General features: G+C 29.0%; 1 protein-coding gene and 1 non-coding gene across 5 annotated transcripts; one reads left to right on the forward strand and one right to left on the reverse strand.

Moving 5' to 3' along the window:
- Positions 1–25,137: 25,137 nt before the first annotated feature.
- On the reverse strand, positions 25,138–86,983 carry LOC142327071 (uncharacterized). Of its 4 annotated transcripts, none has more exons than XM_075369875.1 (22): positions 86,890–86,983; positions 79,600–79,743; positions 78,938–79,138; positions 71,792–72,149; positions 69,296–69,496; positions 68,921–69,158; positions 67,370–67,995; positions 65,129–65,221; positions 61,360–61,517; positions 58,250–58,323; positions 55,472–55,575; positions 54,025–54,145; positions 49,373–49,551; positions 47,441–47,632; positions 46,291–46,485; positions 43,016–43,215; positions 38,499–38,691; positions 37,754–37,898; positions 33,385–33,582; positions 30,001–30,124; positions 26,827–27,053; positions 25,138–25,440 (listed from the first exon to the last, which is right to left on the reverse strand). In XM_075369875.1, the coding sequence occupies exons 2-22, from the start codon at positions 79,724–79,726 to the stop codon at positions 25,399–25,401; spliced, it is 3,996 nt and encodes a 1,331-aa protein (XP_075225990.1). In that variant the 5' UTR covers positions 79,727–79,743; positions 86,890–86,983; the 3' UTR covers positions 25,138–25,398. The 4 variants fall into 4 exon arrangements, with proteins under 4 accessions (XP_075225990.1, XP_075225989.1, XP_075225992.1 ...); XM_075369874.1 differs by having other exon boundaries at positions 86,535–86,958; XM_075369877.1 differs by having other exon boundaries at positions 25,139–25,440; positions 71,792–72,044; positions 86,535–86,958.
- A 304-nt stretch (positions 86,984–87,287) lies between these two features.
- On the forward strand, positions 87,288–87,379 carry TRNAI-UAU (transfer RNA isoleucine (anticodon UAU)). Its single transcript is given in 2 exon segments — positions 87,288–87,325; positions 87,344–87,379. It is a non-coding gene; the product is annotated as a tRNA-Ile (tRNA).
- The last annotated feature ends 21,527 nt before the right edge of the window (positions 87,380–108,906 follow it).

Raw genomic sequence — 108,906 nt, forward strand, 5'->3', positions numbered from 1 at the left:
TGAAAAAATTATATCATTGTTCAAGAAAACACCTTATTGAACCAAATAATTAAAAAAACAATTTTAATGTGGCATTTCAAAATATTTTATTTAAAATACTTGGATCAGCTTAAATAATTTTGTTTGACTAAGGACAAAAATTAATTAAAAAAAGATTTCTTTTAAAAAATTGAGATAATGATATATATATTCACTTTTGTAAGTAAATGAACAGTACCCTAATTAAAGTTCAGATTTGGAACCATTTTTTTTTTATATACAGATTAATTTGCATTTGAGGATGTCTTTTAATTTTCAAAAAAGGAAAGAAGAATTCATTCTTAAAAGTTATGGCTATATTATTCTTTTCTCTAAGCCATACAGAATTCATACCCTTGCTGATGCTAAGCTTTAAATTTACAACTTTTGTTGTCAAACTTTAATCATTTGACACTTTCAATAGAAGGGATACTGGTCTTTAGAAAATGGGTTTTTTAAAACCAACCTTTTATATATATTCTCTCATGTGAAATTACCAGATTTGGAAGCACTTTTATATCTAGCACCCTTATTTACAACTTATAGAAATTTCTATGAATAACTTTTTTTGAAACTTTTTTTGTGACCAGTTAACTTGCTGCTTTCAACATGGTTATGTATATATGCCCTTATGAATTATAAAAAGAAAGTTTTGCAGTTGGTTTTGGTTGTAGTTTTAAAAGCATTCAGTTCTGTAATGGTTAAAATATAGTGCACAGAATGTATTTCTCACACTGTTTACTAAATGAGAATTTTGATAGGTTGGAATCTAGTATGTTCTAATTGGTCAGTTCCTTTCACTACTGTGATTTTTGTAAAAATGTTGTTTTCTGATTTGGTTAAATGGATTATTCAGAAGACTTCCATGTTGGGGATGGTGGAAGCTTAAGTAGAATCTGAGATAGGTTTGGATGAATGTTTATTGTCACTGGTTAATTTATATTTGTTTTGGTTTGTGAGGATTACAGTCATTTATTATAGTTGGGTCCGATACACACATTAATTCCCTGTTATAAAGGAACATATATTTTCAATTAAATCAGCATGATTTCGAAAAATTATTTATATTTTAATTTACTTATAGAAGAATAAAATGTCTGACAAATACATATTCTACTGAACCAGTTTTTAAATTGTTTAACATGTATATAATTTATGTTTTCTGATGTAAATTTGTATCTGTCCAAAAAATAATGTAGCATACAGCAAGAAAAAAAAATCTCCAGCTCAAACATTCAATAAAGAATGAGATTAGGTAATACAATTTTATGTAAATTGTAATTATAATAATCAAGTTTCCAACCAACACAATTCCACAATTCATAAACAGTCATAATTGTGGATAATTCTACCGACCGGAATTCACCATTACTTGACAAATTGTGCTAATTAATGCTGTTATCTATATTCCAACCAATCACAACACTTGCGATCAGTCATAAGAACATATATACATAAAAGAATTTGGAGAAAAACAAATTTGCCAGTCATTTTTTCACAAATATTTTTTCTTAGTTACTTTCGTTTTGTAAGAATCATGACACTTTACATCTCGTAAAGAGATTTTATGAGTTGTAGATAAGTGTACTTGATAAGTGCTTCCGTGTCTGTTATCTTTGTGTGAAAGAACAGATAAAAGATTGGTTTTAAATAAAACCAACCCTTTTATTGATGATTCAAGCTGATTAATGTTTAGCTTGAAATTTAGAGATTGATGGAATTATATTTGTGTAAGATTTTGATTACTGCATAGGTTAGTGATTGAGAAAAATGCAGACTTAAGTTTTAAGGGTGTTGTTTCACCATTTCTTCTTTTTTTTTAACAAATTAGCAAGACATCATATTGGATAAATTAAACTCCAGTTAGGTTAGTCTAAAATTTGAGCTCTGATTTGGTGTTACATAAGACCAGGGCTGCATTCGTCAATTTACTAGTACCGGAATGTCTGATTTTATATTACAGCAGATCACAAGAGTATGGTCCAAAGGAAGAGAGACTGGCTACAAGAATCCACATTCATTTTGATTTTTTTCATGTAAAATGTTTGATCTTTTTCATGAAATATATTTGCAGCGACTTATTTTGTTGCTATTTGCCTGTGGGTAACCAAAAACAAGGACAATTTTCATGTTGTCTGATTTTTATTCAGTTTTAAGTTAAAATGATTTTATGTCAAAGTTCAATTTTTTATTTCTTCCAAAACCAGTGTAGTCCTGAAGAATGTATTAACATACAACAATCACAAAATTCTTTGTATCAGGATATGAAATTTCAAATTTAAACTAGAAGATTAGATAAACAGTTTATAAAAGAGATTGATTGGTTAATTCTTGATTACAAGAAATTACTGAGGTAAGTTAAAATATGAATATAATTTACGATACCTTGAAGTTTTTTTTTATTTCATTTGAAATTATAAATTATTTCTTTTAATAATTAGTAATTATTAATAAAATGACATAATTATTAATTATTAATTTTATTCTAAAAATAAAATTTTATTATTTCATTTGGGATTTAAAAAAATCTCTAGCTATAGGAAATGAAACTCTTTGTTGGACTTTTTCAGCATCAGATGTTATTGCTGCAGCATAACTTATAATAAATTTCTGCTGTTAAACTGTCTTGTGCTTTTTTGCAGTTGAAAGGCTGTACAAAAGGTTTCATAAACCATTCAAATGTATGAAACTTTATCAAATGTGGATAGATCAATTGCGTAGATATATGAGCATGCACAATCTTAAAATGAACATAAATTATCTTTATATTCTTTGTTTAGTTATACCTTGCTTCAGAAAAGGAGTTAATGGAAGTACTTTTGCATGTATATTTTCTACATTGATAGGTCTTCAAATTAATATAAAAAATTTTTTACTCATCTTACTCCAGCGATCCAATGGTAACAAAAACTGTTTAATTTAAAAAAAAAAAATTTATATATTTAAATCCATCTCGCTGGTTATCATCACATCTCATTTAAAATGTAAAAATCCTAATTTGTTGATAGCCCTTATTCTTTAGTATTTCTTGAAAAAAAAATTAATCTACATGATGATACAAAAAAACAAGAACTCTTTGAACTCCTCTGTGAACCTTCCAAACTATTGTTAGGCAAAAGCAAGCTATCGACCTCTTGTATTTTCACTTCTTTCATAGAAAATTACAACTTTGTTTATTGGCTGTATATTAGTATTTTTTAAACAATTTTAAGAAGTTATTTTTTTAATTTATTAACACCACCTGGGATTATTTTCTTACAAATTAATTTTACCCTAAAATGAAAAAAATTCACAATTTTGCTTATTGCTGTATTTTTTTGAACATCTAGACTTCAAAAATTAAAATTAAAAATTTTAATATACCAAACAATAATTTTATATATAATGTATAGAAATAATTAGTTTTTTGTATTTATTTATTTAACTACCTATCATAAAATAATATTTCTAAAAAAAAAAATCTGATGTGAACACACATAACTTCCTTGTACACCTCTTAAATTACATATATACATTTTTTGCTGTACTTCATTTAAACTTATTTTATTTGAAAGTGAGGTATGATCCTCCAATTCTCTAATAAAGTGGATAGTTACACAGTTGCATTGTGGTGGACACCACATTGCTTCACTTTTTTTTATAGTGTCCGTATCAGCATTTTATATTAGTTTATATACTAAGTTTGTTTCAAGTCGCTCAAGTAGTTATGTGGGGTAAGTGAGAACGTGTCGGATCCGTAATCATGCACACAGATTCGAATCCGAATTCATGTACATATATTTTTTTTATGCATAACTTTTTTTTAATTTAAGTAAAATCTATATAAATGAAATCTACATCTTCTCTAACCGCTGATGCTCGACCTTCGGTTTACATGTATCTGAACGCATTTCATGATCGGCACCGTTAATACTGTCAGCCTCCGGTCTAGTGTCCCTTCTCTCCACAATCCAGACATCGGCTGGGTTCACTACACTCTCTAATTTGATGTCCTTCACCCCCGCAATTTCAATTGGTTTGGTCCGGAAAACTCTGTCGCCCTGTGTCCAAAGTTCCAGCACTTATAACATTTGATTTCAACTGTATGCTGTTCAATCTTACAGGAGTGCCTGCCAATCCATATTCGATCTTTGCCCACTAGCATCTTAGCACCACTAGCCAGAAGAAAAATCGTCGCCCTCTGGGTCTCTCTATAACCTGGTCTCAGTGGTGACACCCTACTCATCACTTCCTACTTCTCTCTTGATTGCAGTTGTGTTTACATCTAAACCTTTGACATGAAAAATTATCCTATGTAAGTATTGGGTTCATTCATCTACTACTGCGCCTTCTACTTGGGATCCTTAATTACGTCATCTCTTTTGTTTGAGGACTCTGTTACTCTAATTTCCATAGTATCCATACGTCCTTTCTTAACTGATAAAATATCATGTGCTATGTCCTCGCCTATGATACCTTTAACTTGTTTTAATAAATCTGTGTAGCTGACTCCTGCATTACGTATTGTAACCACCGATATCGCTGCTCCTTGGATAATTTTCTTCCTGGGTTCTTTATCCATAAGGAATAGGGGCCACTGCGTATCTGATGGATCATTCTTCCTGGTCCAATACTCCAGTATCATACTGAACTTTACTCCAATACTGTCACCCAGGACGAAAAATGGTAATCGATTATTATTCGCAGGTCTTGGTTTATAAAGCGCTTTTAAAAATATTACGATTGAGAAATAAAATAGTTTTCCATATGATGTTCTCTGAAGATGACTCCACTGCTGCGTTATTTAACATTAATAAAATATGATCATTCTAGTGGATGTTTAAATCACCCATTTGCTCTTAATTATTAGTCGGTATGAATCAACAGTTAATTATCTTACTTTTTTGTGTTCTGATGTTTATTAGTGAAAATGATCGTAAAATCATTTGTCTATATAGAATGTAGAGAAAAGAAAAACACTCTTATTAAAAATGTTTTATTTTAATCTTATTTCTCATTATTGTTTCACTACAAAAATGGCTAAAGATATTATACAATATTCAAATTATGTACTAGTAATATGTTGATTTAGTTCTACTCATTTTCTTTCATTCTAATTTAGATTTATAGAAAAAAAATTATGTGAAAATTCTTTATTTAAATGGTTTGTAAAAACAAGTTAGGACTTAGCATTTTTTTTAGCCCAAACAGCTGCTGAATCTTACATAAAGAGAATTAAAACAGCAGCCACTTATAAGATCCAATTATGGTGTTTCTCGTACATATGCTGTTTCTTGAATGTCCTGGACATAAACGTAATGTTATTGTGGTAAACCAGCTATTAATATTTAGATATACTGTTTATATCTGATGATTTAGTATGAAAGAATTAGGAATTTTCATATAATATTAGCCTAGAAAAAATTCAGTTTTCAGATTTGCTTCATGATGTTTATGTATATGTATTATACATCGATCTTCTACAAAAGATATCATGTATGTATGTCTTTATGGATTCATAAAGACATAGTTGTAATTCATAAAGTTGTAATGCAATTGGTAAATGCTAAGTTTAGTCGTGAGGTATTCATCACATTGGTCCAGAATGCATATTGTTATATACTATATTAAAAATGTGCTAAATAATATCTTCAGAAAGGAATTTCACTGAAATCTTGAGCACTTTCAAAAAATTGGTGACGTTAACTCAGAAATAGACCTAAACATATGTGGTATGTGGATCTTGTTTTGGAATGGAAACAAGAAAGAATGACTTTTTTGTTGAGACAAGATGAGTTTTTATCATTGTTTTAAAAGTAAGAGCTTCTTTTTAAAATAAAAGAAATGAAATCTATATTTAAAAAATAAATATCTAAAAACTGAACTAATGGCCATAGATCCTCTGGTAATAGAGCACATTATGGTAAACAATCAGAAAATTAAAATAGTAAAACAATTTAAATATCTAGGGGAAATAATAACTTATAATTTAAATGAAAAAGTGACATGGCAAAACAGGACAAATAAAATGATTAAATCCCAAAAATTAACGTGGTCAACATATAACAAAAAATGCCTTTCTGCTAAAACAAAACTTAAACATTATAAAACTGTAGTACAGCCAGAAGTCACCTACGGAAGCGAGACTCTTTTCAAAATCACTCAGAAAAACCGAATTGAAAAAATTCTGAAAATAGAGAGGAGAATTGTCAGAACGTGTATCAATAAAAAACACCAAAAAGAAGGCCAATGGTGGATTGTGCCAAATGAGGTGGTGTATCGAGAAATAGAGCCTGTTACTGATACTATGCGGAAAAAAGAATCTTTCTTCGGTCATCTCAACGTGTATCAATAAAAAACACCAAAAAGAAGGCCAATGGTGGATTGTGCCAAATGAGGTGGTGTATCGAGAAATAGAGCCTGTTACTGATACTATGCGGAAAAAAAGAATCTTTCTTTGGTCATCTCATAAGGACACCGGAAACAAGACTGTCAAGAAATATCATTGAAAAGCTCTGGTTCCAAAAGCTAGAAGTAGGATGGATCAAAGAAATTAGAGAAGATATGAAAGAATTGGGAATTTCCCTGACTGACCTACAGAATAAAACTGGAAAAATTACAAAGCTAAAAGATAAAAGCATTAGATTTAAACAAAAGACAGACAAACGACAAAATACAACGAAGAGGGTGTTTACGGATGAAGAAAAGAAAGCAAGATCTGAATGGATGAAGAAATTCTGGGCAGCTCGAAAGAGTAAAATAACACGCTTTTCTCAGAAAAGATCCAACTAAAATTGACTTAAGTGGTCCCATGTTGGCCGTAAAAGCATAATAATAATAATAATAAAAAAGAAATATCTATTCACCACCGAAGTACAATGGAATGTATTTGTTTGCCTATGTAAATTATCTTATAACCTTTCTGAAAATGGATTCTTTTTTAAAAATACTAGATTAGTGATTTTAAAGTTGCACTATCAACAGCCTGTACTACTCAGCCATGACTGAGAACAAAGTCAAGCCCATGTTGAAGAGGAAATGTCCGGGATAGCAGAGAAAAGATGTACTTCTTCAAGACAACACTCAACATCATACGGCACAACTGATGCTGAAAACTATTGGCAAAACAGGTTAGGAGCTCCTCCTCATTATTCCTTACTGCGCTGACCTTTTGGATTTTTATCGGTTTGGTTTGATGAAATAAGCTTTGTATGTTACAAAGTTCAAAAGAGGTAAAAAAAAGTACAAAACTGGCTTCGAGATCAAGGTAAAGAATTTTTCACTGAGGGGATAAGAAGACGTGTAAAAAGATGGGACAAGTGCATAGAAGTTGGTGGGGATTATGTGGAAACGTAGACAGAAAAGTATTTATTTAATAAACCAGTTTTGCTGTACAGTTATTTGTTTGTTTAATTATTGAATGACCCTCGTATTTGAAGCTAATTTGAATGATTATGAGGTTGCTGCATGGAAAACATTTAAAAAGGCTGTAAAAGAACATATAACTGAGCTTCTTTAATACAAAGCATTTGGGTGTAGTATGTCACTAAAGATCCAGTTCTTAGATTCTCATCTGGATTTTTCCTTACTAATAGTGGAACAGTTAGTGATGAATATAAAAAATGTTGGATACACCTACAGCAAACTATACCAGAAAATTCAAAAGAAGAATATTTTAGGTATTTAGAAATTGCAGGTATAATACTGTTGTACTATCATCACAATGATTCTTTCTTACAAAAAAAACAACAAAAAAACACATAATTACAATAAAACTATGCTATGTAAAACTATGATTTGTAATAATTAAAAAAATGATTTTAACTTTGGCTCTTCTTAATGCTATGAGCAATAATACTATTTTAGTTTAAAATCTCTTTATTGGAATGAAAATAGTACAAACAGAGCTTTTAGTCATGCACATTTTCATCATGTGAAATTGTCATCAAATGTAAACATCCCACTTCGTAAAGAAATTACCCTTATATTTATAAATTTTTACCATTATATTTATTTAAATATTTTTTAATAATGTATGCGATTAAAACTGATGATAAAGCTAACTTTACTTTCTTCACTTTTATAACATTTTTCATACCTTTAATATATTTTCATACATTTTACCTTAAATACATTTATTTAAATAACTTCTCTGCAGAATAATTGTAAATTAAATCAACCAAATATTTTAAATGATTACAAATTGTAATCCGTGTTATGCATCCAAATACAAAAATGATGATTATTAGTAACATGTAGTGTGACAAATATAACCTAAAAAAAGTATATATATATATACACACACACAAAAACAAATTTATTGAATCAAAAAATTATTAAAAAAAAAATAATAAACAATAAATAAATATTTATTAAATAATTTTTAATTATAATGATGTTATTAATTAATGCCTTCTTCAACTACTGAATATATTCTTTTAAATAAACATTCTTACTGCAATGCAGTAGAAATGCAGTTATCCATCAGTGCAGGTTTTTACTATATATCATAAAAATGAAAGATGTTTAACAAATATCATCTACAGAAAACATAACAATCATCTACAAGAACCACTAAAAATGGTTTAAGAATGAAAATAAGTGACACACACACACACACACATATATATATATATGAGAATTCATATTAATTATTGTGCTATAAAAGTATAGAAAAGTATCGCCTAGGAGGCCATGTTCTGTTATAATAGCATCTTGGTCCCTTGATTGTTTCAAAAAACAAAAAATGTTGAAAAGTATAATTAATAAAAATACATTCAATGTATTTTGCTTTTGTATATTAAAATTAAAATTGTTTCATAGAGTTTCACTGTAATGATGTTGGCCTCTATTAATTGGTAATGACTGTTAACAGTCAATGTTTGTTAAAATCTGCAGCTCATAATCTGGTTTCATGATGTACTGCACTTATATTCATTCATTAAATTTAATAACGTGCCTTTGATTAAGAAAATTTCATTGAAAGTATGTTTCTTTTTAATGATTTCTAAGCTTTATTTTCTGTTTCAATTTAAAATAAATAAATATTACTACTTATACAAGTTAGAGAATAGTATTTGGCATATATAAACATTACTGGTATGTATTCCTCAAATAGCGATTATTCTAAAAAAATGTTATGTTGATGTCTTTGTTCTTTATGTAATTTTTATTCCGTCTTGCATTCATTTACTTTAGTAAAGTTTAGTAAAGAAAATGGCGGATGTGCATCCCAACAGAGCGAGTTCAAAACTTTACTAAAGTAAATGAATGCAAGACGGCATAAATTTTCTTTGGAAGGTATATTCAGTGTATAAATATAGAAAGAATATCTATATAAAAATTAACTTTTAATATTTATATGTAAAATGAAAGTTGGAAACTCACATAAATAATTACAATAATATGTAATAATTAAATAATTACCATCATCTTCATTCTATTTAACTCTGTGCATAATTATTTTCAATTTGCTTTTGTAAGTTAAAATTAAAATTGTTTCATGGAGTTTCAGTGTAATGATGTTGGCCTCTACTAATTTATTATAATTGGTAATGACCGTAAAAGTCAATGCTACATAAAATTTATTTTTTTTTAAAAACACCCCATATAACTTTATACATTAGAATTCCTAAAAAAATTGCTTACAGAATATTAAATGAAGAGCAAGCAATATAAGAAATCTTGGTGCACTGTTCATTCTTGAGGATATTTTAATTATTTTAATTTGAAAGTAGAATATAGTTTTTCAGTAGTATTATTATATAATGAAGAATGTAAATATTTTGAGATTATAGGATTAGCACATAATAATATAGAATAATAGAGAATAAAATCTAATGTAATGTCTAATAAAAAAAAAAAATGAATTCAGCAGAACTAACCATTTAGGCCTTTTTTTGCAGCTGGAAAAAGTTGACAAATCATCTAATTATTTCCACAGATCTTGAGTATACTTGTTAGATAAATCCCATTGTCTTATACAGAAAAATGATATTGACTGTAAAAATTTTTCAACTTTTTCTGATACTTTTAGCAGCCTGTATGCATATCAATAAAAATATAGTTGTTTTTCTAAAACTTTTATTAATAGAGAGTAATTTAATATAAACAAAGTGTAAAGTGAAAGAACATTTGTAAGGGTTTACAGTGAAGTGATGTAATTACTGAAGGTCATGTATTCAGAAAGGAATAATCTTTAAAATATTACGGAAATTATTCATGAAAAGTGAACAATTCTTAAATTTTCCTGGGGAAATTATCATACTTATATGCAAATAGTATATGTCTTTTTTTTTTAATAGTGTAGGTAATAATAATTAAACTTTCAAATTATAATTTTAACTCCACCATTTTGTCAATTTCTATGACAAAATGGTAACATCTTGTGTGATACCTTTTCTTAAGTGGATAATAGTAATATTAAAAAAGTTAATCAAGCAATAAACCCTGGCCAGTCTTGGCTTAAGTTTCCTGTGGTAAATTATCATTAAAATAAAATCTTACCTTTTTTCTTTACCAGAAATTGGTGCAATGGTATCTATGAGTAATGCCGGTAGAAACTGTAGAAAGAACTTAAAAATACTCAATTTTATTTTGTCATTTTTTACAATGATAGTGGAATTGGTGTAGACAGATATATTAAACCATGTGATTGGATTTTGTGCACTTGAAACAATATTGTATATTAGTGGATGTTCAATACTGTCCTTTCTTCTGTAACAATTTTTTTTTTCTACAACAATACAAGAAAATTAATATAAATTAGCTTATTTGAGATAAAAGAAAGACCTCATTAGTATTAAAATAATTATTGCTCCTTGCAATTGTAAGAATCAGTGAATCTGCAAAACATAATGTTTGTCAAGGAACCACAGCCTCCAGGGACTTCACAAACAGCAGTTTGTGAAGTCAACAACTTGTGAAAGTCTTTGAGAACAAGAAGAAAGGTATGCAAATTTACCTGATATTCATGGAAATCATTTTCAACAATTACGGTGTACTTGATAACAACATAACAAATACACTGCATATGAATTCTTATTAAGAAGAAAAGTAGACTTAAGTTCGCTCATAATTATAAAACACTAAAAATGTATAACAGATTAAAAAAAGTGATTACTCTCAATCAAAACTTGAATAAAAAGAAGCAGAATCTGCACAAATGCTCTTACAGGATCAATAAATACAGGACGATTAGTAATTAAATTATATTGAAGCATTAAATAACAGAGGCCTATGGGTAATTATTTATTTTTATATTGGCCTGGCTGTATTTGAAAACTATGAAACCATAGCAAACAGTTATGAAACCATAGCAAACAGTTTTAAATTGCTTTTCTTGTAAATACAGCTTCTTATTTTATGTTACTGGATGGTATTATGTATTACTTTGAAATACTTTCTAATTCTGCTGTTTATTCTTTATAAATGATTAAGTAAGTATTTTGCCATAGAAAGAAATGTTGTGGGATATTTTTAAATGTTATAATAATGTAGGCCTATTCTCAACAAATATCATTATTACATCAGCAAACAAAAGCTAAATGATAATTAACTAACATTATTGTCTGACATATATAAACATAGTTTATAATGGATCATTATTTTATTTGTCATAAAAATAAACATGGACAAGCCAAGTATTATAATTCAGGAAATGAGTCACTTTTCTTAGAATCATATCAAGAAACAATGTAGCTGTATTGTTTGCTATGGTTTCATAGTTTTCAAATACAGCCAGGCCAATATAAAAATAAATAATTACCCATATGCCTCTGTTATTTAATGCTTCAATATAATTTAATTACTAAAATACATAATACCATCCAGTAACATAAAATAAGAAGCTGTATTTACAAGAAAAGCAATTTAAAACTGAAGGACTTTAAACTAAACTGAATATTTTCAGTATGGATAACAGGCACTGTACTAGCTGTCATAATCCAAGCTTCAAGATTAATTGCGGGTATACCTTAATGACTTGCTTAAATTTAAATATGTAAAATGCAGTTAAACAATTCAAAAAACAACAGACTGTTTATCTATTATACAATGGTTTAGTAACCCACAAGACAGACATGAATTTCTTTTTTATTTATTAATATTGCAGTCACTGAATATTTTGAAAATAATGTCATCATTAAAAAAATTGAAAATTCTTAAAATATTGGATTGCTGAGCAGATGTTCCGATTTCCAGAAGACTACATTATTTTGGAGAATTTACCTGTAGAATAATGATTCACGAGGTTTCTATTAAAAGTATTTTTTTTTTAAATTAATTTAATACTTCAGTTTATAGATATCATTTTTCCAAGTGACAAAGGGATACAGAGATGTCTAGTGCAGAATTCAGAATGCTATCTCTAAAATTAATCTGGATTGTAACTGTTCACAAACTGCAAGCACAACTCTTGACAGAGGAGTAATAGATTTAAAAAAAAAGAAGTTTTTTACCAAGGAGCAGATTTATGTCGCTCTTAGTCAAGTTAAAACTTTAGAGGACATCGCCTTGTCTGATTTGGACCCAAATATGTTATTAAATAGACCACATAATGAGAAAGCTGTAACAGAAATGTAAGAGTAAATGGTGAGGTTGTGTAATCTATCCAATTTATAGGTTTCATTAGATATTTGCACAATGCTTGTGAGTACACAGTTAAAAAAAGTGTTTACAATAATTATAGAATATTATTTATTGCAAAATTATAATATTTAACTCGATTCATACAAGGTAATGTCAGCTGGGAGCTTGTTGTATGACTATTTAATAATATTACAAAATTAGAATTTATTATTGCATGCATAATATAAATATTTATATTGTAATTTTGCTATTAAGGATAATATACTTGTTCACCACTTATGTAAATATTAATTATAGGTTTAATATTTTATATGGAGTTTAGAGGAAAGTGTCCAAGAAAAAAAGGAATGATTGTTTAAGGAAGAAAAATAAAGAAAGAAATGCAATGAATATCTCCCCAGAGACTAAACAACAATAATATAGACTGTTATTAATATCCTAGTCATACAGAGAACAGAGGAACATGGTACTGGTGCGAGTGGTCAGTAGCTAAAGGTGTTGAGCCATTCAGGATTTTTTGTATTTTTCCTAAGGATCATTGGATTTGATTAAAATTTATATGGGACAGTAATAAAAATATCTCTTGATTAAAAAAAATTTTTCAAAATCAGTTAACTAATGTTGGAGATATTATTTGACATAAATAAAGACTAAAAATGATAATCTCCTTACTTAAAGTTGGTTAAAAAATTTATCAAAAAATCAAGGATGTAACCATGAATCCACCTAACGAGTCTCTCAAGTAACATTAATTTTGTACCATTTTTTAAATATAACCTAACCATAAAAAATCCATAATCAATAATAAAACTATCTGATGCCCAAGTGAGAACAGCAACAAGAATCACAGAAGATGGCTACAATAGTAATTGAATATATTAAAAAGCAAACTTTTCAAAATTCAGTTTATCTAAATTATCCAAAACAGTTGACTAATGTTGGAGATATTATGTGACATAAATTTTTTTTTTGTCCTCAGTCATTTGACTGGTTTGATGCAGCTCTCCAAGATTCCCTATCTAGTGCTAGTCGTTTCATTTCAGTATACCCTCTACATCCTACATCCCTAACAATTTGTTTTACATATTCCAAACGTGGCCTGCCTACACAATTTTTTCCTTCTACCTGTCCTTCCAATATTAAAGCGACTATTCCAGGATGCCTTAGTATGTGGCCTATAAGTCTGTCTCTTCTTTTAACTATATTTTTCCAAATGCTTCTTTCTTCATCTATTTGCCGCAATACCTCTTCATTTGTCACTTTATCCACCCATCTGATTTTTAACATTTTCCTATAGCACCACATTTCAAAAGCTTCTAATCTTTTCTTCTCAGATACTCCGATTGTCAAAGTTTCACTTCCATATAAAGCGACACTCCAAACATACACTTTCAAAAATCTTTTCCTGACATTTAAATTAATTTTTGATGTAAACAAATTATATTTCTTACTGAAAGTTCGTTTAGCTTGTGCTATTCGGCATTTTATATCGCTCCTGCTTCGTCCATCTTTAGTAATTCTACTTCCCAAATAACAAAATTCTTCTACCTCCATAATCTTTTCTCCTCCTATTTTCACATTCAGTGGTCCATCTTGTTATTTCTACTACATTTCATTACTTTTGTTTTGTTCTTGTTTATTTTCATGCGATAGTTCTTGCGTAGGACTTCATCTATGCCGTTCATTGTTTCTTCTAAATACTTTTTACTCTCGGCTAGAATTACTATATCATCAGCAAATCGTAGCATCTTTATCTTTTCACCATGCACTGTTACTCCGAATCTAAATTGTTCTTTAACATCATTAACTGCTAGTTCCATGTAAAGATTAAAAAGTAACGGAGATAGGTAACATCCTTGTCGGACTCCCTTTCTTATTACGGCTTCTTTCTTATGTTCTTCAATTGTTACTGTTGCTGTTTGGTTCCTGTACATGTTAGCAATTGTTTTTCTATCTCTGTATTTGAACCCTAAGTTTTTTAAAATGCTGAACATTTTATTCCAGTCTACGTTATCGAATGCCTTTTCTAGGTCTATAAACCCAAGTATGTGGGTTTGTTTTTCTTTAATCTTCCTTCTACTATTAATCTGAGGCCTAAAATTGCTTTCCTTGTCCCTATACTTTTCTTCTGACATAAATAAAGATTCAAATTGATAATCTCCTTACTTGAAGTTGGTTAAAAAATTTATCAAAAAATCAAGGATGTCACCATGAATCCACCTAACGAGTCAATCAAATTAACATTATTTTTTTTGTACCATTTTTTAAATATAACCTAACCATAAAAAATCCACAATCAATAATAAAACTATCTGATGCCCAAGTGAGAACAGCAGCAAGAATCACAGAAGATGGCTACAATAGTAATTGAATATATTAAGAAGCAAACTTTTCAAAATTCAGTTTGGTTTTTAAATAAATTTAAAAAGTTCACTTTTAAATAAATTTAGTTTTATTTTCTTAAAAAAGTAACAATTTAAACAAAAAATATATAATTTTGTGACATCTTTGACAAAAAAAAAAAAGGTTTTTTGTAAATGTTAATATTTATTTATGTATATATATGGTTTTTTTTGTATATTTTTATTGGTCACTATAGGACTACGTTCAATAGTTAATTACCGTCTAATTTCCTATTCTTCCAACTCTCCTTTATTTTCAATCTGGTGTTGTTTCTTTCTATGCCTGGATTCCACTCTCTGTTTCCTTCCTGAATTTCTAAATAGTCTTGTCTTAATAGTCTCCTTCTTTCCTAAGCAATCTTTGTACAAATACTGTTATATAACCTAGTTTGACAAATTTTAAGTACATTTTGCTTGAAAATTTTTCTCCAGTCTCTAATGAACTTTTTTAAGACTGCATCAAAATAGGTAGGAATAGAGCATCTTATATATATTTTATATTACTAAAATAGTTTTATTGATATTTTTGCATTTTTTTAGTTACTCTCAATATAATTTGATATAAAGTTTAATTATTATAATAAAATATATGTCATAGTCATGTATTTGGCCAAATTAAATTACTTGTATATTCAATTTTATAGTAAATAAATAGTCAACTATATTAAATGGTGTATTAAAATAAAATCTCACCAAAATGATCTAACTTGCTATTTCATACAAATAATCTAATATAATTTATATGGAAAAATATAATACTTCTATATTAAACATTTCTCTTTTTATCTTTACATCTCTCTAATATACAGAAAAAGAATTGGACCACCTTTTTCTTATTTGTTAAAGATACTAGTTTTTTCTTTTTTTAGCCTCCAGGAATTACTGTTCAGGTATTATACTTCAGAGGATGATATGTATGAGAGTAAATGAATTGTAGTCTTGTACAGTCTCAGATCGACCATTTCTGAGATGTGTAGTTAATTGAAACCCAACCACCAAAGAACACCGGTAACCACAATCTAGTATTCAAATCGTATAAAAGTAACTGGCTTTACTAGTACTTGAACGCAGGAACTCTTGACTTCCAAATCAGCTGATTTGGGAAGACGCATTCACCACTAGACCAACCCGATGGGTTTAAAGATCCTACTTATATGTCTGTAACTGCACCTGATAATTCTCCTGTGCATACTTTAATTAACAAATCTTTTCAAATTTTTTGTTTAATTTATTGTTTTCTTTTCTTTTTATTGTTCTTTGATTTAAAGCTTAGGTCCGATTTAATTTTGTTGACATGGCATACAAATTTATCAATTGCAAGTAAATTTTTTGCATACCACAAAACTTTATGGATCTAAACTATGAACTAAAGCAAAGTAAAATTTATAAACACACTAAATTTAACAAAAATAGCATATTAAATATAAAACACAAAATTGATTAATTATATTATTATCTTAAAGATGTTTTCTAAACATTTCAATGCTTGGGCCACAGTAATACCAATCACCTACAACTGATTTTTTTTATCAGCATCAGGAGCAATAAAAAATACAGAGCCATGCAATAGCTCCAAAAATTGTTTCTGGAGTACATTCCCACATTTTTAAAAACAGTTGTTTTTTAAACCATCTTTCAAAAGTTTAATAGCATTTTGTTAGCTTAATCCAAGATGACAAGGTATTTTTAGTAATGCACAGGAGCAAGGGGGGCTCAAAAAATCTCCACACTTAAAATACATCTTACCATGTGTTTATATTAATTAAGAAGTTTAATATTTACAGATTTGTTATAAAGTATGAGTTTAATATTTATAGATTTGTTATAAAGTATGATTTATTTAATAAAACAAAACAATTTTCTAGCTTATGTGATGAATACTAAATTAAAAATCTTAAAACAATAATAATGTTCTTTTATCATCAGTAGATTTCAAACATTTCTACTAAACTATTCGATTACTTTTTTTTATTCAAAACAAATGTTTGATCTTTCTTAATAGTTTCCACATACGTATCCATTACACTCTGCATAAACAATAGTTATTTTACTCAATTTGTTCTGTTTTTCTTTCCTTGAAGAAGCTTCACTACAACAGGTATGGCATCATCGACGACCTTTCCAAAACTCAGTTATTTTCTGTTTGGAAGTTGTTGTTGAATGCATATCCTAAAATGCATTCTATTGCTGTGATTATTGGATTTGTACTCCAAAAATACTCTTTGATCATTCTATCACAGTAGGTTTGATAAGGTATAATTCAAGTTCTGATAAAGACTCTTTTTCTATTTGTTTTACGTTTATTCCATTCTGGATAGTTCTGAATGTATAGTGAAAAAGCATTTATATATACAACATAAATTAGGAGTATAAAAAACAGAAGTGGCCACCTTTGAGGACTCTTTTTGTTGGGTACCCCTTTGGTATTTGATCGATTGAATACACAGCACCTTTTGTAGAATTGTAAAAGAGGGTTATATTAGATTTCATTTTTCCTTCATTAGACACATTATGTTGAGTAGACAAGAAGTTGAAGTACTTTTTAAGCTTTTCTTATAAAAGCCTAAAAAGTACTTCTTTTATGACTATAAAATCAGTCTTAAAACTGATTTGTATGACTATAAATCACAGGAGGCTTATTAGATTCTGGATCTATGTATGTAAACATACTTGATTGCAATGGTTGGTTCCCAGTTTCTTTTAACTCCTTCGGTATGGACTTCCTGTTTGATCTAACAATGGAAGGAACCTTCCATTGTTAGATCATGTTCTTTGTAAAGATATATAAAACCGATCAGTAATTACATTCCTCCCTGACTTTGTAATATAAGTATCCAGACAGTTTATGACTGATATTGTGTCACCAGGTATACCCGGTCTTTTTCCACAATAGATATCCATTTTCAGTACAAATTGTTGATTACAATCTGTTAACAGTCTAATTAGAATACCATTACTTTCCAATTTTTTTTTTAAATTACTTTAAACGGAGATCGACCTCTGAACAACATTTCATTGTTAGCTGTACTTTCTGTTGGTGTGTAATGTTTGAAAGATCATTAGCAAAAATTTCAAAGAGTTCCCTTACTGGAGCAAATTTGTCATTCTGTTGCCTAATTTTTCTTGTTTGTTAATCATAAAATCATGTAATTGTGAGCTAACCACGTTATCTATTACAACTCATAGGAGTGATATATGCTGCTCTTCTGAATTCATTTTACCACAAGTCATGATATCTAAGTTATCATTATATGCTCTTAATAAAATAAGTATTTCTAAAAATCCAAGCATTTAAATTTCACAAAACGGCCTCTTCATTCAAATGTTTCACAATAAAAGACAGTTTTCTGAAAAAAATCTCAAAAAAAAAATCATAAATAGTAGTTACTATATCAGTATCCTTCAAATCTGATTTTTCACAAAATATATTTTCTATGATTCTATGAGTAACCCTTTAACTTTATTAGCTAAATATTCTTGAATTTCATTACCTGATTTCGCTATATATTTCCAAGGTTATTTTCTGGAACTGAATCTAATTCTTGTTCATCTTCAACACTAGGATCTCCTAAACCATCAGCATGAACTTTGTCAATATCATTAGCAAAGTCTTCTGTTTCACTTGAATTGCACAACACATCCAGATCAATATTGTCAATTTCTAAATGTAGTATTCTTTTTATATCATGATAGAAATATATTCACTCATTTTCAAGAAATGAAGCATGGAAGGTTCCTTCCATTGTTAGATCAAACAGGAAGTCCATACCGAAGGAGTTAAAAGAAACTGGGAACCAACCATTGCAATCAAGTATGTTTACATACATAGATCCAGAATCTAATAAGCCTCCTGTGATTTATAGTCATACAAATCAGTTTTAAGACTGATTTTATAGTCATAAAAGAAGTACTTTTTAGGCTTTTATAAGAAAAGCCTAAAAAGTACTTCAACTTCTTGTCTACTCAACATAATGTGTCTAATGAAGGAAAAATGAAATCTAATATAACCCTCTTTTACAATTCTACAAAAGGTGCTGTGTATTCAATCGATCAAATACCAAAGGGGTACCCAACAAAAAGAGTCCTCAAAGGTGGCCACTTCTGTTTTTTATACTCCTAATTTATGTTGTATATATAAATGCTTTTTCACTATACATTCAGAACTATCCAGAATGGAATAAACGTAAAACAAATAGAAAAAGAGTCTTTATCAGAACTTGAATTATACCTTATCAAACCTACTGTGATAGAATGATCAAAGAGTATTTTTGGAGTACAAATCCAATAATCACAGCAATAGAATGCATTTTAGGATATGCATTCAACAACAACTTCCAAACAGAAAATAACTGAGTTTTGGAAAGGTCGTCGATGATGCCATACCTGTTGTAGTGAAGCTTCTTCAAGGAAAGAAAAACAGAACAAATTGAGTAAAATAACTATTGTTTATGCAGAGTGTAATGGATACGTATGTGGAAACTATTAAGAAAGATCAAACATTTGTTTTGAATAAAAAAAAGTAATCGAATAGTTTAGTAGAAATGTTTGAAATCTACTGATGATAAAAGAACATTATTATTGTTTTAAGATTTTTAATTTAGTATTCATCACATAAGCTAGAAAATTGTTTTGTTTTATTAAATAAATCATACTTTATAACAAATCTATAAATATTAAACTCATACTTTATAACAAATCTGTAAATATTAAACTTCTTAATTAATATAAACACATGGTAAGATGTATTTTAAGTGTGGAGATTTTTTGAGCCCCCCTTGCTCCTGTGCATTACTAAAAATACCTTGTCATCTTGGATTAAGCTAACAAAATGCTATTAAACTTTTGAAAGATGGTTTAAAAAACAACTGTTTTTAAAAATGTGGGAATGTACTCCAGAAACAATTTTTGGAGCTATTGCATGGCTCTGTATTTTTTATTGCTCCTGATGCTGATAAAAAAAATCAGTTGTAGGTGATTGGTATTACTGTGGCCCAAGCATTGAAATGTTTAGAAAACATCTTTAAGATAATAATATAATTAATCAATTTTGTGTTTTATATTTAATATGCTATTTTTGTTAAATTTAGTGTGTTTATAAATTTTACTTTGCTTTAGTTCATAGTTTAGATCCATAAAGTTTTGTGGTATGCAAAAAATTTACTTGCAATTGATAAATTTGTATGCCATGTCAACAAAATTAAATCGGACCTAAGCTTTAAATCAAAGAACAATAAAAAGAAAAGAAAACAATAAATTAAACAAAAAATTTGAAAAGATTTGTTAATTAAAGTATGCACAGGAGAATTATCAGGTGCAGTTACAGACATATAAGTAGGATCTTTAAACCCATCGGGTTGGTCTAGTGGTGAATGCGTCTTCCCAAATCAGCTGATTTGGAAGTCAAGAGTTCCTGCGTTCAAGTACTAGTAAAGCCAGTTACTTTTATACGATTTGAATACTAGATTGTGGTTACCGGTGTTCTTTGGTGGTTGGGTTTCAATTAACTACACATCTCAGAAATGGTCGATCTGAGACTGTACAAGACTACAATTCATTTACTCTCATACATATCATCCTCTGAAGTATAATACCTGAACAGTAATTCCTGGAGGCTAAAAAAAGAAAAAACTAGTATCTTTAACAAATAAGAAAAAGGTGGTCCAATTCTTTTTCTGTATATTAGAGAGATGTAAAGATAAAAAGAGAAATGTTTAATATAGAAGTATTATATTTTTCCATATAAATTATATTAGATTATTTGTATGAAATAGCAAGTTAGATCATTTTGGTGAGATTTTATTTTAATACACCATTTAATATAGTTGACTATTTATTTACTATAAAATTGAATATACAAGTAATTTAATTTGGCCAAATACATGACTATGACATATATTTTATTATAATAATTAAACTTTATATCAAATTATATTGAGAGTAACTAAAAAAATGCAAAAATATCAATAAAACTATTTTAGTAATATAAAATATATATAAGATGCTCTATTCCTACCTATTTTGATGCAGTCTTAAAAAAGTTCATTAGAGACTGGAGAAAAATTTTCAAGCAAAATGTACTTAAAATTTGTCAAACTAGGTTATATAACAGTATTTGTACAAAGATTGCTTAGGAAAGAAGGAGACTATTAAGACAAGACTATTTAGAAATTCAGGAAGGAAACAGAGAGTGGAATCCAGGCATAGAAAGAAACAACACCAGATTGAAAATAAAGGAGAGTTGGAAGAATAGGAAATTAGACGGTAATTAACTATTGAACGTAGTCCTATAGTGACCAATAAAAATATACAAAAGAAACCATATATATACATAAATAAATATTAACATTTACAAAAAACCTTTTTTTTTTTGTCAAAGATGTCACAAAATTATATATTTTTTGTTTAAATTGTTACTTTTTTAAGAAAATAAAACTAAATTTATTTAAAAGTGAACTTTTTAAATTTATTTAAAAACCAAACTGAATTTTGAAAAGTTTGCTTCTTAATATATTCAATTACTATTGTAGCCATCTTCTGTGATTCTTGCTGCTGTTCTCACTTGGGCATCAGATAGTTTTATTATTGATTGTGGATTTTTTATGGTTAGGTTATATTTAAAAAATGGTACAAAAAAAATAATGTTAATTTGATTGACTCGTTAGGTGGATTCATGGTGACATCCTTGATTTTTTGATAAATTTTTTAACCAACTTCAAGTAAGGAGATTATCAATTTGAATCTTTATTTATGTATGTGGTTATGTATTTATAGATATGCCCATAAAAACTAAATTCCACCAGAAGGTAGTAGAAATTCAGGATCATCCGCTGGAATAAATCAAAATAAATTTTAACATTTTTAATTATAAGTGAATTAACATTATATCTTCCATCAGGAAAAGCAATCAGCAAAGACTGTTTTGATGATGCTATTATCTTGTTCTGTAATATTTAAAAAATGCATTAATCATACATCATAAGAGACTAGCATTCTATGAGTCTGACAAATAGCAACTCTATCGTGACAATGTATCTACCTACCTATCCAAACATCATAATCTGCTAAGTTAAATATCCACGAGCTTATCTACCCTACCCTAGTCGTTGGATCATACTAATTATGACTTTTTATTCTATACAATGATCAGATGATACATAATATTTTATTTCATATCGTCTGTCAATATTTTATTTTCAAAATTTGCAGTATCAGTTGAAAATGATGCAGTATGCTCATTTTCAGTATTTAAAAGTTATTGAGCAAATGTAATTATATCTTCCTCCACATTTGAACATCCTGAAATTCCATTTTCATCTTTATTGTCATTATTAATATTATTATTGTACAACTTTTCTTTGTTTGTAGACAATTTTTGGTTTTCTGGCTTCATTGTAACAGGTTTTAGGTAATTTGTTACTTTTGCTACTTCAGATAAGCACTCCTGCTCTCTTCTTAATTTTCTTCTTTTAGCTGCCCGATTAGTAGTACTTAATTCTTTTCCACCTTCACCCTGTAAAATTTATAATCATAACAATACTTTTCATAGTAATCGAACTGTTCTTGAAATGGAATAAAAAGATTCATTAGATAGAAAGAGGATACAAATGCTTACGGAGTAGCAAGAGAGGTGGTGTAGAACAAAAGAGGGCAGCTGAAATTATATATTGATACCTAATGTTACAGCATGGACTACCAGAATGCATGGGGAGGTGGACTTCTGGATAATTTTAACAAAATTTTGAGATCCTTTCAACTTCAGGTTCCTCCGCACTGCAGGGTCGTGCACTTATAGTTCCGCCACTGTGTGAGTGTCTCTATTTTGTAATTAGTTCCTTTCAAAATGTTGTTTAATTTTTTCAAAAATTCATTTCTTTTTATACAAATATGCCAACAACTTAAGACCATGCAAATATCACTTCTTTCTAGCCTCTTTTCTTTTTATCCATGTGTTTCTCATTTTTTCAACATGGCTTCGCTTTTCCTCATCTCTCCAGTTCCTTTCTATTTTCCTTTTTCCTGTCATAAGAACCTTTGCATTGTAAATTATTCTTCGGAAGTTATTTAACAGTCCTCTTCTTTCAAGCCAATCCTTAGGAGGTTCTCTTCCATCTGTTTAAGATAGTTGACTTACTTTTCATATTCTATACAGATTATTAAAAATAAATACAGCTTGTCAAAGATTTGTTTATTTAGCCTGTCTGAATAAACAGGCTATAAACAATATATTTGTTTAGAAATTTTTTTCGTCTTGGAAGGAGGCAGTTACTCCCCTTTGGATATGCCCAAGGCTTGTGATATCACAATCTTGTTTGAATTCATACTCATTCAAACTATTTCAAAATAATAACCACTGTCTTTATACATTAAATAAATGCATTATCTTCATTTTCATAAACATGTCTTATTTTAAGATGAAAAAATATAAAGAAATTTTAGTTTTAATTATTCAAGTTCCCTGGATTTTTAGATTTCAATTCATAAACAACAGTTTATTAATGTTTGCTTATGCTGTATAAGCAATTTTTTGAGCTTAAAAAATATATTTTTTAAGCATTTCTTCAAATATGGTCATTTGCTTGCATGCATATATTTTTGTTTGGTAAAAATAAGACATAACAAGTTAAAAGACAATGTGTTTTACTGCAAATTGTTTATTTTCATATTCTGTAGTAAATTAATGTTGTAAATGGAAAATTGAAATAGACATCTTTTTTTATATTGTTTATTCTAAGTGTTCTACTGCAGCATGCCTTAGTTTTTAAGTATATTTTGTCTATGAACTAATTACTTACTTTTTTAATTGGAAAATACCAAATTGTGCAATGTAAGGGTGTTTTAATATCTTACTGGTATTATTTCTATTAGAAAATTTAAAGTTGGTAGGATTAAGTATCTATCATTCCTTTTCCAATAATGAAAACTTGAGAAAAAATGGACTATTAAAAGTAAAAAAAACTAATATTAATTATAAAAATTCAACCATTTGTTCAGAACTTTTTCTTCAAGAGTATTTTTGAAATTTTTTACACCAGCCATTAATAAATTATTCACCTCCTAATTTTATAAATATTAAAGCAGATGCAATCCCACTAAAATTACGAAATAATTTTAAACTCCAGTTTCATATTTAATTACAGAAAAACAATAACTAAACTAAAAGAAGACAGAAAGAGAAAATAATGCATGAAATTTTGAATAGTATTGGCATAAAACAATTTTATATATGATTGCAATGATAACCTTTATAAGATTTAAGCATATTAACGAACAGTAGGCCATCAGTAAGAAGCAAGGAAAAGGTGAAAAAAGTTAAATAAATTTTAGTTTCAATGATTTAAATTCCACGGGTTTTTTAATTTCAATTTATATTTCATAAGCAATTTTGAGCTTAAAAATATATTTTTAATTTACAAATTTATCTAGCCTACAATAGAGTTACAAATTACCTAATATTGTAAATTTGCATAAATGTAAATTATATTATATTATGAACATTTCATAATAAAGCACCATTTCAGAAGTTCTTTATGAAAAATATTAATTTCATTTCTTTTTTCAATCAACAGTATAACATTATTTGGTGTCAAAATACTTTAGAATTTAAAACTTTTAGTAAAATATTATTTACGCAGCAATACACCATTGTAAAGTATTAAACAAATAGTTCTATTGAATGAACTAACTTGGACATATCATATGCTCATGTGGTTTGCTTTTCATTGATTTATTTGGTTCACTTTTCTTTCCTTCCAATCATGATATTATTGACACTAACCAAAGTACACTTTAATCACAGCATTTTTGCAGTCATTAATTATATGTTCCCATGAGGAGGTTGTGCCATGTCAGCAATTTTCAGTCATTAATATATGTCCCATGAAGAGGTTGTGGCATGTAGGTTAGCAGACTTAATAGATTTCACTAATCATTTTGAATTTCAATTCAGAGAATCTACAATTATCATTCTTTTAAAATTGTAATATTCAGAGAGATAACTGTTGTCTGTCCACACGCCACACACACTTCTAATTTGCATAGTAAAGTTCACATCTCTCCTCACTTTTTGCCCTCTGGGAATAATACAGGTGTTTAAATAAATAAAACATTTATATAATGATAGATTAAGTATTTATTTTTAATATTTACTTTAAAATTTAACACATGAAACAATGTATAATAAGATCTGTTCATAAAGTGTAAATATATATTAATAATTAATAATAATAACAACACTATATAATAATGTACATAAGTTAACAGTATGTAATATAATAATAGATAATACAATATATCATAAAATACTGCACTAGGAATGAAAATATCACAGGCATATAATAATATTTATAATAATTACTATTTTTGTCCAAAGAGCTTTGTGCTACAATGGTTTTTAAAATTAAAAAACCTCGCATCATGAATTTACACTTGGTTCTTTCTTCAACAGCTGGTCAATCTGAAAATAAAAGAGAAAAATCCATTTATATTCTTTTTAAACTTTATTTATTAACGAAATTACAGGATTATAATCCCAGGCTAATAATGCTAATTATATAGCAGCATAATTAATTAGCTGTAAAATATTCAGTGCAGTCCATTGTTTGATCTTTATTCTCTTTGTAAGTTTAATAAAATTTGACTTTTATTAAAAATGCTATGTGTATAATTTGCAAATGCTGATTCTGTTGTTATACGATTGTTTTGTTAGAATTATATAGTTCTTTTTTTACCTGTATATAAATATCTACCTAATCTATAAGCAGTATTCTTGCTGTAATAGGAGTATAAATAGGATACTCAAGATTTGCTACGCTAGTGCGCTTAATTAGTTCACTATGTTATCTGAAAAAAACACTGAAAAAAACACATTGCAGGATTATCATGATAGCTAGATATAGGATTATAATATAAATTCACAATACGCTAAGCATTAACCAGTTAGAAAGTAAAAACCAACAAACAACTTTAAAATTTATATGTGTGTGTATATATATATATATATATATATATATATATATATATATATATAATTGCACATCTTTACATATATAAATAAATGCATCATATATAATTTCATTGATGAAAACAGATACTTTATTAAATTAATTATTTTCATAATAAACTGTAGATATTTGAGGAATAAATAAGCTGACATACATAATTTTTATTGAAAAATAAATGTTTTTTTTAAAACTATCTTCTTCATTTGTGTAATATTTATTCGCAAATAATAAGTATTGCACAATGTTGAAATAGTAGCATCTGTCTTTCACCTAAAAGGGTTTAAACTTATAAGCAGGATCTGGGATTTGTAGAATTCAATTAGCATGGAATTTTTCAAGAAAAAAATTCATTTCACAAAAAACACTTCTCCCTCTGCTCTGATGCTGTTACATTACATTATATGGACAGATGGTGAATTGTGTCAATGTGCTATTATTACTGTCTGTAAGGACTGTAAGATGGACAAGATTGTAATATGTCAGCAAGACACATTAGTCTTGTTCATCTTACAGTCAGCAAGACCGACATTATTAGGGTCAGCAAGAAAGTCCTTGCCGACCCTAAGGACTTGTGACATGATCTTTTAATAAACTGCCCTTCTCATAAAACCAAGAGGCAGCTAACTCAATAATTCTTGTAATAAGAATCATGATAGCAAGCACAGAGGAAATAGTTATCAAAGAAGTAATGGTTGGTGTTCTGTTATCCTGACAGCTTTAGCAAAACTCATGTTAAGATTATGATTTTCCCATGAAAACAAAATGGTTAAAGTTGAAGGAGATGTATATATCCATGGCACAGAAATCAACTAAATACAAAGAAAAGTATTAAGATTTACCTGAGCTTTATACATATCCTTGATATCTTGAAGATCCATCCTAAGTTCCTGACTTTCTTCCATTTTTTCACCATACATTTGAAGTAATGCATCATACTGTGTCGATAATGTAGTTAGTTGCAATTCTTGTTCTTCTGTTTTAGCAGTAAGAGCAGCAACTTCATCTCGTAATGCTGCTCTTTCTAACTCTCTTCTACTTAATTCCCACTGAAGCTGATGAACTTCTCCTACGATTGGAAAGTAGAATGAAATTAACAGAACAGAATTTGGGAATTACAATGTTAAATAAAACTCACTTATTTGATGCAGTAGAGTTTGGGTTACTGCAAAGTACCACAGAATAAATGGGAAGATTATCTTCCCATGAAGATGGGAAGAAATGGTAATGACATAGAACAAATGAAATCATAGAATCTTCTACAACCTTTGGGAACATTGCATGAAATGGTAATGGCATAGAACAAATGAAATCATAGAATCTTCTACAACCTTTGGGAACATTGCAATGTTCCAACTCATAGAGGACAGAACTCCAACACAAGGAAGGATGAAATGTTGCCTCTATGTCAATAAAAATTGCCAAAACATATTTACAGTTGATGTTTTCCACCTCAGTGAGAGCATTTCCCCCGAGGATTGCATCTAAAATGCTCTTGCTGAGGTGGAAAACACCGACTGTAAATATGTTTTGGCAATTTTTATTGACATAGAGGCAACATTTCATCCTTCCTTGTGTTAGAGTTCTATCCTCTATGAGTTGGAACACTGCAATTTTTCCAAAGATTGCAGAAGATTCTATGATTTCATTAATCCTTGGCGCCAACCCCTTCCATGAAGCCATATTGGCCTCAATTTAGAAAACCGTTCACATCTATGTTTTCCTGGAGCCGTTCCACAACCAATCTTTCACGCAACTTGCCGAGAACTGGCAAGAGACTGATGGGTCGACAAATGCCAACCTAATTAGGATCCTTTCCAGGTTTTAAGAGCACCCTTACCAAGGCCACTTTCCAACAAGTCAGAAAGCAACCCCAGCTAAGGCACCACGAGAACAGTCTGCCAAGTGGCTCCCTTACAGGCAGCAGATGGTGAAAAACATCCGGGTCAAGTTGGTCAATTCCCAGTGCCTTTTCAGTGCCATTTGAGAAACCAGCCGGTCAATGACTATGGGATCCAGAGCCCGCACATCAGAGTATCAAGGAACTCCTGGTAAGTCACCACAGGTGTTAAAGTGTGGTTCCAACTACCAAACCCGCATCTAACTGAAATGCTGTTCATTTGCCAACTGAAAGTTTGTTTCAGACTCATAAATTATCATTTTGTCATGGAAAGATTATTGAGTTTCACAGCTTCTTCGGCAATGTTGGTGAGTTCATCATTAAAGAAATAGCTGTGGTCAGTGATGCTTCCTTTACGATTCTTCATTTTCGTTCACCATACCCAAGTCCAACTTGAAATCAAAACACAAATTCGTACCTTATTAAACAAACTGATTTTTTGTAAAGGTTTTGCAGAGAGAAAATGTTTGTCAGCTGCATGTGACGACTGGATGTTAATTAATTTTTTCTTAGACTACCAGATGTGATAAACATGTTTGAATAGTTGTGTGTGGGTGTTTCCTGTACACCAGTTCACCAGAAGTGTCTTCCTGTGACTACCAGATGTTTAATTAGCATTTCATTTGTGTCCAACCATCGGATGTGATAAATATATTTAAACATGTTTGATCGGACGTATGTGGGAATTTCCTGTACAACCAACCACTGCGGGTGATAAATATGTTTATCAACTGGATTTCCATGGTTGCATTATTCAGATAGAGTATAAATACTTGACTGTATACTTGATATACTGATATCATTCCAATGCTGACTTGAAGAGAACACATCATATCCAATTTGTCAAAAAGTCTGTTTACTACACATCTGAACAAGAAAACTTCATGCACAGACACTAAAAGCGGTGATGATCTCAACCTAACAAAGGTTATGAGGTAGTCAAGGAAAATGGTGTGGACACCAAATAAAAGAATATCATTTGTTCCATTCAAGTTAACAACAAAACATTTAACTTTTTTTCTAAAAGCTTCAGTGATTGCTGAGTAAAGAAGAAGACCTCAAAAGGTTTTACAGATGAAGTTGAAGTTGGTCTTCAAAAGTCAAGTAGGAAGGAGTTAACTCAATAAAAGGCCCTTTTCAGGGCCACCATAAACTCCCATACAGTGTTAAAAAACCCCCATAACTACTGTTTGTTAAAAAGATCTTTTTCAAACAATAGTTTACACATGGAACTGGATAACAAATCCTAAGGCCTTTACCAAGATTTGAGTGCAAATTAAATTTTGGTATAAATGGTAAGGAGGCATAGGTGGTGATGGTGTGAAGAAGGGGGTGATAAGTTCCTGTAACAGAGTGAGGGAGTTCATTCTCCATGATCACTTTTCACTACTGACACAATGCCTGATTCCTGCATAAATTATCATTTGAGAAGTGTTTCGATTATAACTACCTTTAGATCATATCAGGCCTACGCGATTGATACCTTTCATTTTGTAATTTGGTGATTCCATAGAGTTATGAGAAAAAAAAAACCTTTTTATAAAAACATATTTTCATTGCCATCAATTTGTAAATCAACAGTAGTTCTGTTGCTTAGATCATAGTGAGTACATTCCCTTGCTCAATGATCCATATTTCTTCGTCTTTAAGAATGATACCATATAAGAACATATCTTCTAACATAAAAAAATCTAACATAAAACAGGGAAAGAGTTGATTTTTTTAAAAAATATCACCTCATTCATGTGGATAAAAAATGAGTGTTTTATATTATGCCTCTTAGGGAAAGATTTCACTGATTAAAAAAGAATCTCAACACACTGATTGTTACTTCCAGGGTGATGTGGACTGTATCTTTTAAATTTACAAAACACTGCAATCCCATTGGCCAATGGTGTAGGGAAGGGTCCTGTGTCACGTGACCAAAAGCCTATTGGTCAGTGGAGCAGTATATCCACTTTACTTTCAAACTAATACTATAATACAGATGTAATCATCAAACCATATCCTTTTTATGAGTAATACTCGGTTATGATTTACTTACTCACTTATAGTTATTTTTTTAAGATGAGATAAGAGTAAAATTAATAATATTAATAAAGATCAACTAACTAACCATCTCGAAGTTTTAACTGAGCTTGAAGACCTTCCAATAAAGAGGTATGTCCAGGTCTAAGACTTTCATAAACACTGCTTAATCTACCAGATGTTGATCCACTTTCAAAAACATCATCACCAAACTAAAAAAAAAATTAAAAAAATGGAGGACCATACATAAACTTCTTAGTCAAATATAAATAAATACACATCATTAATGTCAGTAAAATAGTTAATATAAATTAAAAAGAATCATATATTTTAAAATAATTAGAACCTGAAAATTGCGAGATAGTGAGATGATGCTATCTTGAAAAAATAGTAATACTCTCTCTTGAACAACCTGTTTAAAAATTTACATAAAAAATCCACTGTAAGATGTAGTAAACAGTATATTCAATTATTTCACAATTTTAATTAACACAGTGAGGGTACATGACTTCTTAGAACACAACCTTAAAATAAATATGATTTAAAAACATTGCGGGTTGTTTCAACACAAAAAGAAATCAGTAAAGCTGAGAAAATCAACTAGGTAGGCATATTAATACTGCTTCTAAACAACTGTCAGAAAAGTTAAGTGAGGTATGTTTGTTTTAGAAAACATAGGCCTTGTACAAGTAAATTACTTGTCTTACACAATTTTTTAAAGGTTCTTTTTCAAGCATATGGAAAATTGAAATAAAGACTATGATTTTATTTTTTAAATAGAAAGAGTTCTATGATAATAACTAATCAATGGGTATTATTTCATTATAGTAATAACTTAATGTTTGACTGTGAATATAAACAAGAAAAATTAATTAAATTAGTATTTTTTAATAAGAATGGATCCTAAAATATTCTAAAATTATACAAAGATTTTAAATCAATCTAATGTGGGAACTGATAGGATAGGTCTAGGTCAAGAAATGTCGCCCTAAATAAATAATTTAGTAAATTTATATTAATAGAGAGCAGACAGAGGTCTGTTGATAAAAACATACAGAATGTGGATAATAGAAAATCTAAATTAATCAGGAATGCAATTAATACAAATGTGAATGTTAACAATAAACTCTGATTTTTGGTTTTGTGGAAGCTGAAATCACAAAAACTTGCATTTCATGTTTTTTTCTTCTAAAAAGAAAACATTCTCTTTGAATGTATCATAGGCAGTAGTTACATACATATATTTATATAAATATGGATGTTATTCTTACCTAGTCTCATGTAGAATCCTGACAAGGATCAAATATATACATTTATTACAAAATGAGAGTGCATTAAAAAGTGTAAAAATTATGATAAAAGTCACAATTTGTCACAAAAAATCAACTAATTAAATAACCAAAACTAAAATACAAGGGTGAATCAAATATAAATGGTAATTTTTTTTTTATAAATCTATTGTTTAATAGTATACACAATTCATACCTTCACCATTTCTCTACATAATCTTCTGCACAATCTACACACTTACTAACAATTTGGAAGCTTGAATACTCCTTGTTCATAAAACGTTTCAGGATTAGTCATCAACCAACTGTGCACACGCTCCTTGATGTTTTCATTGTTTTCCATTCCCCTCCAAGCGATTCTTTCAAGGGCGCAAAAAAAAAATAGTCACAGAGGACAAAATAGTCGGATGGACTGCAGGGAGGGAGGTTGAGGGTTTCCCATTGCATTTTTTCCAATTTATCCCTTATCAAAATCGCTGAGTGCAGCCTGGGTTTGTCATGGGAAAGGATGATATCTCTGGTGGGGACACCTATCTTTTGTTTCGGTAAGTAACTTTTATTGACTGTAGCAGCTGGTAGTAGTAATCTGCATTCACCAATCATTGATTGTGGGGAAAATCAATGAATAAAAACTCTTCTTGAGTAAAAAAAAATTGTTGCAAGAATTTTTTGTTGAAGGCCAAAACCCTTTGGCCTTCAGAGGGCAGCCCATCATCCTTCCTTTGTCACTCCTTACTTGCCACTTTTGACTCTGGAGTGTAATGATGGAGCCATGTCTCATCACATGTGATGATGCTCCTCAAAAAAATCATCCCCTTCTTGTCGAAATCAATTCAGAAATCTCTCACAAACCTCCAACCGACCTGTTTTTGATTTTCAGTCAACAACCTTGGAACCCATTGAGCACTAATTTTTCTAAAGCCAAGATGATCAGTGATAATGGATTGAGCACTCCCATACCTGATACCCACTTCTGACACAATTTCTTCAACAATGAGCTGGCTATCACCTATGATAAGCTCTCAAATGGCATGGATGTTAGCTGTAAGGCTTGGCCTTGGGCATTGATCATGACTTTCATTTTCTACCCACCCTTAAATGTCTGTCCACATATACACTCAATTCTAAGACAATGTAGCAGCATCCCCAAATTGTACCTTTAGAAGAGTTAAAATTTCTGTAGATTTAACACCTTCATTAATTAAAAACATTATGATTATACATTGTGCAACAGACGACAGAACCTCTTGCTCACTCATGACTGTACTGACAACAGAACAGAGCAAAGAGTGGTTCCTCCTCTCTCACACACCAAACATTAACCCCCCCACTCCGCCATCCAGTTTGGAACTGCTTGCTGCGTAGAATGGCAAACTTACTGTTTAAATTTGACTAACCCTCATAAATTCAATCTGTCAATATCATCAGATAAAATATATATACAGAATTTGACAATTTTCATTTTTGACCCTCACTAGAAGATTAAGAACTTGTTGATGTTAATATGGTTTACTTTAAATATCTATACTGATTTGATTTATATATAACACATAGAAATTTTAAACATAATTTCATAAAATTCAATATATTAACTTACATTACAACTCTAAAGATATTTGGGTACCAAATTACTAAAAAGTGGTACTTTCTATAAAGACTTTTTTTTGTGATGAAAGTAAGAAAATCATAAAATAGAATATTGAAAAACATAAAAGATCAGCCATATGAAAAACTAATTCCATCACATTCTTGTAAAATTTTATTTCATAGGTTTTAATTTTTGATTTATTTTATTGGTAATGCAAATAAAAATAAAAATATTCTAAATAAGAATAATTTTATATGATAGCAAATGAGGAAAATAAAATTTTAATTTATATGCAGGAGAGGATGATATCATTTCTTACTGACATATATGACATTGCAGAGAGAGTGAAAATAATTTACCCTCAATTTGCCAAGGGGCACATACACAACAATATTAATTAAATTAGGAAAAAATTGGAAAACAAAATCATTCATCATGTATACTTAAGATCAATATCATTTCTGGTTAACTGATATACATTTACATGACATTATTAAAATTAATAAAATGTAAGTGCAACTTTCTTACACATATAATGTCAGTATTTATTAATTGGCTAACCATGGTAATTTAAGAAAAGTTTTAAATTACTTACATTTGGCCAAACAGTACTACTAAAAGATTCTGCAACAGAAGCATGTCCAAAACTGAGTGTCGGAGATGATCTTGGAGAAGCAATCTGTGGAGTTGATGCCCCACCAGCTGCAGCAGAAATGACTACCCCACTTCCAGTGACATTAACTGCTCCCCCTCCAGCTGCGGCTCCACTTCCTCCACGATTTCTTATTGATTCCTAGAGAAATAATAAATATTAATATTTATTGTTAATAAATCATGTCAAAAAGATGAAAATTTAAAGGAATAAAATGCATGTATGGTTCTGAATGTCCAGATTTGAAAAAAATAATATAGTGTTTGTAAGTAAAAAGCATAAAAAATTCTAAAGTTAACTGATCTTAGAAGAAAGTAAAAGGACTACAAGTTGGAAATAAGAGTAAGACGGAGAGTACAGTTGTGGGAGGTGAAAATAAAAAATAAAAATTGAAATTGAGGAAAATTAGCAAGCAGCGATATTTAAATATATTGGTATTATTAGCAAAGCATTTGCTTTGTCTATGGAGATAAAAGTTAAGTATTGCTATTGATGAGGCTTGTTTTTTTTTTTTCTTCAGTCATTTGACTGGTTTGATGCAGCTCTCCAAGATTCCCTATCTAGTGCTAGTCATTTCATCTCAGTATACCCTCTACATCCTACATCCCTAACAATTTGTTTTACATATTCCAAACGTGGCCTGCCTACACAATTTTTTCCTTCTACCTGTCCTTCCAATATTAAAGCGACTATTCCAGGATGCCTTAGTATGTGGCTTATAAGTCTGTCTCTTCTTTTAACTATATTTTTCCAAATGCTTTTTTCTTCATCTATTTGCCGCAATACCTCTTCATTTGTCACTTTATCCACCCATCTGATTTTTAACATTCTCCTATAGCACCACATTTCAAAAGCTTCTAATCTTTTCTTCTCAGATAAGCCGATTGTGTCCAAGTTTCACTTCCATATAAAGCGACACTCCAAACATATACTTTCAAAAATCTTTTCCTGACATTTAAATTAATTTCTGATGTAAAGAAATTATATTTCTTTCTGAAGGCTCGTTTCGCTTGTGCTATTCGGCATTTTATATCGCTCCTGCTTCGTCCATCTTTAGTAATTCTACTTCCCAAATAACAAAATTCTTCTACCTCCATAATCTTTTCTCCTCCTATTTTCACATTCAGTGGTCCATCTTTGTTATTTCTACTACATTTCATTACTTTTGTTTTGTTCTTGTTTATTTTCATGCGATAGTTCTTGCGTAGGACTTCATCTATGCCGTTCATTGTTTCTTCTAAATCCTTTTTATTCTCGGCTAGAATTACTATATCATCAGCAAATCGTAGCATCTTTATCTTTTCACCTTGTACTGTTTCTTCGAATCTAAATTGTTCTTTAACATCATTAACTGCTAGTTCCATGTAAAGATTAAAAAGTAACGGAGATAGGGAACATCCTTGTCGGACTCCCTTTCTTATTACGGCTTCTTTCTTATGTTCTTCAATTGTTACTGTTGCTGTTTGGTTCCTGTACATGTTAGCAATTGTTCTTCTATCTGTTGTTGCAATTGTTCTTCTATATTGATGAGGCTTGTAAAAAAAGAAAAAATATGAGGAGCATTAAGGATTGAACTTCCCAATGAAAAACTTTATTAATGTGTTTTCATCTTTATATATTCTTGTTCTCCTCAATGTAATCTGTACTACTGGCAATATGCCTCATCCACTGTTCCTTCCATTTTTGGAATGCTTCCTGGAATATGGTTTTGGGGTAGCACATAGTGTTGTACCATATTTTCCTCAATCTTGTTTATGGCTTGAAAACAACATCCTTTTAAGATTACCTTCAATTTGGGAAACATGAAAAAAATCTGCTGGGGCCAAATCTGAGGATCTGAACTCTGCGAAGGGTGAGGGAAACAGCTGTCTAATGTTTTGCCTAATAATAGCAAATAAGAAGAAAATGTGAGTTAGTGCAACATTCAATGCTGTTTTTTCTACAGCTAAGGCCTCTTTCAGCATTCAGCATCTCTTAAATGACATAAACTTCCATGCAGAACTTCCCATCTACAGTCTGACCACATGGAATAAAATTTATAATAGATCAAGTTTTTTTAATTAAAAAAAAAAAAAACAGTTATCAACTTTATGTTTGATTGACCCATGCAGAATTTTTTTGCCTTGCAAAAAAAATTCTGCAGTGAGGGCAGTGAGTGGGGAAATTCTTGCTCCACTCACTGTAATGATTACATCTTTATTTTCATCTTGAATGTAGCCGTAATTGATTGATTGGTTGACTGATTGTAGCCACGTCTCATCTACTGTTATAATGTTTTTCAAAATATTTTCATCTGCATTGGCAGTCTAGGCGGTTTAGACTGATGTTAACATGCTTTTCTTTTGCATCATTGATCAGCAAATGCAGTACAAATTTTGGAGAGATGCAGTGTTTTTCTGTTAAAATTGAGTTGTACGATCCTAAGCTGTTGTTCACTTCTGCAGTCTCTCGGACAGTTAAGCAGCAATCTTAAACCTTAGCACAAACTGCATAAATTTTACGATCATTTGTTGACATGGAATCTTGCTAGAGATTCCATGTCAACTCAATCTTGCTAGAGATTCCCAACTGCTTGCTAGAGCACTTCAAATATTTCTGTGAAAATTTTACAGAGTTTGAAACAGAATTTTACACAAACAGATTATTCTTTAAGATCTTTCAATTTCACTTTGTTAAAAAGAAGTTTACTCCAGTTTTCTAGAACTCAATTAGCTCAAAAACTAATAATAATAGTATAATATGTCAAATGGTCTTGCGTTTCTGAAAGTTTCCCACTTGCTGGAACAAATATACATACATAAAAACATACACATTGCAACAAAGAGAAAGGAATACTAAAAACAAGCAACTGCGAGCATAACAGTGATATTTTTTTTTTGGGGGGGGGCAAATACCGCCTCTGCGTTATCATCGCCCAGAATTTTCTTAAGTAAAAAGGTAAAATAACTCTAAAATAATAAAACTTATAAGGTTTAAAATTAATATAAATCATATAATAAAAGTTTATTAAAACAAAAGTAAAAAAAGTGTAATATAACTCAAAACTAATACCGCAGATGAAGTCTTTAAAATATAAATGTTAAAATAATAGAAAAAACAAACTATATAAAACTTACCTAATTCCAATAGGTTGTGCAAAAGGCTCCCTTCTCGGATAATAAAATTAAAGACATAGAACCAAAAAAATCAAAATTGAAAGTAAAGGAAAAAATTATCAAAAACTCTATATAAATGATAATATTAAATTTTTTGCAGTAACCTGGTACTACGCAAAAACAGAAACATCCGGTTCAAAATTTTGTTATTATTGTACAAGATACCACGGACGTATCTGGGTAGATTAAATTTACGACGCAACGCTGCATAACAATGCAGTCTACGAGAATGTGGTGCACAATCATGCAGCAGTTGCATTGTGTGCATAGGGGTGCGTGTTCTCCTGACATTAGGTACTTGTGTATGATCCTCGACGATTTTTTCTGCAAGAGGAGTCCCATGGCAACACTGAATCTTTAATCCGTCGTAGTTTATTATCGATGGTAGTCGCCCAGTCACTTTGCCACCTTGCTCTCAGTGATTGTTTTACACAATTTATAAAATCAAAGGTAGTAACTCGGGTGGTGAAAGGAGGTTGAATGCACGCTTCTTTGGCAGCATAATCTGCTTGTTCATTACCTGGAATCCCTACATGGCTAGAGACCCAGCAAAAACTTACTTCTGTGTTTAAATTTCAATGACGACAGGATGTTTGGAATAAATGTTTTCTAATACCTGGAGAGCACTACACGAGTCAATGCAAATAAGAATGTTTCTATACTTAGGGTTGATGATATTTAGAGCCTTACTTATAGCGAGTAGTTCAGCGGTGAACACACTCGTAATACCGGGTAGGCCAAACATATAAGTTCTTTCAGTGACAACAAAAGCACAACCAACGGTATCGTCTTGTTTCAATCCATGAGTATATATCACTGCATTTGGGTTTGTCTTGGTGAGAATACATTGAAACACTTGCCGGAAAACCGTAGGTGGTGTTGATTGTTTATCGTATGTTGTAAGGTCAAATGTAAAATTTACAAGGTTTATTCTCCACGGAGGATATGAGCACGTTCAAGGGATGCACAGTTAAGTTTCTTCACTTAAACATCTTTCACTGGCTAAACCCTTAACACATACAGATGATAAAAAACAATCAGAACTGCTACAACAGTATTTTAATGAACCGGAATTTCTTGCTTCAAATTTTCCTTCATCACATTCACAAACTGACAATAAGACAGGTATAGTAAAAGTTTTAGTAAGGAAGACTTACTTGCAAAGTAGCATTTCTAAGCTTTTCTGCATCTAAAGCAGCTCTTTCACTAGTTAACTGTTGGTCTTTTTCAGCAAGTTCCTTTTTAGAGTTTTCTTCAACTCTCTTTAATTCATCCTTTTTTCCTGCTAATTCTTTATTCAACCTAAAAACAAAAAAAAAACAGTTTACTTTTTCTGGGGCTTAGAAGGTATTAAGATATTAAAATAGAGTGAAGATATATGAAACTCCTTAGCTGGGACTTAAACCAGTTAATTTATAAGCTGCAACTGTCAAACTAAACAATCCAACAACTAGTTTGTAAGTAAACTAGACATCATTTTAGGTATAAAATGTAATATAAAAATATATATACTTAAAAATATATACTTAGGTAAATATACTATAGATATATACTTATGTATAAAATATTAACCAAATTTTTTTTTTTGTTTGCTTAAATTATACTTATTTCTGAATTAATTCAGATATTATAAAAGAAACAATTTATTTATTTTTTTTTAACATTAAATGATTTTTAATGTACTCAATTAATAGTTAATAAAATAAACTTTATTTAATGCAAAAAAACTGCATGTTACAACCTAATGGTTCTTTAACAACTGGAACATCTAAATCAGCAACAATCTGAAAATTGTAAGAACTGAAATAAGAATAATTGCTAATGTCCAAAGCAATGCTTAATAAAAACTAATTCGTCAGACAAAACTTTGGTAATTGAAACATAACAAACTATTTAACTTGCCTGATGCTATCTTCACGAAGGCTAGTGTTTTGAGAAGTAAGGTTTGTTAATTTCTGATTAAGGCTTTCAATTTCTTGCTGATAAGAAGAAAGTTTACTTTCAAGAGTTGAACTTCTATTATTAAGTCTTGAACATTCTTCTCTTGATGCCCGTTCACTCTCACTGAGACTTGATAATTGTGACTTAAGATCATCTAAAAAAAAATTGTGCCAAAAATTAAAATAATTTAGAACACAAGAGGGACAACTTTTGATAATAATCTATGGGTGAAAAAACATGTTACTGTATGATGAAACAAATAAGTGAACATCTTATAGCATAAAATGGGAGATTTACGTGACTTTAATTACATTTATATTTCAAAACTCTCAGAATAAACTTACATTTATTCATTATGAATTACAAAAGATTATAAAACATTAACATTCTTGTAAAAAATAATATTTTAAAAACTATTTAATATATTAAAAGTTATTTTATTTATTTACTTTTTTGTAATTTTCGTTCTGTGAATGAGTAAATGACAAAAATTTATTTTTCATTAAGATGGGCTTAGTGGTAAATATTTTAAGAGAAGAAACAGCAGATGACATTGTAAGATTTCAATTTTCTAAATTCCTTGTCTGGTTGAAAAAAGTTCATTCCTCAGATCTTATTTAAATCAGGCAATGTTGTTCATGCATAATTTCTTACAAACAATAAAAAAAACACAAATTAAGATAACAGGCACAAATGCAAATAAACTGAAGTCTTTTTAAATTAGTTTTGCATAGACTGCAAAAATACACCATGAAAATAAAATTCATATTTGCAATTACAAACACGGCTATTTAATTTTTTTTATTTTATTTAATTAACTAATTAAAAATACAGTACGCATACACAAATAATATTAGCTAAGAAACTAGATTAATCGTATACCGATGAAACTCATGGTAAAAAAATTTTTCTATTAATACCTATTATTATTTTATATATTTTTAGGTATTTTGTAAACATTATTACCAATGTAATTAACATTTGCTTGTAATAACTGTTACAATGTATTAACTTTGCAATGTAATAACTGTTGCTTCCAAATGATAATATTTTTAATAAATTAATAAATATAACAAGGACAGTTTACCCATTTTGATTATCTACATTAATTTAGACCTAATGCTATCTTCAAATTTCTATAAAAACAATGGTTAAAATAATCATTCAGAATGGCTCAATGATTCCTGACTTTTAAGCACATATCAGTGTAAATAAACATATGGTACATTTTCTCTTTAAAAAGATTCATTACACATGCTGTCATGCCAGTGTGTCAATCACAGTCAATGTAAGTTAAATGTAAATTGACTGAACATAAGTTTGGTCTCGCATAAAAATTCTTAGGCCCACCTTATACTCCCAAGCTCACAAAGATCTCACAAAGAGATCGAGTGAATGTGACAATACTGAATGATCCAACTTTTAAATAACTTCCTATTATCTTTTGAGTAGTATGGAGGCATGTGTTATCATGCAGAAGAATTACTCCTTTTAAAAGAGAACTGCAATCTTTCCTTCTTATTCCAGGTTTCGTTTTATACTCTAGCATGCCACAATAATAATAATTGCTATGTTTTCCAAATAATCACAATAAACTGGGCCTTTATAGGCCCAAAACTCTGTTAGCATTATTTTACTGGCTGACATGTAGGTTTTGAATTTTTTCCTCAGATGTTTCCATTCCATACTCAGACATTTGAATACCAGTTCAAAGTGATAATCAAAATTTCATCAAAGTTATTATGGAATGTAAAAAAACATCATCTTCCACAACAAACCATTGTTTAAGTTCAATACAAATGTGAATTTGGTTATCTTTGTGATTTTTCATTGACCATCTTGAAATCCACCTTGAACAAATTTTGTGGTAATTCAGCTTGTCACACAAAATGGAATGGACACTGAAAATATTTGCAATACAAATTTCAACATTTCCTGAATTTTTATGCATCTCTTCTTACAAATAAAGATCATTAAACTAATTTTGCAAAATGACAGCTGAAATGTTACCAGTCTTCTGCTACAATGAAAATCAGTGACGCCTATTCTGGCCAATTTAAAACTATTTAACCACTTATAAAAATTTGCACAGTTTACACACTTTTTGGCACAATTAAAACATTCGTGAATGAATTTAGGGTGGTTTTACATGTTGAGGAAATAAAACTTTTATCACTAGTATATTGCTCTTCCACAGTACAAGTTTCAAGTGTAAAATGACAATTTGAAATAAACAATTGAGGTACTATACTTTATATCGGTACCAACTTAATTGGTCAAGAGTACCAACTTCAATGTTAAACGGTTTCAGATAATTCTATTAAGACAGTTTTTCCACTGCTACCTTTGTCTTTTTAATCAGTTAATGACCCTCATAAATCAATAAAATCACAAACCCCAGGAAAAAAATTATTTCATTATAAGGTTGCAATGTATTATAAACTTCATGTATTATGAAGTTCCTGCCACTTCAAAGTATTATTATTTTTAATACATATTTATAAAATTTCATAAACCCTTAAAAAATATTTATACTTTACTTAAAAATCTATTTTATAAAAACCACACAAATTTTCATTACTTTAAAATTAAAAAGAAACCAATTATATACAAATTAAAAAATTTAATAATGTAAATTTGAAATAATATTATTAAAATTAGACTTCAGCATAAATTTTCAAATACGTTTCAAAATGAAACTTTTAAATGTTAATCATATTACAAATAAAAAGATAAAACAAATTCAAGTGATCAAACAAATTCAAAAATATATTAGAACAAACAAATATTAACAAGCCATAAACGAGATAACATAACCAAGAATGTACACTTTGCATTTTTGCAAAAAACATATCGGAAGGAAACATTTAATAAAAACTAATGGAATAACTATTCAAAACAAACCAGATAAAAGTCAATAAACCAGATAATGCCTGATAAATCAAGTATTATTAATAATGCCTGGCCAATGTGATCAATGAACTAAAATTAATTGCTTTGCTTGGATAATGTACATAATACCCAACGGCATTCAGGCAATGTGATTAATAAGGATAAAATATTAATTGCATTGCCAAGACAATGTGATTATTGTTTAGTGTTTATATGTATAATAGCAAGGGCTCTTATTTATTCATGCATACGCTTATTTATATTTTTATTAAAATATAATGCTGATTTAGTTTTAATGGCACAAAGCTGCACAAATTTTGTGAGATAATCTTGGTATACAAAAATATATCTGTATTTGCCATCAGCTTTAAGACTGCATGTTAATGAGATCCATTGAGCACCTACAGTTCATTTTAGTGCTTATAAAGGGTTTTACATCTACACCTTTTCTAGGTATGATGTTTTTTAAACAAATAACACAGAGGGCTTAGGTATGATAAAATCATTTTGCTGGTTATGTTCTTGTACTCGTTCTTCACTTCTACCTCAATCTGATTTCTTCAAGCATGTCCAACCAAACTGTGTATCGTAAATTATTCCAAAAAGGTTTTTCAGGTATGCATAGCATTTGATAGACAAATCACCCCCCTTTTATTGGAACAACTAATTGTTGGACGCCACCTTTAAGGATCACATCATAGCGATGTAGAAGTTAATAACCATCTGGAGACTTGGATAGTTTTTCCTTCAATAGTTTAACTTTTTCAATCATACCTACATATTTGGCTGAATAAATATTTGCACATTTTTTGTGTTCAATGATATCTAACAGCTTATTGTAAAACTGGATTTTCATTTCATGTAAAGATAATTCCATCTAGAAAAAAAGATGGTATATATGCTCAGTGACATTAGTCTATTGCAAACTTGATAAAATATTACTAAATAAAAATTTTGTGTAACATTTAAACTTTCAAGAAAATCTATTATTGCACAGGATGAAAATGTTATGTAAATAGCAACATAATACATAATACATATAGCAACATAATACATATAATGGCAATTTCCTTCTGCTGATATTCCAAAGGGCAAAGTTTACAATTTTTAAGATTAGCAGAATAGTAAACAGTAAGTCTGAATACTTAATAAATTATGACTGTTTTCAAAGTTAAATTGAAATGATAAAGCGTAATATTACCTTTAATATTATAAATGTGCTATTAAAAAATGAAAGATTACATAAAGATTTTAAATATAAATAAGAATATATATGAATAAATAAAAGGCTTGACTATTATACATATAAAAACTAAGTATAATTACACAGCCTGGACAAAGTAATAATACTATACACTTATTAACCACATAGCTCAAATGCCATTGAGCATTATGAATATTACCTGAGCAAAGTGATTAATTTTTGTTCATAAATCATATTGCATGGATTGCGCGGGCATTATGCATATAATGTCCAGTTTTATCAATTTGACCATAACATATGCACCAAAATAAGTGCTATCCTTCTAACACAAAAAGTTCTTTGTATCTTCAAAGAATAATTAACCGTAAAATGATTAACTTACTAATAGTTTGATTCAGTCTTTTTTCTTGTTTCTCCCAAGATGCTGTAGCAGTATTTGAAGAGCTAGTAAGAGCCTCTATCTGCCGAAGAAGAGGCCTGGTAGCAGTTGTAACAGACTCTGAATATTCTTCAGCACGTAATTCTGCAGCTTCAAGTCTTCTTAACAAATTCAAGTTTTCCTGACGTAATTCTGACTCTCGTCTGTTGAGAAATTAAAACAATTAGATTGACCCATTTTTCATTATTTTTATTTTAACAGGATTAGAGAGAAGGATGCACTTCTTAAATGGAAATCCTAGTATCTTGTCAGACCTACATCCTCAGAACTGAAAATGGGAAAGATGAAATCAAGCACAAGAAAAATCAGCAAACGATGAGACAGGATGATCGTGCTCAAAGAAAATACTATACAAGAAAACTATTAAAAAGGGAGAGAATTATGCTCTTGATCAAACTATACTGTACTAATTTAAATATAAGCTGCAACAATAATTACTTTTCTTCCAGAAATAAACAAACCTCCCCCTATAATTCAGCCAGATTGTTCCCACAGCTAAATGTTCACTTGTTTAAAGTAGTTAGTATATTGTTGGCTTGAATCAGAACTACGCTAAGTCCAAAATTTTCAATTTTGAGATATTCTGTGTAAATGTTCTTTGGGTACATACTTTTTGAGTGCAGAACTATTCTAAGTCCAATATTCAACAAAGAAGCTATTTTTCTACAAAAAACAGAAGTATTCTATAAAAAAATAAATACTAATTTCCTTCATGCAAAAGAACCTACCCTAATTGAGCTCTCCTGAAAAAATGAGTTTTTGGACTTAGTTCCGATCCAAGCCTACAATACGTTTAATATGATAGCTCTGTAATTAACATAAGTATACAAATTAAAAGAAAGCACAGATTCTAAAAAAAAAATTTAGATAGGCATGCAATAAACTTTTCATACAAATATATAATTTTATTAATTATTATACTAGAAGTATACTAACATATCCAACGCATCATAAAGTACTTATTTCTCAGTAATAAACAAACACAAAATCAGCATACTTAGTACTCACAATAAAAGCAGGAATTATTTTATAACAAATAATAGTAAGGATAAAATAACAACAATGGCTCATTACAGTGAAAACATAAAAATTCTAGTTAGATCTACTTAAAATGGAATACTGGACAATCCAAAAAACACTGCGATTTTTACAAAGATCCTTGGCTGCTTTTTAAATGAATTCAGATCTATAACAACTAAGTAACATTCAAGAATCCTTTTACATTAATTACAAAAGTAAATTTCTGTGACATTACAAGTAATGAATGCTGTAAGATCCTGGTGTTCTTGTTTTCTATACTAGTGAATGGCAAATCTTATTTCCACTTAGGCAGTTTAATTAAGAGACATTACTAGCTTTTGAATCACCTGTTAGATGTCCTAACAATGTCCATGCAATAACTGCACCTTCTTATATGTGTTGGGTCAGTTTAGGGGTAAACTTTTCCTTTACAAAAATTTAAGAAAAAATGAGGCTTGTATTTAAAAAATAATAATCATTATTATTATTTTGCACTAACTTACTTTATTTACTAACCTATTATTATTTATTATTAATGAGGCATGTTTTTAAAGTAGGGTTCATTTTGAAATAAAAACAAAAATGCAAAATATGCACACTTATTACTATTCATTAAGCATTAAAACTAGATTTACTTACCAATTTTTTGCATTGCTGCTTTCAACTTTAACACATTTTTCATAGCTTCTTCATTTTCTCTTCAAGAAATTCTACCACCAGTGACTTAAAACAAGTAATGCCACTTTTCAAATCGTCATTGTTGTCAAACAAAATGTGATACAAGCTGCTGATTAAGCTAAAGAAAATAGAATGCTGGGATCTACAAGTAAGGGTTATAGGATGGATATTGAAGATTTTCCAATGACATTTTTCCAATCACCTCTTGATTTGCTATGTGTAGCCAGGTTTGTCATGGAAAAAACAAAATCCCACAGGTTAGCATCCACATTATTATTTTTTGTAGCTCTTCTATGATTTTTTTCATATTTCACAATATATATATATATATATATTGGCATTCACAGTCTATCTCCAATCACTAAATTTGACACTTTTCTCTTTTTCTGTTTAGCGTCCGAAACCACCATAAGGTATTACTTCAGAGGATGATATGTATGAAAGTAAATGAAATGTAGTCTTGTACAGTCTCAGGTTAACCATTCCTGAGTTATATGGTTAATTGAAACCCAATCACCAAAGAAAACCGGCATCCATGATCTAATATTCAAGATTCTGGATACCTGTAATACTGATATCCAGAATCTTGAATATTAGATCATGGATGCCGGTGTTCTTTGATGGTTTGACAACTAAGGCACTCCTTTTGTCCCCAAAAAAACAGCCATACGCTTCTTTACCAAATGATCTTACTTAAACTTCTTAGGTCTAGGAGATGAAGAATGCCGCCATATCATCTACTTCTGTTTGCCTCAACGTTCAAATAAGAAATTCAGGTTTCATCTCCAGTTACAATGCAATCAAACAATTCATCATTTTCATTATATCACAAAAATTCATGCACTGAAGCATGAATTGTCTATTAACATGATGCATGAATTTTCTAAAGCATTGTGTGTCTGTTAACATCTCTGACACAATTTTTTACAGCTGAATTTCTCATTCAAAACATAATTCAAAGATCATGAAACATAAAAGAAAATTCAACAAGGAATACCAACAGGAACAGTGAAGCACCAGTTTTTCTCTGACTTCAATCAAATCATCTGTCATCATTGACAGACAGCCGCTATGTTCTTCTTTATGAACATTTGTACTCCCTTCACGAAATGAACAGCACCAATGTCTTGCTTTAAAATCACTCATAATATCAAACCCATAAATGCCACTAATTTTCCTGTTGCCCCTTTTCATCCGCAAAATTGTTTTTTGCCATCAAAATTAAATTACTCTTTGAACTTCACATACATGGTGTGTTCATGAATTATACTCATTATAAATGAATGTATGAATATAAACAAATAATAGCAAAATGACTAAAACTATTGTTGCTAGCAGCTGACAACTGAAATAACTGATCTCACAAGCGCCATCTGTTTACATTTAGTATGTGACAAATTCAAAAACGGACCTTACTTTAACAACACCCTTTATAATTACTTAATTATTATAATTACTCTCATAAACTCTTAGTAAAGAAAACATTACTAATTTCTGTCCTATTATAACTAAAAACTCACTTTAAATGCTCTTGTTCTGTCTGAGTCAGTTTATCTCGTAAATCATGTACAGTTGCTTTTAAACTATCATGCTGAGTAGCTGCTGCTTCTAATTCATCTTCTAATCGCTCCCTAACACCAGCTTCTGCCGTTTGCACTGCTTCTGAAACTTGTTGTCTAAGAGATGCTGATTCAAGTCTACTCTCCTCAAGTTCTCTGCATAACCAAAATAAGATGACTATTAATAATATAATTTTAAAAATAATAATGAATACAATTTAGTAATAATAGTATATAATTTTAATAATAATAGTGAATATAATTTTAAAAAAAAACACAATAATAAAGTCAGTAGTAAAAAAAACCAGAATAATTTAACAGAACCTAATATCACTTTATTTTAGTATATGCTTACTGATCTCAGAATCCTTGAAAGGAAATATGGTCTTCAGCAAAACAATCTAGACTCTAGATATGAATCAAACTCCAAATTTTGCCCTAGGACTAATAAGCCACCAATATGAATTATAAAAAACACCAATTATATAAATCATAGCACTTTGCTATGACAATCTAAATATGTTTGTCCCACATATCTCATATGCTATAATGAAAGTTAACTAGTTATCTGGATTATTTAAAAAAAAATATTTATGTGCACATCTTTACCTCCTTTAACCTAAAATAATTTGCAAAATGGTATCATCATAACATATTCGGCAGCAGTACACAAGAATATTATTCTTGCTGGGTACCACTGTTTTACTGCATTCAAGAGCTCCATGCTTTTTGATTCTAAAGCTCTGTAATTTCTAATTTCTTGCAGAACAAAAATTTAAATGTTAATATTTACAAAGATTTGGTGATTTAGAATGTAATTTATTATACTGAAAAAGTCTTATTCATCACACAATCAATTTATAAGATAATCACATGAACACTTATCTATATCTGTCACCCTTCATCAGACTAAATTTATTTTTTTGTCTATTATAATTCTGACCACTTTGTATACATTTTAATGAAGAAGCTGAGAGGATGGGATGATGGGTGAAAAAGTTTCTGATCCTTGTTAAGAAATATATAAAAATAATACAAATTTTCTAAGATATTAAAGATAGAATTCAAATAATGATGAAATGATTAATTTTATAAGAGAAAATAAGATTGCCTTTGACAAGTAACAAGAGTAGATGTTAATGAATCCACTTGAGACTGAAGAGTGGAAATTTCTTTTTCTAGCCGCTGGTTATTTTTTGTTAATTGGTGAACAGCTTCTATTTGCATCCGTTCAACTTCTTCTTTAGCAGATAATGCTTTTTTGGCCCTTTCCAATTCCTGGCTTGCTTCTTCTAATTGTTCTCTGAAACATGAATAATTTATAGTAAATAGTTAAAAAGTATTTTTTTAAATTAAATAATGCATTATTTAAAATAAAAATATTATTAAAAAACACAATAATAGAAACTTAACATGATACCTAAAAAACCCTTGAAAAGTACCCTCGAAAACACTTTTTCATTAAATGAGGTAAATATAATAAAACTTAATCTATTTTTCTGTTTTCATGATTAAATTTATTATTAATAATTAGGTCATTAAAACTGTGTAAGTTTATCTATTTTCAGACGATGGATGTATTTATGATAGTGCAAATCTTTAAACGGAAAGCAATAATATGCACTACACTGAAAATCATATATGAATACATTTAAGGTGGATAATAGGTCTTATCAGTTATTTATTTAAAAAGAAGGAAATATAGAAAAAGGTAATATAGAAAAAATCCAGGGGTTCAACACCTTCATTTAACTCTTCATATGAGATTATATAATTCATTAGCATTGTTTTAAGGAGAATGTAATTTTTTACATGAAGTAACCCTTATTTATAGTATTTATGATATTTAGAAGTTATTACTGGACAGTGGCGGCTCGTGTATAGACACTGTGGAACTATAGCACTCCCTATTTCCACTTGATGTTATCGCTAACATTTAATATAATGAGTCCATTTTTCTTTAATTCTTTCTTTATACTTGCACAATGTATAATCCTTAAGTTTAATGTCAGTAGCCATCCCCCAGTTTATGAAAAAGAAACAAAAATCTTTGTATGGAACTGTGCACTTCACAGCTCCAGCGATGTAGTGTTTGGCTGTTGTCCACATGCACACAAGGCTACAAGGGATAGAGATCACTATTGCTCCTGCAGTGCTGACCCTGGCGTGCTGTGAAAGGTAGCTTTTTCTTACTCTGCGTATGTATGTGATGTTCCTTGTTTTTCTAGTTTAGTTAGAAGAAGGAATATGAAAGTGGTTTAGTTGTTTTTCTCATTAGTGATCCAGAAGATGGCGGAAAGCAAGGGCTCTTTGATTGGCAAACCTGTCCAAAGACACACTGGAAGGGCGAAAGAGAAGGTAATTAGAAAAAACTAATTATGTATTTGTTTCTGTGTACGTAGAGATTTAATTAAGCACCATTGGACTATGTAGTGCTTTTAAGCAGACATTTTATTAAGTTATTATCTAATAATACTAAAAAATATTATCAATATTGACATTTTATTATCTATTTGGTTAAACAAATTACACAATGTTCTTAAAAACCATGTACCATATTCTTGAATATGATAAAGTGTAGAATTAGATTATTATCCTCCTTCCAGCTATTCTATTTGATTCATTTTTTTCGGTTCTTTTATTTTACAGAAACTTTAACCATGGCCTTGAAAAGGCCCAGAGAAAAAATTTTCTGGAACAGCACCCCCACTAATTTTAGCTATGAGCTGCCACTGATTGGATACCCTTATTAGAGGTTAGTATTAATGTTTACTACATCAGAGCTGTGATCAATTCATAGAATAGAGGCAATTTTAAACAAACTTCCTCCTTGGCAGAAAGTTTAATAAAATATACCATTCTATTTGGCATATGAATCAAACACATCAGTTACGTTTTTGAAACTGGAAGTAGAATCTGCTGAAAAAACTTTTATCTACGCCAAAAAATTAAACTCGCAAAATTCTGCTAAAGTTTGAGTAAACAATCAAATTATTTTATAAATTAAATGTTTTAATCGCTCAAGAGTAAATTATCAACTCACTTCAAAGAAGATATTGTCTTTTGATTCTCTTTTTCCATAGCACGTAATTTTTTTATAGCATTATTTAGCGCCAACTGTTGCTTACTTAATTTTTCTCCTTCTTCTCGTAATTCAGCAATCACCTGATCTTTTTCTTCCTCCGCTTCTTTTTCAGATGCCAGAGCAGCTGCTTTGGCATGCTATTAGAATAATAATAATAATAATAATGAATTAACTTTTAACAATAAATTTTATGCATATAATTTATAACAATTATAAATGATAAGAATATTTAATTAAAGTATTTATAAACTGATGAAAAAGTATACATATTTTATAAGAAATATATTTTGTGTGCATTTCCAAAAACCATAATTTTAAAAGTACTAGAAAAAATAGATTTCAGTTCAAAACTATATAGGCTCCTCTTTATTGAGTTATTAATAAAGAAGGGGCAAATTATTATCTTCCAAGACTTGGTAGTATCAACTAAAGACTTAGAATTTACCATTCAAGTTTACATTTGCATTTAAAAACACAAAAATTTTGGTTAGTCTGGATGATTCTTCTATGTAATCATCAAGAAGTTAGTTTATAATTTTTGGTTCTAAGACCCCCATTCCTATGCCTAACAATCCTATTATCGATTTCAATTGAGGCTTTTTGATTTAGCAATAAAAAATATTGTTCAATACCTTGATACACTAAATTTTGGCCCATTATAAATAAGCCAAAAATTTTTCTCAGATTTGAGAAAAATTAAAGAATTTGTCGTTAATACTGAAAGGTACTGAAGTTGTTAAAAAATATGCAATAAAGTTCTTAAATATTAATTACTTGATTAATAAATATGTAGAGTACAATTGTGAAAAAGATCAAATGATATATATTACCTTTAAAATTATGCAATATTAAAAGTATAATTGAGAAAAAATCGAAACTCTGCTTAAACATTTTGGGTTCTAGTTGATCCCTTAACCAAAAGATGTTTTTATCATCAAAATTATACTATATTTAGAAAATAAAAAATTTAGCTACCATCTGATCTGCTTGGTTGACAGTTGTTGTCTCTCATACAACATTCATAATAATAACCATAACTTGAGAAATAGATAAAGTATCAGTAATTATAAAAAATTCAAAAAAATTGGAAAATTCTTAAGTCAGATCCTACAGGACACCTTTTTAAAAAAAAATCTCCCATTCATCTATATTAATATTAGATACCACTGGATTTTCAATCTTAAAAATTAAAAGAAATTTATATTTTAAGTATGGGTTCCATTCTGTCCCCTTTTTTTAGGGCTTACAAGCTTATTTATAGCAGTAAATATTTACTTCAATAGTCAGACTAATTTGGTGCAATATTATTCAAGAAGGCTAAAAAAATTAATTTATTAGAAGAAAAAATATATAGATACTGTGTTATTCCCTTGTATAATCTTAATTATCCAATTATAATGGAGCAGAAAATCAGGCTGAAACTGAGATATAACATTTATATAGTCAAATACTTGTGCAAAATTTCAAATCTTTTAGTCCACAGGTTTTTGAGATATGAGGTAAGTATTGTTTAAAAAATTACTGAATGTCCCCCACTAAAGCAACCGAGTTAAAACTTTGAATTTTAAATATATGTATGCATTTAAAACAAAGTTAACCTCGTGTAGTTACTGCGCAGCAGGTGATAGGGGGATTCCCCACTATACCTTCCTTCTTCTCTGTACTCACGCACTTTTTTTTAAATAGATGGTACATTTAAAGCATATATCATGATTTTCTATTATAATTTGTCTGTTGTCATCTGTCCTTTTTCAATTGAAACTAATATTCAACAAAACATTTCTCAATATTTCATGATTAAAATTGAAGCCTAATTCTGGGTGTTCTCTTTTCAAAATATTCAGTATTTTTTTAATGTTGGCAACGTATTGTGATTTTTATGAAAATTATAAATTATGTTCAGTAATAACTTTTTTAAAAACTGTCTGTGTTAAACATTTTGCACTTGTGTGTGAGTTATATCATGTCTACTGAAAGTTTCATTTTCTCTTAATTTATTTGATTCTGTCAAAACCTTTTTTACAAGTCAACTGGTATTCCGCACAGATTGGCGACATGAATCTTAACTTCTGAACATGACATATTTAGATTTTCTAATGAAATATTTCTGAGTACATTCATTATTAAGTACTTAATCTGACTTCTTACAGCTACACCTGGCCCTAGTCTGCGAACAGATCTTGGCTGAGGCATAACTTAAGTACTGAAAAATACTTCAAATTGTTTTGAAAAGTACTGTTAAAATGCAGTATGAAAAACTACTCTTAAAACTTAGTACTGAAAAATCCTATTAAAAATATAGTATTGAAAAATACTGTTTAATTTAAGAAATAAGATACCGTTAATTTATACCAAGAGTTGCTTCCTCAACCTAACTGAATTTAACACTAACCGCAGTCAGCTAAATACTACAATGTGGTTGTCTCCCCCCTACTCTGCTCTTCTCTCACCAAACAAACGAGTGTGCACCCACTTACTTCGTGAGGTTAACTCTGTTGGATAATTCTTTTATCGTATAAAACCTAAATGTTCCATGACCGCTACACAAAAAGCTAAAATTCAAAAATGGAGAAAACTATCACTTCCCCTTTCCTAATTTGGTTAAAAATTTATTGCCAGAATGTTGAATATAAAATAATTTTTTAAGCAATTTTAAAAGAATTTACGTTAAGCCAGTCTGGAGATATTAAGCTACAGGTGAATAAAAGTATACACGTATAAATATTTGGAAATTTGTATAATTTTTTTTTAGACTAGTAGGATCTTGAAACTTCAATTTGCAAAAACCCTGAACCCAAAATTTAGGCACATTACAAATGGGCCAAAGCATTTCCTCAAATTTGAGAAAACTTAAAGGAACTTTCAGAAATTTCCAAAAAATTTAACATTTTCTTGCAAATTTGAGAAAATTTAAAGATTTTCTTGCAAATTTGAACAAAATTAAACACTCTCACAAATTTGTGAAAAATTAACGAATTTCTTGCAAATTCCAGAAAACTTAAAGAATTCCTTACAAATTCCAGAAAAATTAATGAGTTTCTCACAAATTAGAGAAAAAGTAAATATTTTTCAGAAATTGAAAAAATTAAAAAATTTCTCACAACTTTGCAAAAAATAAATAATTAAAGAATTTCTTGCAAATCTGAGAAAAATTAAAAAAATTCTCGAAAATTTGAATATATTAAGAATTTCATGCAAAAATACAAAAATTAAAGAATTTCTCGCAAATCTGGGAAAAGTTATAGAATTTCCTGCAAAATATGTGAAAAATTGAAGAATTTATTGCAAATCTGAGAAAAAAATATTCAGCAAATTCGAGAAAAATTAAAGAATATCTCAAAAATTTGTCAACAATTAAATAATTTCTTGCAAATTTGTGGATTAAAGAATTTCCTGCAAAATTACAAAACTTAAAGAATTTCTCAATAATTTGAGAAAAACTAATGAATTTCTCGCAAATTTGAGAATAATTTCTCACCACAGTGAAGAAAATTAAAGAACTGTTTTTACAGTTTTGTTGCTGTAACAACAATAGAGCTACAGCTGGGAAAGTAAAAAGAAACAGATTTTTTATACAATACAATTGAACAATAAGAGAAGTAACATAGTAAAACTACAAGCATTAAGCAAGAATTTTTTTGCTAAAATTTACATGTCAAAACCTGTTAATTATAATGGAATAAAATTACAGAGAAAAGTGGAGCTCTGAATTAACAAGTGAAAATTACAAAAAAAATTATTCACAATATAATGGTTATTTGGAAAGTAACTTTTGATTCATTATTAAAACAACATACAAACTGACAAAAAAACAATTTATTATATACATCTTATAACTACATCTTTCAGCTACTTTTCTATTTAATTACGGTCTAAATTTAGGCAGTTATCATATCTATAAAGTGATTTTTTAATACCCTCATCATAAAACTTGGCCACCTGTGAATTAAGCCAGCTAGTAACATCTTATTTTCAATTCCTCATTTTCAAAACGCTGCATCACTAACCATTTTTTCATTTTTGGGTAGAGGTGATAATTACTGGGAGCCAAATCAGTGCTGTATGGAAGATGGTTAAACAACTCCTATGTGAAACAGTTGATTTGGCATTGAGTGCATAATACAATATGCAGACAGCGTTGTCATGAAGAAAAACAATGCCTGAACTCAACATGCCGTGTCATTTATTCTGTACGATCCTTCTCAATTTCTTCAAAATCTTGCAGTAAGTTTCAGCGTTATTTCAGTTTGGACCATTCAAAAATTAACCTCCAGTCCTCTGTATTGAGAGGAATTAAAAAAATGGTGTTACTACATGGCTTAATTCACAGGCGGCAAAGTTTTATGCAGAGGGTATACAAAAACTTGTTTACAGATATGACAAGTGCCTAAATTTGGACAGTAATTAAGTAGAAAAGCAGCTAAAAGATGTAGTTATAAGATGTATATAATAAATTATTTTTTTATCAACTGGTTTTTTTTAATAGCGAATCAGATGTTAGTTTCTGAATAGCCCTCGTAACACTAGTGGCAAAGGTATTATTTATACCTGTAAAATTACTGAATAAGATTGGAAAACAAAAGAAATACTTCTAAAATTGATATGATTACCTCAAGCTGTTTTCTCAACACTTCCTTTTCTCGAATGGCTTGCTGAAATTTCCTTTCTAAAGCTGCCAGTCTTTGCATATACTCTTCACTCATTTGATTTGTATCTTGAGATTCAAGTTGACTGAAACAAATTAGTAAAATGATATTTAAAAAATATCAGACAAAGCTTCATAAACCGTAGTATAAAAATTTTATATTCTGATTAACTTTTTTAAATGCTTTTATTTAACAATAGAAGGTAGGTAAAAACAAAGTTTCAAAATAATACTGGTTCTGATGAGACAAAAAATAAAAACAATAAAAGCAATCACTGACTCATTTTAAGAAACTGCATTAATGATTAAGCAAATGTTAAATAACTAGCAAATAGGTACTTAGAAACTTAAAATGATGGAATGATTAAGTAATCGTCAAAAAAACTTAAAATTACAAAAGTTTAAGTAAAGAAATTTCTTTTTTTTTTAAATTAATTCCAAAAGCCATTATTATGTTATCAATGATCATTCTTAAGGAAAAAATTACCACAAAAACTGTCTGAACACACATAGAAGAAAAATAACATGAAAACTATGATTCACAATTTGTAACAATGATTGTCCAAACATTTTTATCTTTAGTTAATAAGATCAATTTTACTTAGATAGCTGAAAAATAATTAGTTTTTACTTTTAACTCATTAATAGATGATTATCTATTTTTTTAAAGTTTTATTTTATTAATATTTTTCTTCTTTATTTGATTCTTTTATGAATTTTTTTAATTAAAATAATATATAACAATAAACTATTACAAGTTTTTAATTATTCAAGAAAAACTGTTCACCATCAGTTGGAAAAACAGAACTTTACCGAGTATAAAAATTTAATAGTATAAAGCAGTAGACAAACAAATAAAATACTCTAAATTAAACTGTAAAATACAACATTCATTTGTTTGTGGTGATTAATAACCAGGTTTTTCATCTAAAAGAGAATAACCTAAATGCAGAAGAAAGTTTATCCAATATATCCGATTAAAAATTTTATGTAACAAGTCATCAAGTAAATAGAATTTCAATAAGCTATTAAGATCCGGTGGTAGTGTAAATAAAATTATCACAAATTTTATACATCTAAGAAAATATTATTCTTTTTTTCCGGTGTACAATAAAATCTTGCTAGTTGAGACCCCATTAAAAAAGATTCATTTAATCTGAACTGTTAACCAACAGGTACATTTTTCTTACTTTATTTACTTTCTTACAATCAGATACTTCTAAAAACAAACCACATACTAAAAAAACCACATGTTACTGCTTACTTAATTACCTTCCACAGTGATGAAATGCAAGATTGTAAATCAGTCCAACTCTAAATTTTTAAATTAGCAAAACTAGAGTAATCACGTATTAATAACAACAAACTACAATACAGAATGTAAATCATTAATTCAGAACTCTTGCCTCTACCTTTTTAGATCAGAATTTGTTTCTTGAAGGTCAGCATTTATGCGACTCAAGTCAATTAATTTTGATTCTCGTGCTTCTAATATTTCGGTCAACTCTGATATTTTCTAAAAAAAAAGATAAAATAAATATAATTTATATATCAATATTTAATTGGATGTCCATAAATCACATCAGGATTATTCAGACAAAAGTAGTGATACTACGAAGCAAACTATGTATAAATAAAAAATAAATATTTAAAATAATATATATAAATCATACAAAATTGTATAAAAGTTATCATTATAAATAATAAAAAATATTCCTTGAAATACCTGTATTTCTTTTAAAGCAAATCTTATTCAAATCAATCTCTTTATTACTTTATCAAAAAAATCACTTTTAAATCATTTCAATTCAACCAAAATCAGCACCTTAAAAAACATTCAAATAAATGGAAAACACATTTTGTCACCAAATTTATTATTATTAATGTAATAAACAGTAATAAAGTTGTGAATATTAATAGAATGAAGTTCAATTTAAATAAGTTCAATAAAGAAGTAACAACATGGCAAGTAAATTTTGAAAACAATAATTTTATTCAGAATTCTTTTTGTTCAGCTAACTATGATTCAAAGAAAATTAGTCTCTCTATTTAAGGGAAAATAGATTACAGAGATGATGAAAACAATATACGATTTTTTTTTACCAAGAGAAATAAATAAAATAGTTAAAAATCCACATCATACCATACACTACTTTTATTTTGCTTTTAATGTTAAAAACTCATATAATGCAATTTTCATAATATACAATACATAATATATGTTAAAACTCAGACCTATCTCTTGTAATATGTAAATTTTGTCACCTTTATTATCAAAATTAAATATTCTATTCATTATACTAGGTAGGAACAACCAAGCATACAAAATTCGGAATAAGATAATAAACATCAGTCTATCACAACCTGATGGTACTGAAACAAGAGAAGGTACTTTTCAAGAAGTTGCCCGCTGTTGATGCCTACTTTGCTTTGTAGTTGTAGTTACTTAGTAAATGGTTAGATGGTGCCCCTGAAAGGGGAAATAAATAAGTTAAAATTATAATTTAACTTTATATAATAAAAATGTAAATTTAACATATAAATATAATAAATATTAAATTTAGGATTTGATAAGTGATAGTGATATTCAGTATGTACTAAATAAGTACGTCCTATTTAAGTATTCAAATATCACAATAATTATTTAGTTACAGTCAGAATGAGGAAGTAGTTTACTAGGAAATTCATTTGCTGGGACTATTGTATATATGAAAGTTATAATTTGTGTTGAATAATGGAGGTGCCAAAACATTTTATTTGAGCTACATGATTAAGTGAAACAGAAAGAAAATACTGTTGAATTTTTGCAGTGTGTGAGAATATTACCCTTCTGTAAAATGTGTTCGCTTAGTCATGAAATGACTGTATGTCTATCCGATTCAAGAGACCGTTGGCATTATAACCGTATGGAATACCGTGAAGATGTAAGCCTGAAAAAAGACACATGGCTTGAACAGGTGAAAGTAGACTATTTGACTATATTGTTATTCATATATTATTGGAGTTACGAAATGACAATAATTAGTTTTTGTAACAGGGAGCTGAACATTTCACCTCCAACAGTGTAACTTTACAAGAACATGCTCAGCAAAACTGTTTAGGAATCCAACTGAAATTGGTGATTCTAATATGAATGTAGAAATCAGTTTTTAAAAAAAAGGAAATATAACCGCATGTGACAATAATTCACTCAATGGTTTTTCGATGGCGCATGTTGCAAAACAAACAATGTTTCCTGTATGCTGTTCCTAACGGAAGCAAAGCCAATCTATTACCCATAATTGTTAAAAACATTAGGCCAGGAACAATTATCCATTCTGTACAATGGGCTGCGTATAACGGCATAAGAAACACTAACCTCAACTACATTCACTTAACTATAGACCACTCACGTAACTTTATTGAGCCAATTACTGCTTCTCATACACAACATATACAAGGACTATGGAGTTTAGTGAAAAGAAGAAACCAGCATCACTCTGGAATTCATCAAGGCATGATAGGCAGTTAAATGTGTGAGTTTATGTGCAGACATTGTCTTTGTGACCGTAATCCTTTCCTGACGATACTGTAAGATATTGCTGATTACAATTAATATTGTAAGTTTGGTTAGATTATACTTATAGTTTTTTTCTCCTATGAGTAACATACTATAGGTTACATTACAATATTGTTTATATTTATATAAATAAATATAAACAATGTATTAGTATTGTAAGTTTTGTTAGATTATATTTATAATTTTGGATTTATTCATTCTAAACATTTATATGTATTATATAAATATATATATTTAACTATTTATATAAATTTATTATATAAAGTTAGATTATAATTTTAACTTATTTATTTTCCCCTTTCAGTGACGCCATCTAACAACTACCTGACAACTGACTAATTACAGATCGGCTGCGAGCATCTTCTTGAAAAGTACCCAAGAGAATAATACACTGAAACAAGAGTATTATATAAATAATAAAGATGAAAAATACACGGAAATTTTGATTCAATGATTTACTCAATAAAATTTTATGAAAAAGACAACAAACATATGCTTTCAACATAAAACATTTTTAATAAAAATCTAAACAAATTCATCAATCAACTTGAAAAATGAAAACAAAATCTTAATGTGCCATTTATCAAACTTTCTATTCATTAATTAAATAATATTACAATTTTAAATGTACCTTAAGTAATTTTTCTGCCTCAGAGCAGTCATCAGAACCTCCACTTGAAGTTTCTGATGGTTCTCTCTGGTGTCCTGAAAACATTAACATGTACATCATATTCTAAATAGAGCTTTAAAAAAGAAAACAATAAAAATAGAACTCATGCAAAATAAAATCAAATTTATTCTCAAAGCCAAAATTAAAAGAACAAATTTTTCTCTTGCCTTTTTGACACAATCCTTATTCTGGTAAGTCAAGATTATTGCACATGTAATTAATTTCCTTCAGAAATTTTTACTAACATTAAAAAATAAATGCAATACTCCCAAACAAAAAACAATAAATATGTTCCTCAATACCAGTGAGTTTCTCCCATTTACAACATTTAAAGACAATGGATAAAAGTTATAAAGAGATATTTTTAATCTAAACTTTATTATTTTTAGTAAAAAAAAAACCCATTTTTAAAAAATATCATAATGATAAATTCACTGCACACCCATTGTTGTATAAAGTTGTTATAAAAATAGGAATTTTCAAACCTACATTTCTAAACAACAAAAATTGGCTGCTTTGTAGTAAACTTTGAATGTTAACAATAGAGCTTAAAAATACTTCTTATCGTTTTTCTTCTTTAAAGGGGAAAATTTACTAGTTAAATTAAGTTTTTGTGTATTCTTGTCTTACCAGCGAATTAAAACTGAAACCTCAAATCTAATTCAATAAGAGTTATCAATTAATACAGTGATTATAAAATAACAGTCTAATGTAGATTATTTTCATAACCAGAAGCAAGAATTCCTTATTTTAGAAATATAGCATGTTACATGGGGCTTCAGAAGTACAAGGAGTTCAAAAACAATCTCAACATTACAATGTACATGCTTATAGAGAGTGGAAATATTTTCTATGTACATTCTTATAGAGAGTGGAAATATTTTCTATAAATTCAAATATTAACATTTTTTACACAAATTTTTCAATCAAGGGTTTCTTTTTATATTTCTATATACTTGAATTAACTGCTTACTAATGTAATATTTATTTGCATAATTCTCAACCAATATTGAGAACAAAATTTAAAAAAAATTGAAATCAAATAATGGTATGAAAAATCTCTCTAAAAGTTAGTTCAGGTCACTCACAATATCATGCCAATATAATGAATGAGGGCCGTTCAGAAAGTAACCTCCGTTTGTTATAAATAAAACACATTTGTTGATAAATACATTTTATTATATAAATCTTAAAAGTACATCTTTCCTCTACTTTTCAACATAATTACCATTTAAATTTAGGCACCTACTGCACCTTGTCACTAACTTAGAAATTCAGACTGCAAAAAATTCTCCCACCTGTTCTTTATTTATGGAACTTACGGTAGCCTAACTTTTCCATCACTACCTCAAACAAAAGAGTTCTGGAAATTTGTGGGAATTCATTGGAAAACTCCGAGATAGTAAAACGTCAATTTTCACCCACTTTGGCATCAATCTTTTGAACCAGTTCACGATTGACCACAGATGAACGGCCATTCCTTGATTCGTCCACTTTTGAATGAACCAATTCCAACACGTACAACTCCTTTGCTTATAATCTCTGGTCCATACACAGTGCAAATTTCTCTATGAATATCTGCTGCTGAATATTGTTTTGCTGTGAGAAATCTTATAAAAGCATGCACTACACACTTCATGGGGTTTTCTATTGCAGCACACATTCTAACAAACCACAGAAAATTAACGAGCAATTGCACGACCTTGCTACTGCCATGGCTGCGTGCCGACTGGCCTTCCACGCACGTCTGTACAAAAACGGTAGTGCTACCCCCCATTCCTTCCCGCATAGTGAGCAAACAGAGATTACTTTATGAACTGCCCTCATATTAATTCCCCACACAGGTTTTGGTGTACTATTACTGTAATCTAATATATTCAGCTCACTGTTTGTAAATTCATAGAGATATGTTAAGATATTCATTAATAAAATCACATCAACTATAATGTTTTGCTCTTGATGCATACAAAATAAACCAAGAAAATATTTTAACTTTACTATTTGTCTTAAACTTACAATTAATTGATTTTAACAGAAAAATATGACAACCACGCAACCAGTGTATCATTAGAGAAAATTAAAGTATGCCATTGGATTAGTATAGAATACAGTAAAATATTATATTTAATCATACTACATTCAAAAATATATGTTGTAACTGTACTATACAACTAAGATGATTGTTTTATCAAATTAGAATGTCACATCACAAATATAAAATATTTTCATCCCAGTAAAGAAAATACTTTCCTGACATCTAAATATGAATGGATAATATAACAAAAACTGAAGAACACTTCCCATGTGGATAGACAATTATATGAAAATATCTGGTAAGGAGGAGCAAGGTCTTTCAATTTTCATTATTGTATTATCCACTCACTTCAGTTGCCTCTGAAATGCTAATGATTAACATAAAGATACTCCCAAGTTTTCTGATCCTAATTATCAAAATCACACCACTATAAAACAAAAGTTCACTTTAATTAATTAGTCTTGCAAATAATATTATATATTTGTAGATTAAACTTAATTGAATTAATATGTGATCAATAAAGATATACTGAAATTAATACATAGAGGTGTAGAATTTTTAATGGAAAATAGTAAGAAATATTTGATAGTGGTATTACAAATAACTAATAATAATAATACAAAACAATTTTACAGTAAAAAGCAGAAATATTAAATTATGAAATTTATGAATAATTAAAAAACTTATAATTGGACATATCTATTACAAAGAACAATAAAAAATAAAACTTTAGATAAGTATAGTAGAAATGTAAATATTTTAATAGATCTTATTGTTAGTTTTCTTAAAATGCTGTTACATATGTATTATGAAAAATATTTTACCAGTGCTGTATCTGTTTGGCGATACTAAGTTATTTAAAATAAAAAATTTAACAAAAATAACTTTTTCAAAATTGTAACATATTTGTTAGAATAATGTTTTTTAACCATTGATAATTCTTATAGAATTAACTTAGAAAAGAATTGTTGATAAAATTGACCTACTAAGCATTACAATGTTTAAATTAACATTTACACAAAATTATATAACTTACCTTTTTGTTTACCAGTGAATGTGTCAAGATCCTCATGATGAGATGCACGACCTGAAAGCATCAACCATGAACCAAATCTAGGTCTTGGGGCAGGCTGAACCAATTTAGCTGGACTATGACGTGATGCAGCACTACTACTATCACCGTTTGGTGTTGGGCTGTAAAAGAAAAGTTTTTTTTTTTAAATCCACTTTAAGTATGTAATATTATTACTTATCATTATAAAATTAAAAAACCTTCAATTTATGCTATTCACACTATTATTCTTATTATAGTCAAGTTCAAAAGGAAGGAATTAAATGAAAAAACAAAAATAAAATTTACTTTTTAAAAAAAATTAAAATATCCAGATACTGGATTGATATCACTTCTTCCTAAACTTCTGAAAAGATTAATTAAGCTATCATAAATGTATTACATCAACATATAAACAGGTAATACTGGTCTATTTAATAGTATACTGCTTTTTAATTACTCTGAAAAAAGAATGAAAATAAAATAAATATACAACACAATAAACTGAAATATTTACACTTACTTTTACTTTACATTTACATTTAAATACAAGCATTTACTTCAGAGAAAAATGAATCATTTCTAATAAAAAGTAATCAAATACTTTCTCAGTGTTTTACTATATTTATATATTTTTCTTTCACTGATAGAAGAAAAACAAACAAATATTTATCCTACAAACAGAAACATATCAAAACAGCTGATTAACAAATATAAACATATTTAAAAAATAAATCCATATTGATTTTTAATTTTTTCAGTTTAGCTACATAAAAACAAATTTCTAGTGTAATGTAATACTGAATGATTAGATAAAGGTGTGCTGCTGTTTACAATATAGTTCGGAATGCTTATATAACACAGTAATTGACAGTCTATGAAGATATATAAAAGTGTTTCCCAACATAACAAAAGGACTAATTTCATAAATAAATCATTCATTATTACAATATATTAAATACTACACATCTTGAGACTTAAAAAATAAATAACATGAACAAAAATATTGATGAAATAAAAATTAAGATAGAATATTAACATAGCGTACGAAGTAGACATAGTTAATGTATTAAAATGAATTTATAAGCAAGAAATCAAAAACAGATCAGCATATCCAAATAGGATGAGAAAAAATATAAGATTTGTGACAAGATTTGGAAATTAGATTAAAAAATAATTTTAGAGTTAACTGCTTTCAAGGTATTTTATTTTTAAGAACTTGTAAGTAAAATATGGTAACAGAAAAGATATATAAAGACATGATTTTGAAATAAACATCATGGAAAATTTTTTAAAATAGTAGTAGGTTAAACATTCATGCTGGATTGCATATATCTGCACAATATGAAAATATTGTAGGTGGTAGGCAAGTTATTGTCAAATGGTAGGCTCAATATATTGTAAAATTCTTGTAATACCTCTTGTACAGTAATTAAATTTTTTGTATGGAATTTTCTATTTTTTTTATTTATTATTTTTTTTACACACTTTTCAAAGAAAGTACGGTAATATTTTCGGTCACATGGGGGATTGGGGGATGAAATTTGATGGTAATGGTGTGTGCATGTATATAAAATTTGTGGCTCAAAAATCTGCAAAACTACATCAATTTTATTGAAATTTACATATACTGTAGTAATGTATCTGAAATTCTGCATGTGAAAATTTTATGAAGATTGATAAGTCATATTTCAGTTATACTCAATTTAAGTTGACAACAGACAACAATGAGGTTATGTTTAGTTTGTAAACATTTTCACTATGTAAACCAAAGTAAACATATCCTCATTGAGGTTACTTTGTATTGATGGTATTTTTCATATGTGTTTATTCAGTGAGCAAGTTTAAACTTGATGCTTATTAGTAGGTCTACTTGTTATTTTTAATTATTTCATTAAACTGCAGTTGTAATTTAATTTTCATATAAAGAGAAAATATACTTTAATATTAAGAAAAAATTATGCCTTTTTAATTTTCTTATTTAATTTATGTTTGTATATTTCTTACACAAAAAATTATATAAAATAAAATAGCAAAACGTCAGTCAGTCTCCTTTATTTTAATAATTTCAATTCTTATATTTAAGAACTGAAAGTAATGTTTTTGAATATTTTATTCAATAATGAATATTTTAATAAATGTGATTTTTAAATTTTGTGCACTAATTTCTTTTGAAATGAATTAAATTATTTGCAAATACCTTTATACTTTGTAGAAATTCATTTCTCAATCTCTCACATTTTCTGAATAAGATTTTTTAAATTGACACTGTTTTGGTAATTATTTTTTAATAAATTTATTCAATATAATGTACTTTAGGATCATTATAACAACTTTTAAAAATTAATCATTATTTTAAATCTACAGTAACGACTTTTTAATAAATTTGATTCTCCAAATCAAGGATTATTGTAGTTTTCCATTTTTTGATAGTTTAGTATTTTTTTGACTAAGTTTATTCTATTTAAAAGATCAGGCCATTCTGTTTTAAATAAGCTTTTCTATTATTAAAAGAATTTTTATACTAATATTATTCAATTATATTGTTTATTAGATAATACAATATTTTCAAACATAGATTATTTCAAGAACAGGTTATTATCACTTGAAAATTAAGGGAGAAAAAATGCTTTAATTTTCTAAATATAATTGAATGTAAATAAAATTCAATAATAATGCACATTTGGAATATTTAAGCCAATAGGAAAGCAATAACTATTATGCTTCTTTGAGGGAAATATCACGTGTATCCTGTGATTACCTACTTTAGGGGTTACAATCTGTGAAAAAATTTTTGAATGTTTTTTTTTTCATTTATAAGATCCCTCATCATTCACATTATGAAAACAAAAATAGTGAATTAAATGAACACAGAGACCTCCATATAAAATGAGTCAATAAATTAAGGTAGATAGCAATGTAAGCATGATATACTTGAAGGGCTTGTATTGGATTTCTAATATTCAAAATTTGATCATTAAAATAAGTAACCTTATTTTTTTTATTTAATGGATTTATTACCAATCAAACCTTATTTATCTATAAAAAATTTGTTAAGGCACTAGTAGTCTTATGATGCCTGATCAATAATTCATCAGCCCTGCAGAAGTCAACAGCTGGTTTATTCTATTTGTAAGTTTTTGTGTACTTTTTTTTATTGACACATATCTATTCAAGTTTTATTATCATTTGATGCTTTTTATATAATTCTGTAATCCTAGCAACCTAACAGTTCAGCAGTAAAACACAAAATTTAGCTAGCAGCTAACACATTTAGGCATCTGGGATCAGCTAATTATGATTTAATTATTTATTATCCTTCTAGTAACTACAGGTCTATACCCAATTAAAGCTATACTACTATTCTTTTACTTAGATACAAGATGAATTTCATAATGTGTGAAAAATGAAAAGCCTGACAAATTCAACCCCAGAATTTTCTGGCTGAAGGATAAAGATGCTAATGCTCTGATACAGAGGTCTACAATTGTTAATAATAGGAGGAATTAAATACTGTAATAGTAACTAAGGTATGTAATTGAAGGTACAGCATAAAAACTATAAGGGAAAAAAAATTGAGGATGTAAGATGTAAACTCAAAAACATAGAGATAAAAAAGTTATCAAAGAAATTAATGGATTATATTAATGCACAATGAATTATTTGGATGAACAAAAATTTAATGACTATTTCAACAAAACATAAAAGTACCAAAATATTAAATTTATAGAAAAAAGTAAAATAAAATAAATACCTTGAGATTATTTCAATATCAGATGATGTTGCTGTCTCCAGTTCATCACCAGATGTATGGCCACTTGATCCTACTTTAACTGGTTCTGAACGGCTGGTCAAAAAATAGAACAAGGAAATATGAAAATAAGGTTACTTAGAAAATAAAATTACTTTACAAAATGAATGTCTCTTTTTTATTAAATCAATCACCATTGCAATTAATCACTCACTATACTAAACATGTATTAAGTTGTTACAACATGTTCAGGTAAACGTATCGCAGGTTATCATATAAATAATATTCTATAGTATTATTAATAGTAGTATTTCCGAAAGTAACAGAAATTATCAAGTGCTATGTTTATCATCATTATTGAATATTTAATATGCCTATAAATATTTCTCACTCTAAAATAAAATCAAGTCAGAATGAACTTTCAGGTAACAGAAATTGGCTGTCAGATCTTTGTTTGGTATCAGTAAATATGTTTACATTATTTAACACTTCTACTTTTTATTTATTTTATATTACTCTTTGTGGTGCTGCTACGATCAAGTTTATAAGGTTTATAATTTTCCTAGATCCTTCTAACCAAATGATTGACCAAATACTTTTTTGTTTTCTGTAAAACATATTTAACATTCCTGGTACAATTTATTCAAAAAATAATTAAGTTCTGGTATGAAAAATTACACTCTATCGCTATAAACAACATAGAAAACCAATTATAAATAGACTTTCACATTAACCTAAGTTAAGTATAAAAACTTATCAATAAACTTACTGCAAGAAACTTAATTAAATTGTACATCTTTTATGACAAGATAGTATGAACTGGTTTCTTCTCACATTAAAGGCCGAAAAACAATGGAAACTATTTAATGTTTTTTCTGTTTTTCCCTAAAAGTAGATAGGTGTCTGAATAAAATTCACACTCACCTTGTTCACAGATTATATAAAACTGATTATTATACATATATAAAACCAACATATAGCTGACTTCATTGGAAATAAATAATATAGGTCATCACTAGAAAATAGCATTTATCTAAAATAAATAAGACAGTTAAATAATCTAACAAATTAATAACTGATTTAAAACCAATTTATCATCCAAAAATAATCTTTATCATTATTGTTACTGATAATAGTGCTACATTATATAAATAAATAAAAAAAATAATAAATCCTTTTTCATTTTATAAAAATTAAATACAAAAATGTCCAGGCATTTGGATTGTGCTTTGTTTCGATATGATATATATTTCATAGAAAACCAAAATAAAAAACTGGGATTTTAGATAACTTAGTTTATACGAATCCAACATTACTAGTAGAGTGCCTATCTTCTCATGAATATAGACTACAAAAGGTTTTATACAGTCATTCAATGATATTCTGTTATTTCTAAATTTTTAAAACAGACTATTTATTGTTATTTCCTGATACTGTATACTTATTTACTCAATTTTTCAATGTAGTAATTTTATGGCTGTATTTCTAAATTGTTCTATCAAATATAACATGTTCTGTAAGTATCATGTTCAATAATTTTGTTTATGTAATCATTTCACATATGTTTTTTTTTTAAATTTATATTTAATAAATTCTAACACGTCAGCATTCACTCAACAGCTATTACAGTAATTTTAGCAGTCTTTAGTATATAGTAACAATTAAGACACAATCTCAAATGAATTATATCTCACTCGCTCTCTCTCTCTCTCTCTCTCTCTCTTGCAATATAAACAGAACCAATGATATACCTTGTCCAGGCAGTACCTTTTTGATACATTAAAAATATGCATATGAATAAGTAAAAATAGCTAGAGGATTTAAGTAGATGCAATGTTTGAATTAATATTTAGTAGAATACTATACAAAGTTAGTCTCTGTGATGAATTAGATTGTACAACTGTAGGGCTGAGTTTTGACTACATACTGTGAAATTAGAATTTCGTATGAAATTAAAAAAGGCAACAAAAAAACCTTGCAATTTACTTTTCCTTGTATGTATTCTTGAGCATGATTACACCATTTTTGTCACGTCAGGTTGCTTATAACTCATTATTATGGCATAACAATTAAATAAAAAGTAAACTGTCTTTTTTACGTTATATAAAACACAAAGACGCTTGATTAGCAAAACTTGAAAAATGCTCGGACACAATATGACTTTTGTAACATAATTATTTTGTACAAGTAATTATTTTAAATAAAATTTTAAGATTAAGCAAAGAAAAAACCACTTAACATTACCTTTCAGATGACATGGGTGACTGCTCCTTACTTAAATGAGCTTTTTCGCTCATAGCATCAGCAAGCATATTTTTCAGACAACTAGAAGATGCTGAAGTAGAGACATGTAACGGTACTTCTTCTGTGCTGCTACCCATTAATGTACCTTCTTCACAACTACTACTAGCATTATCTATGACACCACCTGTATCACTACTAACACTAATATTTTCACTATCTCCAACTGTTGTTGCTATATACATGTCAATACTAGATATATCACTATCGCTAACAAGCCTTGTTTTTGTCTTGCTGATAAATGACTCGCTACCATTATTACTGCTAATACTAACACCAGCATTATCTTGGTCTTTATGTGAAACAACTGAAGGTAAACTACTAAAAACTGACTGATGATTACTTTTAACACTATCTAAAACCTTTTGCGTTTCACTTTGAGAATCGACTGTTTTATTAATACATTCACTGACAACCAGTTCTGATACTCTAGTAGATGACGACCGTGGTAAATTTTCTGAAGTAGCTGAATTTGACGTGCTTTCTGTAGAGGCAAGAGGAGATATATTTTGACTAGTTGCTGAAGTGTGAGTAAATATTAAATTAACACTTGATCTAGACCCGGTACACTGAAAACAAAATAATTTTTTTAAATCGTAAAAAATGTTAGTATTCAAACCTGAATTATGAAGAAAATCATTTACACTATAACAAACAATAACTTTTGAAAAGTAATACAAATTATGCTGCAATTTACAACAAAATTTATGCAACAGAGAAATTAAAAATAAAATTTTAAAACATTAAGGAAAAGAGTTTTTTATCATCAATCACTGGCTATGCACTTTTTGATTCACTTTTATTTTGCACTCTTATTCTAATTTCAACAAATGTATTTCATTTCGTACCTTTAAGATTCTTTTTATGCGGTCTAACCTTTATCTCCCCTTACAGCCTTTATATTTTCCATTCCCTTAAATGATTAAATAAAATAATAAAAGGTGTGTTGATAGTTATCTACCAACATTTTTCATCACAGGAAACACATGTTGCATAGTAAACACATGGAAATACGGGAGTATACTGATAACAAGAAAGTATACTCCTGTGTTACCATTACATGATTTCATGTTAATAATCTGATAACTGCCTGACTAAAATTCCTGCTCATCTTTTCATATTATTAACTAATTCACACATCAACCTTACTATTTAACCTACTCATTTTTTTCTGAATATTTTCTAACATTATACCACTTATTCAAAATTCTGGTATTATATTCTAAGTCAAAAAAAATCCTGTATTTATTTTGAAGGTATCATTTCTAAAACTTGTATTAGTTAATATTTTGGTATAGTATTACCAATGACATTGCTGAAATGAAACCATTTACCTTGTACATAGTTGCTATTTCTCTGAATAAAATAATTCTAAATGCTAATTCCTAAAACTATCACACATTACCTTGAATTTTCTCTAATTAATATTTTTTATCAATAATAAATGAAATGGCATAAAATATTAAAAGATAATAATAATAACAACTAACTTACATCTCTAGGAGACATTCCTTCACTGAATGATGTATCTAAGGATGAAGTACTTTTAAACATAAGGTCTTTCATTGCATCAGGCTGATGAAACTCGAGGACGGTAGCAGTAAGTGTACTTTCAGACGCAGATGTGTAACTATCTTCAGCTAAACTCATTTCTTCCTCATCTTCCATTAATTCTGGTATAACTTCAACACCTTCACATTCTGCCACAGGAGATATTGAATCACTTGAGTATCTGGAAATAAAACACAATTTTCTTATAATTCAATTTACTTTATTAAAAACTCAATTCTTTAAAATTAAAAATATATATTTTATTTGTGAAGACAACACAGTTAATAAAGAAAAGGTATACTACACATTTTCACTTACTTATCCTTGCAGACTTCATCTGAAGAAGTGTGTGAGGATGTTGATCCTAGAACTTCAACAGATGATGGAGATGTCAATACTTCAACAGAGCCAAATGAACCACTTTGCCTTAACCTTGCAACAGAAGATGATGTTGATATAGAAGCAGTCCTCTCTGAATCTGGTGTTGATGAGCCCAATACTTCACAACTTTCTGAAGACCTGAAATCAATTTATAATAAATTTAATTAAATAATTTTATAATAAATCAAACAGTATAAATATGTAACAAACTTTTAATTAATTAATATACCATTAAAAATTAAAATTCTAGTAAACAAACAATGAAAGTTTATACAAAAACAAAAAAACATTTTTAATATATTGTAGCAAGTAACAAAATGTATTTTTAAAAATATGAAACCTATGCATAAGTTTTATATATTGATTAATTCAGCTGCATTCTATTAAGTCTGATTAAAGTCTATTAAATAAGCCATCAAATTTTATTTAAGTTAGTTACATGAAATCCATTAGACCACTATTGTGTAAGTTTTTGTTTTCTACGTAATAAAAGTCATAAATTCTCTAAATGCAAAAAAGTTATTATATTCAATGGAAACTTATTGGCCTCCTGACAAATGTAAAAAAAACAGAGTAGAAAAAAGAGTGTGTCTGTATAGTTAATGTAAATTAAAGATTTCAACATGCTTTCCAATATGCATAATGTAAGTAATAAAAAAAAGAGTAATTGGTTCCTGAAATAAATTGGAAAACAAGAAATTATGAAATTTTCTTTTTTTTAAGAAAAACCATTCTTAAAATTTTATTTAAAATCCAAAGATAGATTGCTATTTCAATTGATAAACAATCTAAACAACTTCATCAAATTAAATTACTTTTGAGCATTTTCTCATTTTACAATTTACAGAATGCAATAGAAGCAATAAAATATAATACATCTTAAGAGAAGATTGCCAAAGTGAAAACAAACAGAAACAGCAATGACAGAGGAAGCATTTAATAGAGAGAAACAGTTAGTAAGTTGGAGTTAAATTTTCACTTTATCTTATAAAGTGATATGTTTTAATACAGAAGTAAAATATGGACCTAGAAAAAAATTTGATAAAGAAAGGAAGAAGTGATTTCAAACATAAGTAACAAGAGATTAGAGATGATTAAATGGACAAAGTGAAAAATGAAAATATGAAATGCATAGAGAAGAACGACCAAAAATTTAATTAGAATATAACAGAAAACTGGCAGAAATGGCTAGGGATATTATGAGAGGAGAAAGGTTAATTAAAATAGTGCTAAAGGATCAGTAGAAGGAGGAAAAAAGAGAGGCTAAAAAGAGATAATTTTTTTTTATGAAGTCCTACCACACAGCATTTAGAATCCAGTAAATTTCCTAAAATATTCTAGTTCTCACAATTTTTTATTTATAATTACATGAGTAACATAATTATTAAAAAATGAATTAAATGTTCTAAAACACCTATTGTTAACAACCTAAAGTTAGACTTCAAGAAGTATCTTTTAAAATGATATGTTTAAAATAAAAAATTATCATGTTGTTTAGAACAACTAACTTTTGAAAACTAAGTAGACGGTTCTGTTTTTTCTGAAGTCTATGAGTGAAGTCATTTAGAATCCAGTAAAATAGTCTAGTTCTCATATTTTTTTTTTTTATTTGTAATTACATAAATAACATAATTATTAAAAAATGTATTAAATGTTCTTAAATATCTCTGTCAACAACCTAAAAGTTAGCCCTCAAGAAGTATCTTGTAAAATAGTATTATGTTTAAAATATCTTTGTATAGGTGTGAAATATGAACCTAAAGAAAAAAAAGGCAAGAGAAAGGTCAGACATTTGAAATGCGAGTATGATGAGATTGAAAATGGCCAATAGAAACATGATTACGACATTTAGTAATCGTTTCTTTAATATGTATCTATTGTTCCCATCAATATGTACCCATGAAACAGTGCGACTTTGCAAGTTTGAGAATGGTAACAACAGACCTTCTAGTAATAACAGAATGCCTAATACTGTAATTATGTAATGTGAGGTTTTCATTCTCTGAAAATGACTTTACCAGAGCGAAATTTTAATTTCTTCTACCATAATTCCATCATCATCCTGTTTGAGATACAATCAAAAATATAGTCTTACAGAAATACGAAAATGTACATGTGAGTATTGACTGGATATTCTGTGCCAAAGACATATACATATTGAATTTCATTAAAAGTTATGTAGTAAAATAAAAATACTATTATATTTTAATGAACATTTTTAATAAAAACCTGTTAGATTAACTTTAAAGCAGATAAGCCAAAAATCATGTAACAGATTGTAATCAAAGTCCCTAAGTAATTGTAACCTCAAATACATTTTAGAAACATAATCCACTCAAAAGTTAAAAAAATTAATTATTTTTAAACATGCATTTTCTTTGATTCTATACAAATATTCATCCACATTAGAAAAAAAGAAATTAAATCATTTACCTTCGATCACTTTCAGAAGAAATAGCAGAGAGTCTATTACTATAATTGCGAGGTTTTCGTTCTCTGAAAACGACTTCAACTGGAGGGAAATTTTTAATCTCTTCTCTAATACTTGCACCATCATCCTTTTGCTGTTCTTCATCTCCTGCTTTATCATCAATACTTTCATCCTTTTGATCATCTCCTATATTCTTTTTGTCATCCTCTCTTCCTGGCGGTGTAGTTATTGGTTCGCCACCTGACCATGGTAAATCTAAAGAAAGTGATCTAAATGAAGATTTCTTTGGTTGGTCAGAAACTAGATTAGTTGGTCTATTAGGAGAATCAACAGTAGCACCTTTGTCCCCTGTAAGGAAAACTACTAATATAACTATAAAATACTAATTTTACAACAAAGAATATCTTATTTTTCTATTCTTAGCTACAGTTAAATAAAAATCCTAAAAAAATACACCTATTTTTATGTACATATGTAAAAACAGTTTAACACTGAAAACCATACATTAGCTTGAGTATGATTAATGGAGATGTATTTTTAATAAGATATATTTAAACAATTTGTATGATAATCTCCAGATAAAACTTTTGTTAACTACCTCTTTTAACAGACTGTTTTCTTACAAAATGATGCCTTACAGTAAAATTAAATTATTTCTTTAGTTTGTAATTTTTACTGTATTTGTACAAAGACTACGACATCATCTTCGAATCTTTCCCCTCCTAAAGCTTCTTTCAGCAAACCAAACATGTAGAAATCATACAGTAACAAATCTGGACTGTATGGTGGGTGTTCAAAAGGTGACCAATGAATTTCAGCAAGTTTGAGCTTCTGTATGCAGCCATGCATTGTAGTGGAAAAGAAAGACGTTGCAAACTGGTTGCCAGCTTCATTCATTAAGATAAGCAGTCCTGACTCCACAACTGGCAGTAATATGCCACATTTACATTCTTTGTTCATGCAGGAAATCAATCTGCAGCCCACGTTTCAAGTCCCAAAACAGTTTCCAGAACTTTTCCAGCTGACAAGTGTTTCTTTGCCTTAATTGGTGCCTCCTACTTCTTCTCTTGCTTTCTGGGGTGTAGTGGTGGACCCACATTTCCTTGCATATATCATAATACGGTCTAAAGATGCCTCTCCTTCTTCCTCAGATTCAGAAGCGGCTGACAATTGTCTTTCAGAATATTTCCCTGTGCCTCAGTGAGAAGACATGGAACTCGCTGACACTTTGCTGCATCCAAGTGTGTCTGACACAGAATCAGTTTGGATTCAGGGCCCGGATTCTCCACCATGGATGCAATACAAAACGTTATGTCCATCGTACACAGGACTGCAAGCAGTAGTTGACATAGAAGGCTGATTCCTATGGTTATTTTTATTGATATGACAAATTCTTTTAACAGCTTGGGCTGAACAGTTATTGTTGAAGAACTTAAGAGGAGAGGAATCAGTCCTTATGTGAGAAGGGTCATCCAGGACAACCTATCGAATAAGTCAATGATTGGCACCGGTGAAAAAGGTGAATATATGGTCAAGATCACCAGAGGAGTGCCCCAGGGATCAGTTCTCAGGCCCCTGTTGTGGAACATTGCTTATGATGTGATCTTCAGAATGCAGTTTCAAGATGGGGTATATCCTACAGCCTTTGCCAATGACCTGGCATTGGTTATATGTAAGAGGACAGAGGAGGAAGTAATCAAGTCAGCAAATACTTGCTTGGTCTTGTAAGGAGTTAGATGGACCTAAGTGTTGCAGTGGAGAAGACTACAACTGTAGTGATCGAAGGAAGAAAGAAGATCAGGGATATTATATCCTTTACCTTATATGGGATAGAGATCCTCCCTTCTAGTTCAGTTAGATCTTTTCAAGTTCATGTCAAGCAAATGATACATAAGGTGAAGAGGGTGGTTAAAGCCCTTTCCAGGATATTGGAAAATTCATATGGATGAAGTTATTCCAAACAGAAGTTGTAAGCGGATGTCATTCATGCCATCATCCTATATGCAGTCCCTGTTTGGACAAGAGGGCAGGTGGTGAAACATGCATGTGCAATGATAGAAAGAGTGCAGACATTGAGGGTCTGCTGGGGATATCAAATGGTATCCACGAGGCCTGTGTTGGTGGTGGTGGTCATCCACCCCAATCGGTCTTCTTGCTATCAGCGGGAAGAAAGAAGAGAGGGGGTAGAAAACAAGAGGTCTCACAAATTGTTGATGAATAGGTGGCAAGCCAGGTGGGAGGACTCTGTAAAAGGTGCCTGGATAAGGTGGTTGCTGCCAGTAATAAAACCCTGGGCAGAAAGGGAGTTTGGAGAGGTGATGTACAAATTAACCCAGTTCCTAACAGGGTGTGGGTGCTTCAATTCGTATCTGAAGAAGTGCATGCAGGCAGAATCTGATCTGTGCATTTACTGGTATCTGTGCAGGTCAATACTGTTGAGCATACAATTTTTGAGTGCATACTGCTCACAGTGGGAGCAGCCGAGCAGAAATTGTTATCAGTTTTTGGGTCTGCTGAATGCTGATAACATCATGGGCTGTGTATGTTACAGTCCAGAAGGAACTGGATCTTGATAGAGAGCACGGTGATCAACAAGGGGAACTTGGCAAACTAGTAGTATTAGATTGTCAGTCCGGGGGGTGGCAGCAGGGGCTCCCTTGGGTCACTGTCTGTCAAGGGGAGACCTCCAGGGAATGCTTGATCCTGCTACTTTAAAGCTGGTTATTACACTAAGAGTACCTGCACTATACAGCATAGGAACCATGTTCATGCCTTGCGGCCATGTCCAGTCCCTATGTGATAAAGGGGGAGATGATTTTAGTTGGTGAGAGCCTGACACTGTCATCTGTGCAAACAGATGCTGGCTGATAAGAGCTTTCCCTTCCTCCTACGAAAAAAAGAATTATCTGACAAATGTATGCACATTCCCAACCTTTGATGCCCAGCTATGATGCAATTTCAGCAATGGTTATATTGCGATTATAAATGGCCTGAATGTTGTCATCATTAACACAACAAACTTTTTCCAGTCTGCATGCCTGTGCAGGAAGCAAACCTGCTGAACCAGAACATTACATCAGTAGTGCTCACTAAACCACCTGCAATCTCATACACAATCAATTGATGATCACTTGAGCTATTGTCAACCAGTTGCACTATTGCTCCAGTTGCAAATATTGGCAGGAATAAATTTACCAACAGTAATGTTGATGTTCGTTCTACCAAAAAGCCAACACCCACCTACCATACCTGCATAAGTGGGCAACTCACCAAGTACATTATATACCTGCAGACCATGATGGGCTAAAAAACCCTCAATTAATTTACCACCATCATCGGTGAAGCCACTATGCCACAAAAGTGACTTAGCAATCACATCTGCACCATTACGGATTGGACTGGTACCAGAGAATCGTAGGATTTTATCCCAGACCTCAAGATGATGATCAGCAGGATCTCTATATTGAAAATACATAATTTCAACATACAGATGCAAGTTCTGAACATCCAAATGAACAACAACATGATGATCGTTAGAGAACTGTCGAATGAAGAAACAGTCAAGTTCCCTTCTGCACAGTACAGCAGACAAGCTATCAGAACTGAAATAAAATATTTTCTGAGAAGAACCTGGTAGTTCACCAAACATAACATATGGATGCTGCAACAAGACAACATAAAACCCCCTATGAATGGTGATCTCGCCAAGTTCAATCTGTACAATGTAAGCACCCTATGCATTTAATTGCCCAATTTTAACCATCTTACGATACTGAATTTTAATACACTGTGACAGCCCTCTGATAACAAGCGCAATCCTTACTGGACAGAGTGCTTATGGTCCTTCTGAAGATATCTGCAGTTGACACAAGTCGTGCCCTCCGACTTCTTAGGACACTCTTCTCGTTTGTGTCCCTCACCCACACAGTGGGAACACACTACCTACCACCAGATGGTTTACACAGTTTAACTGTGTGTCAAAACTGGCAGCACTTGAAACAATGTTGAACATGAAGAAAAGTCAATAAACAACCTGCCCTCAGATACGAAGCCTTTAAATAGTTCAGAACTCACCTTGAAAATCGTGGTAACACTTTGTCTTCCACCTAGCCGTTTTGAATAACAACCGACAATCAGACCTGAAGGCCGCCTCAGCCATCTGAATTTTCTGCTCCCAAATGAGTCATTAACTACTTCCTCAGATAGATGTTGATCAATATCATACACAATGACCTAAAGATGCCTCTTCCTTTTAGGGGCGACTTTCAAGTTGGTTTTACCATCCTCGAGGGAGTCATAAATAACTTTAATTGTCTTTTTGTCATTGGCAACAAAAATTAGCTCCTTCATCTCATGTATATTTTGAATTCTCAGGCTCGATCTCTTCTGTCGAAGGATACCTGAAATTTTTCCTTCATTTCCTGTTACATTCCGTCAATACCCCTTCCTTTAAATTAATGAAAACAACCTCAGGTTGCTTTCAAGACAGACTGGCCTCTCGTTTCTCCTTCAATACCTGAGAATAAGGTTTATGTTGAGGCATCACAACTGTAACAGAAACCTTTTCCAGCATAATCACCTCATGCACCTCTGCAAGCCTCTCAACCAACTTATCATACCCTACCACGATGGCAGAAATAATTGATTTGTATTCCCTCATTCTGGGATAATCTTTTCGCATACTTTACCTAAACTGCTCCTGGGACTCTCTAAGAACTACATAGGTACCTTAGCTGAACTATTCCTGGAACTCTTTAAGAACTGCATAAGCATTTCATATTGCTCATTAAATTCCCTCACAAGCAGAGCAGAACTCCCCCCCACACACCCTGTCTCTTGAACAAAATCCTGCACTAAATCCTTAACCTGGATAGAGATACACGATACCCCAGCACGTGGCTCATCATCTCCTGATGAGAAGGAATCATCAGGCCACACTTTAGCTATTACTTCACCAGGAGCGTATTTTGCCCACCTGGATTTACCCTTCTTACCTCCTTTATCAGACAAACTCAATATTAATTGAATAAAAACAAAGACTATTAAACTGATTTAAAGTTGTTCACTGTCAATAACAAGTTCAATAGATCAGATGGCAATATAAACAAAGGAAAGAACAATCAGATCAATGCAAAATGGCCGCTGCCAAATACAACGACCAATCACAAAGAACCAATATGGCTATTGCCAATGTAAACAAAATCACAACTGATTAATTAACAAACTGATTTGAATTATATTAAATTCAAACAAACAGCTAAGACAACTAACTGTATTTTATTAAAACATACACCAAAACAAAAAGTCGCATGGGAGGGAGACTTAAATAAATTAAACCACCTTACAGCCCAGATAGCCTAAAGAGTATCCAAGCAACAAAAATTTGAAATAACCAATTACACAGAAAATAATATCCCAAAATAATGATCAAACAAACAATCACACCCTTACTAACAAACAAAGAATAAAATTTACAAATAGTAATATTGTAACAGCACAAATACTTATATTTGTTCGGAGCAGACTAAAAACATGACCTACCAATATGGTGTTGTGTCAAAATTATGGATGTGTTCAAGAAATGTAGCCCCAACATAAAAATAAACAAAAGATTCTCTATGTATGGATTTATTTGCATGCTACTGTACATATATTGCAATACACCATAACTAAAAAAAAAGAAGTTAAATACCTGTAATAAACCATTAAATGATAAACAATTACTTAAACCTTTTATTTTTTATTAGAACTATTTTATTCTAATAATCATTTAACATACTTCATTCTTTATACATATTATTTAAAAGTTTTAATAAATATGGTTAGACAACACATACTTTAAGCAAAGATTATAATCTCATTTAAAATTCTAAATAATATAAGCTCCTCTATGAATCATAAGACCTTGCCGATTGTGAGAGGGCTTGAGTGCTCACTTTTTTTTTACTTCCTTGTACAAAATAAAAGGAAGTATTGTGAGTGATTGCAAAAAATGTCGGTCTTCAGATTTCATCTCCTTTTTTCTTTTTTATAACTTTTTTTTACTTCCTTGTACGAAGTAAAGGAACTATTGTGATCGCGAAACATGTTGGTTTTCATGTTTCAATGGAAATATCCATTTTGACTAGTTTCGGTGTGACGTCTGTACATACATATTGTTACCATATATGCCAACTTAATATTGGCAGACAGCAACAGTAGCAGCTCAGCTGTCAGCGGGAGCATAGTACGCACAGATGCTTGCAAAAAGCAAAAAATGTTGCAAACAAAGAAAAAATAAAAAAATTAAGAGATGATAAATATAGAGGTAGAAAACGTTAAGACAAAGGAAAGAATAAAAACATTAATAGACGATGAATATAAAGAGAGAGAAAATTTGGAAACCAGAGAACATGTACACAAATTAAGATCAGAAGTATATCAAACCAAAGAGCGATTAAATGATTTAACAAGTGTACAAAGTGTACACAATAATTATTCAATTCTGAATTTAAATATTAAAGGGAGAAATAGTTATATTTAAATAAATATATTACTATATATAATATATATATTATAATATAACTATCTTTTTTCTTTTTTGTAACATAATAATTAATCAATTGAATGATATAATATAAATATATTAATATCATTTTAATAATAAATCAGATTTTTTTAAAATCTTTTTTATATTAAAAAAATTAATATAAAAAATATAATGAAAAGAACCAAAATTGATAAATAAACCTAAACACAGACTCTCGTCGACTAAAGTTCTATTGCAGTACTCATTCGATGTACTTCATCGTCCTATTTAACTCATCATTAAAATGTATGCAAAATGATGTTAAAAGTTAATATTTACAGTTAATGTATACCAATTGTAATAATGTTAACTGTATAAATAAAGTTTGTGTTTTTTTAAAAACAGACCTCGTTGAGTTTGAATCGCATATACTCTAAAATGTGTGTATATAATTTAATAGGCGTACAAGGAAATCAAATAGTGTCCACATCATATTTTTGTAAATTATTATTTAGATTTGATAATCTGATAATAATAATAAAATAACTATACAAACAAAAGGCAAAAATAAAATAAAACATTAAATGTAATCAAAATGTTAAAAAAATGTTTAGAAAATACAAATATAGTATTTATTTACCTTCCGTTGCTTTTGGGTTTTCAAAAAATGAACCAGTAAAAGAACCCCACAAACTGGTGCTAGTGGTCATCCGTTTAGAATTAGATGAAGTTGGCGTTGGCGTTAAAATACGTTTAGCAGTAGTTTGTGATGTACTAGGCTCATCAACAGCCCAAGAAGAGAAAAAATTATCTCCTGAATCTAAATCTTCTGATGGCACCACTGAAAAATTATTCCAATAAAAATTTAAAATATAGATTTATTAAGATAAAAATAATTTAGAGTAAACAATCCCAAATAAAATTAATTTTGGTGTAGCAGTTAACAATAATGAACATTTTAAAAAAAGTCCAATGAAAAAAACTTTACTAAACTAAAGCCATGATCATCAAATAAGATTAAGAAATGGACCTTTAATGTTTGCTTAGCTCTTTGACATCACTGTTAATTACAGATGCATTCTATTATATGAAAATGTTTTTCCTCTTTTTTAAGTCGATTTTAAGAAACATTTGAAAAAAAATTTCACTTTATTATAAAAAATATTAATTAGCTGGGCAGACCAAATAAAATTATTATTTATAAATAATAAACTGGAAAATTATCACTGATTCACTAAGAAATAACTTCTACATCAATTATGAATAAAAAAAAAAATTGGTCATTACAAAAATAATATTTACATGTAGCTTTTGAACCTGATACATTCTCGTCTTCCTTAATATCTAAAGCTTTGTCAATTGTTTTCTGTGCTTCTTTTAACGCTGATTTAGCTAAATTTGCAAATCCAGTAGCATCAAACCAACTCATGGTATAATTCCAAGTAACTGAAACAAATTAAAAAATTAAATCTAGAAAAAGAACCTGAATCGATTCCAACTAAATCATTTTATTCAGTGTATAGAAAATGAACCATCCTCAAATGTTCACAGCATACTTTCATTCTTATTTTGATATAAGTCAACATTGCAATTAAAATTAACATTTAAAAACATTTTCCAGCTATACCAATTATCACTGTACATGCTGATAAGTTACACAATTTAGCTAAAGCAACCCGATTCATCCAGGAGGTAATAAAAAAAAATATTATATTTTATTATAAGTATATTTATTCTGAGAATACGTCATTTATTGTCCAATTCCAAAAAAGTAGAACAGATAAAAGAAACAAAGATCAACAAAATTATGTACACATACACAACTTACTTTACCATTTTCACAAGTCAGGTTTAATTTTTTTTTTTTTCAAAAATACTGCATAGTACAAAAAGTATCTAAAAAACTAAAAAATCTTAAGGTTCACATAAAACATAAAATTATAAAAATAATAATAAAACTGGGCTATTTAACAGGAGTTTTTTTAAACAGGCTGCTGAAAAGCATTTGTCTAAAATATTCAAAAAATATAATAGTTATAAAATTCACTAATCAGAAAACTAAGTTTGTACCTAGATAGAAAGTTCAATTTATAAAAATATAGACCCTTTTTAATTTATGAGTAATAATTGAATATCTAAAGGTAAAATTCAAAATCTGTAAGATAATTTGTAATGTACAACCTGAATATACATATACGAAGGTAAGTCAATTATTATCCGCAATTTAGTTAAATTTTTGTTTATGGTGGTAGTACTGTCGTGTTGCGTAGATGACGAATGCGTGTTTTAATTGTTGTTATGTCTGCGCAAGTTTGATATGCTACTAACCACCGGGTTGGTCTAGTGGTGAACGCGTCTTCCCAAATCAGCTGATTTGGAACTCGAGAATTCCCGCGTTCAAGTGCTAGTAAAGCCAGTTATTTTTACACGGATTTGAATACTAGATCGTGGATACCGGTGTTCTTTGGTGGTTGGGTTTCAATTAACCACACATCTCAGGAATGGTCGAACTGAGAATGTACAAGACTACACTTCATTTACATTCATACATATCATTCTCATTCATCCTCTGAAGAATTACCTCAACGGTAGTTACCGGAGGCTAAACAGGAAAAAAGAGAGAAAAGAGAGGTTTGATGCTACTAAGTTAGTTCCATTACCGCTGCCTTGCCGTTAACCACGGCTGCTCCGCTTTCTGTTTGCACAGGTGTATCAGGGGCCGAAATTCATCGAAAACTTTCGGTACAGTACGGGAACAGTGTGTAGCCGCAACGAAGTGTCTACGAATGGATTGAAAAATTCAAAAATTTTAATTTGGATTTCCGGCTCCGGAAATTAATTTGGACGACCGTTTACCGCCACAAATGAGGAAAACATTGAGCGTGCACATGACGTGGCACATCGTCTGCAAATTACTCACGGTTCTGCTTACGAAATCATCCACAACAGACTTGGGTTTCATAAAGTTTGTACAAGATGGGTCCCAAAACAACTCACACAGTTGCATAAACAAACGCACTTGGACATCTGCCAAAAACATTTGGATCGTTATGGTAACGAACTTTTTAGACAAAATCATCACTATTGACAAAACATGGATCCATCATTACGATCCGGAGTGTAAACGGCAGAATATTGAATGGAAACATCCAAATTTGTCTTGCAAAAAAAAGTTCAAGACCCAACCATCCACAGGAAAACTGATGCTTACGATTTTTTGGGACTCACAAGGCCCAGTACTGGAACATTATGAGGAAAGGGGCACGACAATAAACAGTACGCATTACAGTGAGATGCTTACTGCCAAGCTGAAGCCTGAAATTCAAAGCAAACGCCGAGGACTGCTGTCAAAAGGTGTTGTGTTGTTGCACGACAATGCCCGTCCACATACTGCTGCCTGCACTGTTGAAAATAGTTGAAAAACTCAACCAAAAACCTTCTTTTATGAGGGCATCAGGAAGCTTGTGCAACGATGGACCAAGTGCGCTGAAATGCAAGGGGACTATGGTGAAAAATGATGTACATGTATGTTTCCTATTTGTATTCAAATAAAATTTATAACTACATTACGGATAATAATTGACTTACCCTCGTAAATCAAAGTTTATCTGTCAGAAGGCAAACTTGTGAATGGTTCATTTGCTTTTTTTGATTAAGAACAAGAAACTACAATTTTGTTATAAATCTCAAGATCTATTTTACCTTGGAAATTCAAATTTAGATCACATTGTATTACAGAAATATCCTGTGGAGCAGCAGAACTGTTTTTCCCATCTAGCACAGAAATGCTTTTACTCCAGTTTTAAGCATTCTATTGAAAAATTAATAAGGACATAAATTAATTTTTATAAAATGTTTGAGAAATTTAATTTTTTTTGGTAATTCTGACCATTCAATAATTGCAAATCTACTTCTGCAAAGGGTAAACAGTCCTACATGACAAGCTATCAATTATAATTCCATCAAAAAATATATAAAATATACATTAAATAGGATAATCAAACAGAAACTAAATTTTTCTGATTGCAATATTCTCATGACAGTAATAGGCTGCCATGAATATTATTAAATAACTTTTTTATATTTTTTAAGATTTGAATCTAATAACTTAAACCCCCCTTAAAGACCAACAAATCACCAGAGAAGATAACCAATCTTGTTTTAACCCCTAAATCCCAGCAAGTAATTCTTAATAACACATAAATACCATAATTATTGGAAATACTATTATTATTTAGATCCTTGTACAATGTTTTTACAATAAGCAGTATGCTAACTACACACATTATACACTATTAACTTATAATGCATTATTTTAAAAATAATGTACATAAATTTCTTTTAAATAGTTTTAAAAATTGTTACTTTCATTAGCAATATTTTATTTTTTCCATTTCAAAGCTCCTTTTCTATTATGTTATTACAAAGTGATAGATAAAACAAAAATAGATAAGCTTTAAAAAAAAATTACATGCAAGGTTTTTTCATGTGCAGTGTCCACACTGCATTCTTGGATTTAATTATTTCAAAAAACTAAAATAGTTTTTTTTTGAGGCTCCAAAATATCTTGTTTAATGAACTGTTGTGAGGCTCAGCTTTATGACTCATATTTTTTTGGTGAATTTCTAGAAAATTTGGAAACTGTTACTTGCATGTAGTCATGTTTATAAATTTATGTATGTATGGTATGAAAAAATATATTTTTGTCTGCTTTACCATACGCAAATCTCAACAGATTTTGATGAAACTTTATGGGGTGATGTAAACCTAAAAGGAATTAAGCCCTACTGATTTCCAAGAAAATCGGTTCAGAGAAACCGGAGTTAAAGCCAAAAAAACTGGGTTGTTAGGTACATCTTCAGCTTTTTTTGTTCTACTATTGCGTACTATCAAAGCACGCATTTACTACTGCTTCATTTAATTATATTCAAATATTAAGTTAATTATTTAAAAATGTATAATAATCATTATTTTTAAAATTATAACAATACTACAGACAAAAACAGAAAATAATTAGGTATTAGATATTTAAAAGAAGTAGCTGGGTATAAAAGAAGCAGCTGAGGAAACAATAGAAATTAAGAACAGAGAAAGAATATGGAAGGAATGGATCAGTGAAGAAATGATAGAAAAAATGAATGAAAGGAGAAAGTGGAAAAATGTTCGGGCAGAGGAAGGTAAACGGAGCTTAATAATGAATTAAGAAGAAAAACTGAGATAGCGAGAGAATAGTGGTTACAGGAAAAGTGTGCTGCAGTAGAAAAACTAGTAAAAGAAGGGAGATATGATCTAACGAACAAATAAGCTGCAGAAATGGTATTCAAGAAAAATGGAAAAAGTTGTACCGCATTACAGATTGGGCATAAGAACCAGGACATAGTAACTGCAATAAAGATTTGGGAAGAGTACATCGTGGATTTATATGCACTGAATGATAGGTCAAGGGGAGTAGATCTAGAAATAGAAAAAAAAAGTTCATGGAGATAACAAGGGTTATAATGTATTAAAATGTGAAGTACATATGGCCACGAAAGTGATGGCTAATTTAAAAGCTGAAGGGTGTGACGAATTGCAGATTGAGTTGTTTAAAGCTCTTGGAGAGAATGAAGAAATAGAAAGTATATGTTGCATTTGTAGACCTTGAGAAAGCTTTTGATAGAGTAAGATGGGATAAATTAATAACAATTTTGAAAAAGAAAGGGATTGTTGGAAAGATAGGAGATTTATGAAAGAGTTGTATATGAACCAGAAATAAAAGTAAGAAGAGGATGTAAGACAACGCAAAAAATATATAAATAAGAAGGGGAGTGAACAAGGATGCTGCATGTCACCTACACTATTCAATATTTATCTAGAAGAAATTGAAATCATCAACAATGGTTTGAAGGGTAATAGCAGGGTAGCAATAGTGGTTGAAGAGTAGAATGTATACTGTAAAAAAACAAAATAGACTTGAAACTGAAACAAAATTAAATAAAATGCTTAACAATCTAAATAAGGCTTGTTAAAATCTAGGGATGAAAATTAATAAAAATAAAATAAAATATATGATATTAGGTGGCAGAGATGAAAATATTAATATAAGAATTGGGACTGAGGTACTAGAGCAGGTGGTGAAATCTAAGTACTTGAGTAGACTCATAGTGGAAGATCTTAACAGTACCACAGAAATCAGAAGGCGAATAGCAATGGGTAAGGAGTCATTTAGTAGGAAAAGGAGTTTGCTACATGGGAAATTAAATTTAGATTTGAGGAAGAGATTGGCAAGGTGTTTTATTTGGAGTGTTATGCTTTATGGTGCAGAACGTGGACTTTAAGAAAGGAGAAAAACAACAAATTGAGGCGTTTAAGATGTGGGTGTGGCGTAAAATGGTAAATCTGTTGGCAGGATAGAGTAATGAATGAGGAGGTGTGGAGAAGAGCAGAAGAGGAAAGGAATATGTTAAATATCATTTTAAATAGGAAAAGGAACTGGCTAGGGTCTGGTTTTGGTGTATATCATATATAAATATCATAATTGATTTAAACCTACTGAAAAAAATTTACTATGACTTGGATTTTTAAGTTTAATTGTACATATTTGAAGAAGCGTTATTCCCTACTTCAAGAATCTGGATGAAGCTAAGCAAATAACTGGTAATGTACAAAATATTGAAAGATAGCTTGTTTTAAATTATAGTAAACTATTTAAAAAATACCAAAATTATTTTCAACTCAACACTTAACTTTTATTCTTCTATTTTGTCCATAAGAGATGAAACCATTTAACATAATTTTGAAAGGGGCAGTAAAATTCTACCCTCTTACAGATTAATATTACATATAAATCACGAATACCATCACATTCATTTAACATTAGAAAAAAATGATTACAGGTCTATAAAAAAATACAACTGATTTCAAAAAGTCTAATGGAAGATCAGATACTAACAGTATATACTTTAGCAGTATTTTAATGAAATAATAAGATCTAGAAAAATTTTAAATATATATATATATATATATATATATATATATATATATGGTTTTTGGAATAAGTTTTAAAATGTAAAAAAACTATTCTGATTATTTTTATTTTACCAAATAAATAATAATATACTGGGTATATTATTTTAATAAGTTAAATCACATAAAATTTGTGAATTACCACTTTATTATTCAAAACTGTAAATATTCTAGAAAAAAAGAAAAAACACAATAACCAATTTTTCTTTCTTTTTCCTGTTTAGCCTTCGAGAATTACCGTTCAGGTATTACTTCAGAGGATGAATGAGGATGATATGTATGAGAGTAAATGAAGTGTAGCCTTCTTGTAACGACCATCATTTGATTCAGTCCAACTGACTTGCCATAAATGGGAAATATCCCAACCCCATTGGGGAAGCCGCCTTGTGACACTTCTGGTCGCCCCCCCCCCTGTTCATAACCCTGATTGCCACAAATGGAACACCCAACAGCAATTGAAACACATACATTCATAAGCGCTTTTGAGAATGTGAAATTAAATCGATCTCTTGATGAAAGTGGAATGGCAGAAGCAGCCAATTCACACGAACACAACATCAGAGTGGATGACTATTAATAAACTGTAGCATAATACACTCTTAAGACATAATACATCACTCATAATACATCATCTAACAAGAAAGAGGAACAAAGTTTTAACTGATAAGAATGGCTAATTAAACACAAAAATCTAACAGGAATTCTGTAACATCATTTGAGAATAATGGACCACTTTTTATTGGAATACAATAAGTTAAACAGTTGAAATCATAGATGTTTTATTGAAATGCACATGTTAAAAGGTTTGGATTTCAAATTAAAAAAGTTTCTTTTTTGGATCAGCAAATAATGAAAACCCCAGAACAAACTAAATTGAAGCAAATTAAATTATTAATTTAAGTGAACAAAAATAAAACCGAGATAAATATTTCTACTCATAATTGAATGTTGTTACATTAATTTCTGTATTACACAATACAAATTATATCCCTTATTACTCTACATAAATCATTTAGTTCATTTATTACATCATTTTGATAATATAATACCAGAGTAAACTCAAATTGTAAAAGGAACACAAAAAAATATATTAACAAAAATTACAATACTTTCATCCACCCTAATAATACAGACAAATGTGACAAATATTAGTTCAAAAATATTTCTCTCGTTAAAAATGGAATATACAATCGACGTAAACATAAATAATAAAAAACTTTAAATTTACTTACCCTCGAAGGTGTACTAGAAGTGTCATAACGTCCATCAAAAACTAATACCGAAATCTGTTTAAATCTAATAATGATAAAATACACTACAATAAAATAATGCATATACAGAAAAGCTTATTTACTAAAAAAATTTATATAATAAAATGTAACCACAGGACAGCCAACTAGCACCGTAACCTATCAATACAGACAGCCTAACCTACAAGCCACGAAATCAGCTGATAACTTCAATTCAAGTATAACAAAAAATATAGACGCATTTTTAAAGTGGCTGGAGCGAATTTAGAGTATTATAATAGATAATAATTATTAAAACTTATTTTCAAAACATTTAACGTTATTATTATTTATTTACATTAATTATCTTCAAATATTCCAGCGTAGCAGCCGACATCACTGTCTTCAACCGAAGTATGAAACGTCAGAGGTGGACATTGATAAAGCTAATAAAAAAATGACCGCAAAAATTACTGTATATGAAATCTAATAAAACCAGCTTGAATCAGTAAAAAATTACCATTGTCTGATTTCAACATGGAATACAATCATTACCATTGGAATTTATTTTTTTAAGGAGTATTTATTCAAATACCGAAAGAAATAATGTATTTATTAACACAGAGATTTTGCAGTCATATGTATCAGTCTTGTTAAAAATGCGCTGATATTTACAAATAAATATTAAATGTCCAAGAAAATACGAAATTATTCTGTTATAGTTATAACTACAAATTCAGGCAGGCGCTACCACCTGCCCCAGTGGCGCAATCGGTTAGCGCACGGTACTTATAAGACAGTGGTCGTGAGCAATGCCGGGGTTGTGAGTTCGAGCCTCACCTGGGGCATATTTTTTTTCATTCATTAAATTATTTTTTTAATAGTTAATAATTTTGTTAATTAAATAATCTAATTAATTTCGTTTATTATTAAATCATTTCAAAAATTAAAGAAAAAATTATTTAAACAAAAAGTTTTAAAAATTGTTCCAAATTACCAGATGATACTTCAAAACTATAACGAGTATATTACATTTTATGCTGACTTAAAAAAAATTCAACTAGCATTTTGTAACTCAGAATAGAAAAAATTACACTTATACAATATTATAAATAAATTGGTATCATTTCTTTGCATTTCCCTGAACAATAACATTTTAAATCTTACTTTATTTTACTAAACTCGATTGTAATACTTTAAATATTTCAGTTTTATACAGATCAAGAAAAGTTAAAATTATGAAAAAACTTATGGCGTATTTGGTGCATTTTGATTTTCTATTATTAACTGTATAAAACCAATGGTAGAAATAATAAAATTTAATATTAGGGATCATACTTATAACAGTACCAGAGTCTCAATTACATTTTAAAAGAGTTAATCTTGTCTAGTCTTGGACTGATTATTTTTTAAAAGTGTTATATGAATTCCAATGAATGATGTATACCAGTACAAGCATTCAAACCCAATTAAAAGTAATTATGCTTTAAACAGGCTCTTACAGCATCACAGAATAGCTGTAGCATTGAATTATTAACTTTCAGATGATATTATTATCGTTATTAAAGTTGCACCTCCAGCAAAAACAAAATTATCAGAAGTAATAAAATAAATCTTTAAAAATTTTTAAAATCAACTACACTTACTTTAAGATGAAAATTAAAAAAGGTAATAATTAAGATAAAATTTATAAATGCTCTACAGTTCATTTTTAAAACAGTATATTATTGAAACAAAATCAAACTGTAAAAATAAAATAATACTGCCAATTTACATAAAACATAAAAAAACCTAAAGTAAAAATCAACTTCTCAAAATGCAAAAGAATAATTTACATGGAACAATAACAAAACCCTAAATTATTGTTTTTTTTTTTAATTTTGTGAGTGGTGGACTGTTTCTTTTAAATTAATTCTCTTTTTAATTAAATGGTAAAGCAAAAATAAAATGTTACTTAACAGCTAACTGAGTTAGCCTTAAACTAAACAACACAACTATATTAATTAACAATTCACTTCAAATAAAATCAGATTCAGTATAATATCCGCCTACCAGCTTCCTTTATCATGCAACAGTCCATCAACTCAACTTAGTTAATAAAATATTGTTTTTAAAAGCAAATAAAAAGAAAACAACAACTTATTCTTTTTTTTCATTGTGACCTTGAAACCAAAAGCAAATGTTTTGAAACCATCTTCTCACCCTCAACCTTGTTTGAGTTGACTAATGTTTTGCAAAAGATGTTTTATAAACCCAGTTATGTTTGAAGTGTTAAAAACATTTAACAAAAGCATAATGTGAAGGGCAAAACTTAACATCAAGTAACCATTCATACAATTCATACAGACTTGAATTATAAACTGTATACTGATTTACAGATAATAACAAAATAGTTTCTTTATCTTAAAAGGAAAAAATATACAAAAGAGAACTTAAAATATTTGCCTCTGTGAAAATGGATAATTTAGCTACTTACTATCTTTATAAATTTGTCCTATTTCTCCAAGACAGTTTGCTCAGATTGATTCTATTATGTATGATTTTATTTGTCTATATTGAATCTCTGAGTGAATGTGAATGTATTTTTTTGGGGAGGGCTTGATGATATCACCACATACGCTTGAAACTTGTGCAAGATATATGGAAATAGAATTATGCAAAATGCGATGCCTGACTGGGATTCGAATCCAGGACTTCTGAATGACAGATCACAATGCTACCACTTCACCACAGCGATCAGTCAGTATAGTATAGATCGGCCAATTTTCCCAATATAATATTTAGCACTGATTCCAGTTTATTTTTATACTAGAATAGTTTATCTACTATTGTGTTTCATTGCTTAGTATCATCTTGCATATTATATAACTTTTTTTGAAAGCAATACAATATTTTTGAAGGATAAAAAATAGCTTGTAAAGAGTAACATAACTTTCCAACTTTGCTCTTTGCAGAATTTTATTTCAAATATGACTTATGGTTTTTAAACATTAATAATGCAATATTTAGAGTACATTTGCAAACAGATTAAAACTTTCACTAAAAGGATTTGGTGGGGGTCTGGTTTGACCCCCTTGACCAAATATGTTTTACCATAAAAATTATGCAGTATTAAAAAAGTATAATTGCAAAAAATAAAAATTCTTTGTAAAAATTTTGGATGTCAGTTGGCCCCTTTGATCAAAAGGTATTTATATCAAAACTATACTGGTTTTACAGTATAACTGCTACAAAGATCAAATTTTTTATTAACAAACTTTAGAACCTAATTCATCCCCTTGATTGGTAGCTGTCAAATATAAAATTTTTAACAGAAGATATAACTTGAAAAACAGATCAAATATCACATAGTATAAAAAACTGCTTAAATTTTTTAGCTAGATCCAGTGGGACCTGTTTTTCTTAATGTTTCTGCCATCTACATTAATATTAAATACAGCTGGATTTTAAATCCTGAAAATTAAAGTTTAAAAAACTAACTTTTCTTTTAGTAAGGTCCCAATCAGCCCCCTTTTTTTCAGAGCTTAACATCAAATAAATAAATGCTACTTATTGGAGTAATTATTTATTTCAATAAGGTGGTCCAGTTTGTTGCAAGATATTCAACAAGGTTAAATAAAGTGTATTTACTAAAAAAAATATAAATTCTGTGATGACCCTTGTCTGATGTGATTGAAAATCAAGTCAAAGCTGGTGTATATATATATATATATATATATATATATATATATAAAGCCAAATATTTATCACATTTTAATGTTTTTGGTCAACAGGCAAGATATGAGGGAAAAACTGTTTAGAAATAATGTTGATCCCTTTGTCTATAAATCTAATAAGACTTAAAACTTTGGAATCTTAAATAACTTAATAAGTACTAAAACTTTTATCGTACTGAAGCTTAATTATCATACAAAAAGTCAAAACATTTTTGTCTCCATACGAAATGTGAAAAATTAGAAATAGCAATAACTACCCCTTACACTTTTTTAATTTTGTCCAAAATTTCATCTATCAATGTCATATATAGAAATTTTTTGAGTCGCTTACAAAGAATTTATGTTGAGCCAATCTGGAGATATCAATCAAAATTCAGGCCATCACATGTACTTATGTGCATATATATTCCAGAAATTTCTATATTTTTTTGTGTTAAGGGATCTTGAAATGTCAGTGTTTGCAAAATCTCTGATAGCCAAAATTTTGGCCAATTACTATACTTTCCCTTTACAGCTTACACTCATGTAGCAGCAATAGCTGGGAAAGTAAAAATATTCAGATAGAAAACTAGAAGTTTAGTGCAATGGTGTACAAATAATATATTGAACAGATCTCTTGCACATTTCATTCACACATTGAAAGAATATTTACAAGCACTACACACAGTAGAATTAATCATTCAAAATTCCTTCCTAGAAATAAGTTATTTATACAAAGATTGTAAATTTTGCATATATTATAAGAATAGGGAAGCTACATTCTTAATAGGATTGAACATTATCAAATTTACAAATGCATCAAATTGGACAAAAGCAACAAAGTAAATGATAAACACAAGACAGATCAAATATACTATTCAACCTCGAAATTAAACAGTTCCCCTAATTAATTTAAGATGAATGTTATTATAAATGTCACCTCCTGTTAACAGCACTAAAGGAAAGCCACAGTATAGCTGTAAAAAAGAAATTTGGTGGTACATTCCATGTATTTAAAAAGTGGATTGTTTTACCTTGTTATTTAAAAATAATTAAATTGATCAATAAATTTGGTTATTCTCCTTGAAAAAATATTTATCATTGTAAGAGTCGTAATTATATTAATAATAAATGACATTCAGTAAAAAAAAGGACATTCAATTATTAAATATAAAAAAATACATGAAAACTCTTAACCCATTACAATACTTTAACACTTTACCCAATAAGCTACTAAGACTTTTACAGAGAAGTTTGAAAAAAATAGCCCACAAATGTCTAATTTTAAATTAACACAAAATATTTCCATGTATTTTATTTCATTACAAAATACATATATGTTTTAATAGTATGACTAAAATTGCTTTCTAAAAAGACCTAAATAATGTTACATTTAAATAAATTATTATCATCAAAATGTTTTAGTAAATTTGCTCAAAACAAAATACAAAATCTTATGATCTTCATAATATCTTAGTAAAAGTTAATTCTCAAAAATTTCATGTCAAAACCTGACCCACTAAATACAAAAAAGCACACTATTAAAAAAAATTAGAGTTTTTTATTTCCTGTTCTTCATTTAGTTTGTATCATAACCAGTTGTTACCTTCAAGTTAAATTAATTACTTGTTCAAAAAATTAAAATTATTTTCTGTTAAAATAAAAAGTTAGCAATATTTTTATTTTTTATTTTTGATGAAACTGCATTATATTAATTAAATAAAAAGAATAAATCTAACTTCAAATTGTTTTTTAAAATCTTTTTTAGAAGTATTTTTTTAAATCCTGAGCATTGGTGCAATTTTTTATTCAGTTCGTCAACTAGTAATAGAGCACATGCTCCAAGGATCAAATTTGTATGTATTTGCCTTGTAGATGACAAGAACATGTAAAGTAGTAATTTTTACCCAATCAGAAACCTTGATTTATTTAAAGTATTCTTAAATAATATTTATTATATCACTAATGTGTGTAAATACACATACATTTGATTTAATATACATCTTCAATTTGCATTTTAATTTAGTATTATCTATAAGAAAGGAAGGCTAACAGCAATGGTGTTTGATGTTAAAAAATATTGTTCTGGATTTGATGATAGGAAATAGTAATTAATTCATTTCAGTTTTTAGTAGGCTGTTTATTTACACATTAAAATATTTACAGAGTAATTGATTGATATATAAATGACTGAAAAAGGATATCCTTTTTATAAGGATATGATGATGATTATACTGTATCATTATTAATTTAATTGGCATGTAATATAAAGTTTCATCATGCTGGGGTACATTTGATGACTCATGGTTTCACTGGGCATTATGCATAATGGCATCTACTTTAATAATCAAATTGTGAAAAATCTTACCAAATGATCTCAACATTTAAACAAATAAGCAAAATATCACCGACCAAATTAAGACAAAGAACATTTGACAAAGAATGCATCAAAAGCCATTCTTTTTTTTTTTAAAGTAAATAAATTACATGAAAGAGTGCAATTACATAGACTCTTTGTAAACTATAAAGAATGTGTATAAATTACATGAAGATCACCTATTAAAGAAAAAAAGTGAAAGAAAAGGAGAAAATTTTAGATGATGTTTCTTGGAAGAAAAGGATAAAAGATAATGTGAATGAAGTGTTCCTTAAACAAAAAACAAATATAAGCAGAAGAAAGCTTCTGGAAAATTCCAAGATCAAGTGGAACAGAAGTAAATGCTATTAAAATGAAAGAAACATTAGTAAAAAGAAATAACAAAAGGATTTGTGAAATTCAGATGAATGAAAACAGATATTACACAATGTTAACATTACCATAATTTTGGGGGTTGGTAAGCTACCAAGAAAGGGGCATATATCCTACAGTTTCTTCTAAAAACTTCTATAACAATGTAGTTTACCAGAAAGCTATTCTTGTTTTGTCATAAGCATACATTAATCAAAATTTTAACTTGATAGTTACCAAATGGTTAAGATCTTCTCTGTAATTTTCCTATATAACATCTCCATTCAAAAAAATATAAAACTAAGCTTAGTTTAAAATTAAATCAAGTTAATGCTGTTTCATTATACTGCTACAAATCATATGAATGCTGCCAAGTGAATCATAAAGTATATTTACTTAAATTTATTCAAAAGTTAATAAATAATATGGTGGAGGTAATAATTTTATTTGCGACTGAGAAATTAATTTATTTCAGCCCCATATGTAACACATGTATAAATAATACTATAAATAAAAAAAAACAGAATTTTATTTGAAATTTGGTTCTGACTATATTATCAGCAAGAAAGTACAATGCTAATTGTGAAATAGTCTTCTTTAAATACAAAAATGTGTTAAATCCATTAAAATTTTCTCAAGTTAATGTTATATAAAAGGATTATTAGGCATTGACTAGTTTAAATTTCTTTAAGGCTATTAACAATTCCAAAAAAAAGTCAAGATGTTACTAGAGATTTGACAAGACTAAAATTTCAAATTAGGCAGCTAGTTCACTATCAAACATTACCATTACATTATTAATTTTTCACATACAGATGTACAGTGCATAATCTTTTTTGTTAATATTACACTACCAATAGAAATTGTTTTTTGCATTTATAAAAATGTTACATGATACATCATCACTTGAAGAAGTTTCACCAAATATCATAGCAAGAAACATTTTGTTCCCATTATGTCATAAAATTTTAATAATCATAGAACACCTACACAAAAAGTAAACACACACAAAACGTAATCCTAGAAAAGATTTGTCACTAACAGGTTAATAAAAAAAAAATTATTGTTTTTTTAAAATATAACATATTCAAGATTAAACTTGTTTAATAGATTATTTAAAGAATGTTTCACAATATCAATAAACAATTAAAATCAGTTCTGTTTTAATGGATAAAAAATAAGGATTTTCATTCAGTAAACGAGTTCCAGGAATGTAATAAGTTTTATAATTCTGATTTTACTCTTTATAATTATTATTTTATACAATTTTCTTTAATTCTGTTGATATATGGTCTATTTTAACTTAAAATTTTCTATATTATATTTTATTATTTATATGATTATAATAAATATTTTTACATAATATATTCATATCATAAATAAAATGTTGTGACACTTTTATATGCTAAAATGTAATTTATGTTAAAACTGTTTGCTTAGTATATATTACAGATATTTACGAATAAAGATTAAAAATTAAAATAACAATAGGTGAGTAAAGATTTCTATTCTACACTTTTTTTTTCTTTTCTGTTTCAACCTTGAATGTTCATTAACATGTATTTTAATGAAAAGAAGACGAGTTAAACAAAAAGTTAAGTGACAAATTTTGGATATTTAACAGGAATTGTACCATGATTAGCAGCTGATTTTACTGCTGGTCTCTATATTAACAGAATAGAAGTTAAATGTTTTTTTATTTAAAAATGTATATAATATAACTTGTGAACTGTGGCTGGGTTTACGATAAATAACCAGTTTAACTGAAGCAAACTTAAATTTTTTTTCACAAGCAGGTAAATCCAATCTTTTGTAAAAATTCATTATGAAACAAGATTTAAATATTCTTTATTATTGTGTGAAATAAGTACCAGCAGGCAGTTTACACAAAATTTGATTTAAAACATTAAAAAAAAAAAAAAGAAATACTTTTTTATGTTTAAATCACTTAACATTATCATTGCTGTCCATTAATCAAAGGGATGTCAAAAAAAGCACTCAAAATTATCTAAAAGATTTACGTTTAAGTGTTGAATTTAATTAAATGAATGTATATTAATGACATACATGCAGTACTCCAGTGCTACAACATACTTCAGTAGATCACCCAGTGTTATTATAAATTAAATATTTTTTTACTTGAAAATTGACAATTTTAAAATCTCAATTTTTTAAGAGAGTTCACTTCTTGTGATAATTGGTTTGCAATCATTGTAGTCAGGACTAAAAATGAGAAAAACTGATTGTTATAGAAATTTTAATTGCTGCTTCTTGGATGAAGCACTTTGAGAAATCTAAAAATATGTATAAGAAACAGTTCATATGACTTTTACACATTTTACATGTTTTAAGAACGCCTGCAGGAATCTTCATAAAAAAATTCTATTTACAATAAAAAGTGTTTTACATTATACATCACCATTTTAGAAATATTCATCAGAAGTACTTCATTATAATATAAGTTCAAGTTTTTAATATTTTATTAAACAAAAATTGGTGTTAAAAATTCATCATTTTATGAGTAAATTTATATATTTATATATATTTTACTCACATAAACTCTGTTAAATAATTATGGAAGATTTTAAATTACTTGGAAAGCTTTTTAATTTAAGACTTTAAATTAATATAATATATACAAAATACTTTATTTTGTTTTTACAGAGAATTTTTAAGTTAAGTTCCATTTTTGGTATCCCAAAGAATATATTGTGCTTCTCTTACCTGTAAATAATAGTTGCATTTAACCATAACAGGGCAATATGGTTAACAATTATCTCTGTAAAAACCCTAAGTTGTTCGAATGATGAATTGATGCAAATTCAATTTCTTTCCTGTACACCAACAGTAACGATTTATAAAAGCAATAAGATTAAATAAGCAATCATAAATCACAAAATAAGATTTCTTTAAGCAGCAAGTTTAGAACAATGCACATTTTTTAATCAAATACTTAAAAAAATGAACACACTGACTGCCAAGTTTTATGTGTTTTACAATAGACCAGTAGGAAATATTATTTCAAAAGGCAAATTTATTTTTTCTGGTGAATTATAATTTATTTAATTTTTCTATATTGTAGATGGCCAGAGTAATTTTTGTTTTATAGATAAAGGAAACTTTTTTTTTGAAATCCTTCCATCTCAGTTGGTGCACTGTTATTTCACCCATAATGATTTAAAAAAAAAAGCTTTATTATATCATGAGCAAGTGTAAACTCACTCTTGTTTCATTCTGTTACTTACAATAAAAATAAATTGTGTATATATTCCTGATACAGATGAACATAAGTACAATTTTTGCTTTATTATTGAAATCTGTAATTTATATGTTCTTTAACATTGTGACACAAAAGAACGGGAACTTTTGAAAAATGGAACAAAAAAATCTATTGACAGAAACCTAACAGTTGCAATTTAAAAAGTGTAAAATATCACATTATCAAAATACGTAATATCAGTTTTTAAAACTGATGTTAGGCATCCTCCTCTATGTAAGGATTCTGTCAATCTACAGCAACATTTCAGGTGGGATGTCATGAATTTCATCTTGAACTGCTAGTTTCAAATCACCTAATAAATTGAAACACTAGTAGACCACACTCTTAAAGGTATCCCTACAAGAAAAAATCATAAATTGACAAATCCCAGTGATCTTGGGGGAAAGGGAATGTCACAGAATCTTGAGTCATATGGTTACCAAACAATTCTCACACAGCACCATTGATTGCCTTGCAGTGTGTGACCATGCCATCCTGTTGAAATCAGGCTTCATACTGATACGGGAAATTGTTCAATGGAGGTATAACAAAAGATTGAAGCATGTAAATGTATCGATCCAAAGTGACAGTCTTCATGATCCACTACTCATTTTTGAAAAAGTATGGTCCAATGAGCCCATATAAAACTACACACCATACTATTACATTGCTGCTATCTAAAGGGCAATCAGGAACTTCATTGGGGTTACTGCTGCCCAGTAACGATAGTTCTGCTTGTTCACATAACCTACGAGATGGAAATGTGCCTCATTTGACATCTATATCTTGTCCAGAAATTCATTGCCCTCGTTAATGTTTGCCATATTTTTTTGACAGAAATCAAAACAGCACTAAAGGATTCTCCTTCAGTTCTTGCATGATCTGTAACTTGTAAGGATGAAATTTGAAGTAAAAATGAAGAATTTGGTGAACACTCTCTCGGGTCAACCCGACTACAGCTGTTTTTTTTACAAATTGATTATCATGGGCTCTGTACGACTGAAACATGTACAGCCTCAACATTATGTGAAGTACAAGCACTACTTGATCGTCCTGTTGGTTTCTTTTTCAGATCCGATCCAGTCTTTTCACAGTTTATAATCCATGTATTATCACTTGTTTTGATGGAACACATCCTAAATTGTAATGCTGTCAGAACTACCCCTGTACATCTATCAAACTACCAGTGGTTTTGTAAAACATTTTTATAACAAAAGCACGCTATTGACTGTTCCACTACTTCATGATGACTGAGTGGTAAAGTTGCCTTTGTATAAAGCAGTGCTGCCAACTGTACATGACTGCCACTACAGATTTCAAAATTTCTTTTTTCTGTGTCACTTGTACATCCAAGAAATCTTATTTGTTATGTCCATGAAATCTCACTTACCTGAAGTTATTAAAATTAAATTTAACAATTTACTTCTTGCTTGTTTTCCAAGTTTACTAATATTCAGACCCACTACTTCATGATGACTGAGTGGTAAAGTTGCCTTTGTATAAAGCAGTGCTGCCAACTGTACATGACTGCCACTACAGATTTCAAAATTTCCTTTTTTCTGTGTCACTTGTACATCCAAGAAATCTTATTTGTTATGTCCATGAAATCTCACTTACCTGAAGTTATTAAAATTAAATTTAACAATTTACTTCTTGCTTGTTTTCCAAGTTTACTAATATTCAGACTCTTCTATCTTTTATCTTCAGAAAATATTTTTGTTCAAAATTATAACATTGTTTTGTGAAAAATTCAACAAAATGATTATTTCAGAACGATAAAAACAAAACACTTTCTCTGACACTCTCAGTCTATCCAAAAATAATTTCAAATTAAAATTTGAAAGTATGAAGTTGTAGTAATAAAATAAATAGATATTTATTTAATACAAAAACTTATAAAACATTTCAGGAATAAGTGATCATAATACCACAAATATCTAAAGGAATTGTTCCACAATTTGTTTGAAAAGATGAAGGAAAATTGTGAGATAAGCTTGATCAACTGTATCGTAAAATTAATAAACAAAATGTAAAGTAAAGCTGTGTTAAATAATTTTTGGAAAAAAGAATAATGTCCAAAAATCACTCAATAAACACTTAAGAAGAAGCATATAAGAAAGAACATATTTTTTAAATTTATTTCCTTATACTATTCCTTAGTGTCTAATGATTATGATTGTTTAACAATCAAAGTGACCATGTAGCATGATTTTAAGGAAAATCTTTTATTAGCAGTTTTCGATGTAATCCTGTTTTCACACTTAAAATAAAAAGTGATTAAAATATTATTACATAGAATAATAATATAAATAAAAAAATTACAGAAATTCAGACGTGTAAAGACAATAAATAAACAAAATATAAATAAAAGTATTAAAAATGATGCAAAATATTTAGGTGTTTAATTAGTATTATTTGGTAATTTATAACACACCAATATTTCTTTTTTTTTACAATGGAAATCTTTTAAAACAATTTTAATTCATTGAAAAATCTTTTAGATAGTTGTTGTCAAATGAAGATTGTTGTCAACTGAATATTTTTTTTATTGTAGAAAAAATGGTTTTGTGGTTTGATATAAGTAAATATTGTTATTTTTAAGAATATACAATTATTATTTTACAAATGTAGAGATGCATGAAAAAGGCAGAATTTAATTTAATAAATATCAATCGTACAATTTCTATTTACTGTCGACAAACAATGATCTGAAAGCCAACTCTTTCATCGATTAAACTCTTTCGATCGCTTGAAGGAAATAGATATTAATATCATATTTTAGAAAAGTATGTGGGTAGGATTAATAGAGCTTTTAGTGCTTCACCAAAATATCTCAAAGTAAATTAGTACTCAATGTCTATAATTCTAACTTTTGTTACATATACAAATGGCTCCAATGAATACAATTTTCTTGTTCTATAGTACTAAGATGGCAGCCAGTGTGTTAATAATAAATACTCAAAAAAGTAATGAAAATACTTTCATACATAAAAATGGGTATATTTGAATTAAAATTAATACAACGCAAACACGTTTCATTTGTAATTATACATAATATATTCTTAATAAATTTACATTGGAATGTGTACAATGATATTACTGAAGCGTTTACAATATATTTTTAATTTTATACATAACACATTTATTTCTACAAATAAAAATTTTAACTCTCTTTATTTTTTTAAATTTTATTACAACATATAATAATATTAACAAATAAAAGCTTAATTAAAGGCACAAATTCTATTATTTGCTTTTTAATTGTTATTTAACTTATTTAAATGAAATAAATTAAAGCATATTAAATCTATTACTGACCATTTTCCATGAAAATTATAATTAAAAAAACATTTTTGATTGTATCAGTGCAGTTAATCATATAACTATTTTTTTCTTTCAAAACAGATATGGCTTACATTTAGATTTTTATAAATACTTACACACATTCAAATAAATAATTTTAGTACATGTATGAAATAAATGTAACATAAACATTTTTCTTTCGAACTCTAAAAAAAATCAATAGTATAATTCATTCTTTGATAAATTCCATTTCTGTAAAAAAATATAGCAATGAGTGTTGATTTCTGCAAATCTTAAAATTTTAGTGTCTTACATTCAAACATGAATGATAATAATTCTAAATATATTATTTAAATTATTCTCTTCAAAAAAAACATATAAACATTTTTATTTTAATATAAAAGGCAGGTGCAAATACATAGCTATTTTTATATAAACGTATTCCTTATTTGTGAGTGTTAAACTTAAAATTCAAATATATACTTATTTAGATGTTACTTCCTTTTAGTCTTCAGTTTTAAGTATGCTTAAATTTTTACTCATTAATTATCAAATTTACTATTCACAATGATGAAATAAATAATTCATCCACAACAATATTAAAATATCTACATAACATTTACGATAAAAGAAAGTAAAAATCATATTTGACTAAAATTTTCTGTTGTCTGAAATATAAACAAATAAGAGAAGTAGATGGTTTGTAAGTGACGACATGAGAGATAAGTTTCCAAAAATGGCATTACCATTCTCAAGAATAACAGAATGCCATGTCAAGTTTATTGTGATAGTGAAGTGGTTTCCATTGTCTTCTTCAATGATCCAAACATACTATTACTGCACATCAGAATGTAAAACTTATTCAAATATAGATGATATTTAGTCCTTTAAGTGGTGTCTTCACTGACTTCACAAGAAATGGCAGTATACAGATCATTAATTTCAGAAAAAGTAATTCTGACTGGTCACTCTTGTATCTTATATGTTTCAAATGCATCACAAGAAAGAGTGGTACAGATAGTCTAAAAGAACAAATAAATGTATCCTTTCTGTTGTGAAACAATACACATTTCATAATAATAACAGTACAATTAAACAAACTGATGAATACTAGTAAAAGACGAATTAATTTACGCAAAATTATAATCTAATGAAATCAAATATTTAGAATCTAACCATGAAACTTTATGTACATTTGAATCTTCTTGCCAGTACATGATACAGATAAGTATTTTAAAACATTTTAACTATTTGAGCTATTTTAAAACATATCATCGCTATTCATTTAGCTGTACATTATAATAGGTCACACCATCAACCATTGTAACAGCAAGATAAACTTAGACTATACCAATAATTGAAAGCTATCTTGTGTATTAACATTTGTTTCAGATATTAATTGCATGCAAACTTTTACTCATATCCCAGTGTAAACCATTTACACAACATAAATGGTATTTATAAAATTACACAAGAGATAGGCTCCAACAAAGAAACAAGATTATGTGTTAAGCAGAACAAGGCGGATATTAATTTATAGCATATATTTTTTAATATCTGGCTAAAGCATCAGTTATTGTTCATCAGAGTAGTTCATTAAAAGTTTTAATAACTTACCGTTAAGTCTTGGCCTACAATTTTTTATATAGGCTTTTAATGGCAACTGATTGTAGAATTCTTGAGGCCTTTGGATTGTTTACAACAAAAAATAAGAGATATAAGCTAAAGATAAATTATGAAACATCATTCAGCAACAACACTTTAATTAGGCTTAAAGGCTGTAGTGAGGAAATATTAATTACTATTATAGTATATTGTTATTATTATAAACTAATTATAACAACAAATATTTCCATCTGATTTTGCAGAATAATAACACTTTTATTAATAGCAGTAATAAAATATACAGTTAAAATATTTTTATGAAGGCAATTATCGATGTAATGGAGAAAAATTGTTATAAAATTGTGCAGAATAGTGTAACTCCACTGATTACATCTTCATTTATTAAAAACTACACAGTCTTAAAATTAACTAAATTAATATTTTTTAAAGCATTTTATTAGGTTTTTTATTTACTTATTGTGTTTTTCTTACACTATTAGATTTATCTTACTATGAACACAACATTAGTTTTTTCAATATGCAAAAATTAATAATACTCTCGAGAATTTATGTTGTAAATATTTTTTTTGAGATAGGGACGAAGCAAAACTGGTACTTACGCATTAGCCCATTAATAAATTTTAAACTTTTGGGTTATTTTTAATATCACTCGATATAACCATTTATATTTAATTTATAAATATAATTTAACCAAACATAACCTATGCTCACAAACCTTGACTAATTAACATGAGGTTAGCGTGCGGAGGTTAAGTTTGGTTAGATATTTATAATTTATAGCTATAATTATAAGCAATAATGCTTGTATTTTTAATATGTAAAATTTGTTAATGATCCTGTAACTTTTAAGTATTTTCAAAGTTGCAGGATCATATGGTTATGGTCGACAGGCTAATATGCAAGTACTGCAAAACTTTTTTATCTACACAATACACAAGTACTTAAGACTATTACGAATAATAACATTTTATTGCAAGAAAAATTTTATCATTTTTGCACATTTAAACGATGATTTTTAAAATCATTACTTACTGACAGGTAATAATGATTCAGCTCACTGTCAGAGGGACAGCAGCTTAGAAAAACGTTCTCTATCAAAAAAAGTAATTAAATGCCAATTTTTAGAAATACCATAAAGGCATCCAAAAATAAAGATTGTTTGTGCAAAGTCTTTGTACAGGTGGTCTACCACCAACATTACAAAATCAACTAGTTCTCCGTTGTATTTTGCTTAGTCAGAGCAAAGTTTCATGACCGATTATTCAATATTATTGTTTGCCTGAATATTTCAACTTTATGAAGAGACAGAAAAGCCAAATGTATGTCTTCTACTGACAATAGTTGAAAAATTAATCTGTTACAAAAAAATTGTAACAGATTGATTTCTCAACTATTGTCAGTAGAAGACAACAAAAATGAGAGAGAATGGCTTTATTTCTTAATTAATGTAACTGAGAGTAGACTTAAGTGAGAAATTATCTTGATTAGGTAATTTCTTGGTGGCAGTTTAATGTTTTCTGGGATTGGAAGAGCTTCGTACCTAATGATTTGATGCAATAGTTTCAATGGTTTACTGTAACTCACTTAACTCATCATGTGATCTATAGTCAAAAATTATAGTTATATTTCATGTGATCTCTGATGAAATTTAAATAAAATAATTTATGAATTTTAAATACATTTTCACTTTTGTGTTTATCATTGTTTGCCTTTTTCTGGAAATTATTAAAAAAGTGTTTAATTAAATAATGTTATTTACTATCATTAATTACAGACTTATATTTTCTGAATTTTTTTATTCAATAAGCCGCAGATTTCTCATCTAAAACTTAATTTATTTTACAGCATTATCATTCATTTATTGATGAAATACAATCATGATTTACTATTGTTTATACTAGGAGCAATTTATTACACAATTATCTTTGTATTATTTTCTCTTTTAAAAGAATTTGTTCTTATTACAAAAAGTAAGAAAATTAATGCAAATTCTTTCCCAAAGCTATATACCCCCAAAAAATGGGATTTCATTTCAATCTCCATCTTGCTTTTTCATGTTTATCTACATGTTTAGACGCAGCTGATGATGATTTTAAGTTGGAAATTTGTTTTTTTTATTAAGGCATTTGTTATTATTCATTTTTCTTTAAACAAAAATTAACTGCACTAATTAAAACGTCTGGTGTCATCAGGAGTGAGGAAAGTTTGCTTGAATATCAATTTTCCTTATAGACATTTTAAAACACACTTGTTATTATAGATAATAAATTAACTGCAGTTGATATAGCATTCTTTTTTTAATACAACCATAAGCAATAAAAAAAATTAATTACTAACTTTTAAACAACAATGTCCATTTCTATGACTCTTAAAAACCAACATATTTATTTGGCTGATGATATCAAAGTTTATATGAGTTTTGACTTCTTGAAGTCATACATAGGTAAATGTACATGTAGTATGAATTAACAAAATTCAGTGGGAAGAGGAAAATGACTTTTGGTCAGGTGATTTTAAAATAATTAACTCAAATAAAGAGCAGGCAGGAGTAGGTTTCATAATGAACAAGAAGATAGGAAAGACAGTAGAGTATTTCAAAATGCATAGCGATAGAATCATTGTAATAAGAATACAATCAAAATCTAAGCCAACAACGATTGTTAACATCTACATGCCTACTAGTACCCATGATGATGATGAGGCAGTGCGTATACAAAGAGATTAATGAAGCAATTAAACATATAAAAGAAGATGAAAATTTAATAATAATTGGAGATTGGAAGCAATTAAGGAAGGCAAGCACTGGAGAAGGCAAGGAAGAAATTGCGGATGAATACGGGCTGGGCAAAAGGAATGAAAGAGGGGACAATATAAATATATATATACATATATATTGAGTTTTGCACAAAGTTAATTTAATAATTGCCAACATCCAGTTTAAAAATCATAACAGAAAAATATACACATGGAAAGAGCCTGGTGATACTGCAAGGTATCAGACAGATTATTCATGGTTAAACAAAGATTTAGAGATAAACTTCTCAACTACAAAGCATATTCTGGAGCAGACATTGATAGCGATCATAATTTTGATAATAAAATGTAGATTTAAAAATCCGAAGAAAAGGTATCAAGATGAATCGGTAGAATTTAGAGAAGCTTGAGGAAGAGGAGGTAAAGAAGATTTTTGAGGAGGACAAAATGATAAGGTATAAAATATGGAAGAATGCTAAGAAAGAAATTCTTGAATCAGCAGAAGTGAACTTAGGTGGAACACAGGGAAAAACTGGTAGGAAACCTTGGATATCAGAGGATATATTGCAGCTTATGGATGAACGTAGAAGATATAAGAATGCTAGTGATCAAAAAGGTAAAAGGAACTATTGATAATTAAGAAATACTATAAACAGGAAGTGCAAATTAGCCAAAGAAGAGTGGATTAAAAAAAGTGTTCAGAAGTGGAAAGAAAAATGAACATTGGTAAAGTAGACGGAGCATACAGGAAAGTTAACGAGAATCTTGTGGTACATAAATTAAAATCTAATATTGTGTTACATAAAGATGGTACACCGATTATTAATATGAAAGAAAGGGTCGATAGATAGGTGGAATATACTAAAGAGTTATATGGAGGAAGAAGAGGAAAGAGGAAGAGAATATGAGAAGAAGAAAAGGAAAATACACTACTCAGATCTGAATTTAATAGAGCATTAAAAGATTTGAATGGCATAAAGGCTCCTGGGATACACAGAATACTTGCAGAATTACTGCGCAGTGCAGGTGAGGAAGTGATCGATTTATAGAAATTGGTGTGTAATATTTATGAAAAAGTGGAAATTCCATCAGACTTCAAAAAGAGTGTTATTGTCATGATACCAAAGAAAGCAGGAGTAGATGAATATGAAGAATGTAGAACAATTGCTTAAATACTCACCATCAAAAATCATAACTAGAATTCTGTACAGAAGAATTGAGAGGAGAGTGAGTGGAAGAAGTGTTAGGAGAAGACCAATTTGGTTTCAAGAAAAGTATAGGGACAAGGGAAGCAATTTTAGGCCTCAGATTAATAGTAGAAGGAAGATTAAAGAAAAACAAACCAACATACTTGGCGTTTATAGACCTAGAAAAGGCATTCGATAATGTAGACTGGAATAAAATTTTCAGCATTTTAAAAAAATTAGGGTTCAAATACAGAGATAGAAGAACAATTGCCAATATTTACAGGAACCAGACTGCAACAGTAATAATTAAAGAACATAAGAAAGAAGCTGCAATAAAAAAGGGAGTCCCCCTTTTTAAAAAAGGATGTTCCCTATCCCTTACTTTTTAATCTTTACATAATACTAGCAGTATGAGTTAAAGAACAATTTAAATCTGGAGTAACAGTGCAGGGAGAAAAGATAAAGATGCTATGATATGCTAATAAATTGTAGCTAAGAGAAAAAAATATTTAGAAGAAACAATGAATGACATGGATGAAGTCCTACAAAAAAAACTACTGCATGATAATAAGCAAGAACAAAACAAAAATAATGAAATGTGGTAGAAATAAAGTAGATAGATACTGAATGTAAAAAGAGGAAGAGAAAAAATTATGGAGGTAAAAATTAATTTAAATGTCATGAAAACATTTTTGAAAGTATTATGTTTGGAGCGTAGCTTTATAGGGAAGTCAAACTTGGACGATCAGAATACCTGAGAAGAAAAGATTAGAAGCTTTTGAAATGTGGTGCTATAGGAGAATGTTAAATATCAGATGGTTGGATAAAATGACAAATGAAGAGGTGTTGCGGCAAATAGATGAAGAAAGAAGCATTTGGAAAAATATCGCTAAAAGAAGAGAAGACTTATAGGCCATATATTAAGGCATCCTGAAATAATCGCTTTACTGTTGAAGGAACAGGTAGAAGGAAAAAATTGTGTAGGCAGGCAACGTTTGGAATATGTAAAACAAATTGTTAGGGATGTAGGATGTAGGGGGTATACCGAAATGAAACGACTAGCACTAGATAGGGAATCTTGGAGAGTTGCATCAAACCAGTCAAATGACTGAAGACAAAAAAAGAATAAAATAATTAATTAAAATGTCAAAAAGTGACATTTTGTAAATCAAATTCATAAAATGATAGAGATTAAATGGGAAGGGTATCACTGGTATACTTAGAGTATCATTCTTAATGCAATAAAAAATGCTAAATTCAAAATATTAGTTGGTAGAAAACATAAATCAGGACTAGATCTGCACTAGTATTTATAGAAACAATTTTTATAAGCAACATAAAAATTTTATGGATAATTTATTATGTAAGTAATAAATTATATAAATATAATTATTACATATAATTATATAAATAATAAGATATCAGAAAAAATTAATTACTAGCTTTTAATAACTAGAAAAGTAAATCCATGTTTAGACATCACAAGTGCCTATAGAAAACAGGAATTCATTCTTCGTTCGAGAAAGAAATAATAATGATATCTGCACCAACTATTGTAATAAGACACCCTTTCTATTAAGCTGTTTATTTGAAACTAATGCTAATCCCTCATTATTACATATGTAATGATGCATGGGGTAAACTGAAATGAATCAACTGGCACTAGATAGGGAATCTTGGAGAGCTGCATCAAACCAGTCAAATAACTAAAGAAAAAAAAAAGTAGTCATACTATAATGTACCTTTTTAAATACTCTACAGCAGGGCACATGTTCAAATTTCATAAATGTAAAAAATAAAAAAACTATGCTCGTAAAAAGTTTTTGCAACACTTATTTTCAGAAACTAAACCACAAAAATTCTAAAATTATTTAAAAAAATAAAACTGAAATTAATGATGAATAGATACATTAATTTCTATAAATGTGCATTAAAACATTAAATTATATCTAAGGATCATCCTTGCTTAAGGAATTTAAACAAAATTTGATTATAAAATAAAATTTCCCAAAAATAAAAGAGGATATGAGTTTCCGACAAAAGATATCTCAATAAAAAGAACCTCTCAAGTTACAAAAGGGCCAATTCAGACATTATGCCTGAGTGGTACTATATGGAAATGAAACATTATACTTTACCAACCTGGAACCATTAAAGAAAATAGAAAAGAAAATTGAGAACAGTCCTAGGCCCCAAGAGAATCACAGAAGGATAAAATAAAATTGAAATTCAACCAAGAACTGTATGAAAAAACAGAGAATATAAAACAATAATGATAAGAAGGAGACAGATTCCTGGGCCACATGTACAGAACGGACAGAGATTAATAAACAAATATTTTTTACTCTGGGAACAAAAGGGCAACCATGGGTACCTACAAAAATATGAAGAAAGAATTACAGAATCTAAGGATCCAAGAACAGAAAATGAAAAATAGAAAGCTATTTATACAGGCTAAGTTTGAATTTCTGAGAAGGAATCACATCAAAGTGAATGGTCAGAGAAGAAAAAGACCAACCACAGAGAAAGAATGAAAGAATATTGGAAGAAAAAAGAAATGATATTTGCATGGTCTAATTGTAAAAAAGGAGGAAATATTATTGTAATAAGTGATAAATATTAGATAAACAACTGTAATGAAATGAGAATAAAAAGTTTTTATTTAAAAATTATTTAATAGATTTTTATAAAATTTAATTACAAATTTCTATCATTGCTAGCTTCTGTAAAATTACATACTGAAAATTAATTAATAAAATAATAAAAATTTTCATACTATGTACATATTGAAAAATGATAGAATTTCACAATTAAGACAGACATTTTTATAAGGAAATTCTTTCACGTAATAATAATTTATTGTACATCAGAATAACAATAGTTACAAAAATACTACAACTTCTTGTGAAAAATAGACTTCAAATATAAAGGAATAAAAACAATAATTTAATTTTAATAAATATCCTTACTTATGGAAAAATGTTATTTCTAATAATTTATTTTAAATAAACTAAACAAACAGCTTATTTTTGGAAAAATATTATGGAAGAAAGCAAATAATGAACAGAAACAACTAATTTTATTATAAAGTAGACAATGCTCATCTGCCTTGACACTGCACAGTTACAAGCAGATTTACAAACTGTCATAAAAAAGCATAATCTAAAGTTCATGACTTCTCAGATCTAAAAAAAGAATACAAAAAAAAACTTTTCTTAAACAATTTGTATTTAACAGAACACAAAAGTTATTCATTTTTTACTACAATCCAATCATAAAAGTAATTAATTAAAAATAAAAGTAATTATAGTATTTTTTTATTACAGAAAAATAAAAAGCTTTTTAATTAATTATTTAATCACTGGAAATAAATGAATAAAAATATTTTTCCTAGATATCAGATATCAAAACTTAGGCATAAATAATATAATAATAAGAATATATACTTACCATTTTATGAAATTAAACTTACATGTTTTAATAAATTTTTAATATATTTTACATTAATTTATCCTTTATGTTAATTTTTCTGTGCTTTTGAGAAATATCTGATTTTGTAGATGCTCTTCTTGACATGTATTAAAGGACATGAGTAGCTAATGATGTAAACAAACAGTCAACCATCCATTTACTTATTATGCTTTATGCTACTTAACTTGGGTGACCATAACGGAAATTGAAATGCACTTTGTGATCATGCACACATGAACGCAAGTGCACACACACATACACACACTGAATTCAACAGAACAAATTATTCTTAAAATATGACTAAAAAATAAAACTAAATAATTACTGACCAATTAAACAATTTTTAAGAATA

Source organism: Lycorma delicatula, chromosome 6 (assembly GCF_047948215.1).
Source record: "Lycorma delicatula isolate Av1 chromosome 6, ASM4794821v1, whole genome shotgun sequence".
Classification (NCBI taxonomy): domain Eukaryota; kingdom Metazoa; phylum Arthropoda; class Insecta; order Hemiptera; family Fulgoridae; genus Lycorma; species Lycorma delicatula.

Bases quoted from the DNA above. Each gene is read 5' to 3' on its own strand.
- LOC142327071 (XM_075369875.1), bottom strand. From the start codon at position 79,726: ATGAGTTGGTTTGATGCTACTGGATTTGCAAATTTAGCTAAATCAGCG. The intron at 46,486-47,440 runs GCAATCTTATTT...TTGGTTATGCAG, and splicing joins ACTCTTGTTACTTGTCAAAG to AGAACTTGAGGAGAGTAGAC. The intron at 27,054-30,000 runs GTTAGTTAGTTG...TTCCAATCGTAG, and splicing joins TCAGTTAAAACTTCGAGATG to GAGAAGTTCATCAGCTTCAG.